The sequence below is a fragment of the Ornithorhynchus anatinus genome, chromosome 8, assembly GCF_004115215.2.
Source record: "Ornithorhynchus anatinus isolate Pmale09 chromosome 8, mOrnAna1.pri.v4, whole genome shotgun sequence".
NCBI lineage: Eukaryota > Metazoa > Chordata > Mammalia > Monotremata > Ornithorhynchidae > Ornithorhynchus > Ornithorhynchus anatinus.
The window spans coordinates 50,922,038-51,043,933 of NC_041735.1; the positions used below are offsets into that span (position 1 = coordinate 50,922,038).

General features: G+C 41.9%; 2 protein-coding genes across 2 annotated transcripts; both read right to left on the reverse strand.

Annotated features, from left to right (window-relative positions):
• Nucleotides 1-27,497: 27,497 nt before the first annotated feature.
• Nucleotides 27,498-50,807, reverse strand: CMTM6 (CKLF like MARVEL transmembrane domain containing 6). The gene is made up of 4 exons (XM_029070686.2): nt 50,543-50,807; nt 33,866-34,042; nt 30,050-30,148; nt 27,498-28,306 (listed from the first exon to the last, which is right to left on the reverse strand). Exons 1-4 carry the CDS (start codon nt 50,693-50,695, stop codon nt 28,166-28,168), a joined length of 570 nt encoding a protein of 189 aa, XP_028926519.1. The 5' UTR covers nt 50,696-50,807; the 3' UTR covers nt 27,498-28,165.
• A 12,580-nt stretch (nt 50,808-63,387) lies between these two features.
• Nucleotides 63,388-104,644, reverse strand: DYNC1LI1 (dynein cytoplasmic 1 light intermediate chain 1). The gene is made up of 13 exons (XM_029071416.2): nt 104,427-104,644; nt 104,024-104,097; nt 85,823-85,939; nt 85,231-85,461; nt 80,068-80,237; nt 77,678-77,771; nt 77,350-77,485; nt 76,747-76,858; nt 72,716-72,775; nt 72,367-72,411; nt 71,772-71,892; nt 71,082-71,237; nt 63,388-70,579 (listed from the first exon to the last, which is right to left on the reverse strand). Exons 1-13 carry the CDS (start codon nt 104,585-104,587, stop codon nt 70,467-70,469), a joined length of 1,590 nt encoding a protein of 529 aa, XP_028927249.1. The 5' UTR covers nt 104,588-104,644; the 3' UTR covers nt 63,388-70,466.
• Between the last annotated feature and the right edge of the window lie 17,252 nt (nt 104,645-121,896).

Below are 121,896 nucleotides of genomic sequence, written 5' to 3' on the forward strand. Positions count from 1 at the left end.
GAGTTCAGCTCATGTAGGTTTTATGGTCATGGGCTTCCTAACAAATTCAAAAAGCATTTTTGTCATTAGGGGAGTTTAAACTAACTTTGCAAGCAGTCAGAATGAGTGACAGCCCCTTCAACATACACTGCATTCAAATCCTCCCATAATTTGGGAACACAGGTCAGTATGTGCCAAACTGCCCTGGATCTATTTAAGTAGCAAAGGTCTCCCCTCCCCCAGCCATTATTATCATCATCATCATTATTATAATAGTGTTATAGACATGAAGGGTTCTTGATAAAGTGGACTGTTGGGGTCATTCCATTTACTTTAATGCCCCGGACCTATGTACCTGACCGTGAGTTATGATAGATACATTAGGTAACAAGACTATGTCGACCCACTCTGTAACATTGTACTCTCCCAGTGCTTAGTACAGTGTTCTGCACACGGTAAATGCTCAGTGAACATGATTGATTGATTGCCTCCCCACATTTGAACAGTGTCCATCCTGATTAACTTTTATCTACCCCAGCGCCTAGAACAGTGCTTGGCAATATAGTAAGCATTTAACAAGTACCATTTTTTTTTAATTTGACTAAGCTCCCAGGGGGCAAGGACTAACTTATTCAGTGCCAGTTTCCAAGGGTTGCTCCAAGCATTCCTGAGCTTGGCATATAGTAAGCATTTAACAAGTACCATTGTTATTTTTTTTAATTTGACTAAGTTCCCAGAGGGCAAGGACTAATTTCTTCAGTGCCAATTTCCAAGAGTTGCTCACAGGCTTAAGTAAATGCTTCTTCACCTAACCCCTTCACACACCTAGATATAGCTCTGGGGCAATGAGATTTCCTGGTGCTCAAGGAGGAGGGTTCTAAATACAGGTAATTCTATGGGCAATTAGCAAATGAGAACCAAACAATGAAGTAACAAGATAGGCGCTGAATACCCATAATTAAAGGAGCTCTTTAGTGGGAGATAAAAAGCCACAAAGTGTCAGGCAGGACAAAATGAATGCAAGTTTCCCTAAACTCTTCTTACCCATATTTGCTTTCCAAAGAGTTTTTGAAACATTGAAAAATGACTACATAGAGTACTAGTCAAAGCCTACTGAACACAATTTTTAATGGTATTTGTTAAGCATCATGGCCTAGTGGACAGAGTGCAGGCCTGGAAGTCAGAAGGACTGGGTTCTAATTCCAGGTCCATCACTTCATTCATTCAATAGTATTTATTGAGCGTTTACTATGTGCAGAGCACTGTACTAAGCGCTTGGAATGAACAAATCGGTAACAGATACAGTCCCTGCCCTTTGACGGGCTTACAGTCTAATCACTTGTCTGCTGTGTGACCATGGGCAAGTCACAACTTCTCTGAGCCTCAGTTACCTCATCTGTAAAATGGGGAATAAGACTGTAAGCCCCATATTGTGTCCAATCTTAGAGCTAGTTATCTTTGCCTTGCAATTTCCTATAAAAGTTATTTTTACCATTGTACCAGGAGGCAAATATTTAAAATTTCTCTAAGTCTAAGACTGCCCTAATGTGGCCTCAAGGAGGTGGTTTTCCCCTTTGTTTATATTTTATTCATTTGAGAAAGCTCATTCAGTGAAACAGCTGGTTCCAATCAATCAATGGTATTTACTGAGCACTTGCTGTGTGCAGAGCACGATACTAAGTACTTGGGAAAATACAATATAACAGACCTGGCAGACACATTCCCTGCTCATAAGGAGCTTGTTTGGAGGGGGATACAGACATTAAAATAAATTACTGATATGTACATAAGTGAAGGTCAGCCTCCTTGCTGACCTACCTGCCCCCGCCTCTCCCCACTCCAGTCCATACTTCACTCTGCTGCCCAGATCATTCTGGTGCAAAAATGTTCAGTCCATGTTTCCCCACTCCTCAAGTACCTCCAGTGGTTGCCCATCCACCTCCACAAACAGAAAACCTCTTACCATCTGCTATATAGATGGTAAAAATGGCTCCTACCTCACCTAACCAGTGTGGCCTAGTGGATAGAGCACAGCCCTGGGAGTCAGAAGGATCTGAGTTCTAACCCGGGCTTTGCCACCTGTCTGCTTTATAAGCTTGGATAAGTCACTGCTTCTCAGTGCCTCAGTTCCCTCATCTGTAAAATGGGGATTAAGACTGAGCCCTAAGTGAAATGGGGTCTGTGTCCAACCAGATTATCTTTTATCTACCCTGGCACATAGTAAGTGCTTAACCATATTTTTATTATTTTCCCACTACAACCCACCCTGCACACATAACTACTCTAATAGCCTACTCACCCATCTCGAGGCCAACCTCTCACCCACATCCTGCCTCTGGCCTGAAACACCCTCCCTTTACATAATCAACAGACAGTTACTCTCCCACCTTCAAAGACTTAGTGAAGGCACATCTCTTCCAAGAGACCTTCCCTGACTAAGCCCTCATTTCCTCTTTTCCCATGGCCCTTCTGTATCACCCTGACTTATTCCCTTTATTCACTGCCCCCCTCCCCAGGCCCACAGCACTTATGTAAATATCTGTCATTTATTTATTTATGTTAATGTCTGTCTCCCCTCTAGACTGTGTGAGCAGAGAATGTGCCTGTTATATTGTTGTGTTGTACTCTGCCAAGCATTTAATAGAGTGCCCTGCAAACAATAAGCACTCAATAAATACAATTGAAGGGGATAGGGTGCATATCAAGTGCTTAAGAGGTTCAGGGAAGCAGCATGGTCTAGAGGAAAGAGCACAGGCCTGGGCAAGAGGACTTGAGTTCTAATCCCACTTCTGCCCCTTGTCTACTGTGTGACCTTAGGCAAGTCCTCTCATTTGCAAGTGGGGATTCAATACCTGTTCTCCCTCCTACTTAGATTGTGAGCCCCATGTGGGATCTGATCATCTTGTATCTTCCCCAGCGCTTAGTACAGTGTTTGACACATAGTAAACACCTAGCAAATACCTGAATTATCATTATTACAGATCCAAGTGTAAGTTGTAGAGAAGCAGTGTGGCTTAGTGGAAAGAGCCCGGACTTGGGAGCCAGATGTCATGGGTTCGAATCCCAGCTCTGCCACTCATCAGCTGCCTTTGGGCAAGTCACTTAACTTCTCTGGGCCTCAGTTCCCTCATCTGTAAAATGGAGATTAAGACTGTGAACCCCACGTGGGACAACCTGATTACCCTGCATCTACCCCAGCGCTTAGAGCAGTGCTCTGCACATAGTAATCGCTTAACAAACACCAACAGTATTATTTATTATTTTTATTAAGTTCCAGGGATGCAATCTAAGATTTGAATAGCTCTTGGCATGTCTACTCTATTGTAATATACTCTCTCAAGTCTTAGTACAGGTCTCTCCACACAGTAAGCATTTAATAAATACCATCTAATACACAGTTCTCCCAGATCTGCTTGCTCTGCATTTTTCTTCATTCTCCACCAACATTTTCTCTTCACTAGTGTACCTGGCAATCCCTGCAACTCAATCCATAGGCAGCCTCTGAGTTTGGCATGGAAAACCCTTTTGATCATTTACTAAATATCTGTGAAACCCACTCTAAAACCTCAGGCTCTCTCAATCAAAATACTCCCATTATTTTATATAAACTTAGCAGCTCATTACCAAGACCTCTTCAACTAATCCATCTTCTTTTGAGTTTACTGAAAAACAACCTCCCTGAATTGGGCATATACACATTTGATCATCTGTAAGCTAGACTTTCTTTTACTTCTGTGTACCCAATGGAGAGGATGTAAAGAGTGTTTTCTGCCTAAAATCACTTGCCAACGGGAAATACTTTAAATGAGGTTGAAGAATTAAACCATTTCAGTAAATTTTAATAAATTAAAAATGAATGGCTGGTGGAAATGGTGCAGTTAGACTGATTTTAGCTAAGCCACAGGCCAAAAGATGGGTTTTCAAGAGTTTGTCACTGGATGTCGGTCACATGGACAAAAGTGATTTTTAGCTGGAAACAGTCTTAATGTCCTCTCACCTGCCAGCAGGAAGGTTAGCCATGGAGTTTTGCCGAACCCAAAGATGCTTTTAAAATGACATCAACAACTTGACTAACAGTACAGTTGGAGAAATATGAGTTCTTCCTAATGACATTGTCCACACCATGTGGCACAATGCCTGAAATGAAGTGGTAAGAATAACTGTGATACTTGGTAAGTCTTTGCTACATACCAAATGCTGGAGTAAATTCAAGGTAGTCAGTTCAAACATGGAGCTCACAATCTTATAGTTAGCACTCAACAAATACGATTGAATGAATAAAAATAGGAGGCAGATAAGCTATTGAACCTCCATTTTACAGATGAGGAAACAGGCACAGAGAAGTTAAACAGCCTGTCTAACCCCAGGAAAGTGGCAGAGCTGGGTTTAGGACCCAGGTCAAGTGACTCTTAGTAATGTGCTCTTTCCACTAAGCCACACTGATCACCCAAGGTGAAATCAGGCAGGAGGGGAGAGAAAAGGAAGGAGACAAGAGGGAAGACCTCTGTCAAGTGATGTGGACAGTGGTGGAGGTAGTATTTTCGCCTATCCCTTCTCTATGGTTGGAGGAGAAGAACTAAGGAAGTTTGAGGTTTTTCAGAGTACCAACAGGTTCTTTGGAACTCCGTGGAGGAGGTGGCAAAAGGTCCAGAGCAAAGGGGCTTCCAGTGCACAAGTATGGGCAGTCAATCCGATCTCAGTCCACCAATGAATCCAGCTTTTGGAAAGTGTTACTAACACCCCATCCTCGTTGCCACAGAAAGCTAGCAGGATCGTCAACTTCCAACATTTTAGTCTGTGGTAGTGACAGAAAGTTGAATATTTCTAGCTGAACACCTTCATACCATTGGTAAATACCAGACCAGAACTTGAAACAACGTTTCCCTGTTCAGATTGGATGCATTTCTCAAGTGTTGCACCATGAGACTCCTGCGACTCTTGTCTCAACTCACTAAATGAAAGTGGAGCAAACACCCACAAGCATGTCAGATTCTGTTCCACCGCCACGAAACTTTAGTGAAAAACTTGCCCGCTAGAAGTTCTGATGCCCAGTCATGAGTGAAAGTGGTGAATTTTTTTCCCCACCCCTGAAGGCGAGGTAGACTCACCCTGCTCAACGAGAGCCATGTCCAAATCTTGAACCAGGTGCAGAACTTGAGACAATCTGCCGTGATCTCCTGGCACATGTGCCCTGTGCTCACCCGTCTTGCGTTTGCTTGGACTGAGAATTTTGTGATTCCAGCGGCCTCACCCTGTGTAGTGCCGAACAGCTCTGCCCATCTCTCATCGGAAACTTGTCAGATGTTGGGTCCTTAATGACAGGAAATTACTCTGCAGTTTCAAGCTCTTTCTTTTAAGCTTCCCACTAGAGAAAAGGAATAAGGGCAGGATGAATAAAATGTTCTCCCAGCTCCTGCCCTGCTTTCCCATTGGGGCCAGGACCACAGCTCGGCCTGGTGGAGAGTTCACGGGCCTAGGAGTCAGAGGATCTGAGTTCTAATAGCTGCTCCGCCACTTGTTTCCCGGCTCTGCCACTTGTCAGCTGTGTGACTGTGGGCAAGTCACTTCACTTCTCTGTGCCTCAGTTACCTCATCTGTAAAATGGGGATGAAGACTGTGAGCCCCACGTGGGACAACCTGATTCCCCTGTGTCTCCCCCAGTGCTTAGAACAGTGCTCTGCACATAGTAAGTGCTTAAAAATGCCAACATTATTATTATTATTGTTTGCTGTGTGACCTTGGGCAAATCACTTCACTTCTCTGTGCCTCAGTTGCCCCATCTGTAAAGTGGTGATTAAATCCTATTCCCTCCTACCTAGACTGTGAGCCCCATGCAGGACAGGAACTGTGTCCAAACTGATAACCTCAGTGCTTAGAACTTAGTAAGCACTTGAATACCATAATAATTTTCCCTCTCCCTACCTGGCCCATTTTCCTGGCTTGGTCCCGCTGAGCTTCTGGGACTCTTCTCAAGTGCCCCAGTTCAGTTGCCTCTCTTTATGCTTGATCTCACAACCTCTTCTCTCATCTTGGGTCCCACATCCCTCCACTTCCCTGCTTCTTGCTGAGGAGGGAAGTGGGGAGGAATCCATTGCAGGGCTGAGGCACTGAAACCAGGCCCCATCTAGCTCCATCCCACTACCTGGTTGTCATTGTCCCTTCTAGGAAGTAGAAGCTGCTGCAGTTCACATTAGAGCAATTCATTCATTCATTCAATCCATCATACTTATTGAGCACTTACTGTGTGCAGACCGCTGTATGAAGCATTTGGGAGCATACAACAATAAACAGACATATTCCCTGTCTACAACAAGCTTACAGTCTAGAAGGGGAGACGGACATTAATATAAATCAATTACAGATAGGTATACAAGTGCTGTGGGGCCAGGAGGGGGATGAATAAAGGGAACAAGTCAGAGTGACGTAGAAAGGAGAGGATGAAGAAGAAAGGAGGGCTTAGTCAGGGAAGACCTCTTGGAGGAAATGTGTTTTCAATAAGGCTTTGAAATGGGGAAGAGTTATTTTCTGTAAGAAATGAGGAGGGAGGGCATTCCAGGCCAGAGGCAGGACATGGGTGAGAGGTTGGCAGCGAGATAGATGAGAATGAGGTAAAGTGAGAAGGTTAGCATTAGAGGAGTGATATGTGTGGGCTGGGTTGTAGTAGGAAAGTAGCAAGGTGAGGTACGAAGGGGCAAGGTGATTGAATGAGAGTTCTTGCCTTCCTGACATCACCCCTCCCTTCTTTTGAGATGAGCAAGGGTCTCTCTGCCATTAAGGCTTCTTTGGTGACAGTCCTGATATGCTGGTTTCATATGACTATTTGTCCAGTTTTACTCCAGTATTGAGCTTTCTGCTGGTCTGTCCTCTCCAGGTTGGAGGCAAGTGCTGGATGGCTTTGGCAGATAATCAATCAGTGGTATTTACTGAGCACTACTATATGCAGACCACTGTACTAAGTGCCTGGGAGAGTACAATACAACAGAATTAGCCTTCACATAACCCTATTTTGCAACCAGATACCCTCTGCCATGGAACATTCTGGAACTAACATTCTGGAGTCAGTGGGCCAGCAGCTAAGGATTTCTCTGAAGACAAGTTCCAAGTTTGTAGGTACTTGGTTGGCTATTTCCCCAAAATCTTGCCTATGGCTGCATACCCAACCTCATGTAAATGAGATATTCCTAAGTGTTCACTATGTGCAAAGCATGGGGGGAGATGCAAGATAAACAGGTTGAACAGTCTCTGTCGCACATGGGACTCACCCACCAGCCTATGTAGGAGGGAGAAGAGGTATATAGTCCCCATTTTGTAGATAAGGAAATGGGGGCTCCAAGCATCTCCAAGGTGCTAAGTGACTTGCCCAAGGCCACACAGGAGGCAAGTGGTGGAGCTGGGGTTAGAACTCATGTCCTCTGACTCTCAGGCCCATGCTCTTTCAACTAGGCCACACCAAGGGGCAGTCCAGACTGAAATTTTAGGACTTCAGGGCTCCCTGGCTTTATTCTGTGGGGAAAAATACCACCAAAGTCCCAAACATGCAGGGATCACACCTCATACTTCCATGTGCTTCTCAAGCATCAAGGACTGTGTTCTGTGAACAAATATTCACGAGAAGCAGCATGGCGTAGTGGATAGAGAGCATGGGCCTGGGAGTCAGAAGGTCATGGGTTCTAATTCCTGCTCCACCACTTATCTGCTGTGTGACTTTGGGCAAGACAAAACCTCTCTGGGCCTCAGTTAACTCATATGTAAAATGGGGATTAAGACTGTGAGCCCCACGTGGGACAACCTGATTACCCTATATCTACCCCAGTGCCTAGAACAGTGCTTGGCACATAGTAAGTGCTTAACAAATACCACAATTATTAAATATTGTGAATACTGATATAGGCAGGCCCTTTAGGGGTAGCTTTAATGCCACATCTCACACCCAGGATGACCAGAGAATGCTGCAACCTCTCCTGGATGGTTCCCTGGGACAGAGAACTCAGCGCTGAATTCACACAAAGCAGGGCTTGGGGAAAGGTCAAATTTACTGCTCGGTAGTTCAGGGCACTTTGATGATCCCAAGTCTGTGTGGGGGAAGGATTTCATTCAAAGAAGCCTAATATACTCACAAAGTAAAAGAATCCAGGATGGAAACCAATATTGCTCCCACACACAAACTAATATATCACCTGAAAATCAATACATCAGGTTCTATACCCTCGCAGCACACTAACTGAAACACAATCTAAATTATGCATGACCTAAAGACGCTGAGAGATCAATACTTAATAGACCAACCTGCATTATTATAAATGTAACCAATTTGGCTTCCACGTAACAGACCCCAGGCTGCAGGACTTTCTCTGACACTTCCACCCATTATGAACTCAACAATGTGGGTTTTCCCGAAGGGTACAGTCCTCATCTTGGTCTCTATCAACCGTAATTAGTGGGTACCTACTATGGGCAGAGCATTGTTCTAGGAAGTGAAGGGAACAACAGAAGAGGAATCCAACATGAAGCCACTAGAAGTGTCAAGACTGTAAGCCCAGTATGGGCAGGGAGTTTGTCTGTTTTGCGTTATATTGTACTCTCCCAAGTACAATGCTCTGCCCACAGTAAGCACTCAATAAATGCAACTGAATGAGTGAATGAACCATTAGGAAGTCAAACAAACACCAGGACAAAATCATATACTAGGTAAAAAGGTAGGATCACAAACAGAAATGCATACCTAGATACACTGAGCCCTGAGGAAATTGGAATGGCCGGGATAGGAGGTGTGGAAGGTTAATTTGGGAAAGTGCCATGCAGGAGTGGGGCTTTTAGGAAGGCTGTGGAAGAGCAAAGGGGAGATGTGATTTGGTGGAAGTGTGGTCAGCTGCAGGAGACAAACTGGACCATAAATTCCTTGAAGGCAGGGCGCTCATCTAAATATTATACTGGAAACCCCAATTGCACCTAGTACAGTGCCTTGCACCCTGTGATTGCTAGTGAATCGAGGATGATGATAATGATGAGCATTAGCAAGCTCTTGGAACTCAGACGTCTCAGCAGCACTGAGATGCTGGATCCGGCTTTGAGAAAATTGGGAATCCCAAGGCAGATTTGAAACTGACAAGCTTTGCAATGGTACATACACCTCATCTTTCTACATCCACACTGGAATTGATCTTCAGGGGCACACTGCTCTGTCAACCAGACTTGTGCACCAGTGCATACACACACACACACACACACACACACACACACACACACTCCTTGGCATACAAAGGACATCTATGTGAAATCCAATAGTAATCTAGTATTAGACACATTCTAAATAACTTTATTCCTGTTGCCACTCTTTTTCCCCCCTCTTCTCACTCCCTTCTCAGCCAACTCCTTAAGTCCATCTAGATCCCTTGCCTCAGACTTGTAAAAGCACACATCCAGAGGCTGGGGGATGGCAAAGTGGCACCCAGGGATTCCAGCTCAGTGGACACTGTGGAAGGTAGCAGAAGAGATCGGAAGGGACAGAACGACCATTGGTGGCCGGTATGCAGCTTCTGCCAGATTCTGACTCGAGAACAAAAAAAACGCTCAACTGATTCGGGCATACACGGAGGCAAATTATTCATCCTTTAAGTGTAAAGACACAGCAGTTCAGTGTGCACAAAGGTTTCAGAACAATCAGACCGCCAGCTACCTCATTCCCCAGTCAACATTGCTGCCCTCCTCCTTCCCCCACGCCAGCTGGGCTGTGGGCCAGCTTGTTGCCCAGCTGCAGAAGCCCTGGCTTCACGGGGTGAGGAAGGAGACACCCTGGGCCTCATTAACAGAAGGGTGGGGCCCTCACCAGAATAGCAGGTGCTGCTCACCACAAACAATACTAACGGGAAGTTCCCCCCTAGAGTTGCTGCAACCAGAATTGGCTGTGATAAGAAACTTTGCCTTTGCCTCCATCATTCACTCACCTCACCCCCCTCAGCCAGAAGGGTGGGCAGGCAACCCAAATGTCCTGCTCAGGACTCAGGAGAGTGGCCTATGCTAAGGTCCCAGCAGGCTTTGGCTCGCCTACCTAGCCAGTTCTGGTCTCTCCCGGTCATCACCTGACATGACTCTGGGTCTTTGAGGCCTCACTAGGCAGAGCAGTGGTAGACGGAGCACGGTGAGGCAGGGCTCGAAGTCCCAGATGCTCCTAAACCCCAACCTCGAGCCCATAATTGTGGGTGTTTACTACATGCCAAACACTGTACTAACTGCTGAGATAGTTTCAAGATAGGTCAGACACAGTCCCTTTCCCACATGGGGTTCACAGTTTAAAGAGGCAGGAGAAAGGTATTTAATCCCCATTTTACAGATGAGGACACTGAGGCCCTGAGAAATTAAGTAACCTGTCCAAGACCCCACAGCAGGCAAGTGACAAAGCCAAGATTAGAACCCAGGTTCTCAGACTCCAACCTCATGCTCCTTTCAGTGGGCCACACTGCCTCTCAGCCCAAGTTCTGAACTTGGAAATTGGGTGATCATAAAGTTGCAGTGAGCTACATCCCAGCCTCTAGGGCATATGGGTCTCTAGCATGCCAGAGGCAGCCTCTCTATGGGGATTTCTAATAATATAATACAATAACAATAATATGGAATTTGTTAAGCACATACTATGTGCCAGGCACTGTACTATGTGCTGGGGTAGATAAAAGCAAATTGGGTTGGGCACAGTCCCTGCCCCACAAGTGGCTCATAGTGTTAATCCTCATTTTACAGATGAGGAACTGAGGCACCAAGAAGTTAAGTGACTTGCCTGAGTTCACATAGCAGACAAGTGGCAGAGCTGGGATTAGAACCCAGGTCCTTCTGACTCCCAGGTCCTGCTCTATCCGATAAACCATGCTGCTTCTCTAAGATGACTTCTACCTGTGGGGTCCAGTTTGCTTTGGCTTTGCAATGTCCAGAAAAGAAGAACACTCACAACCCTGCAATGGTGGGGAAACGTTACACAATGACTGAAATCTATTCTTCAACAGTAATAGAGTGAGTGGTGAGGCTGAAACAGGCTGCCTGAAGGTTTGGGTGTTTTTTTCCCCTTCCCAGAACTTTGTTTGGCAAGTCAGGGGAAGGGGGGAAAAGGGAGAGGCAGGAGGGAGATGACTCAGGGAGCATGACACACCGACATTTCTCTCTCAGGCCTACAGAGGGTTTGTGGGGGGGGTCCTAAAACCAATAACAATAATAATAATACTTATGGCATTTGTTAAGCACTTGATATGTGCCAGGCACTATACTAAATGCTGGGGTAGATACAAGCAAATCAGGTTGAACGCAAGTTTCTTCAGTGGTCATAAACCACTTCAACAAGTGTCTTCCTGAATCTATCATATTTATTGAGCACTTACTGGGTACAGAGCACCTTGGGAGAGTACAATATAACAGAGTGGGTAGACACATTCCCTGCCCACAGTGAGCTTACAGTCTAGAGGACTGCCTGCTCCCCTTCCCCTCCCCCCATCCCCTGATCATGAGGCACTGCCAGGTGGGTTTTGGGGCACCCAGTCCAGCTTCCTTAGCAAGCTCCATTTCATAAAGCCAAGAGAAGCAGCACGGTCTAGTAAAAATAATATGGGACTGGGATTCAGAGGACCTGAGTTCTAATTCCATCTCTGTCACCTGCCTGCTCTGTGACTTTGGGCCAGTCACCTCTTTAAAGAAGTGACTCAGTTCAGTTCCCTCATCTGTAAAATGCAGATAAAATATCTGTCCTTCCTCCCTCCCTCTTAGATTGCATGCCCAAGTCAAAAAGAGATTGCCCAATTCAATTGTATCTACTTAATACAGTGCTTGGCACAAAGTAAGTCCTTAGACACCACACAAACACATACACCATTGAACGTGCAAAAGGGTGATTTAGATGCTTCCAGGGAAGGCATCTGTGACCTAAATCCACAATCTCAAGCTGCTGAACCCCCACAGTCTGAGGACTTTTCTGAGGACTAGTCAGCCCAACTCCAGCAGAGAGAAAAGAGGGGAAAGGAGAGGGAAGCCTAGGCCACCGATCAAATAAATCAATGGTATTTCTTGAGTGTTTAGCGAGCAGGGCACTGTACTAAGTGCTTGGAAGAATGTAAAATAGTAGACACCATCTCTGTCTTCAAGGAGCTTACAATCTAGTTGGAAGCCAGACACTGAAGGAACAATGGGTTTAGGATTTTAAACACCACAAATGTACTTGTCCTCACATCACCTAAGCAGTGTTACAGAGCCCCCAGGTGCTGGAGGCTGACAAACAACTAAATACACCTGGTCTGGGCCCTCAAGTAGGAGGTTAGTCACTGCAGTTCAGTCTAGGGTAGTTATCTATTGGCACTTCAGGATTTATAGGGCCCCTATGCCAACCTCCCTTCACCATTTTTAAATTAAATAGCTATTTGAAATTTCAATCATAAAATCCAATTTGTGCTTTCCTTGTGGGAATACAAACTGGTGTTTGTACTTTTGTCTAGACCTGGAGATGCATGGTTTGAAATTTATTGATTTCTATTAATGTCCGTCTCCCCCCTACACTCATTGTGGACAGGGAATGTGTCTACCAACTCTGTTATATTGTACTCTCCCAAGTGCTTAGTGCAGTGCTCTGCACCCAGTAAGCACTCAATAAATACCATTGACTGAAATGAATGAGTTTGTGGCAGTCCAAGCAGCAGACTTAACTTACAGTATGTTACGTAAGTACATAGGGGAAGCAGCACAGCGCAGTGGACAGAGCATGGGTCTGGAAGTCAGAAGGTCCTCGGTTCTAATCCCAGTTCTGCCACTTGTCTGTTTGTGGCCTTGAGTAAGCCACTTTGCTTCTCTGTGCCTCAATTACCTCATCTGTAAAATGGGGGTTGAGATTGTGAGCCCCAAATGGGTCAGGGACTATGACCAACCCAATTTGCTTGTATCCACCCCAGCACTTAGTACAGTGCCTGGCACATAGTAAGCGCTTAACAAATACTACAAGGGCAATATAAGGACACCCACAAAGAAGGGTGTTTTTTTATGGTACTTTTTAAGCACTATGTGCCAAGCACTGTACAAAGCACCGGGGTAGATACAAGTTAATCAAGTTGGACACAGTCCACAACTCACATGGTGCTCAAGTCATTTTTCAGTTGAGGTAACTGAGGTACAGAGAAGTTAAGTAACCTGTCCAAGAACACACAGCAGACAAGTGGCGAATCTACGATTAGAACCCAGGTACTTCTGAGTCCCAGGTTCGTGCCCCATTCACTAGGCCATGCTGCTTCTTAAGGTTCTTCATAGAAATTCATAGAGCTTAAATAGTTGCTGGGCATTTAAAAATGAGAACTGGACATCCAGGTGTCTGTTACTTTGTTGTTTCCAGACACGGTACAGACCTGCAGAAAACAAGACAAATGGCCAATCTAATTCCATTCTGGCTTCTGCAAGGGATCCTTGTTCCAGTCAGTCAGTCAATAGTATTTATTGAGCACTTACTATGTGTAGAACACTGTACTAAGTGCTTTGGGAGGGTACAATATAGCAATAAATAAACACATTCCCTGCTCACAACAAGCCTATAGTCTAGAGGGGGAGACAGACATAGACCCTCCTTTAGCTCTGCTCCTCCTTCCCATTGACCCAACTCGCTCCCTTGCTCTACCCCCTCCCAGCCCCATAGCACTTGTGTATATTTACATATCTATAATTATAATTCTATTTATTTTTAATATGTACATATCTATAATTCTATTTATTTATAATGATGCTAATGATGTCTATTTGTTTTGATATGTGTCTTCCCTCTTCTAGACTGTAAGCCCATTGTGGGCAGGGATTGTCTCTATTTCTTGCTGAATTGTACTTCCCAAGTGCTTAGTACAGAGCTCCGCACACAGCAAGCACTCAATAAATACGATTGAATGAATGAATATAAATTAATTACAGATGTGTATATAAGTGCTGTGGAGCTGGGACGGGGGATAAAGGAGGCAAGTCAGGGCACCACAAAAGGGAGTGAAGAGGAAGGGGGACTTAGGGAAGACCTCTTGGAGGAGATGTGCCTTCAATAAGGCTTGGGGGCCGGGGAACAATAACACTCACCTTCTGTCTTCCTCCCTCCCCCCTCAGAGTCCTCCCTCTTGGAAGGCCTTCATGGGCAACAGTAACATTACCTGCAGGGCCCCAGACAGGCTACAGCTGGAATTTCTCAGGTTGCCGGTCTGTCTGCCATTCTCCACATTCTCTGTCTGCCTTTTTCTGTCCCCCACTAACTCTTCGGAGTTGGCTGGCTCCACCATTCTCCCTAGGACAGATGGATGGTCGGGAGAGGTCATAGGTCAGAAAGTGCACCTTACCCAAAACCCTGCTGAGCCTCATCCCAGACACCCAGGAGAGGAAGGAGGGGGGCAGTACTCAACAGAGGAGTGGGAGCAGAAACTAAAGGAAAGAGTGGAGGTTAACGCCTAACCGTGGGTGCTGTTTGCCCTCTTGTGGCTCTATAGCTCTACTTCAGGCAGCTTTTCTGTTTAAAGATTTTTTTAAATGGTATTCATTGATTCAATCGTATTTATTGAGCGCTTACTGTGTGCAGAGCACTGTACTAAGCGCTTGGGAAGTACAAATTGGCAACAGATAGAGACGGTCCCTACCCAACAACGGGCTCACAGTCTAGAAGGGGGAGACAGACAACAAAACAAAACAGACAGGCATCACTACCATCAAATAGAATTATAGTTATATACACACATCACGTTAAGCACTTACTATGTGCCAGGCACTGTATTAAGCACTGGGCTGTTTACAAGATTATCAGTTTGGACACAGTCCCTTTCCCTCAAGGGGCTCACAGTCTTAATCCCCATTTTACAGATGAGGTAACTGAGGCCCAGGGAAGTTATGTGACTTGCCCAAGGTCACACAGCAAACAAGAGGACAAGCAGGGATTCGAACCCAGGCTGTAGGACCATGCTTTTCCTCCTTCCAGTCCATAGGAAAAAATGAGCACCTCTAAGGGGAACAGGGATTACCTGTTTGGAGATGGAGTGACTCAGAAAAGATGTGTGCCTTTATCTGTCTATCTTACACGTGGCTCAAATTGTCTACACATACTCTCCAGGAGAACTCCAAACCTGGCCAGACCAACAGAGCAGCCTCACACAGACTTTTTGTATTAAACCTCTCAATCACAAACTGCTTCCCATTCTAGCTCATCTCACACTTCTTTTATGGTATTTGTTAAGCACTTACTATGTGCCAGGCACTGCACTAAACACTGAGGTAGATTCAAGCTAATCAATTTGGACACAGTCCACTGTGCTACATAGGCCTCACAATCTTAATTCCTATTTTATGAGGGAACTGAAGCACAGAGAAGTTAAGTGACATACCCAAGGTCACACAACAGACAAGTGGCAAAGTCAGGATTAGAATCCAGGTCCTTCTGATTCCCAGGCCATGTTCTATCCACTAGGCCATGCTACTTATCTTGGCTGATGTGACCCTGGCCTTGTGATCACTGAGTTGGTCAGGCGCTGAGGGGGATGGCAGAATTGGAGGACAAGGATTCTGTGCCTGGGAGTTGGTTACCTGAGATATATCCAACGTGTAGCCTGCTCTCTGGGTGTCAACGTAGGGCACAAGCCAGTTGGTCCAGCAGGAAAGCCACAGGAGGGAGATGCAGCTGTAGGCCTTCTCTCTAAGGAACACACAGTAAGTGCCCAATAAATGTGATAGATTGATTAAGTACTGTATCTTATAGCAGGTGAACTCTTCCGAACAACTCTAGACATCATTAAACTCCTATTAGGACAGTCTTCAATCATATTTATAAACTCACCCACTTCCTTGAGAAGTGATGCAAGACAGTTTCAACTGGTGGTGGAGAAATGGTAACCTCTGCTTTGGCATCTTTGAACTTTGACAATCCAGTTCATCATTTCAATGCAATTTCATGAAACCTTTTTCAGCAATCCTTCTGAATGAGATGCAATTGATTCATGGACATCTGTGTCATCTGATTCTAAATTAAGTTGCCTGGTCAGTAACTTCTTTGGTTATCTCTTCAGGGTTCTGCAATGCCTTGAAAACCTGATCCAAATTGTGGGCAGAGTTTCCTCCAAGATCCAGCCATTGTTGTTTGCTTAATCTCAGCCCAGGTGACGGGAAGGAGTTGGGGAAGGGGGTGGAAAGGATTTACTTACCTGTAATACAATGGCTGGAACATCTAGACCAGTTGGGTGTATGTATGTAGTAAGTCATCTAACCACACAGGTTGTATTCTGGTGGGAAGGGGTTGTTACCCAGGGTAAAACATCAAACAGTAGGTTGTATCCCCATGGAGGTTGTACTGTGGGATGGGGGAAACTAATGGTGTGCTTGTATTCTTATTTACCATGTTCCTTTTATTTCCTTTAATGTTCTAGATCAGATCATTTTACAAAGAACATTTAAACAAATTTGCATTATTCCAGAAGCACACCGCATGAATTAACATATAACCATATAAACAAAGCACCAATACAAACGAGTTTGACGAGTTTGGTTTAGGGCCTAAAGGATTAGGCCAGGGGATTTCAGTATTTTAGAACCTGTAACCTGATACTCTCGAGGGTTCAACTAAAGTATCTCTTTCACTTCACATCCAAGTCTCCTTCCTGTCTGACTAGATTATTCAGCGCTTAGAACAGTGCTTGGCATATAGTAAACGCTTAACCAATACCATCATTATGTACATCTTTCTCCCCCTCTAGACTTGGGGAGTCTTCTAGACTTCTCTCCTTAATGGGCAGAGAATGTACCTACCAATTCTGTTGGATTGTTCTTTCCCAAGCGCTTAGAACAATGCTTTGCACATAGTAAGCATTTAATAAATGCCATTGATTGATAGATTCTCACAGAGCCAAGAAGAGCATTGTGTCCAACCTATATTATATCTACCCCAGCACTTAGTAAAGTACCTAGCACATAGCAAGCACTAAACAAATGCCATTAAAAAAAGCAGAGAAGCAGTAGACAATACCTCAAAGCTCCAGAAAACTAAGTCCTTAATAATAATAATAATAAAAACTATATTTGTGAAGTGCTTACTCCATATTAGGCACTGCACTAAGAACTGAATATTAATTATGGTACTTGTTAAGAGCTATCTCTATGGCAAGCACTGTTTTAAGCACTGGGGTAAACACAAGTAAATCAGATTGGACATAGTCTATTTCCCACAGGAGCTCCCAGTATAAATCCCCATTTTTCAGATGAGGTAACTGAGGCCTGGAGAAGTTAAGTGATTTGCCCAAGGTCTCACAGCAGACATGTGGTGGAGCCAGGATTAGAACCCAGGTCTTTCTTACTCCCAGGCCCTTGCTTTATCCACTATGCCACATTGTGGGCTTCTACTCACCTGTTCCTCGTTGTTGCAGGGCTCCCAAAGATCCCCTCACCTGACCCATTCTCTGTACTGTCCCTACCTTCTATGGAGTGGTAGAGTACTCCTGAGTGATAAGCCTTGGTCAGGCTCCAGGAAGATTTCGAATAGAAAGGAATAGGCGTCAGAGTGCAGAGCACAGGACAAAATGCAAGTTATCCAGGGGAGAGGGTTTGGAGGAAAAGAAATGAACGGCCATTCCAGGTAAAAGGTACAGAATGGAAAAAGTCATCTTTTCATTTTAATTTCTCTGAGTATAAATAGTTCATTCATTCATTCATTCAATCATATTTATTGAGTACTTTCGGTGTGCAGAGCACTGTAATAAGCACTTGAGAATGTACAATATAACAATAAGCATACAATAAGCGGACACATTCCCTGCCCACGAATTCTACATCTATCTTCCCCTATTGGGATGTAAACTCTTTGTGGGCAGGGACTGTGTCACTTGTTTTGTATTTCCCAAGCTCTTAATACAGTGTATTACTCCCAGCAGGCATTCAATAAATGCTGTTACTACTTATTATTGGGGAAGAAGAACAAGGGTAAGAAGGATGGAAGCAGAAGCAGCAGAAACCCAAGCATACAGTAACAAGGCTGAGAGCCATTCTTTCATTTAAGTTGCTATTTTATTACAAATTGTTTTCCTGTTGTCACTGTCCCACATGGAGCTCATGGTTTTAACCTCCATATTACAGATGAGGTAACAGGCACAGAGAAGTGGAGTAACTTGCCCAAGGTCACACAGCAGACAGGTGGTAGAGCTGGAACTAGAACTCAAGTCCTTCTGACTCCTAGGTCCAAGCTCTTTCCACTAGGCTAGAGTCCCTAGCCAGTGTTCATTTGTAATTATTCATCTCCAGAGTGGTAGTCACCCAACTCAGAAGCCATTCCTCAAAGCAGATGAGGAATTAGAATGGTTTTAGATTGTGAGCCCCCTGAGGGACAGGGACCACGTAATTCCCACCTGTACAGTGGTCTTTCCTAGCATTAATTTCAGCACTCTGTACATACTAAGTGCTTAATAAATACTACTGTTCATACTTCAGGGATTCATGGGGGACTCTAGGTTCAGCCCAAATGGGTGGGTAGGGAAAGAAGGAAAAGGGGAAGGAGGGAAAGGGATACAAACTCTCACACAGCTTGTCAGAACTTTATTAAGTGCCATCAAATTGACTCCACAGATACACTTTCTCCAGAACTTTCTGTCCTCTGTCATAATTTGCAACCTAATAGTTCTTCCATTATCATTGTTATGGGCTCTTCACCTAGCTGCCGGTCTGCCTCTTTCACGTTTTCCCTGGACTTTTCCTAGCATTAGTGTCTTCTCCAGAACATTAGTCCTCCTAATTATGTGTCCAAAATATACTAATCTAAGTCTAGTCATTTTGCCTTCCAAAGACCACTTTGGTGAGCACTATCTCGGAAAATCTGGATTCATTAGGTTGCATTATCCAGACTCAAGCCTACCCCAAAGGAAACCTGCACCAAATGGCAGAGAGAAACAAAAAGGGGTGGGGAGAGAGAGGGAGAGGAGAGGAGGGGGGAGAGAAGGAGAAAGAGGGGAGAGAGCGAGGAGAAAGAGGAGGAGGAGAGAGAGGAAAGGAGTCAGAGACGAGTGAGAGAGAATATATTAGTAGGTGGGGGGTAGCTGGCGGTGGAAGAAAGTGCTTGAGAAAAGGATATACAGGAAAGTCATCCCATCCCTTGTAATCCTCACACTGGCTCTGCCCAGGAAAAAATCCAAGAGGCTACATTATTACTGGGATTGAACCAGATATACAAGACAAAGACTCTTTAATGGAATGACAAACAGGTTTTGTCAGCACTGGAGCTCTTTGCTTAGAGATTACACCTCTTGTTGGGTTCCTCCCAAGAGAGGCTTCAGACCTGTTCACTCTTAATATAGATCTGTAGACAGTAATAATAATCTTAATCTTAATTTTATTAATAATTCTTAAGTGCTTATTATGTGCCAAGCACTGAAATAGTTACAAGGGGATCAGTTTGGACACAGTCCCTGTCCCACATGAGGTTCAGTCTAGGTAGGAAAGAGTAGGATTTAATCTCCATTCTTCAGATGAGGTAACCTAGGCTCAGATAGGTTAAGTGACCTTCCCAAGATCAAGTGGCGGACTCAGAATTAGAACCCAGGTCCTCTGAGCCCCAAGCCTGTGCTCTTAAATTCTTTGTGTCTGTCCCCTCAACTATAACATGGCTCAAAATACCTGTTCCCTCTTCCACCCACAGAGGAGCCCCAAGTGGATCAGGGACTGTGTCTGACATGATTATTTTGTATCTATCCCAGTGATCAGCACAGGTTAAGCATTCAAATACCTTCATTATTATTATTGTATTCGGTCTCATGTCTTATCCTTTGTCATCAAAGTGTTAACACCAAACACAAATTCATAGGGTTTCTGCTTTCCCAGAGGCGGGGGCGAGTTGCAATGTTTGACTGGACAGCCTCTCTTTTCTACTAAAACACTGTTCACAAGCTGCTAGCATATGCCATTCTCATCCTCTTCAACAGAACCTTTTGCTTTTAAATAGCTGCCCTCCAAGAGTTGGTAAAAGCTAGATCAGTCAAAATGGCAAAAGCCAACAACAGTTACCATTAAAATCTCAATTCACCCATCTTGGAAAAAATCATCATCTCAGCACTATTAAGGCAAAAAAATAGCATACACAAGTCTAGCAGACAGTGACACAAACCATTCACCTCATTTGTGCCCATTACTTCACATCCTGTGGATCCAGAGAAGATGCTAGATTCCAGTGGCACTATCTAGAAAGGCGATTTCTGATACACAGTAAATCGATGGTATTTGTTGAGTGCTTACTGTGCACAGAGCACTGTACTAAGTGCTTGGGAAAGTACAGTAAGATTGGTAGATGGGATCCCTGCCCACAAGCATACAGTCTAGAGGGGGAGACAGCCATTAAAATAACTTATGGTAGAGTGTAAAGATATGTACGGAAATGTCGTGAGATTGAGGTTGGGGTGAATATCAAGAACTTTAAGAGGTCTATATCTGAGTGCATAGGCAACACTGAAGGGAGGGTGGGTAGAAGAAATAAGGGCTTAGTCAGGGAAGGCCTAAAATGTGATTTTAGGAAGGCTTTGAAGTTGGGGAGAGTGGTGGTCTATCAGATATGAAGGGAGAAGGAGCTCCAGGCCAGAGGGAGGATATGGTCAGTGGCAGAATAGACTAAACTGAGGTACAGAGAGTAAACAAGGGAAATGTCCAAGTTAGGTTGTAGGTAGGAATGGGGAAAGTCGACTGAGTGCCTTAAAGCCAGTGGTAAGGAATTTGCTGCGGAAGGGCAACCGATAGGTCGTGTTTATTGAACACGTACTCTGTGCAGAGCACTAAGTGCTTTGGGAGAGTACAATACAACAAAATTAGCAGACACGTTCCCTGCTTACAGTCTAGAGGGTCTTGAGGAGTGGGGAGATGTGGGAATTTTTTTTTTTAGAAAAATAATCCAAGTAGCAGTGTGAAGTAAGGATTGGAGTGGGCGGAGAGAGAGGAGGCAGGGAAGTCAGCAAGGAGGCTGATGTCAAGGATGTCATCCAATAAGTGTTTGGATGAATAGGAGAGCACTTCACATGAAAAGGAAGGGGCAGATTCTAGATACTGTGAAGGTAAAACTGACAGGATTTGGTGACAGATTAAATATGTGGGTTGAATGAAAGAGATGAGTTGAGAATAACAAAGTTACAGGCTTGGGAGAGAGGGAGGATGGTGGTGTGGTCTATGGTGAATAACAAGGAAGGGATCATCTAATGATTAAGGATTGAAAGACTGAAGCAGCCATTATAATATTCACATCACTTTAATTTGGCTGAAATTCAAGTAACACAAATTGAACGAGTTCATACTAGTTGATTTTGGAAAATGTCACCAAGTATTTTTACTGGCAATTCTGGTTCAACAACCTCGGACTTTATTAACAACAATAGGAGCTGCTTTGGGAAAACAATTCTGCTAAATTTGTTTCCTATATTTGTATCTGTTTTCTCTACTATTTAGACTGTGAGCCTCATGAACCGTGATGGATATGATTAACTTGTATCTTCCCCAGTGCTTAGAGCAGTACTTGACACATAGTAAGCACTTAACAAAAACCATTTTAAAAAAAGTCAATTTTCCGAGAGGATGTTCATTCCTCCATTTTCAAGCTATTATCTGCATCCGCCATACTTCTGCAAAACCACATCTTTCACTTTACAACCAGACATTATCTTCAATGTTTGTAGCCACATTGGATGTTTAAGTCCTTACAAACCAAAATGCTAATGATGCAGCATTTCATTCCTTTGAATTTATTTTGTAAACCTAATTTCTTGCTTCACATGTTGCTGGCAATCTATATATTCTAATTTAAAACACATATGAAAGACATAACCTTAAGAGAGATTTGGGGACTAAAATTTTTTTGTATATTTGAAGCTCTAACATTCCTTTTGATAAAAAGTGTATAATCTGCTCTGTTGGATTCTGGAAATTAATCACTGTGGAAGACCTGATCTAGATCATTTCTCAGGTGTGTGGGTGGTGTGTGTGAGAGAGAAATGATCTAAGTCAATTTTCTCAGCAACTAATTATATATATATAAATATGCATGCCTTTTTTGATAGGTGCTTTCTTGTGCCAACCACTGTTCTAAGCCCTGGGGTAGATACAGATCAGACACACTCTACCACATGGGGCTCACAATCTAAAAGAAAGGTAGACAGACATTTAATTCCTATTTCACAAATGAGAATACTGAGGCATAGAGAAGTTAAGTGATTTTTCCAAGATCACACAGCGGGCAAGTGCTGGAGAAGCAGTGTGCCCTAGTGGAAAGAGCAGGGTCTGGGAGTCAGAGGACCTGCGTTCTAATCCTGACTCCACTACTTCTCTGTGTGAACGTGGGCAAGTCATTTAATTTATCTGTGCTTCAATTACCTTATCTGTAAAATGGGTATTAAAACTGTGAGCCCTATGTGGGACAGGGACTATGTCCAGGCTGACTAGCTTGTACCTACCCCAGTGCTTTGCACAGTGCCTAGCACATAGTAAATGCTTAACAAATATCATAAAAATGTTTTCAGTGTGGCCAGAAGAAAGAGCATGGGCCTAAGAGTCAGAGTATCTGTATTCTAATTTTGGCTCTGCTACTTGGTGGTTGTGGGACCATTACAAGTCACTTATCTTCTCTGGGCTTTAGTTTTCTCAACTGTAAAATGGGGATTCAATACCGGTTCTCCCTCCTACGGGACAGGGAGTATGACCTGATTATCTTGTATCTGACCCAATGTCTTAGTACACTGTTTGGCACATAGTAAGTGATTAATACTATTATTATTATTATTATGTGGTGGACCCAGGTCTCTTGACTCCCATTCCTGTGCTCTTCCTAGTAGGCTGCAAGATTGAACTGACTACAGCATTTATGCTGAAAGTTTGTCCAGTGAAAAAGAAATTTTAAATTAAGTGCAAAAGCAAAACTTTTCCACATTTTTTCAAAAAAAACAAAAAAAAAAACCAAACTTGCCATCTATTTCTATTTTCCCCCATTTATTTTGAAATGAGGTAGAGAAGCAGAACAGCTACAATTTATTATACAACTGAATTCTAGTTTTTCTGTAACTATTTTGGTTTGCATTCCTGAATGTTCTTTAATCAAAACAGAAAACACAAGACATGGAAAAAAAAAAAAGAATGTAGGAATTCAAATGGATTCTTGAAAACCACATAGACTCTGTTGTCCCCTACAGTGGCTGGAGGCAGGAATTTAGTGAATTGCTTGAATAACACCAGCTGCTCTGCCAGAACCACCCAAGTCCCAATACTTTCCCAAATACTGGAAATCTCCCAAAATGTTTCTATTTCATTTCTAGTGTTGAGAGCTTGCAACAGCACACCTAGAGCACAGGTCTAATTCAAAGCAAACAACTCACAAATACCCCTCATCTTTCCCTAATAATGAATGCAGGGAGAACCTTCAAATAAGCAGTCTCAGCACCTGAATAAAGCTATACTTTCATTAAAAGAGAAAATGTATACTTTTAGTAAAATGAATTTATTTGAAAAGAAGCTTACAAAATCTGACATTAAATGTGTTTAAAATCCGTAAGACAACAGGTTTAGAAAAGTCAAATATACAAGTGATTTACATGTCAAAGTTCAAACACAATTTAGACAAGCATTCCCTTGAACCTTGAAAATTAATTTAAACTGTTCATAAAGCATAACAAGAATTACATTTACAAAAGCTCAAATCTAGTAGCAATAGAAAAAAATAGATTTTATACGTAGCAGATTGTGTCTTTAAAGTACATTTAAGTTTTGTCTGCATTCTTAAGCATTTGATATTCAGCCCCAAAGCAATTATGTACATATCCATAGTTTATTTTAATGTCTGTCTTCCTCTCTGGGCTCGGAGCACCTTCTGGACGGGGAACATATCAACTCTATTCTATAGCATTCTCCTAAGTGCTTAGTACAGTGCTTTGCACACAGCAAGACTACCACTGACTACCTCAAATGATCTGACTTTAGGCAGAGACTCTTTCTGTGCTTATTAACAACTTGTGCAGTAGCAGAAGGGGAAACGAACATCACATTCCCGAAAGTCACTAGATATGGGTTTTGTTTAGTGGCTTTCAAAATCTAAGCAACAAAAAGCAAGACACCTAGATGCTCACAGCCAGGTCTCCCACAGTCCACGTTTTGGACAGAGCACTGTTGGGAAATTAGGGTTTATTCTTCTAACAGCATGCTTCAGACTGAACAGAATGCAATGTGGTTTCAGAAGATTATTGCCATTGTTCTTGTCTGTCTTCCCCAATTAGACTGTAAGCCCAAAGGGCAGGGACTGTCTCTGTTACCGATTTATACATTCCAAGCGCTTAGTACAGTGCTCTGCACATAGTAAGTGCTCAATAAATACTCTTGAATGAATGAATGAATGAATGAGACATGAGCATTGCACCATTCAAGGCACAGGTATCACAATGTAGATTCTCTGTACCGTCACAGGAGAATTGTCTGTGCAACTCAGAATTCAGAAATTCAGAAATTTAACACATGAGGAATACATGAGGAATTAACCTAATTTCATCAAGGAAACCCATTAGGCACTTTTAAAGGCTACTCTGATAGAGATCAAGATCATTGTTTCCGGTTGCAAAAGACCTTCACATAGTTAAGAACCAAATAAAAACCACAATAGCCCAGGATTCTCAACCTTTCATATCAGCCCTCTATATTCAACTGTAAAAATTATCAAACAATGAAAGGTAAGAGAAGGGCAAGTGCAAACAATAAGCCAAGAGAAGAAGGGAAATGGCTTCTGCCCCTTCAAATGCATAGCAAACACCCCAACTCAGGGGACCCAGTTCTTACAGCTGGGCTTGGGAGTCAGAGGTCATGGGTTTGAATGCCGACTCTGCCCCTTGTCAACTCTGTGACGGTGGGCAAGTCATTTCACTTCTCTGTGCCTCAGTTTCCTCATCTGTAAAATGGGGGTGAAGACTGTGAGCCTCACATGGGACAACCTCATTCCCCTGTATCTACCCCAGCGCTTACAACAGTGCTCTGCACGTAGTAAGCGCTTAACAAATACCAACATTATTATTATTACATCACCTGAATATTAGGAACACCTGAAATTAATTCTCATTCCTTTGAAATGAGCTATAAAATCATTTCAATGTATATAGTACATAATCACTCAAATAACCCACCATAACTGGGAAAACTGACCTCTGTAGTGAATATGAAATGAACTGTTACTTGCTTGCCAGAGGAATCCTTAAACCTTTAAACTGGTGCAGTTACCAGCATGATTACATTCAAAATGAAATTTCCAAGTGGGTTGTAGCTGCTTGCAGGTTCTAATTCAGTGGCCTTGGGAGCAGAAAATAACTGCAAGTTTCCAAACAGTCCTCTTTCTGGTAAAATCACCGGAAAGATGACTAGAAACATGGGCTAGTGGAAAGAGCATAGGCTGGAGGGAGTCAGAGGTCCCGGGTTCTAACACCAGCTCTTCCACATGCCTACTGTGGGTGACCTTGGGCAAGTCACTTCATTTTTCTCACCTTGAAACCAATTCCCCATCCTGTGAGTCGCATGCGAGACAGGGACTGTGTCTGAGCTGATTATCTTATATCTACCCCAGGACTTAGGGCGAAAGTACTTGGGGCGAAAGTGCTTAACAATTACCACAGTTACTATGAATTATTAGTAGTAGTAATAGTAGAATTCAAAATATCATAATTCAATTTAATTGCATAGGAAATATTCCAGATTGTTCTGTGGCAATGGAAAAATATTCACAAGCAACAGTGCAGAGAGCTAGGGGAGCTGTCTCCTCCCCACCACTCATTGGCATCATTAGCTGGGGTAATGGGACAGGGAAATAGATGAAATAAGGGAGTGAACAGGTGAAGCTGGAGAAGGGAAGAACAAAGTCTGTTGAGCACAATTTGAGCATATCCCCACGCCCAGATTGAGCTCCTTGTGGGCAGAGAATGTGTCTCTTTATTGCTGTATTGTACTTTCCAAGGGTTTAGTACTGTGTTCTGCACACAATAAGCGCTCAATAAATATGAATGAATGAATGAATATGCCCTTGCTGGCACCTCTTCAGCACGTTACTAACTGGGTCCAGTATACTAAAAAACAACAACAAAAAAACCCACTTGAGGAGGCCATGTATATGCATTCTCCCATCCAAATGGACTCCTACGTACTACAAGCCTGGGTATGTCTGAGTTGATCCCCTAAAAGAACATTCTCCATGTGACAGATGAACACACTGGCCTCAAATGAAGATGTCACATCAGTTGACATGCACCACAACTCGCTTCATATTAAGAAGCAGAAATGTTAGCGTACATGTCAAAAAAACAGTACTTTAAAGAAAAAAACAACCCCAGGATCTACAAAGTACACTAAAGCTTTTAGCAGCTCCTCTCCCCAAAAAGAAATTGTTTTAAATAAAAGGTGTACCAATGACAAGGCCAAGTTAACAAGAGACGCAGGAGCTTGGAGAAAGCATGCATCAAGGATCTTGAGATCTTGCCTGCATCTTCCTCATCAACTCCACTTCACAGTCACACACCTCCTGTCACCCCTTCCAACCCAACCTCCTTTGCTGGACGCCCCCTGCTTCTTCTGGTGTTGGACAAATTCCTGATCCAGGTACAGGAATTTCTGATAATTAATCAACAGCCTAGCTGATTTAACATAATGCAGGGGAAAAAAAACAAATATGCCTGTTACTCAAGACCCACAACAGAAAATATCTATTAAATTCTAATAAATTGCCTAACATTTCTTCAGTCTCTGATTTCCTTCCTGTACTGGTTCCAAAATCAAGTTAAAGGAAAATGTTATTTTCTATACTTCAGTATTATAAATTGGTATGCTTTCACTTATGTGGAAAAGGTAAGCTAAACTATTTGGGAGATGGAAATACACTCAGGTCTTTTACTACCACAACTATAGGCCTCTACTAAGGGGGAGGTAAAACTGCAAAATCTAATGTTACAAGACACAGAGGGGAAAATACAAGAGGTAACCTAGTAGTTTGATTAAATTTACAAACATGATGGTTTTACAATCTGGGAAGCTCACGAAACTTTAAACTATAGTAGCTGGCAGGCATTTTCAACCTCCCACTAATTCACACCGCTTCTTGGAAGTTTAAGGTTCTCACATGTGTGGAAAAAATACAAATATACAACCAACCACCTGTATTCTTCCCAATCTCTAAGGCACAAAGATGAGCAATTTGGGCACATCTTTTAAGCCAAATCGCAGCACTTTCACAGACTTGTGTTCAAGCTTACATCACCAGACAATTCTATTGGCATACCCTTACACCTAATCAAAATACTGTACATTTAAGATAGAAGACCCACAGAACCTGATGCCCTCTCCCTTACCCCCAGAACCAGAATGAATAAGCAGCAAGTTGTGTTTAGGTGCCAAAACCATCAATGATTGCTATACTTCACTCTGTTCCAGTCACTCTAGTACACTGTTTCCTTTGCTCTAAGATTTCCAAAAAGTTTCCAAGATTACTGCAATATGGAGGGCAGGATTATTTCAATTTAACAATATTCTCAGTAGAATCTCATTTATAAGGGACAGTTTGAGACATATGGATATGAAAAGAGAAAAAGAAGCTCTTGTAGCTAGAAAGCTATAAATGGTTTCCCCTGTTTAATAAGTTATAAACATAATTACAGAGGCATTATCCATGGTGTGACTTCTCTAGGTTTTCTAGTGAAAAGCAAGATTTACTGATTAAATCAATTAATAAAAAGGTAGAATGGATAAAAGGGAGAGTGAATAAAACATCACACTGCACAACTTACAGTATCATCAAAGTGTTACGTGGAAGCTGAGCCTCATATACTGCCTTTAGACTTGTTGGAGAGCTATGAGTCGAATTTTTTGAAGTAAAAAGTGCAGAGGAAGCTCAGTTTGAGAGATTAGATAGGCAAACATCAACTGCAATATAATAACTGTAAACCAGACAAACGCTGAAAATTCCAAACTTGAAAAGGAGTTAATGGATTAAGTACTTAGAGAGAATGGTTGTAGTGCCCTGACCAAATGTAACCACCCATCTCCTTCCCTTTTGCCTCTTCCAAAATAACCAGAATAGATTATATGTGAGGAATGAAGGATAATCAAAGTTTCAGCAGTGCCTCCAACTTTAGCTCTCTTTGCCACCTGGAAGTCAATTGCAAAAAAATCTTCCCTCTTCCTCGATATCTTTATAGGTTCAACTCTGTTGAGTGAGTGGCTCGCTGACTGCTGCAGCATTCATGTTTTCAGTTTTTCTCCTTTTAGAGTTCTGCAGTTTCTCAAAAACCATGACACAAAAATCAATTATGAACAGGAAACTTGCAAGGAACCCAAACACCTAAAAAATGAAAAAAAACAAGTATTTCAAATGAGTAGAAGTCATATACAAAGCTCTTTATTGACTGATCTAATTTGTAATTCCAACTTGCATAATCTCATTGGCTTTAGTTTTCTGGATGCTCTCAATGCTAGCTGAACCTTACTTTCTTTGCTTTTTACTGAATGACTAACGCTTTGTGTATTTATCAAGTGTAAGAAATGAATAATGCATTCCTCTATTTGCTCAATTAAAAACAACACAACAATCTATGAACTACAAGTCAGTTATACAAAAAACAAAGACCCTTTAAATATAACAAGGTAAAAGCAGTAGGATTGAGGCAACAAGGACCAGAAGGCTGCACAGGACTGACATTTGGAAATACTAAAATCAGAGCAATTTCTGTAAGGCCCTACTAGATCAGTCAACTTTAGAGAATGAAGGAACATTCCATTTGTGACAAAATGATTGCTTCTAGTAAATTCTGCAAAAATAACAACCACAAAAATCCAGTTCAGCACATGGCTAAAATATGACTAGATTCTTTAAAATGTCCTGTAATATTTTGTGAATAGTGACATAACCTAATTTCTTTATTTCTCTTTTTAAGGTCATTATTTCCAGTGTGAGACTCTCTCTCATTCCTCTGGTGACCTTCCATTTGACTTTCTCAAGGACATTCCCATATTCTGGCAGCACTGTTTTATTCACCAAATCACAATATTTTGGTTCCTCCCTTACCTCCCGTTTGATTTGAGGGGCACAGGGTAGGGCAAAAGGTGAAACAACCAAGAAAAATGCACCATTTTCAATGAAGAGTATATCAAAAAACTATCAAATATCATCCTTGTTTAATACAGTTAGACTGAAACATTAAAGCCATAAAGAATATAGTTTAAAAGTATATTTGCTTAACGTACTTAATGCTCAAAGCTGTAACTCCATTGTGCTTGTACTACCCCAGAACCATTTTGTACTACCCCAGAAACATTTTCCTGTCAAACACTATATCTACAGAAAAATATGATGATAGTATGAAGGCTAGAGAAATTGTTTGTGCTGCCAGATGATGGAGAAGATCCACATTTTCAGAATTGTCAAATCTGTACCCGTCATAAAAATAAAACAGAAACTACTTTCCAGTCTTCATTAAAAGAATATCTGAAAACACATAAAGGGACCATTATTACAATAAAAACTTTTTATAGTGAAATTGAAGTGGGATTTTTGTTACATTTAATTTTCAGAGGAAAAATTTTTTAAAATGCATTCAATTTCACTATGGTCTTTTAGGATCACTGGGAAATTTTCATTTTTGAAGTTTTCAGATTATAATGGGATTATGATGAAAATATTCTGTTGTACCACTGACATGATGTGCCAAATAGGTCTCAATTACTATGCCAAATTTACTGAGGATGAACCCAAAATGCCAGAACTTAAAAAGTCACAGGACCACTTGAAAGCTATCAAAACAGTATTCTAAAAAGATGATTTGGGTTGCAAAACTCCATTTGGCCTTGGGCTTTATTATATAGTATTATCGTTTTTATTTAAATTTAAAGGCTTGGTTTTCTTTATGGTATTAGACCGTATTCGAAGAGCAGTTAAATCTCTAACAGGCACTCCTTGTGATATGTTTTCAAAATGGTTGGCAACAATTAAGTTTAGGTCAGCTAACTCCTGACAGAGGGTGGGTGTTAGGATTATACTGAAGAGAGATAAAGAATACAAGACAGAGAGAAAGTACAAGATACTTACAGTGGCAGCAATTTCAGCTGAGGTTTGGTCATTGGTGGCAGCAAAAATGATTGATGCCAATAAAAATACACCTCCAGTTACCAGAGTAATAAAAAAATCCTGAACATCAAAAACACAAAATTGATTATTAGATATGTGGAAACCATAGTTTTTTTTAAGACTATGAAAAATGTCTATTTTATTCTATTTCTTCCCGCTTTAAAGATACTCATACGTGCCTTACCTTAAGGTTCTTTGCCAAATCTAAAAGGTTTTTTCTCCATTTCTTTCTTACTGCACTTACCAAAACCTTTTCTTAGTTAGGTTTAAGGCTTCCTTGAATTCTACGGAATTCCAGACAGAGGAGAATATTCTTCCTTCATTTTCATTTATGATAACATAGCCCACTTTAACGTAGTATTTTTACTGCAAAATACATGGATTATGGATAACCACCAGTTTTCAAAAGACACTGGATTATGCTCTTTTGATATGCTTTCTTGAAATCTTAATTCTCCTTATGCAAATATTTTTTAATTATCTACCTTACCTTTTTATTTAATATCAGTTTAATACTCTAAGCCTTCTATATAAGCTGAAAAAATGATGAGCTTTAATTACGGGGGAAATTGGAAATTCTAATTCACAGCAATTTCACAAAGGCTACATTTGATCTTGGGGACAAAGTACAAGATGCTTGTTTAAGAGAACCTTAATACTTGCAGTTTATTTAGGGGGAGGCAGGAGGGAGAGAGGGAGGTTTCAGGTGCATAAATTCAATCACATGCTCCTGATATTCTATTCATCCCTTCCACTCACTATTGCATCTTACATATAGAAGGCATTCTTGGACAGTATTTCAAAACTGCTAACATGGGTAATGTCTTAATTTCCAGCACCAATCAATGGAATTTATTAAGCTGAAGGATGTGCTCATTGTCAGCAGAAAAGTGCAGGTATCATGCTTCAGAAAAATAACCTCCCCTTCCAGGAGGTAAGTTTTAAAATGGTGGTGCCCAGTGGGTACCACTAACCTAAAAAAAAGAACAAGAGAGGAGTTTATGAAGCTTTGGGGTTTCTGCATGTGGAAAGGAAGGCGTGTACAATGCCACCATGACCACCGTGGTGCTGGAATAATGGTCCCACCCCTACACACTATGGCCAGAGGGAAAATCCCTCACCTGAAACAGGTACCTATGTAAATTATTCTCAATATGGATTCAAATTTCTGTCATTAATATTTTTTGCTATATTCAAATATATGCTTCCCTCATGAAAATCCCCCTTTTATAGTAACTGCCCAAAAAAAACATAGTCACAAGAACAGTTCCCCTTCTCAAGATTATTACTTTCCACTAGGCTCTCTCATACAAACCCTCTGTCTGTCTTTTTCCCTGTACAGCCCCACATTCTGCCAGAGCAGCATATTGTTCCGCTTTTACTTCTTATTTCACTATGAGGGACTCAACATCTATATAATTAAAAAAAAGCACCCAGAACAAAAACTCAAATCTGTCACTACCAACGTAAGGCAGTTAAAGCAGAAGATTTAAAACAAAACAAAACAAAACCATTACTCTCATACAGACTACATAATATGGTTCATCCATCTTGGGCAATACTAGATTAGCGAACTTTACTCACTAACCCAATTAGTAGTCTATGGCATTTTAAGTATTTTTATGAATACGAATATGAATAGGCTGTAGATAATACAAAGAGATGCAAACCAATACACTGAGGTAGAAATATAAACATGGGGCAGAAATACAAACTATCACTCACATAGGAAGAGCAGCAGAAGTACAAATCCTTTGGAGAACTGTTGCAGAGAGAACACAGAGAGAGACAGGAGGAGTGGGGACGGGGAGGGGGGGAGACAGGACAATTCTGAAAATTCTTGAGAGTTGCACCCAAAAGGGGCCATCAATGGCTTGATGTCAGTTTGGGAACATATACCATGTTATGGGAAGCATATGGCCTAGTGGATAGAGCATGGGCCTGGGAGTCAGAAGGACCTGGGTTCTAATCTAAGTGGCTCTACCACTTGTCTACTGTGTGACCTTGGGCAAACCATTTCACTTTTCTGTGCTTCAGTACCCTCATCTGTACAGTAGGGATTATGACTGTGAGCCCCACCTAGGGCATGGATTGTTTCCAACATGATTAGCTTGCATCTAACCCAGCACTTAGTGCAGAGTCTAGTTAGCACTTAACAAATACCATAAAAAGTGCCCCACAAGACTCAGTCCTGAAATAAGTTCTCTTCATATTCTCATTGATTATCTGAAAGATAGAATTGAGGAGTGAAGGCATCGCTAACATGGAAATATGGAGCTGAATTCAAAATAGCCCTGGAAAATGGGGGAAAATGGTCCAACAAAAAGGATGAAATTCAAGAGGGAGAAGTGCACAGGAGTGCACTCAGAAAAGAAAAATATGCAATATGAATACTAAATGGGGAAGACAGACGTATAACTGGAAAAATATTTGGGGTTTTTGCTGACTCATATTCAGCTATGTAGTGCAAAGAGTGAACATGGCACTGAAAAATACTAAAGGACCATGACATGTAAGAGCCAGAAATAATTCTGCTACACTCTGCAATCAGATTCTTATGGTCAAACTGGGTTTCATTCATCACATTTTTAAACATCTCCAAAGAAACTGTAGCAGTACCAGAGAAGAGTGACCAAACAGAAGCAGTGTGTCTAGTGACAAGAGCATGGGCTTGGGAGTCAGAGGACTTGGATTCTAATCTTGGCTCCACCACTTATCTGCGTGTGAACTTGGGCAAGTCACAACTTCTCTGTGCCTCAGTTATCTCGTCTGTAAAATGGGATTAAGACTGTGAGCCCCATGTGAGACAACCTGATTACCTTGTATCCACCTCAGTGCTTAGAACAGTGCTTGGCACAAAGTAAGCACTTAACAAATACCATCACTATTATTATTATTGTTATTATTAATATTACTATTAAACAGTACTAGGACAAGAAAACAGGTTCCCAGAAGAAAGAGAAAAGAAATTTGTGTTGCTTGACCAAGGAAATAGATGATTAGGAGGTGACATAATAAGAGCTTTCAAGCTTTCTTTCTTGGAAGATCAAAACTAAAAAAAATGGGCCAAAATTAAAGCAGCAGATATTTTGACTGGATATGGAAATAGAGAGACTCTTGGGAGTGTCCATTTCTGGCTTTATAATTCCAGTTTTATGGTCCCTAAACCCATCAATGTAAATAGGTCTTACCTTCCCTCACTCTTTAGAACTAAAAACATCAAAACATCTATTAATTGTAAAACTGACTGTTAAGGCAAAATCCTCATCTCTCCACTTCACAGAGGTGAAATTCTTTTACTGTTAATTAAGGGAGACAAAGGGACAAAGAACTACCCTTACTCCACTGTACTGCAATTATCCTACAACAGGGTCAGCACAGACTGTAGCTGGAGTGCCACATTGATTTATTTGGAATTTTTCCTCATTGAAATGTTCAATGGTGCAAAAGACAAACCATCATTAATGTATTCTTATTTGTAGTCTGATACTAATGTGCAGCAGTTTGGGATGAGAGATATTTTCTTTCATGTTCTCTCATTCTAGCCCACTCAGACAAAGTGATTCCTTTGTACTTTATTTTTCATCATTCTTATTACAAAGGAAAGAAGACTAATGAGCTAATTTTCAGGAAGGGGGGTAACTACTATTTTATCCTAAACACCATGCCAAGTGTCAAAGATATTACCATACAAGATGATGAAGTTTATTTTTGCTATATCCATTCTACACAATCTTATATTTAACATAGGTCATAATATAAAACAAAGTTTCTTACCGATTTCTTAACTTTTTTGGCATCGACTTTATCATACACAGAAGTACAGTATACGATCAAAACAAGAAGACTCAGGAGGAAGGCACTGCAGCTTACGAATTCAAAGAAGTAGAGTCCTCCACAGGCAGTACATTGTGAAACAACTTCTTCACAAATAAATGCCAATAGAGACAGTACCTACAAAAGAAAAGTCTTTTAATAATTCTGCATCATTGAGAAAAGACAAAAAAATCCCCAAACAAGAAAATCCCAAACAGCTGAAACTTGAAGACAATGGAAGTGAAATATAGCCTCAATCAAAAGCTGAATACCTTCTTAAATTAAAATACCTTTCCTTAGATCAATCCATTAGCTCAGTTCCAAGCATTTTAATGTCTGTCTTCCCCTCTAATTCTTTGTGAGTGGGGATCCTCTCTACCTACCCTGTTGCATTGTAATTTCCCAAGCACTTATAGTGCTGGAACAGACAGCTAAACTCAATAAATACCACTGATTGATCGATAATCACATCAGTAATAAAACTAAGGGAGTCCAGGGGAAACACTGTTGCTAAAATTCACAGTCTAACATGTCAAGATATAAGCACTACACATTATAAACTTTGTAAGGTATTTTCAGCAAAATTTACTTTAGGATCAAATCTAAATGGAAAGACTCTTGCTGGCAATATATGTCTTCATTTTTCTCAATAATTATTCAAGAAAAATAAATTGATCCTTCAGCTATTGTTTCCTCCAATATAACTATAGCAAAGACTCACCATACATATAAAAGAGCAGCCAAATGTTGGAAAACCGTATTTAGTAATCAGTTTTCCAATATAATGGATTCCAGAGCTTAGCACATAATAAATGCATAATACCATTTAAAAACAACAAAAGACACAGGATCCATAAAAGAAACACACTAATATTACTCGAGGATTATTTAATCAAAGCACTTCCTTTCTCCTCTACGCTTACATTTATAACTCAGAAATATAAAGCATAATTAAAATTCTAGGATTTCCAACATTTCACAGGGACACATATATACAGTTTTATTCAAATGCTGGGAGCATTTTCTCCCCTCCATTCCCTCTGGAGACATAGAGCTGCTTCCCTTCCCATGTAATTATCTGCATCTGAACTATGATGAAGATGTGACTCGTTTGTCTTCATTCATGTTTAGAGTCCTTGAACTTTACCAAAACCAAAGTTTCCACTTAAGGCGGCATTCACCGCAAATACAAACACATTATACATTTGCTGTTCAGTGATGCAGCTGACCACAGTGGCACCCCAGGAGCTAAATCATTTACTGGGGTTTTGATGCAAATTTCCCTATTTGTCCCATTTTCTCTACTTGTTCCAAAGCTATGGGGCCCATTAATATTTCACAGCTAATAGATAATGTAGTCCCCAGGATCTGGACTGCTCAGTGCTCTTTGACAGTGAGAGCAGAGCAAGTGCAAACTTGTTCCTTTGTGAAGTGTGGGAAGAGCCTACAGTTTCTGCTTCAGATAAAATGTTCTTACAATAGCTTCCTGACTTCCCATCATTCACATTGGCACTGTTAAAATACAATGTAGCCAATAATAAATTAGGTACCTCACAAAACGACTCCAATACTTAATATACCAATGAACCTCACTTTAAAGAGACCTGCTAACAGGAATATATTCATTCATCTCCAAACCTCTCACAAGCAACACCTCTCTAGCCTCAAGCTAGGGAAAGGTGGAACATGTCTACAGGAATAAAGCAACACTTCTGGGGTAAACCAAGAGAAAATCAGTGCCCCAGGACTGGGAGAGAGAAAGGCTACCTCAGGGGATGAAGCCTAGGAACCTAATCAATCAGTGGTGTTTACTGAGCACTTACTGTGTTTAGAACACTGCACTAAGCACTTGGGAAAGTACAACAGAGTTAGTGGACACAATCCCTGCTCACAAGGAGTTTAAGAGTCCACAGTCTAGTCTAGGGGAAACAAACGCTGGATGATCTGGTGGGATTACTACCCTAATAACCTCTCCTTGACAAGGGGAATCTGCCCAAAGTCCTACTTCATTTTCATCTATTTAAAAAAATGGGAAATAAGACAAAAATTCCCTATTCACTTATGTTCAGATCAGGCTTGTCTTTCCCACCCAGACATCATCTACATCAAGTGGAAAGTCCCAGCTGTTTCCTCAACTACTCCTACTGAGCTTCTGTCAGATGTGTTAGGGACAACTTTGGGAGTGGATTGGCGGCAACTGGTTTGAACACAGAATCATTAGGAGGGTGGGAGGCATTCTCCACCCCCAATCTTTAAGTGTGTGCAGACATCCCATTCTAGATTGACTGTGCAGGCGCACTCTGAGTTTAGTATTTAATATCTAGGCGTGTCCTGAGATTTGTTTTTTCTATGGACATAAATATAATTTGTTTTCCTACTCCTGACAGAGACCAAGCTGATATCCAGATAAATAAAAAGTACACTCTAGATCCCTCCCTGCTACCTCTCAGCCCTCCTCCTCCACTCTTCTTAGGGATTTTTCTAATCATGTACCCCCCAAATCTGCACACGTACCCAATCTTCCCAGATGCTCTCACCTGATGTCCCTCCCAACAGACCACCGCTGGCCCAGAGGAATCACCGCTCTCTGTCCAACTCCAGTCTCTATCCTCCAGCACCGGAGCTCCCGGGGCCCTGTAACCATTCCCTGGATCCCTGCTCAATCCCATCTTGGAGCCCCCAGGAGGCCCAAACAGCAGATATCTCTGCTCCCTTGGCTCCTCTCCCTTCCCTCTGGAGGGAAGGTTCATTAACCACTTCAGGCTCCATGCTAAGCCCTGCTATAACCCAGAAGGACATGGGAGCAAGGTGAGGTTCAGTGCATATTGAGTAAAGCAACCTCCATTACAGGTTTAAAAAGAGTTAGGGGGCTTGAGGAGGGAGGGGGGCAGTGAGGAAAACTGCTCAGAATACAAAGGAAACTGAATAGCTCGAGGAAATGGAACAGAGAGAATGGGGAACAGGAATGTAATGCCCCGTCCTGACAGGAAGAAAAGTCAAAGGGAGCTTTCTGATCTTGGGCTACATCAGCAATTAGTGCTATGACACCTCTCTGGATTTTGTGTACTGTGGGTATGCCCCTAATCTGCTTTTCCTCTATGTAGGGACCAAAACTGGGCTCAAAGATGTTTCATATGAAAGTGTCTTAAGGCCCAGGAAGAAAAGATTTTGTGTAACTTCAAGGTACTGTATTTTTACTTCAGTTTAAATGAATGGTTGGATAATAATAGCAATCATAATTGTGGTATTTAAGCTCTTACCATGTGCCACACACAGTACTAAGTACTGGGGTATATACAAGATGTATAATCCTGTCCCATGTGGGGCTCACAGTCTAAGTGGGAATCAGAGCAAGTATTTAAACTTCATATTACAGATGAGGAAACTGAGGTCCAGAGAAGTTAAATGACATGCTCAGTGTCACAGAGGGTACAAGTGGCAGAGTGTGGATTAGAATCCAGATCCCTAGCTCCCAGCCTCTTGCTCTTTCCAATAGACCATGCTGCTTCTCAGGGTAAGCATAGCAAATATTAGGACTGTTGCTCCTCCCATTACCACCCTAAACCTGTCTAAATAGCCTAGTTTTAAGCAAAACATTTCCTAACAAAAATATAATTTTATGAAATCAACACGTGACCAATGTAATGACTTACAAATACTCCCAAGGAAGTGCTCCTCAGTACAATAAGTCAAAATTGATTATTTCATTTAAGTTGAACAAGTAACAGTCAGATACCTATTTTGAGCACTTACAAGAAAAAGAAAAAAAACAGTAGAAAACAGCTAATAAAAGCAATATGAATATAATTTCAAGGGAATTGTTCTCCAAAGCATGCAAGAAAATATACTAAAAGTTTTGAATTATTGCATGTTGAGCAAATATTATTATGATGATGGTATTTTTTCAGTACTTACTAATGTACCAAGTGCTGGGAAAGAGACAAGATAATCAATGCTGCACAAGGGGCTCACAGTCTAAGTAGACGGGAGAATAGATATTGAAACCCCACTTTGCAGATGAGGGGACTGAGGTCCAGAGAAGTTAAGTGACTTGCCTAAAGTCACACAGCAGGTAAGTGGCAGAGCCGTGACTAAAACCCAGGCCCTCTGACTCACAGTCCCAATGCTCTTTTCACTAGGCCATATTGCTTCTCTAAAAAAAGTCTTACATTTTAAAAATGCAATGATGATGATTTTGTCATTTAAGTGCTTACTATGTGTCAAGCACTGTTCTAAGTGCTGGAATAGATATATGCTAATCAGGTTGGACAAAGTCTCTGTCCCACATGGGGCTCACAGTCTTAATCCCCATTTTACAGACGAGATAACTGAGGCAGAGAGAAGTGAAGTGATTTGCCCAAGGTCACACAGCAGACAAGTGGCAGAGCCGGCATTAGAACCCAAGTCCCTCTAACTCCCAGGACTGTGCTTTATCCACTAGGCCACACTGCTTGCTTTGTGTGAAAGTAAATGTGAAAGAACAGCATCGGTTTGCTGCAGTTGCCCTAAGGAAAAATCATATTAAGGCACCCATCTGCAGAAAACCTAACTGGGAGACAAGTTTCCTAAACTGCTTTCTAACTCAAAAGTTCTTTTCAAGAATAAATAATTAATTTCTGCTTGGAGATAAGTATCTGTTTGTACTATGGAGAAATAATTAGTCTTTATTCCCTTTATTCTGTCAAATGCAGAGTTTGAGGACTGTGGAGGAATAACTCCATTAATACTAATAAAATTCTTAGTAGATGGTACTGGACTATTAAAGAGACATCCACACACTGGGCTGTGTGTCACAGACTCAGACGCTCTTGCCTCATGAAATTGCAGTTGAGGTCACTTAGCTGTATGCCCCGAAGTAGGATCAAAATTTAGGGTGTTCTCAGGAAAATGTGACATTAAAAGCTCCAGCCAAAACCCAGTTGAAAGTTCTCTGAAGCTCCAGCAAACATGGCTGAAACTGATTCCCAAGCAAGACAATGTCCAAAGTTGGAATTGAATCAGTATCCTAAATTTTAAAGGATAACTATATGAAATACCAAAGTTGAGGTCTGTGAGGTAATATTTAAAGCCACTGAGGTTCAAAACTGAAGAGACCAAGTTTGGTCATCTGACTAAGAGAAATAAGACACAAGTGTTTTGGCCATGAGGCTGTCTAATGTCTTTGCTTGGAAAAGTGGCTGGAATATGGGCTTAGCCTAAAATAATCACCCAATTAATGTGCCCTAACCTGTCCTTTTAACCCAAGTAAAGTTTAAGAAGAGAGAAAGAATTTACCACAAGGAACTACTGACTGTGTCTCAGGGATGTCAGCAGACACATCACAACACAGGAAGACACAAACTGAATCACTGCTCCCGGTTCTTTCTGAGAATTTGACCCTGCTCTTAATGGGGATGGGGCTTTCCCATTATTGACAGAGGAGCTAGTCTTCTCCCAAAATAGCCCAGTAGTTTTGGGGAAGTGTAGGTGAAACTAACCCTTTTACACTAAGGGATTTATGGGCCTTGCTCCCTTCCACACAATCCTCCAACCAGCCACTGTGAAAACATTTTAAAGCACCCTAATCCAGTTGTGAAACTTGCTCTCTAACAGTGACTGGGAGCAAATCACTTGATCGGTCCAAGTTGTCTAAGTTTCACTTTCCTCATCTGTAAAATGGAAAAAAATACTTACTTTGCCTACCTCTTAGACTGGAGGCCTCGTGTGGGACAGAGAATAATTACCTTATAACAAACCCAATGTTTAGCACATAGTAAGCACTTTAAATCATAACTGATGCTAGGGGAGCAATAATTTCAGCGTTTTTTGCTAGAGTGGAAAACATTATAAAAATCTGATTAACTTGGTAACTAATTCTTGATTATAAGTAAAATGCTGCACCCTTATACAACAGAAAATGTTGCCATACAAAAATTTTCTTTACTCATCTTCAATGTATAGAGATGCATTTTAAAACATGCCCTGCTACTGACAAATCCCCACTCCATTTTAGAATTAAAATCACACACTGAAATTACATATGGATTCCAGCACTGCGTTTTATTTCATGTATACACAAAATCTACGTTAGAATTTCCCTATCGCACAACTCTATTTTTGAATTATTCTAAAATGCTTCGACTACATTAAACTTCCAAAGCCAGATTCAGATCCAGATGGTCTTTGGATGAATAAAGAAGTTTCCAGAAAAACAACCTTGTCTATTTTGATCTTAAGTCCCTCTGTAGAAGAAAGGAAAAAACGAAGGAGTGGAGGGACAAGCAACTAGTAGCTCACTTACGTATTTGAGGTCATTTAGGTTTGGCATTTTAAAATGAGAAACTACAATTGCTGTAATTGTTAACTCTGACATAACATCCCCACTCAGCAAGAAATACTCAGTGGAAGAATCTTCAAAATAAAGGCTCTGATTTATGATTTGGAAATATAGATCGTCTTTCATTACTGTCTTGACTGAATCACACTTCATAGTTTTAGCTTCATTTCAAATTTTCCAGCCTCTAGCAAGGAAGTATAAGCCACTCAATGTCAGACAGTAATGTGACCCATTTAAGATATGTCTGATTGATTTGGGGGGTGGGAGGTGGAGAGAATATCCCAGACCCTGATAAAATTGAAATTGCTCACTTATGCTCTAGGATTCTGAGGCAGTAGCTTCTCTGGTAATGCTGGAAGCGCTGAGCTTAGTAAGGGCCTCTAGCTGGCTACCTTGAATCCAATAAATAAATAAATAAATGAAAAGGAGAGTCCGTTTCAGAGTAGCAGCCTGTGAATGGGGACTGTGTCCAACCTGACTGATTTGTATCTATCCCAGCACTTGAAACAGTGCTTGACACACAGTTAAGCATTTAAATGCCATTAAAAAAGGTCTCATTTAATTTTATCAAAACCCTAAACAGTGTTTTTTTTCCAGTGACAAGTTCCTTATTGTGCAATGTCTAATTTTCATTTGTGTAATAGGATTGGTAATGTCTTATTAGTGATATAAATGGTTGGCTGCTTAAGCTTTCATGATGAAAAATTCCAGGTCATAAACCATAGTTACTGGGAACACCCAAGTCAATATCATTTATGACTGAGTATTCTATTTCATTTCAGTATCACTACCTTTTCTCAAACCAAAGCAATTTTAATAATGATTATTTCTGACATCATAACTCCATTAAAACAATGGACCAGAACACACTTTCAAGTCAATTTTAACCTTTTTCTATAAACCAACTGCATGCAAAAGACTTATACAATAGCTCCTCAAATAATTACTGCACACTATCGTAATAAAATTAAATTTGACCACGGATTTTATCCACTTTCAATGTTTACATAGTGTCTTTGCAGCAAAATATGAAGCATTTCACATCAATACAATCCCATTTTCAAGTTAAATACCTTTTTGTAGTACTTCTCTTCCTGCAATTAATCGAACAATTATTTCAAACCAATTTTATTTTAACATGACAGGCATCAAGAGCCACCGTATAGGTTTTACATTTATTTCAAATGAACATGGGAACATTAGTTTATGACTGTGCTACTTTTACTTAGCAAAATTGTGGAGCTTTATCAATGCTCTTCAACCAATCACACTCTATTTCACCTTCTGAGATGGGTGACCCTCATTTTTTAAGAACATTTTAGAGTGGCCTAGTGGAAAGACCATGGGCCTGAGAGTCAGAGGACCCAGGTTTTAATCCCGGCTCCATGACATCCGCTGTGTGACCCTGGGTGAGTCACTTCATTTCTTTGTGCCTCAGGTGCCTCACCTGTAAAATGGGGATTACATCCTCCTCCCTCTGATTTAGACTGTGAACCCTACGTGACACAGGGACTGTGTCTAACCTACCTTGTCTCTACCCCAGTGCTTATAACAGTGTTTGGCATTAAGTGCTTAAATACCATAAAAATAAAAAAATTAAAAGGAACTAAGGGAAGCTACAGCCCCCCAGATCTCTCTGGTTGTGGTCAGGACCACTTTATTCATTAGATAAAATGAGTTGGTGTCCAAGGTCTACTACTGACAGGCACCCCAGACTTACTTTGTTGCCACCAATAAGCTACAGGTGGAGGGGCAAGTGGCAGTAAAAGCAGTAACAATCTCTGGCATTTACTGAGTGCCTACTGTGTGCAATGCACTGAACTAAGTGCTTGGGAAAGTACGATTCAAAATAGTAACTTTAGACAATCCCTGCTTACAAGGAAGGCGCATTAAAATAAATTACAGGTGGCTATATCTCTATATATCGAAGTCCTTAAGTGAACTGACCCCAGTGCAAAGGTGATGCAGAAGAAAGGGTTTAGACAGTGAAGTGTGGTCTTAGTTGAGGAAGGCCTCTTGGAAGAGATAGGATTTTAGCAGGGCTTTGAAAATGGGGAGAGAAATGGTCTGGATATGAAGAAAAATGTTGCATATCCACACTCCAAGCTATTTTTAGAATGAGGCTAGAGGCAAGTCATGAACAAAGGAAGTAGCATGGAATAGCAGATAATAACAGTAACTACTATTTGCTGAGAGCTTACTACGTGCCAGACACTGTACTGGGGTGGACTGATGCAAATCAGGCAGGACACAGTTCCTGTCCTACATGGGGCTCACAGTCGTCTTAATCCCCATTTTACAGATGAGGTAACAGGCACAGAGAAGTGAAGTGACTTACCCATGGTCACACAGCAGACCAGGAATCGTAAAGACCTGGATTCTAATTCCAGCTCTGCCACTTTCTGCTGTGTGGCCCTGGGCATATCAGTTCACTTCTCTGTGCCTCAGTTGCCTCATCTGGAAAAGGGGGAATAATACTGGGATCCCCTGTGGGACATGGACTATGATTACCCCAGCGCTTAGTACAGTGCATGGCACTGAGTAAGCGCTTAACAAAACCATAAAAAAAATGCAGGGGGCAGTGAAAGAAAGGGAGGGGGCAGTGTGGTTTAGTGGAAAGAGCATGGGCTTAGGAGTCAGAGGATGTGGCTTCTAATCTCATCTCTGTCACTTGTCTGCTGTGTGACCTTGGGCAAGCCACTTAACTCCTCTTTGCCTCAGCTACCTCATTTGTAAAATGCGGATTAAGACCATGACCCCCACATGGGACAACCTGATTACTTTGTATCTACTCCAGTGCTTGGTACATAGAAAGCACTTAACCAATATCGCTTTTTTTTAATGCAATTACAAGCAGCCCCCACCCCTCTGCTGGTCTCAGTGTGTGCTCCCACAGGCCCATTGCAGCAGGGTGAACTTTGGGTAAGGAGTCCCCTAAACTACCTGGCCCAAGATCAACCTACCGTCAGGCTGGCCCATTAAGGTGAAGGAATACTGAAGGTAGATTAGATTGTAAACCCGTCAATGGGCAGGGATTGTCTTTATCTGTTGCCAAATTGTACATTCCAAGCGTTTAGTACAGTGCTCTGCACATAGTAAGCGCTCAATAAATACTATTGAATAAAGATTATGGCACTGAAGCACAAGAAAGCAGCTCGGCCCGTGCGGATGGGAGACTGAAGTTTTAAGCATAATGTCAAGTCTTTTAAAAAGTCCCTAATCTATTTTAATTGCTTGAGTTCCATTGCTCATTTCCTCCATTGCTAGAACCCCACCACTCAGAAGGCTGGCCGCCCCCTTCCCCCCACCTCCCGCCAAAGTCTCAACTCCAGGCTTACTTGTTGTTCAGCCAAAAATGGGAGCGTTATCAATTACTTAATCAACTGATATTCTGGGTGAATCCTTACACAAACATCTTACGAAGCCAATGACAACAACTGTACTGTGTAGACAGCTGGGCATTCAACAGGCACCGTAATTACAATGTGAAGTCTGTTGAAGTCCTGGGACTCCGCAGCTTCAGCTCATTGCACAAGCTCATTCATCAGCAATTAAAAGTGTGCACTCCAAGTTCCACAGCTAATATTTTAAAACCCAAGGATTTGGGAACCAATTATTTGCTTACAAAACACGCCTGAGAGAACAATGAAGTCCCAACTGCAGGGTTAGCAATACCATTAAGACCAATAAATTTCAGGTTGGCATATGAGTTTTTAGATAGGTCTTTGAAAGCTAAGGTCATGTCTGTTTGGCAAGTACATATATGCAAAATCTTGGGGGGGGGGGGAACCCCACTCTCTAATCTCCTCACTGGCCAACACCCTCCTCCTGTTCTTTGCCTATTTGAAGTTACAACTCAAGGCCCACCTCCTCCTCCAGGTTTAACTCTCCCATGCTTTAATTTGGCAGCACAAGTGTGACTCACTGCTTCCAGTCATCCTCCTTACAACCCCCACTTTGGTTCAAGCTCTTATCGCTTTCTGACAGATTTACAGTAATTGCTTCTTTACTACTGGGCCCAGTCTAGGTACCTTTTAAAAACAGATTACCCTGTCCTCAAAAACTTCTAATAGATGGGAAATTTTCTTCTTCTAAGGATAAAGACTTCAAGGTTCTCCACCACCTATCACCCTCTTATCTACCAGCTCTCTTTTTCACTCCTATTTGAAGTCTGCCCTCCTCCTAAACTAAGTGTATCTCACTCCACACTCCCATTTCCTTTACCACTGCATAGAACTCTCTCCAGCCTTAAATCTGCCAAACTATCTCTCTCCCCACAGAAAACCCTCCAAAATGAGTCACCGCGCTGGGGAGTGAGTCCCAGACTAATTCACCCTCCTTTCTGGTCACCCCACTCCCCTCAAGCACCTTAACACTTAGGGAAATATTTGTTTGTTTGGCTGATGACTTTTAATGATGTCATTGTTCTTATCATTTTTATCTGTGCTCTGGTTTTCACCTATGTCATATTTGGAAGTTTATGTTCACTTGTTTCCCCCAGTAGATTGTAAAGGGACAGCAACCATGGCTTTTAACTTCAATTGCATGTTCCAACCACCCAGTACAGCAATCTGCATCACCATGATGATCATCAACAAGGGTATTTATTGGTCTTTTAAACTGTAAGCTTGTTGTGTGCAGGCAAGGTTTCTAAGAAATCTGTTATATTGTACTCTCCCAAGTGCTTAATACAATGCTCTGCACACAGTAAGTGCTCAAGAAATACAATTATTGAGGACTCACTATATGCAGAGCACTGCACTAAGTAGTTGGGAGAGTATAATACAATGTAATTGGCAGACACATTCCCTGTCCACAACGAGTTTACAGTCTAGAGTCTAGCTGCTGATGACCACTTCATTCTTGTAATTCCTGTATGTATAGATATTTGTAAGTTTATCTAGAGTCTCCATTGGGTTCTAAGCAAAGGTAATAAGCTTACTCTTTAACGTATAACGAAGGGAAGCAGCACAGCGTAGTGGATAGAGCAAGGGCCTGGGAATCAGAAGGTCATGGGCTCTAATCCTGGCTCTCCCACTTGTCTGCTTTGTGGCCTTGGGCAAGTCACCTCATTTCCCTTTGCTTCAGTTACCTAATCTGTAAAATGGGGATTGAGCCTGTGAGCCCCAGGTGAGACAGAGACTGTATCCAACCTGATTACCTTGTATCCAGCCCAGCGCTTAGTACAGTGCCTGGCACAAAGTAAGTGCTTAACAGGTACCATAATAATTATTATTAGAGCAATGAGCAGAGTCATAAGATATTTTCTAAAAGTAAATCAAAAAGGACAAAGAGCCAAAAAGTTATGAGACAAATGAAAAATGAAAGTGAAACATTTACAAATATTACATCACCATTATCCTACTAGAAGTGTTTCTAGTACACATCACATACTGACCAATAAGAATCATAGAAAAACAGTGTACCGGAATTGCTAGCCATTTTCCATTTTAAAGGAGTAAATACATTTATGATAATTTCATTTTTGAGTTGTTTGCCATTTTGATAAATGCATAAAGAGGAAAGGCAACTGAGAACAGGGGAGGAAGTGAGAGAAGATTATGCGGCTAAACGAAAAGAGGAAGGACTCAAAAACAATAACAAGGCGCAGTGCGATTCATTTTTAAATGACTGCCACGATATCCTTGAATATGCAACATTCTAAACACAATCTTCCCCTCACTACCCAGTGAACACTTGTGGCTCCGAATCACAAAGAAAATGACTCTCTTTTAATGGATAGAGACCCACAATATTTTCCCAACTCAATTAATCATCATACTCCTGTAAAAAGTCCAAAGGAAAAGAAAAAGCACATATAGTCAGGCCTAGTCGTCTGTGGGTCCACTGACCCATGAATACCAACTTATGGTTCACGGCATGTTTCCTCCAGTTTCTGATTAACCTGTGTTCACTTATTCATTCATTCATATGTATTGAGCGCTTACTGTGTGCAGAGTACTGAACTAAGCACTTGGAAAATACAATTCAGTGACAGATAGAGACAATCCCTGCTCATAGTCCAGAAGGGGGGAGACAAGACAACAAAACAATTAAACAGGCAACAATAGCATCAATATAAATAAATAGAATTATAGATATAGAAGATATAGACACATCATTAATAAAATAAAATAATAAATATGCACATATATACACAAGTGCTGTGGGGCAGGGATGGGGTGGAGCAGAGGGAGGGAATTGGGGCGATGAGAGGAGAAGCAGAGGAAAAGGGGGGTTTAGTCTCTAGAACAATGCTGGACACATAGGAAGTGCTTAAGTACCATAATTATTGTTTTTCTCAGTTTTTCCACACCAGGGAATGTATCTACCACCTCTGTTATACTGCACTCTTCCCAAGCGCTTAGTACAATGCTCTGCACACAGTAAGCATTCAAAAAATATGATTCAGAAAGACTAGTTTTTCCACTAATTTGGCACCATTTTTTTTCTGCCCAAGGGTAGCGGAAAGTCTGAAGCCAAGCCTCATGTCACTGGACAGTCATCTACAGATGTAAGCACCAAACAATTAATCGATAGCATTTATTGTTTTGCCTGTGCAGACACACACTAGGGAGAGTAAATATGGTCAGTACACATAATGCCTGCCCTTAGGGAGTTTACAGTCTAGTCCTTTTTTCCCCACTGACTTCAGTGATTTGCTATTCAGCACTCAGCCAATAATGCCATTTCAGTGGAACTTAGAATAGAAAGGCTTGTTTCTGCATACTAAAAAAAGCGGTTGCTTTTCCAGCCTCCAAAATGAACAGTCAGCCCAGAGGACCCAAGGCAGCAAATTTCCTTAGGCTTCCCTAAAACGCTTGAAGGTTTTGAACACGGATACCAGGGTAGAAACATAAGGGTCCCCTTCTAGACCAATGGCTCTGTGCGATCGACAACCAGCACTTTGATGGTTCCTACAAATTGTTCTGCAGACATTATCCTGGTAAGCAGCCAAAGGTCCAGCCTTCTTTCCTCCCAAACCCAACATAAAAGGTACTATTTTAGGTGATCCCTTCTTGCCTTCAGAGGTCAGAAGAAGAAATAAATTTAGGGCAATAAAACAGAGTCAAAACTAAAGTGTAAATTTTCAAAAAACACCATATTGTTGAGAAGCTTATGAAGAGATGTAGCTCGAATTTCCAAATTGGCAAGGAATAGAGAATTTCAATCCTCCAAATCCTAAGGATCTCAGATTTGGCACTTTTGCTGACATGAGGAAAAGATTATTCAAATTAATATGTTCAGGAGAAATATAGCTTAACTAGGCTATTGGCTTCTTCCTACTCCTATCTCATATTCCTTCCTTCCTGTTGCTCCCAAGAAAATGCACCTTCAGCTGACATGGAGGAAGAAGGGAGACGAAATGGTGGAGAGCAGAAAAAGACTTGATAATTCTGCTTTTTAAATCACTAAGGTCTTCGGCTGGGCACAATGACATATTCATCTAGGGTAAAAAGCCACAGTTCAAAATTAGGCACAATTCTGATACAAATTCTGCCACTGCTAGCCAGAAGACTGAGTTTCTTTCAGACGTGAGACGAGAACAGATGAGAGAAAGCTGAGCCAGGGAAAAGATGAATGATTTGTACAGGATCAAAGAGAACGGCAAGAACCAGAGTCTTCAGACTCAAGGGATCATTTGCAGGAGCAGAATCCTGGACCCAGGGTCCATCCTGGCTCCACCATTTGTCTGCTGTTTGACTTTGGGTGAATTACTTCACCTCTCTGGGCCTCAGTTTCTTCATCTGCAAAATGGGGATTAAGACAGCAAGCCCCACATGGGACAGGGACTGTACCCAGTCTGATTAGCTTGTATCTGCCCCAGTGCTTAGAACAGTGCTTGACACAAAGTAAATGCTTAACAAATACCGTAACTATTACTATAAGAGCAGCTATCCAAGTCCCTGCTAAACAGTCATTTGAAAAACCAGCCCGATGTCTGTGTGATAACTGTGGTATTCTATTAGGTCACACTGATTCTCAAGCACAACAAATATAAAATATTAATGGTGGTGTTTTTTTCCTATTACCTTCCCAAACGAGTCTGATTTGGTTAATTTTTGCGAGCAAGAGTTAATGCAAACAAAAAACAAACACCAATGAAATCTCACCTCATAATAAATGAGATATCAGGTTCCCACCAGACACTTCAAAAGAAAGCCGCACTACACAAGAAGCATACAAAAAAACCACAGTATCTTACAATCAATCATATTTGAGAGCTTTTTAAAGGTATTTGTTAAGCACTTACTGTGTGCCAAGCACTACACTAAGTACTGGGGTAGATACAATCTAATCACAGTCAATCCCCATTTTACAGATAAGGTAACTGAGACACAGAGAAGTGAAGTGATTTGCCCAAAGTAACACAACGGACAAGAAGTGAAGCTGGGATTAGAACCCAAGTCCATGCTAAACTCCTTTACCCTGTAATCTTGTGGACAGGAAATCTGTCTACCAACTCTTTAACACTGTACTCCCGCAAGTGCTCAGTACAGTCCTCTGCACTCAGCACTCAACCAATATGCTTGTGTGATTGAGTGTTTGGTCTGCCTCTCTCCCTCCTGCTCTACTTCCATCAGGGCCGAACGGGGCATACTAGAATGCAGAGCACTGTTCTAAGCGCTTGAGAGGGAACAAAATAACAGAGTTGGTAGACAGGTTCACTACCCACAAGGAGTTTAGGCAATTTGGCGAGAAAAGAGCTGAAGAGCAGGAAGAGGATGGAAAGTTGTGTTGCAAATCATAAAAAAAAAATGGAATTACACTTGCTCATTTTTTTATTTTAATATTTATTTCTGAACAGGCCAAACTAGATATTTGGCATTTTAGCTGTCATAGCATCTTGTTTGGGGTGCTCTCTCCACCCACTCTCCCATGGCACTTGCTGCTGTTTGCCCACGACATGCTAGGAGCTGAGTGAGCATATTATCAAGCTACTCCTCCCCTGGTTGCAGGGAGGGGAGAATGCAGAAGGCAGAATGCCCCCGCCCCCACATGGGATCAGTATGGCTGCTTCCTTTAACTATTCTGGAGCCTTTCTCCTCCCTCCAACCTCCTCTCATCGAAGGATACGGCTGGGAGCAGCTCCCTTCCCCAATAAAAAGTGATCTGTACTAACGCCTCCACTTTTTTCATGGGATTTCAATGTTACGATGCACCGTTTGGGGCAAACTGGAAGCTTTTTCCAAATACAAAAAAAAAAAAAACACTTGAAAAATCCGAGTTTGGGTACAGTCCTTATTTAAGGAACTCGGGGATTAAGGGACAAACAATTCAGAGGTCTTTAGGGATAATCAGCAGTTGACAGCAGGAACCACATGCTGTACAGAAATAACTGTAAGATCGCTGCGGACAAGGAACGTGTCTAATTCTGTTGTATCGTCCTCTCCCAAGCGCCCAGTCCAGTGCTCTGCACACAGTAATTGCTCCATAGATCCCATTGATTGCTTGATCAGTGAGTGACCCCCATCTGCGGGGAAGGGTTCCGCATCAGTTCCACGCAAACCAAGTTGGTTCCTGGACTTTCATTTTCTTTCTTTGAAATCCTTCCCGGCCCCACCCTGCCAGGGCCAATTTATTCCGAGGCGTCCTGGGAAGGGCTAAACAATCTTTTTTGGGTGGGGAAGAGAAGCAGGTGACCCCCACCCCCTTTCCAGGGCCAGGTCGTGCCCTGGCAGCCTGGGCTTCACCCTCTCTCCCACAAGCACAGGGGAAGCGCACTGGACGAGGAGCAAACCCGACTTCCCCTCTAAGGAAAAGAAAATTCCTAAATTCCCTCCTTGTCCAGAAGACGGGGAAGGAGGGGGGTGGCGAAAGGGGAAGGGGCATCAAAGGAAATTCCCAAATTCCCTCTTTCTCCAGAAGACGGGGAAGGAGGGGGGTGGCCAAAGGGGAAGGGGCATCAAAGGAAATTCCCAAATTCCCTCTTTGTCCAGAAGACGGGGAAGGAGGGGGGTGGCCAAAGGGGAAGGGGAATCAAAGGGTATTCCCAAATTCCCTCTTTGTCCAGAAGACGGGGAAGGAGGGGGGTGGCGAAAGGGGAATCAAAGGATATTCCCAAATTCCCTCTTTCTCCAGAAGACGGGGAAGGAGGGAGGTGGAGAAAGGGGAAGGGGCGTCGGAGGGGAAAGGGGGCACGGAGGGGAAAGGAGGAAGCGGGGAACGGAGGAGGAAGAAAGGGGAAAGGGGTGATGGGGAGTGGGGAGGAAGGCAGAAGGCAAGGAAAGGCGCGGGGGCAGGAGGAGAGGAGAGGTGTGGCAGCGTGCTGCGGCCCCCGGGGCCGGTGGGCGAGCGGGCGAGCGGGGCGGGCGACTCACCAGCTGCACGAGTTTGAGCGGGCCGCGCTTTTTGGTGGGCCGGGTGAGGGTGAAGGCCGGAGAGCCGCAGCCGCACCGGCTCCCCCCCGCCTGGCCGCCGGGGGCTGCCTCCGTGGTGGGCCGGTACACGGCGGGGTCTCCGCCGTTCTCCATGGCGGGGGCGGGGGCGGCTCGGGACGCTGAGGCGGCTGCAGGCGGCGGAGAGAAGGCAGGAGCCCGGCCTGCCTCCGCTCAGCGGCGTCACCTCCGGCGCCTCCCCGCCGGCCTCGCTTCCGACCTCGGCTCGGCTCCGCCCGGGCCCCGCCCCCGGCCCCGCCCGCCTCACCGGCCGCCTGCCTCACCGCCCCCGGCCCCGCCTCAGCAGGCCGGGTGGGCCTCGCCTCCGCACCTGCGTCGCCAGGCCGGGCCGGCCTCACCCCAGCGCCCTCCTCACCAGGCCGGGCCGTCCTCACCTCAATGGCCACCTCACCAGGCCGGGCCTGCCTCAGCCCAGCGCCCGCCTCACCGGGCCAGGCCGTTCTCACCTCAACGCCCGCCTCACCAGGCCGGGCCCGCCTCAACTCAATGGCCGCCTCACCGGGCCGGGTCTGCCTCACCTTAGCATCTGCCTCACCAGGATGGGCCGTCCTCACCTCAGCACCCGCCTCACCAGCCTGGGTCCACCTCACCTCAACACCCGCCTCACCAGGCCGGTCCATCCTCACCTCAGCGCCCGCCTCACCAGGCCGGTCCATCCTCACCTCAGCACCCGCCTCACCAGGCTGGTCCATCCTCACCCCAGCGCCCGCCTCTCCAGCCCGGGCCCACCTCATCTCAGCGTCCACTTCACCATGCCAGGCCGTCCTCACCTCAGCGCCCGCCTCACCAACCCGGGCCCGCCTCATCTCAGCATCTACTTCACCAGGCCGGGCCGTCCTCACCTCAGCGCCCAGCTCACCAGCCCGGGCCCGCCTCTTCTCAGCGTCCACTTCATCAGGCCGGGCTGTCTTCACTTCAGCGCCTGACTCACCAGCCCTAGCCCACCTCATCTCAGCATCCACTTCACCAGGCCGGGCTGTTCTCACTTCAGCGCCTGCCTCACCAGGCTGGGCTCACATCACCTCAGCACCTGCATCACCAGCTTGGGCCCACCTCACCTCAACGCCCGCCTCACCAGCCCGGGCCCACCTCACCTCAGCGCCCACCTCACCAGACCAGGCCCACCTCACCTCAGCGCCCGCCTCACCAGGCCAGGCCCACCTCACCTCTGCTCCTGCCTCACCAGACCGGGCCCACCTCACCTCAGTGCCCGCCTCACCAGGCCAAGCCCACCTCACCTCAGCACCCGCCTCACCAGGCCGGGCCTTCCTCACCTCAGCGGCCGCCTCACCAGGCTGGGCCCGCCTCACCTCAGCGCCCACCTCACCAGACCGGGCCCACCTCACCTCAGCGCCCGCCTCACCAGGCCAAGCCCACCTCACCTCAGCACCTGCCTCACCAGGCCGGGCTTTCCTCACCTCAGCGCCCACCTCACCAGGCTGGCCCACCTCATCTTAGCACCTGCCTAACCAGGCTGGGCCCGCCTCACCTCAGCGCCCGCCTCACCTCAGCGCCCACCTCACCTCAGTGCCCACCTCCCAAGGCTGGGCCGTCCTCACCTCAGCGCCTGCCTCACCAGACCGGGCCCGCCTTACCTCAGCGCCCTCCTCACCAAACTGGGCCGTCCTCACCTCAACTCCCGCCTCACCAGACTGGGCCATCGTCACCTCACCTCCCGCCTCACCAGGCCTGGCCATTCTCACCTCAATGCCCGACTCACTAGGTCAAGCCCGCCTCACCTCAGCACCTGCCTCACCAGGCCGGGCCCATCTCACCTCAGCGCCCACCTCACCAGGCTGGGCTGTCTTTACCTCAGTGCCCGCCTCACCAGGCCGCCATCACCTCACTGCCATCGCCGCTCTGCCAGCCCACCTTGGTTTGAAGCAAACAGCATGTCCTACTGGATCAAGCTGAGACCTGAGAAGCAGGCAGTCATGGGTTAATAATAATTATTAAAGATAATAATTACTACGGTATTTGTAAAGCACCTACTATGTGCCAAGCACTCTTCTAAGCTCTAGGGTAGATACCAGCTAATCAGTTGGACACAGCCCCCTGTCCCACATGGGTCTCACGCTCTTAATCCCCATTTTACAGATGAGGTCATTGAAGCCCAGAGAAGTGAAGTGATTTGCCCAAAGTCACACAGCAGACAAGTGGCAGAGCGGGGATTAGAGCCCAAGTCCTTCTGATTCCCAGGCCCATGCTCTATCCGCTAAGCTGTACGGCTTCTCAATGGCTATTATTATGGTATTTGTTAAGCGCTTATTATGTACTATGTAAAATGGGGATTGAGTTTTTGAGCCCCACACGGGACAGGAACTGTGTCCAACCCAATTTGCTTATATTTGTGCTTGTAATTGTCCAACCAATTAGTGCAGTGCCTGCCATATAGGAAGTGCTCAACAGTTACCATTATTATTATTGTTATTATGTGCCAGACACTGTCCTAAGTGCTGGGATGGAAACAAGCAAATTAGGTTGGACACAGTTCTTGTCCCACATAATAATAATAATTGTGGTTTATGTTGAGTGTTTACTATGTGCCAGGCACTGTACTAAGCCCTGGGATGGATTCAAACAGATCCGGTTGGATACCCGACCTCGACTCACATGTGGCGCTCACAGTCTCGATCCCCATTTTACAGGTGAGGGAATTGAGGCACAGAGTAGTGACTCACTCAAGGTCACACAGCAGACAAATGGCAGAGCCGGGATTAGAACCCATGACATTCGTGCTCCCAGACCTGTGCGTTATCCACTAGGCCCTGTGGGTTCTTAGGTTCTAAGCCTGACTAATTAATAATATTTAGTCTTATAAATAGACTCTAAACTTGGTGTGGGCAGGGAATGTGTCTGCCAACTCTGTTATATTGTACACTTGTCTTATGCTGTTGAGTCATCTCCAACCCATAATGACACATGGACACATCTCTCCTAGAACGCTCCACCTCCATGTACAGTCATTCCGGTAGTGGATCCATAGAGTTTTCGTGGTAAAAATACAGAAGTGGTTTATCATTGCCTCCTTCCACACAGTAAACTTGAGTCTCTGCCCTCGACTCTCTCCCATGCCGCTGCTGCCCAGCACAGATGAGTTTTGACTTGTAGCAGTTTGCCTTCCATTTACTCATTCATTCAATCGTATTTATTGAGCACTTACTGTGTGCAGAGCACTGTACTAAGTGCTTGGAATGTACAATTCAGTAACAGAGACAATCCCTGCCCAACAACGGGTTTTTCCACTCACTAGCCACTGGTCAAGCTAGGAATGGAATGGGTAGGCCTCTGCTTGACTCTCCCTCCTGTAGTCAAGACTGGTAAAGTACTGGAAACTCTCCAGGTGCGACCTTGAGAGGATATATTGTACATTTCCAAGTGCTTAATGCAGTCCTCCGCACACAGGAAGCAATAAATTGATTGATAACTATCAATCTCCCCCTCTAGACTATGTGGCAGGGAATGTGTCTGTGCTATTGTTAGATTGTACTCTCTCAAGTGCTTAGTTCAGTGCACCCAGTAAGCGCTCAATAAATACAATTGAATGAATGCATACCAGGAAACCCCCAAACACCCTAAAATTACAATAAAGTTGATTCATCCCAGCTGGAATAAAGAGGAGCCTTGCACCAAGTCCAACATTCAAGCCTTTTACAGTATTGAGATATCTTGATGTTAATTTTCTAAAATGCAGCCATTAATGAAATTGTCAAAAATGAATTGATGGGAAGTCAGTCATCAACAAGCTAATCTTTCACATTGGACTGTAGGAAATCCAGTTACCAAAACTAATCATCACTTCTTTCCTTAACACAAAGATCTAGCCTCAACACTAACCCCTAATCTATTCAAACAATGGCCTGTCTCTTATCCTAACATTTGCCTTTACTCTTAATACATCTGATAATGATGGAATTTAATAAATGCTTATTAAGTACTAAGAGACAAGATAATCAGATCAAACAGGTCCCTGTCTCACATGGGACATGGTGTGACAGGAGGACATATTCATGTCTTTTTTACAGATGAAGAAACTGAGGCACAGAAAAGTTGTGACTTGCCCAAGGTCACACAGCAGGCAAGTGGCAAAACTGAGATTAGAACTTGGAATCTCCTGACTCCTAATTCATTCAATAGTATTTATTGAGCGCTTACTATGTGCAGAGCACTGTACTAAGCGCTTGGAATGAACAAGTCGGCAACAGATAGAGACAGTCCCTGCCATTTGACGGGCTTACAGTCTAATGGGGGGAGGGAGACAGACGAGAACAATGGCAATAAATAGAGTCAAGGGGAAGAACATCTCGTAAAAACAATGGCAACTAAATAGAATCGAGGCGATGTACATTTCATTAACAAAATAAATAGGGTAATGAAAATATAGACAGTTGAGCGGACGAGTACAGTGCTGAGGGGATGGCAAGGGAGAGGGGGAGGAGCAGAGGGAAATGGGGGGAAAAGAGGGTTAAGCTGTGGAGAGGTGAAGGGGGGCAGTAGAGGGAGAAGGGGAGCTCAGTCTGGGAAGGCCTCTTGGAGGAGGTGAGTTTTAAGTAGGGTTTTGAAGAGGGGAAGAGAATCAGTTTGGCAGAGGTGAGGACGGAGGGCATTCCAGGACCGCGGGAGGACGTGGCCCGGGGCTCAACGGCGGGATAGGCGAGAACGAGGAACGGTGAGGAGGTGGGCAGCAGAGGAGCGGAGTGTGCGGGGTGGGCAGTAGAAAGAGAGAAGGGAGGAGAGGTAGGAAGGGGCAAGGTGATGGAGAGCCTCGAAGCCTAGAGTGAGGAGTTTTTGTTTGGAGCGGAGGTTGATAGGCAACCACTGGAGGTGTTTAAGAAGGGGAGTGACATGCCCAGATCGTTGCTGCAGGAAGATGAGTCAGGCAGCAGAGTGAAGAATGGACTGGAGCAGGGCGAGAGAGGAGAAGGGAGATCAGAGAGAAGGCTGACACAGTAGTCTAGCCAGGATATAACGAGAGCCCATAGCAGTAAGGTAGCCGTTTGGGTGGAGAGGAAAGGGCGGATCTTGGCGATACTGTAAAGGTGAAACCGGCAGGTCTCGGTAACGGATAGGATGTGTGGGGTGAACGAGAGAGACGAGTCAAGGATGACACCGAGATTGCGGGCCCGAGAGACGAGAAGGATGGTCGTGCCATCCACGGTGATAGGGAAGTCTGGGAGAGGACCGGGTTTGGGAGGGAAGATGAGGAGCTCAATCTTGCTCATGTTGAGTTTTAGGTGGCGGGCCAACATCCAGGTGGAGACGTCCCGGAGGCAGGAGGAGATGCGAGCCTGAAGGGAGGGGGAGAGGACGGGGCGGAGATGTAGATCTGCGTGTCATCTGCGTAGAGATGGTAGTCAAAGCCGTGAGAGCGAATGAGTTCACCAAGGGAGTGAGTGTAAATGGAGAACAGAAGAGGGCCAAGAACTGACCCTTGAGGAACTCCAACAAAGGATGGGAGGGGGAGGATCTGTGGTCTATCCACTAAGCAAGACTGTCTCCCATGAGGTGGTTCACTAACTGATTTATTTTTCTTAATGTTTATAACTGGAACTCTCAGAAAATTGGACTTTGAGGCATTTAGCTTAAGGCATTTTGTTCCTGCATTTTCAAAAAAGGTGAAAAGGAGCTACTATCTTATAAGGGTAATAGACTCGACAGCATAAGAAAACAACAAGAGTCATTCAGCTGAACCTCTGCCTTCTGTTTTTAAAGTTACAAGATTTCAAAGTTGCCCTGAATTTGTGGAAGTTACTATTTTGTAATTAAAGAAAATCTAAGCCCAGTGTCAGGTTATCTGCTTATTTAATTTTTTCATATTTCTGTTAAAAAGTGCCTTATATTTGAATTTAGAAATGAATCCATGTACTTAATACTTTCTTGTTAAACTGCATTGTACTGTATCTCCCACGAACTTAGTACAGTTCTCTGCACACTGTAACTACTCAATAAGTACAATTGATTAATTGATTGAACAGAGAATTCTGTATCTCTGCTTCCTTTGCTCCTCAATTATATTAATTTGATCTCATTAAAATATTAATTCTGTTATGAGTAATGTGACTACACATAAGGAGCACAGTAACATCCATTATAGTAGTAACTACTGAATCGGGGGTTCATTCAGCTGTTATTAGATATTCTTTTGAATTCACCAGCCAAGCTGCTCTCTGTTGCATAACCATGGGCAAGTCTCTGTGCCTCAGTTACCTCATCTGTAAAATTTAAGACTGGGAGCCCTGTGTCAAACAGGGATGATATCTAACCCAATTATCTTGTATCTACCCTAGTGTTTAGAGAGTACAGTGCCTAGCGTATAGTAAATGTTTTAATACCATTAAAAACAATAGTTTGGGGAACAGATTACCGTTAGGGAGAAGAGAGTGAGGGGAAAATAGCAAGAAGGAAGGAAGAGGGAAAGAGAATGGAGAAGAAAGAGAGGGGAGGGGAAGAACTGAGGAAGAGGGGCATGGAGGAGAGGGTCTCTCCCAAAAGGTTTGTTTCCCTATTTTTTTATTGAGGCAAGCTGGGCAGGGAAAGATTAAATGGGTTAGGTAGGGCTGTAGAGTTAAAGTATGGGGAGAGAACACAGATGAGCAGGGAACCAGGAGCCATTTTAGAAGGCAGAAAGCATAATGGGATAACAGGAATTCTGGCCCTAGACTCAGTCTGAGACCTCAGGGCCTGAGGGGACCCCTCTCTCTATCTAACTGCCACACTTGGGATATCAACTCCTGAGATCCCTGAGCCTATGATAGCCTGCAGCTTACCATCCTGACTGCCCCAACCCCGGGGGACTGGGTGATGCTTTGGGGAGGAGCTGACAGCCAAGTAGACTCACTGTGCCCTGCAAACCGGAGCAGCCCGTCTTCCCGGTAAGTCTGGTACCTACCCCTTCCTCCCAGGGTCCAACAAGTGGTGAGGTGATGCCCAGGGCTGAAGCAAATGGTGCAGATACACCATCAGTGGCCTCAGAGGCTTTTCCCTGCACCATCAGAAGCCTCAGAGACTGTTACCAGGAGGCATGAGGTGGTTGCTGATTGGACTTTTGGCCCAGGACAGCCCAATGTCTGAGGCCAGCCCTACTCGCCCAGGTCCTCCCAGATTTTTAAACTGTGAGCCCGTTGTCTCAATCTGTTGCCAAATTGTACATTCCAAGCGCTTGGTACAATAAATACAATTGAATTAATGAATGAATGAATGATTCCCAAATCTTCATCTCCAGCCCTGATCTCTCTTCCTCTCTGCAGTCTCTCATTTCCTCCTGCCTTCAAGACATCTCTACTTGGATGTCCTCCAGACACTTCAAATGTAACATGTCCAAATCAGAGCTCCTTATCTTCCAACCCTGTTCTCCCCTTATTTTCCCATCAGTGTAGAGAGCACCACCGCCCTTCCTGTCTCACAAGCCCATAACTTTGGCGTTATCCTTGACTCCTTTTTCATTCAATCCACACATTCAATCTATCACTAAATCCTGTCAGTTCAGTCTTTACAACATCGCTAAAATCTGCCCTTTCCTCTGCATCCAAGCACTTACCCTATCCCAACTTTACTTTATCAGCCTCCTTGCTGACCCCCCTGCCTCCTGTCTCTCCCTACTCTAGTCCATACGTCACTCTGCTGCCCGCATCATTTTTCTATAAAATGTTCAGTTCATTCTTCCCAACTCCTCAAGAACCTTTAGTGCTGCCCCTCCACCTCGGCATCAAACAGAAACTACTTAGCGTCGGCTTCTAAGGCACTCAATCACCTTGCTCCCTCCTACCTCACCTCACTACTCTCCTACTACAACCAAGCCTGCACACTTCTTTCCTCTAAGGCCAACCTATTCACTATACCTTGATCTTGTCTATGTTGCCAATGACCTCTTGCCCACATCCTGCCTCTGATCTGGAATGCTCTCCCTTTTTCATCTCTGACAGGTGATTACTCTCCCCACGTTCAAAGTGTTACTGAAGGCACAACTCCTTCAAGAAGCCTTCCCTGACTAAGCCCCTCATTTCCTCTTTTCCTAATCCCTTCTGTGCTGTCCTGATCTACTCCCTTTATTCATCGTGGCTCAGTGGAAAAAGCACGGGCTTGGGAGTCAGAGGTCATGAGTTCGAATCCTGATTCTGCCACTTGTCAGCTATGTGACTGTGGGCAAGTCACCTAACTTCTCTGTGCCTCAGTTACCTCATCTCTAAAATGGGGATTAACTATGAGCCTCACGTGGGACAACCTGATTACCCTGTATCTACCCCAGCGCTTAGAACAGTGCTCTGCACATAGTAAGCACTTAACAAATGCCAACATTACTATCACACTCAGCACCCCCTCCACCCCCAGCAGCGCTCAGCCCTTATGTATACATGCATAATTTATTTTATTTATATCAATGTCTGCCTTCCCCTCTAGACTGTAATCTCGTTGTGGGTAGGGAATGTGTCTTTTGTTATATTGTTGTGTATACTCTCCCAAGCTCTTAGTACTGTGCTGTGCACACAGTAAGTGCTCAATAAATATGATTGATTGATTGATTGATTGATAATTAGGGTGGACTGGGGAATTGTAGATCAAACTGGGCCCAGACCCTCAAGGAATGCCTAATTCCAACTGATTCCCCTGGGGTCTTTAGCCCTTCAAGATCTCATCCAGAACTGACATCCTTTTCCCTTATGAGGTTTTAGAGCTGTTCTGATTCCCACCTAAACCCCCTGGTTTCAGGCAACCGATACTGGACCTGAAGTCACATGGAGGGTTCAAATGATTGGGTTCAAATCCCGGCTCTGCCGCTTGTCAGCTGTGTGACTTTGGGCACGTCACATAACTTTTCTGTGCCTCAGTGACCTCATCTGTAAAATGGGGATGAAGACTGTGAGCCCCACGTGAGACAACCTGATTACCTTGTATCCTCCCCAGCGCTTAGAACAGTGCTTTGCACATAGTACGCGCTTAACAAATGCCGTCATTATTAGTACAGAGGGGAGAGGCAAGCCGAGGTTTGTTACTCCGATTCTGTATCCTAGCCTTAAAAGGCTTTAAACAGCTCTTCCCTGCTCTCTGGTGGTAGTAAGCCAGAGAACAAGTAAACAGGCCGCTGGTGGTAGAGATGTCCTTCATTCTGAAGAAGCTGCTTACACTGGCATTCTGGAGTATCTTTGAAAAATGCTCATTTAAAAATAATAATAATAATGGTATTCATTAAATACTTACGTTATGTCAAGCAGTGTTCTAAGTGCTGGGTTAGATACACGTTAATCAGGTCAGGCACAGTCCCTGTCCCACATGGGACTCTCAATCTAAGTAGGAATACCCATTTTTCAGTTGAGGAAACTGAATCACAGAGAAGTTAAGTGACTTGCCCAAGGTCATACAGCAGGCAAGTGGCAAAGTCAGAATTAGAACTCAGGTCCTCTAACTCCTAAGTCCATGCTCTTTCCACTGCTTCTACACTTTACATCCATTATTCATGAAAATCCAGCATTGTCATTTCTAGCCCCTTGCCATTTGCTGAGCACTTCTCAGACCCCCAGTAGTTGAGAGGAAAAGGTATGTCCTTCCCACTTGTAGAATATGCCCTGAGGTAGTCAAACCAGAGCTAGTCAAACCACTCACCCAGTTCCCCTGAGTCCAGCAGCGCTTACTGTGACTCTGCTGGTAGGGAGAATGGATGCAGTCTGTGGCCACTAAAGAATCTCTGAAGCCTCATCCAGTTGGGTGGCAAAATAGGGCTGGGGGGAGGAAGCCCTTAAACCGAGTTAAGTGTTTTCTCCAGGGATGAAGAGGTACCATTTGATTTGGGGGGTAAGGCCAGGGGAGAAAAAGCCAAGTGGGCACTCTATCCTTTCTGTGTTAGAGGAGACCCATTAGCTTTCATAGAGGTGGAGGATTCACAGGGTTTAAAGCTGGCTGCTGCAGAATTTGAAGTGTGTGCCCAGGCATGTGGAAAAACCTCTGGGAGCCCTGGTTTTCTCCCCTGAACCATATCAACTTTTCAGGATGATAAATACATTTGATGATGACTTTGAGACCTACTTCTGTCTCCAGTGGAAACTTGCAGTTTGGGCAGAGAGGTGAGCCTCGCTGCTCTTTTGTTGAAACAAACCAACTTTCAAATAAGAAAGTTGGATGTAAGAAACCACTTTCAAGTTAAAACTAAGGTGCATGAGGAGCGAGGTGTCAAAGAACTTCTCTTTACTAAATCCTAAATGATCTGGCTCTCAGATAGTTCCCACCTAAAAGTCATTGTAAAGGCTCCCATTTGCTTTTCAAGTCTTGTCCCCATTTCTGAGTTCTTGACTCAGTTGAATAAATCTTATTCCTATTAATCCATTTGATCTTTTTTCTTCCTTTTCAGCCCAGCAACCCATCTGCCAGTCTATGGTAAGTCATCTGCACAACTGGAAAAGAGCCTCAGAAATGTCAAATTCCATCTCCCTTAAAAATGTCCCACCACTTTTTAAAAGGTTCTTCTTAGTTTATGTAAAAAAAAATTGGATTAAACACCCATATTTAACATGCTCTTCCAAATGTGATCTGACTTTTAGTTTCAAACTAAATAAAAACCTGCGGGGGCAGAATTCAGAACGGTTGTACTGATGCCAGGAAATTATTATTTCCATGGTTTTTTTAGTAGAAAAATTACATTTTATTCTGGATTCTGTATGGGATGAACTAATGCTTAGGGCCTGTCTGATCAGAATTGTGCCCTCTAAATTAAAGGAAGATGTATTATTTGAACAGAAAGTCTTTCAGATTTTTCTCTTCACCCTGTTCCCGAGTACAGCAGCACTTACTACAAGTCAGCTGGTAGGGAGAATGGATGTAGTTTGTGGCCACTAAAGAATCTCTGAGGCCTCATCCAGTTGGGTGGCAAAATAGGGCTTGGGGGAGGAAGCCCTTAAACCAAGCTAAGTGTTTTCTCCAGGGATGAAGAGGTACCATCTATTCCCCTATCAGATCAATCTAGGTGGCTACAGGAAAGCCTCTGGAATCTACACAAGCTGGCAGCAGGATTCGTAGGAGAGGACAGAGCCACTCTCAGACCCGAGTGGATTCTGTAGCCAATCAGGATACCTGTATGAAACATCATGGCCTTGCAACCTTAACTCTAGGAGGCTATCTAACAAATGCTAGGCAAATAAAACTGAATTACAATAAAAGCTACAAATCCAATCTCCTTTCATTGGATCGAAATCCAGGCTAACAGTCAATGGGACATTGATTAAAAAAGGACTATTAATAATGAAATTATTACAGCATACATTTCATTAATCAAAGCAAAGTGAAAGGGTTTTAAACATTTCAAGGAACAAAATGTAAAGAATTATTTCCCTACTCAGCTACCTCAACTAACTCTCTCAGTTGGGCTGCAGGAGAGGGAAGGGTTGCTTCAGTTCTAGTTCAGATGGAGAAGCAGCGTGGCTCAGTGGAAAAAGCCCAGGCTTGGGAGTCAGCGGTCAAGGGTTCAAATTCTGGCTCTGCCACTTGTCAGCTGTGTGACTGTGGGCATGCCACTTAACTTCTCTGTGCCTCAGTTACCTCATCTGTAAAATGGGAATTAACTGTGAGCCTCATGTGGGACAACCTGATTACCTTGTATCTTCCCCAGTGCTTAGAACAGTGCTTTGCACATAGTAAGCACTTAAATACCAACATTATTATTATTAGATTGTGATATTCAGGGGAGCCCTCTTTTGGTCTCCTCTGGTATGAAATGGCATCCAAATACTCCCTTGAAACCCTTGATTCTGGCTAGAGGGGGACTATTTTTTGCCCAACACCAGAGGCCTGGACTATAGGGAATCCAATGGTCCGCTAGGTTCCCTCCATGAAATAACACATCAACTCTTTGGGCTGAAAAACAACCCCCACCCCTTGGCTCAGAATGTGCAGAGGAGAGGGCAGCGAGGGTGGGTTCCATTTTCCCCTCCCCCGGAGGGGAACACAGAATGGTCAGTGACGAGAGCCCATCCGCCCACTCCCTCCCTGACCAGGGCCTGGCTCAGATCTGGGGAAGAAGTGTGGAGCAGAATGTCATGGGTTCTAATCCCAACTCCGCCACTTGAATGCTGCATCTCCTTGGGTGAGTGACTTCACTTCTCTGGGGCTCAGATCATCTGTAAAATGGGAATTGAGACAGTCTTACAAGGGACAGGGACTGTATCCCACCTGATTTGCTTGTATCGACCCCACCACCTAGTATAGTACCAGGCACATAGTAAGCACTCAACAAATACCATAATTATTATTATTGTCTTGGATCCTGGCATTACCTTCCACTTTTTACAGCATTCCTCATTGTGAGTTCCTTGGGGCATTCTCTAAAGGCAACCTCATTTCCACCATTCTTATATCTTTAAAATTGTTTCATTTTGGAACATTCAACTCTTCTGGGCTTCCTTCATAATAGTACTTTTTTTTTTCCAGATTCTTTTCAATTACACAAACTCTAAGCTTGACATGTTTGATTGAAATACATTTTCTTTTAATCATTTTTCTCTTGTGGACTCCTATGTCAATGGTGGGGGGGATTTTTTTTTAATAAAACCCAGAATTACAAGCACACGTGCATTTTAGCCTTTTTCCTTATTAAAAACAGTAAGTACACTTTTTAAGTATTACACTTACTTTAGCCAGTAGGAGGGCAGGGTTTCTTGGGGTTCAGTCTCTGGTGGAAAACTACCCAAATACTAAGAGTCTGGAATTTTATTCAAAAGGTGAAGGCAGTGCACCTTGAAAAGTGTTATGCACTTTATGGACACTCAGTGAGGACATGATGATGATGATGATGATGATGGCTGTAAAATTTTATTCCAGAAACAACTAACTTTCTGACAGACACAGTATTGCATACAGAATACACAAAGAGACTGAATTTAACATCTCAATAGGAAGCCAAAGGGAATTAGGTTGTAACCTTGATTCAATTAGCAAGAAATCATTTTAATTTAGGTAAAGCATACATAAAAAGTAAGTATAAGTAGCCATTTTGCAAGAGACTGGCATATACAGTTTATATTTTCCAAGAAAAGAGGAACTTGAGTAAAGTTATCAACCTGAATTGACAGAGGCAACTGGCTGTCTTTGGATTTTTAAATTACTTAAATTATCTTCTCAAAAATAGAAGTGATACATATGAAGAGCTTTTTTGCTTTTTCATGCATTTAGAGAGCTCTATTCTGATCTCTCTTTTATACCAGATTGGAAAGTCAACTGACAGTTTCTCCTATGAGAGAGAGAGAAAGAGAGAGAGCCCATTTACAGCATTTAATAAGACAAAGTGGTAAAGGAATGGGCCTTTCTAAAAGCTTACAAAAACGAATTTTCCATGCTACTAGCACAAGTGAAAGTATACGCTTAGTATCCATTAGTTTTTAAGTTTGGGGAAAAGCTAACTAAATGTTGGTTATTAGTGTACCTGGAGCATTATCAAAATGCTATTTCTGATATCTAATATCCATTTATTATGGGAAAGACAATTTTATGCACAGGGTCTTTCTCCACATTACCCCAACTTCAGTTGCTAACCCTGTAACGAAACTTGTCTATAACATTTTGAATAACCAGAGGAAAAACTGCAACCAACAAATGTTAATGTAAGATTCAGTTCAGGGGCCTTTTGACCCCCCCCCCCAAAAATACTATTTAACAGAAAATGACTCAGTCCCTTTCTTCCTTAGCCACCACATGCCATAATTTGACTCATTAAGTACTATAATTACTTTTGAATTATGAGAATCAGAGATTTGTCTCATGCAATCAAATTTGAACCAGGGACAAAATAAACTCCATTTAACCCTCCTAACAGGAGAGAGCAATTAGATAGAGGCAGTGGAGGATGGGATGAAGGGCCCTTGGGAAGGCAAGAAGGCAGCTTCAAGCCAGGTGCTTCGATTCCTGATGCTAAACTGGAGTAGGTTCTGTCAAGTGTCGTTCTGACAGAACAATCTGTCTTAAGACCACGATTTCACTGGCTACAAATACTGGCCCAGATCCAACTACCCAATTTACTCTCAAGTCGGGCCAAATATTACCCTGCAACACTGTTAGTCCCTGCACCCTACATTAACCAGATTGTGGAATATCTCCCATGTGGCTAAGTTTGAAGATATTCGATCATGCAAAGGTGCACACTAAAAGGCCAGAAATTGAAAGAAAAAAAGGCAGAGGTGGTACTTTGGTTTGCATATTTAGACAACTGAAAAAGATCATCTTGGCATTCTCTATTCTGTTAAGATTACTTGTTGTTAAGATTACATTGCATATGCTGCAGAGTAGTGTTTCAGAAGTTACTTCATCTATAAGTCACCAATTTCCTCTTTAATTAACCTCAGTAGCCATTACTTTTAAGTTTAAGAAAAAATGACATTTTCCTATCAATTCTATTTTCCCTCAGCATCACTGACCTCATTATTAATAAATGAGTGGTCCAGGGTACATAGTATATACTTGGTGGAAATAATAAAAACTCCAAATTCAAATATGAGCCACTACAAAGCTTGAGAGATGAGAGCCCATATTTTAGCAACATAACTATATTTACATAGCTCACTTCCCAGGAATAATCTTCCCACAATTTTAAATGAAAGATTTTACATTGTTAGCAAAATTTGTACCTAATCTACTACAACTAAAGTCTCACAAACCTCTAGAATATCCAATTCTCAAAAAAACAAAGACTGATTATCCCTTTAGTGGATTACTCAGGTTCTTTGCTGTTTACCGTCTCTATTCTCTCCACTTGTCTTTTGACCATTTCACTAGAATACTTTGAACAGAAGGGAAGGGAGGTATGTTTACACTAGCCAAAATTGTGATTTGTTGACAGATCCTTTAAAAAGCTATGAAACTACTAGCTAACATTAGATTTCTGAATTTTCAGTGCATTTACCTTACCTGTGGTTATAGAAGGACAAGGGTTTGGTGTAGTTTCAAATATTTATGTGATTCTATGCTTTAAAGACCAAGAAAGTGGCAGCACTAGTTCTTAAGTTATTTGTGATATAACTTGACATCTTATCTATTTTTTCAAACCAGTTCCATGAAAATTCCGTATTAGCAGACGTCACTGTAAATAATTCCCTAAAATGAAGGACATCAGAAGGAAATCATATATTCAGTAGGTTTTAAGCATATTACCTTTTTATCATATGGAAGGGGACTCTGGTAAGGGGGTAGCATAAAAACCCCCAAAACATTACTACCTAACTTCATTCCCTTTATTTAGATGGGCTCCCAATTTAGAATTGAGGTTGATATTTTGAAAGAAGCTTTTGCTTTCTGAATTGTCATGTTCAAGCAGAGCCAATGGTCCAATAGTGCCTAATACTTAATGCTAGGGTATGAATTATGGGGTTTAAAAAATTCAGGAGATAAGTAATGATTACCTATGTTTAAAGAAGTTTCAGATACAAATTCAAGTTTAAATTTCAAAAATTTGGGTAATGTTTTAGTTTTTATTTTTAGGATTCACATATACAGCCACATCTACATGGAAAGTATTTATTCAGTCCTATTCTCCTTTCTGGCATTTGCAGATGACACTAATGATTACATGAATGCTCAAAATCACACCTACTGGTTGGGATATAGCAATGTTAAGGCAATCTTGAATCAATCCAACATTTAACAGTTATCTGGATTTTGAGGTGAGGTTTGTATATTGGAGTGAAAGTGTGTCATTTGCAAATGAGATAAACAAAAACTGAGCATGGGTATCAGTTACTTAAACTTCTCATTCTGAAGAGTCTGGAGAAGGGAAAATATTTCAGAAAAAAATAAAAAACCTTCCAGAAATCACATTGCCATAATGTCACTTCTATTGCTGCAGTAGAAATGTTAACAATTTATCACCCGCATGTGCTAAACCAATTTAGGCTGACTGTGGCAGAATTAGAATGGTCTCAGAACTGATGATAGATTTTCTTAAAGTTTTCACTGCCAAAATTGACTTAGCAGAACTGTTACAAAATGATGCAGGGAGTAGAAATTAGGCCAAGTAAAATCAATACTCTACTTTCAGGACCAGATTGACATAAGTGTAATGGGAGCAACTGCATTGTGTCCCACACCCATAGATATCCCCTGTAGATACTTAGGTAGGCCAGCATTACCCACTTCAAACAGCTCACAAAAATTTTTTACTTCCATTTTATTGCACTAATTGGCTCGAGCAAGATAGGAGTTAAAATTCCTCAGCTCCTCAGACATACCAATAGACTTCAAGTTAGGTGTTTACCACCCTTATCTTTTGTGTTTACTGAAAGAGACATTGGATACCATGAGAACTCATGGTAAGTATTGTTGCATTGTACTCTCCCAAGTGCTTAGTACAGTGCTCTGCACATAGTAAGTGTCCAATACCATTGTTTGATTGGACAGTTCCTAACATTTTGCTTTGAGAGACCCTGCAGTTTCTTTTTTGAGCTTACTTTTAGCAAAGTACAACATTCCACTCTTGTTCCCTGCATGTTCTGGCAAGTTAGTGCCTAAATTCAAAGTATATTTTCCGAATTCACTCATTTCCATTTGTCTTCAAAGAAAATGGTGTCTGAATTTAAAATACTTCAAACATTTTTACTGTAATGTCCATCATTAAGAATAGCAGAATCTTTTGTTAATTTTTATTTTGCTAATCATTGGGCTATTTGCATACTAAGTACAGGACAGGTTCTGAAGTTTCTCTAATTTATGAACCAAACCCCTTATTGTTTTGAGTTCCAGCCTCCTTGACCTAATCCAATACTTCAATCACAAAATATGGAAAAAATTCACTGTGATGACTTTGTAGTACACTTCTAACCACACTGCATTGAAAAAGAACCCTCAAGCTTCTGGCACACCTCAGTGGAGAAAGAGGGGAAAAAAGAATGTCAGGCCTAAGCCTTTTATTTTCCTTATAATTGGATCATGATTGCATTCACAAGGCTTAAAACTTCATCACCATAATAATGCTAAATTGGAAGGTGCACAAAAAGGGAATGTTCGACCAGAAGGCCCAGAACAGGGGCTATGAAAACTTTGTAGCCCAAGCATCACCTCAAAGATCAATGTTTCTACCCAACTCCAAAAATCTAAAGGATCTTTCTGCATTAGCATATTTGGTCACATGTTCAAAGAGTGACTTGAGTTGCCAATGAACAACCCCCTTCCACCCCTACAATTTAACAGAAAAATCAGATGTGTGGCATGGATTGTAAGGATTTAATGTAAAAATTCAGGTTAGGAACTAAGATTAATCTATGAAAATGCACAGGTGCAAATTTGCCTTGCAATTTATACAGCACACCAAAACTTGGGAGACTTCTTAAGGGTGAAGGGGCTAACAACTTCCATCAAACAGCAGAACACGAACAATAAACTATTGGTCTCTGGATAAGATACAAGAAGAAATAATGCTAATTCATGGGAGTTCACAAAATATAATCCTAAAGTGAAACTTTTCAGGATCTCTGAAAAATGATCAGCTCTGAGATGAAGTTGCACCCATGTACCTTTCAAGTTCAGACCTGGGGATACTTTAGAAATCATCCTATTTTTAATGGCATCCCAAAAATTTTACTAAAGGGAAAAAAAACTGTATTCAGGCTACCACTTTTTGGCATACGGCCTAAATATCATTGGACATATATGGCTAAATCAGTACAAGATTTTTTTTTATGAAATAGAAGAATGAGTAATGTTAAGTTTGCTGCATGTAAGAATTCATTAAACTAATGCAATTCTGGCATTTTCACAGTTTGAAAATCAAAACACACCTGAAAAGTTCAAAAAATAAATAAATCATATCATGGGCATTTACTGAATATTTGAGGCATGTGTTCAATTTCACCAAGGGTTTTGTAATGGACAGAATGGAAAAATGGAAAAATCACTTTAAAAAATAATTGGTACAAAAATATTTGTAAAATTAAAACAGGTTAAAATGTTAGAGTAGTTATAATTGAATCAGCTAAAACAAGGCATACCAATGATTTCAGATTGGACATACACAATATTCTCTATCCAATATATCTGCAGGGCTCCATATGTATGACACCATTCTCTTCTTCAATCAAGCCCAGCAGCAGATATTTAAGCAATGGAGAAATGTACACCATGCATCAATTCTATTCTTCTTGTATCTATCCTCTTTATACTATGAAGTCGTTCCACTTTAACAGATTAACTTAGCATAATAGCTTCCTACAACTGTAGAACCATTTTACAGTTACTAAGTATTTCTTAGCTCAACCATTTCATCTAAGAAAATAAATTTTCTTAAATTTCTTCTTCAGTTAATATGCACCCTTCATTTTGCAAAGTGCTCCTTATATAGCAAGCTATAAAATAAGTTTTAAACCATATCGCACTTCTAGTAAACCAAAATTTTCAACTACATTTAAGAAATTTAGTGTTCAATCTGAGAACCAGATTTATAAACGAGTGAATTTCCTTACCTTGAGGGATTGTTGTACTTTAACATTTCAAAAACCCCATTGAGTAGCATCTTTTAGAATGCTATACTTTTGAATAAGAACACACCAACAGAAAAGCCTTTTAAACAACTAACCAAAACTGGCTTTAAATCCAAAGTGGATATTCCTCTTAACTGAACTGACCTTACTTAAACTCTTAAATGGTCTCTGTTGTGAAGCCCTATCCTAGTGTGCATTAATAAAGTGATGATCGGACTTTAGTGCATCAATTAAGTTTTGAAAACATTATCTGCCACAACTTAATGAGTTCCAGAAGTCTCCTGGAATGCAATTTAGTTCCTAAGACTGCTGACAAGATTGTGTGGGTGAGAAACATCCTTGGGGGGAGAAGGATAAAGTGAACAAAAAATAGACCATCAGTTCTTAGTACTTCTCTAATAGAGACATTACACAAATGTCAACCTTCTTTACCAACTAGTTGTGCCAGAGCTAAATTTATAATGAAAAGATGGGAAAGACGAGAGTTTAATAAATCTTTCTGAGCCGAATACTAAGAAAATACTAGAAAATCTTTCATTGGCTAATAAATACAAATTTAAATATAAGAATGCAATGAATTAATTAATCTATATGCTGAGAATAAATACTTTATTAACTGATTACAGTTTTAAAGACTAATATTTGAAACGATCATTGAATGTGGAAAACAAAGGGGTGTGTTAAGGCTGAGCCATATATAGAGACAAGTCTGTAAATTGTAACTCTTTACATTTTGATAACCTCTGCATTGTTCTTTTATATATTTAGTAGGTTTGCCCTGCCTGCAGTTGATGAAGGTCAACTTGTCAATATTTCTGTAAGCAATATCGCAATCAGCATTTACTGAACCACAATCTATCATCGCATATGAAATGTGATAGCTTTCTCAGCATATTCCATTTGTGGCAGTAAATTTATTTGAATTAATTTATTTTGGTGCACAAAATAGTTAACAACTGATTATCTTCTTTCTTCCAGCAAAACTAGCAGGTTAATGTTTACAATTTTAATTTAATAACCATAACTAAAAGGGATGGGGATTCAAAGTCAGTCAAGTGCCCTGCATATCCTCTCACCTCCCTTTCCCACACCCTCCTGTTAACAGCCTTTTCGAATACATTTTATCAAATGGATATGTTGCCATTTTACAAATTATTTTGAGTTTGACAAAACCCCACAATTACTTCTTTATGCAAAGTGGCAATGCAAACAGTAGTCCTACATAGTGTAGTATAATTTTCCATCTGTACATCTCCCTTTTTGTAAAGTTGGGCAACAAAAAATGACATATTAATTTTGTCCTTCTGAAATAGCATTTCTGCTCCCTAATTCCACTTTTGAAGGAAAAGGCAGAGGCAAGTTTACATTATCCCAGAAAACTGAATAAATGGCTTTATTTGGTATCTTCAAGATGCTTCTCCTTCTGAAGGGGATGTAGGTGTGGTAGGAGAGACCATATCCGGTTTTCGTGAAATTCTGTCCAATTCTGCTTGAACATCTGTTAAGACAGGCTTCTGGCCTATGGAAAAAAAAACAACAACCAAAAACCACTCAATTGAGTTTTCTTTCCCCATAATGCTCCTAATAAGAACTATTTTTATCAATTCAACTTACTTACTGTTCCAAATCAAATTAGAGGCTGCAGAGGTGTTTGGTTTAAATAGAGGTAGGTTGCATTGTTTAACAATAGTAAAAACAGTTTAAACTGTGAACCCGTCATTGGGGAGGGATTGTCTCTATCTGCTTGCCGAACTGTACATTCCAAGTGCTTAGTACAGTGCTCTGCACATAGTAAGCGCTCAATAAATACTATTGAATGAATATTGGGAACCACGTTAGCCCTGAAACAACACCAACATTCCCCTTTGCGTCTGAACTGCGTCTTCTACAAAAACACTCTTTCTAATCAACTTGAACTGCTTCTTTAACGTGTTTTTAAATTGATTCCATAATATGAAAATTCCATCCCCTGCTCTCAATAGCTTAAATTCAAATTATTCACTGTATGTGGTCAATCGTACCTGATTTTTTTGCAGAGGGTGGTAAACTGCTACTTCCACCTCCACCTCCACCTCCAGGGCTTCCACCACCAACTCCAGGAGTACCCGGAGAGCCTGTCTTTTTACTCAGCAAACTATTGAAGAAATTAGCGAGGACTCCTTCACTTGTAGCTCCAGCTAAATTAGAGTGGATTTGAAATGAAAATGAAAACTGATTAAGAAAGAGAAATGCAATCAGTTCTTCACCAAGAGCTTGATTTTGAGATAATAATAAATAATAATGTTGGTATTTGTTAAGCGCTTACTATGTGCAGAGCACTGTTCTAAGCACTGGGGTAGACACAGAGGAATCAGGTCGTCCCACGTGGGGCTCACAGTCTTCATCCCCATTTTACAGATGAGGGAACTGAGGCACAGAGAAGTGAAGTGACTTGCCCACAGTCACACAGCTGACCAGTGGCAGAGCCGGAATTCGAACTCATGACCTCTGACTCCAAAGCCCGTGCTCTTTCCACTGAGCCATGCTGCTTCTCTATGTTGCATCTTGGTTAGGGTAAGTTCTTTATTACTCAGGTTATTCAAATATTAAACTCTTCTATTAGAATGGTTGTGAGTAATGAGAAGAACAAACACTATAAATGCTAAAAGAAATGAAAGCGATCAACAGAAGATGCACCACATAGTATTTGTATTTTTCCCAGAAAAAGATACCTTTCATATTTGGATCAATTTTTTTCGACCCAGCAGGAATAGGAGACACACTGGCAACATTGGATGAAACTGATCGGTTTGGGGTTCGAGGGGAGCCTCCGGGAACTCTGGGTGAGGCATCCTAAATTAAAACAGAAGAGATGGAGTTTACAAACGGCCAAAACCTTCTCAACGGACAGACTATTTCACGGGAATTCGCACAAAATATTTGGAGTTCTACTGGTAACTACAACTCACTGCACTCTCTCCACAAATAAACAATCCTGGTCTCATAGCTACAGGAGGACACTAGGGGGAAACCAGAGTTGAGAATACTTGGATTTAAATATGATGCTTCTGTGAATGGGAACAGTGGGAAGAATGGCAGTAGTAAAATAAAATGGAGGGATGTTAAAGGAACCATTTGAATAATGTCTCTGGAGGTCTTTGGAAGAATGATACTCGAAAAGCATAAATATATTTTTTAAAGCAAACCTAGAAACACAATTATTTTTAAGTCAAATTCAGTTTAAAGACTGAGATGTCTTGTGGCCCATAAGGCACACTAAAATTTATTCTCCTGCATTATTTTAGTAGTTTTGTTAAATATACTAACCACTGGCCTTCCAGCTGCAGTTGGTGGCTGCTTTGCTAACTGGGACTGAAAAAGAAAATTTGATTTAGACATTTTTATCATTTAAATATTTCTGCCACATCATGCACATGGCCTGTCATATAATACAATAACAACATTCATTCAATATTCATTCAATATTCATTCAATAACACTACAGAATTTGTAAAAAAAAAAAATGCTAGTCATGGTAATATCATAAAACCATTAATGGTTACACTTTTCCATAACAAGAAGTTCTTCAAGAATACAACAAGTGTTTAAGAAAATTCATGACAACAATTACTTATTAAGCATTACTTGACCCACTTCCAAATGAAAGTCAATGTACCTGCTGCTTCATAAGAAACACTTGGTCATCTTCTGCTACAATTTCTTTCTCATGAACAAACTAGAATAAGAAACAGTGAATAGTTCAATCAGTATGTCTTAAGTTAGCCATATATAAAAAGCATTCAGAAACAGGTGCAAAATTTTAATTTTCACAGAGGTAACAGATATAATATGGAACATAGACCAATATACCTCAAGGCTATAATACTATAGTTTGGTCCCAGTGAAATACCCATACTATTTTACTTTAGTAACAGGATCTTTTGCTAAAGTGCCAGTGTAATAACATTAAAAATACTTTAAAAATAACATTAAAAATTAAAAATCAGTCAGTGGTATTTATTGAACACTTTAATGTGTGCAGTGCACTGTACTAAGCATTTGGGAGAGTATAGTAGAGGTGGTAGACATGATCCCTGCCCAAGATGAATTTACACTCCAGTGGGGGAAACAGACACTAAATTACAGCTGGGGGAAGGAACTAGATATAAGCATATGCACATAGGTACTGTAGGGGTGGGAACTGGGTGTCAAAGTGCTTTGGTGGTATAAACCAAATTGCATAGGTGACACAGGGGGACAGCGTGGGGAGTTGAGTTTAGTCAGGGAAGGCTTCCTGGAAGAGAAATCATTTTAAATAGGGCTTTGAAGATGGAGAAAGTGGTGGTCTGTCAGAAATGAAGGGGGAGGGAGTTCCAGGCAGGAGAGAGGAAAGGGCCAAAGGTGCCAAAAGATCAAAATGGCACATCCTGCACCCTAAGGACCAGAGGGTCAAAATGATACACCCTGCAATGTGAGGACCACGGGGATGCTACTTGTTTCCATGGAATCAGCAGCCATTAGAATCCTACATAAGCTAAAGAATAAATGGGGTTGGTTCCAGCTGGCACACCATTTTGGGCTTCCTCCAGCCAAGTGTGGCAGCTCATCTGGAAAGAAAACAGCCGAGGCACCTGCACATGCAACTGTTAGGTCTTACAGTCAAGTACATGCATGCAATGCATTCATCGCCTAATCCCAGCCACAAGCAAGGTTAGGCACCTAGGATCTAGTTGGGGCTTCAGAACAAATATAGGTTGTCTTTCCCGGGGTTTGGTTTAAGCCCATGTTTGTAGTCATTTGAGAGCCTGTTAGCCTGTTTCATGACTGCTCTAGCTTTCCACCCATTTACTCACCCTTATCTGTCCTAATAATAATAATGATTGTGGTATTAGTTAAGCATTTATTAAGTGCTGGGGTAGATAGAAGATAGGATAGATAGTGCACAGGCCTGGGAGTCAGAAGGTCATGGGTTCTAATCCCAATTCTGCCATTTGTCTGTTGGGTGACTTTAGGCAAGTCACTTCACTTCCCTGTGCTTCAGTGCCCTCATCTGTAAAATAGGGATTAAGACTGTGAGCCCTGTGTGGGACAACCTGATTACCTTGTATCTACCCCAGCATTTGAAGAGTGCTTGGCATATAGTAAATGCTTAACAAATAGCATCATTATTATTATCACCTGAAAATGGAAAATTACACTTTTGCTCACTTTTTCCCCTTAGAGTGTTTTCTAGTGTTCTAGGTTGGAGGCAAAACTAAACCCTCTGTGTCTGGGGAAGAAATCAGATTGGTAAGGCCAGCAGGAATGTAGGAATGAGTTTGGCCCATAGGCCAGCATGGCATAGTGGATAGAGCATGGGCCTGGGAATCTGAAGGTCATGGGTTCTACTTCTGGCTCTGCCGCTATTCTGGGGTGTGATCTTGGGCAAGTCACTTCAGTTCTCCGTGCCTCAGTTACCTCATCTGTAACAATGGAGCCTGTGAGTCCCACATGGGACAGGGACTGTGTCCAACCAAATTTACTTGTATCCATCCAGTGCATAGTACAGTTACTGGCACACAGTAAGCACTTAACAAATGCCACTATTATTATTATAATCAGGTGGGACACAATCTCTATCCTATATGGGACTTACAGTCTTCAAGTAATAATAATTATTATTATTATTATGGCATTTGTTAAGTGTTTACTTTGTTCCAGGCACTGCACTAAGCACTGGGATGGATACAAGCAAATCTGGTTTGGACACAGCCCTTTGTCCCATGTGGGGCTCACTGACTCTACCAGGACAACGGGTACTGAATCCCCATTTTGCAGATAAGTATATTGAGGCACAGAAAAATGAAGTGACAGTTACCCAGTTGGCTATTGGAGGAGTCAGAATTGGAACCAAGGTGTTCTGACTCCCAGGTCTGTGCTCTTTCCACTAGGCCACGCTACTCCTAAAAAAAGCACTGCTTAATTCCCACATAATACATTATGTCAAGAGGTCAAAAAAAATGCAGTAAGCCAGTCAAACATTGACTAGCTTTCTTCTTGAGATAGATGACAGAATCAAAGTGTTGGGAAGGATCTTATGGACCAGACCCCTGCTTCCTCCTCTCCCCCTTTTCCTCATCATATTACTGAGAAAAGAGTACGAAGAGCACAAGCTGTCCTGTCCAACCCTACCTCAATGCAGAGGGTGTCTGTTCTCCCTGCAGAGCAGGAAGGCTTTTCTCTGTGGGGATGAACAAGATATGCTGAACAATCCCTGAACAATAGACTCACATCAAAATGCAGAATTGTTACAAACCACCAATCATGTAAACCCCAGAACTATGGATATTTTCCTTCATAATATGCACAAAAAAACCTCCAGGTAATTCAATACTTCTAGGTAAACTGAGTTACATGCTGGGAGTCAGAAGCAACATTTATGAATATAAAGTATCAATAAAGACAGTAATTTTGACAGCAGAAGCTTGGTTAGAGAGCCATTCTTTAACTCCAAGAGAAGTGGGCAATATTTGTTAAGATTGAAAGAGGAAGATTGGTGACAGTAAATATACGGTTATTACAGCCATGCAATGTCTGGAGAACCAGTATAAGGGGAAACAGGATCAAAAGGGAGCAGAGGAAAAGCTGCCTTGTCTTACACTTTCCTCTTGTGTTGGCAGGCACTATAAGGGGCCAAATACACAAGGTCAAGGGAGTGCATGAGGTGAGATGAACAAAATGGTCAGCATATTGAGATGGCGCTCATTAGGGGGCAAAGTCTGATCAATGTTAAAAAAGCGTTCCTTAATTCTTCTGGCACTGCCCCTTGCCTATCCCTGGCCTAGAAAATCTTTGAACTGAACCAGAAACCCCATTTCTTTCTTTACCTTCCTTGCAACCACTATTAACACAAGAAACCTAAATTACTCAAAAATCCAAATTCTGCTTAATGTGATTAGGTATGGAGGATGAGGAAGAAGCTTTTATACTATGGCATGGTTAACTCACCCTCTCCCTATGTGCTGTTCCTGATGTAGGAGGGAGAGGGGTGAGGGTAAAAAGAGTAGCTCCCTGTTATATGTGATGCATTGAGATTAGACTCCTTAATTAGACCCCACAAAAATAAATGACTAAATTAGCATAGCCTCCCCTTTATTGGAAATGTGTGGAATAAACATATCTGACTGAGCAAATTGGTGTAGACATGGAGATTAAATGACATGCCATGACAATAATAATAATGATATGACAAATGACATGGGCAGCTCACCTAAACTGCCTCCAGCCTTAAATTTTAATTTGGACTTGCTGATTGACCTGTCAAAAATTCGAGTCTGAGCAAGAAGCATGAAGTGATTCCAACGTTCACTTTCTCCCATGTTTAGAAACATTTGGATAATGTAATTAAACTAAAACAATTCTGAAAACCTCAAGCATTTCTGTAAAACTGTAGTCAATAGAGTTAAAACAAATAAACCATCTTTGAAGAAGAAATCTTCAACCCAGTTGTAAAGGAAGCCCTTCAGTCTTAAAACTAGTTGCCATTTGTATGGTTAGCAATTACAGAGGAAGAAAATTGCTAACAACAAATTGTAAAATACTTTTGTTGCTGTAAATAATCCAATCTTCCTTATCAAATTAAATTTCTTTCAACAGACACCCATTTTGGAAGAAATTACATAGAAATAATTCTTGGTTTCCTCTGGAATCAATAAAAAATCAATTTACCTTCCTGACTGGTGGTTTTATTATGATATCTTCAAAGCTGTCTTCTGCTTTCAATGTTTGAAAATTTTCATGTAAAATTCCTATCTTCTTGTCATTATCCCAACCTGCTGGGCTAAAGATTAAACACTAGAATTACTAGGTCTTCCAATCCTAAACAGGTGTCCTCTTTCACAAAACAATCAAAATTGAGCTAAAATACCACTTACAATTTTACTAAGCCTAATCAAAACCATCTTCCAGTTTTCATTAACATCAGAAACACTTGTTTTTACTAGAAACCTATTAGAAGGTTCCAGTTAAAATATTCACTGTACAACTGCTTCAGTTTTAAGGCTCAGATAGAAGCACTTGAATGCCTTTGTTCACAATCAACCTCTAATCTTAGTAGAACCATAACTGAGCAAATCAAATGCTTCCAATTTGAAAATTATCCTAACACACACAAGCCATTTGTTAATTCATATTTGAAAAAGTACTAGGGTTAAAAGTCACCCCCCCGCAAATCACCACCACTGTATCATGCATTTAAGTACAAATACACACTACTCAAATAATTATATTGATAGATGCCTACAAAGTATTTGCTGAATGTAAAGTACTTACATAAATACTGCATCTTTTTCCACAACAACAGCAGGTATTTTGAAAGGAAATCCATATAATTTTTGAACAATGTATTTGTATACTAAATCTATATTTTTGTTTTCCTTTACTGAAGTGTAAATGAGTGCGGCACCATCTGAATATATTTGTTAAAGAAAAATTATTTACTTGGTTAAATTTAACCCAAAGGACTGGAATAAAATAATCTGTGTTCTGTAGAATGCTTACCATAATGTTATATATTTGGACTCTAAATGCTAAACCTTTCCTCATAATAGCTGAGTATATACACATGACGATTATATAATTCTAGGTTTTAAAAGGATACACTGTAAACAAAACTTCCGGATATGCGACTGGATAAAGTCAAAATGTTCGTCTCTGTAGTCGTGCTCTTTTTCCAACACACTAATGGCATCACACTGTTAGGTTAAAAAAAAAATTATTATTAGATTCTGACTAGGGTACTCTGCCACTCTGAATAACAGCTGAAAGAAAATCAAAGAGAATTAAACTATCAAAAAGATTCTACTAGGCAAAAATGTACCTTAAATATTTCTGTGGGCAAATATATCCCTTAAATATTTCTTTACATGATATATTTAGGCTCAACAAGGTTTATCTGCAATTTGAGACAATCAATAATACCAGATGTTTTGCCTAGACCTAGAACATCTTCAACATTGCATCTTGATATTCCCAAAATACCATTATGTACAGGATCTTTTCAGACTTTATAAATACAATAAAAATGAAATAAAAGGAAAGAAGCAAAAGGAAGAGTGGGATTAGATTGCAGAATTAAAAGTGAGAAATCTAACTTTATAAAATCAATTCTAACTTTTACTCAAAATTCCTCTGTGGTACAATATAAACAATTTCTCCCCAGACAATCAGGTTCTTAAAGAATTGAGTGATAAAATAATGGAACTCAACACCATACATTTATGATATACTTGCTGCCTGAAGAAATGAAATGAGGAGGAGCTACTGAATAATGGACCCATTTGTTACCTTCAGTTCATCAGTTTGCAAAGGCAGTAGAGTACACCTGAGTTCTCGCATAATGCAAGGGTTGCATTCTTGCAAAACCTGGCAACCCTCGAGAAGGAAAATTTGAATTCTTGTACTCATCCATGTCTGACACTGCACAAATGTTCAACTGGTTCTGGGTCTCTGCACAAATGTTCAACTGGTTCTGGGTCTTCTGACACCATACTGTGCTGTACTCAAACGGGGTCATGCCGTTGGAAGAACTTTCCCTAATTCCCAAACAGCATTTCAGCCAAAATGCATTACGGCATTATTGAGTGTTCATCAATTTGGACAACAGCACCCATTCCTTCAGTTTGCTAATTCCGGTCCAAATTACACTAAACTCCCTCCCATCCTTCAGCACTGAACAATAGAAAAATGGAATTGAATATGGCAAACAACAATTAGATGAAAAACAAAAGTGCAACTGCTTCTTTGCAGAATACTGAACTGTTTTACAAATGAGGGTCTGTATGATGAGGCACTCACTAATTTTCTATTTTTAGTTGTTATTGAGGAAAAAATAAAAGGACAGGCTTAGAGGATTTAATATGTAAAAACTTTGGCAAGGAACATATAATCAGAAAAATATATATTATTCAGTTAATTTTTTTTAAAAAATATACCCAAACATTATATGTTTGAAACTTCAAAATTTCTCCTTTTCATTTGGAAAAGAATTATTTTTCCAGAACAAAATATACTCATCAGTGATCGCAATTTTCTCCTTACTTTGAAGGGTATATGATAAATTCAGCTGGTTTATATAGGATAAAGGTACTACAAAAGCACACAATTCACCACTTGACAACTAGTCCCATATAGCTTGAATTTGAATTTATATTTTCTTCAGAGCTCATCAACTTTCATCAAGACCACATTGGCCTGACAAATATTTAGTGGCATCAGGGCTTTAGCAATCACACACTGCTATACTCATTTGAATACCTCATGCATTTTTCCATTCATTTTTGTTTTTAATTCTCAGTGTGTCTCAAATTGGCACAGTATACACTACTCAAACTGTGTGTGGTAGTCAGAGACCAATGTTTCAGGAACCTGGGATGGGCTCAAGGTTTTGAAGAATGGGAGAAGGAATCCCTGGAATTCCCAGTCCAGGATTGCAAATGGGTTTCAGGCATTCCCTTAGTGCTTAGATGTTTGGTGACTCCTAATCATCTAACTCTGGTTAAAAGGCAGTTAAAACTGAAATTCTCCAGGAAATGGAGTTTAGTCCAAGCTCAGAAACTGAACTCAGGCATTATCTGGCTCACTCTGCCATCTCATATTCAACCTAGGAAGCAAATTAGTTATGTCTTGTGCTAATTTTGCTCTCCCATTTGGAGTTCAGGGTTGCAGATCAGCCAGAATCTATCTGGGTCCTGATTCTGACCTTGGCTTCAGTGAATCCCTCTGAGTTCACCCATGGTTAGAAACAAGATCAGATGACTTTTCAAAACTTGACTTTTTTCCCTACAAAACTGAGAATCAAAAATCAGGGCACTTGTCTTATTTTACAGCACACCATACTCAGAAAAACATGGTTCCTTCCGCTACGGAGAAAAACAAAAAAGCTAGCTATTTTAGTAGATAATGGTTTTTCCGTTAAGATTGTAACAATGACCAAGGAGAAATAATACTGTCCAAATAAATACAATAATGCAAGATAAATGTGTAACAAACCTTTGTGCAAACTACTAGTACTGGAATGCCCAAGTTATAAGTAAGTGTATCTGCACCCAGTGGTAAAATCACACTGTCATCTTTATCCTCCTGTGATGTAGTATTTCTTCTCTGGGGAGAAGCTGGGAAATCTTCTCCTGGCTCTATGTACTCTTGAAAGTCTCTTATCACTGAAAAGGAATCAAATACATTGAATTCACATTTGAAAAGTACTTCATTATTTCAGCAAACAGCTTTTTTGAATACCATAATCTACCTGCTACAGTACACGATAGAAAAAAATGTATGCAATTGTAGTTTGTGGAAAGCTGTGTTAATGAAGTTAAGCCCCGCATCAATTATTGGGAGAGGCAGGGCAGATCATGGGATTGGGAGATAGGAGACCTGGGCTCTGATCCCAGTTATTTCTCCATCTAAGTGACTTTAGGAATATAATAAATTGTGTCTCAGCTTCTGCATTTCCAAGATGGAGATAATACCACCTCCCGCTTATTTCACTTCTTTCTTCACAACCCCCTTGTGAGGTCATATAGAGCAGAACTTCGGAAAAAAGGCACTCTAGATTTACACACACCCCTACAACAGCTCCATACTGACTATTCTGAATGATTACAATGGATTAGGAAAAAGCACCATCAAAATAAATTCAGGGGAGTGGGAAATACGAAGAGATAATAATTAAAAAGTTCATTATAATGTAATGGAGTTGACTTGAGAAGCAGCGTGGCTCAGTGGAAAGAGCACGGGCTTTGGAGTCAGAGGTCACGGGTTCAAATCCCAGCTCGGCCACTTGTCAGCTGTGTGACTTTGGGCAAGTCACTTCACTTCTTGGTGCCTCAGTTCCCTCATCTGTAAAATGGGGATTAAGACTGTGAGCCCCATGTGGGACAACCAGATTCCCCTGTGTCTACCCCAGCGCTTAGAACAGTGCTCGGCACATAGTAAGCGCTTAACAAATACCAACATTATTATTATTATTATTATTATGATTATGAACTCCCAACTAGGTGACCCTGAAGATAAAGTAAGGGGGAAGAAGGGGAAGAAATCCATGGGTGGAGAGCCCTACTACTCTCCGAGGAGATTGGGTGGCACCAGGGGCTTTGCAGAAGTCAAGGCTCTGATGGGAAGACGTTCAAAAGAGCTCTTGACCTCATTCACAACATTATAATAAAAGCTGGTGCCACCAGATACTTTCTGAACCTGAAGAAAGCAGTGAGGACAATGGCCAGAGGCCTTATCCCTGACTCAGTATTTTTTGGTAGCCTGGCATATTCCTCCGTTTTCCCCATTACCATAAAATCTAGTTGTCAGGTTTCCAACCTGATTATCACACATCTACCTTATGCTTAGTACAGTGCAAGGCACATAGTAAGCACTTAACAAGTACCATAATGATTATTTTGAAAACCACACAGAAATTTGTTAAAAATGACTTCCTCAAACATTAAATTCATAATTGATTCTGCCATCAGTTCCCATGGAGTACACAGATATCAATGGAAGGCCAAATACAAAAGGGACTGACAACAAAGAGACAGAAAGAAGGAGACGATCTGCAACGAGAAGGGGGAGAAAGGTGCTGGGAGAGTAAAGTGAAGGAGTGGAAGGGGGAATACCTAGAAAACAGATTAAGCAGATGAAATTGGGTCTAAGGCCAAAAGAGAACTTCAGGATAAAGCAGAGGGAGAATCAAAGTGGGAGTAGAATTCTGTGCAAGTACACACAAAGGGTCATAACTTGAAAATGTGTCTAAAAAACTCAGCACTCCTATAGTGTGTATTGTGTATACTTCAGTAATTTTGGACTTATACAACTAAACGTTAAAAAAGCGGAAAAAGCTCCAAAGTTTTCTATTATAAAATGCCCAAACCATTCTGAGAGATGGGGTGGGAGAAATGTAAGGACCCTATGTCCACTTTGTGGTGCTGTGCTACCTATATGCTAACCAAACTGCATGGATTCTTTCTTCTTATGCCACCATTCCACTGCCCTATGCCTCCTCATGGCACCCCAACCACATTAAACAGGAGCAGAGGTAGACGGGGAGAGAGCAGGGTGAGGACCTAGGATAATGGCATAGATCTGAACAAACAGCAGTGCAACATGTGAGGGGAACGCTGGTACAGCAAGTCAGACGGCAGCTTTCAACCTGCAGCCACAGGCTGAGATGGCATATCACCTTCTGGCATCCAGTATGGTGATTGCTGATTCCACTAGTATGGCAGATTTTTTTTAAATCTTTTATTAAAACAAAAATTAGCTCCTTTCAACTCCATATAAATTATGCCCTATATCCATTATGAAAACAAAACCTGAATTAAAAAAATCAGCCAAAACCAACAAAAAAATGCAAACTAAACCTAGTCAAAAATTAAGGCAACTCCTCCCCCCAAATCCCTTCTGAGTAGTTTAGGACCACTCAGACAACCAAGATAAAATTTGGAATTGGAGATGGAAAAAATGCCTTTAGGGAGAGAACTACCACTTTCAAAAATAGATTTCTTATCTAGGTCTGGCTCTAACAATCAAATTAAATAATGGCATGTGATGAAGTTAATTCAGACTTGAGATTAAGTTTATACAAAAAATTACCTTATTCCCAAACAAGATTACAATTTTTGAAGATGAATCAGCAATCACAGAGATAGAGTTTAGGTCTATAGTTTGCATTAAGTAATACACAAATTAGTAAATAAAAGCTTTTAATGCTTATCATTACTAAAAGTCTAAAGTGCTGTTAGTGTTCTACACCCGTTCTTTACACCAAAATTTAGATTTACAAGTGACAACCCTGTTTTTCCAGTAGTTTAATTTTTATGGAAAGTAGCACACAAAGCATATACACAAATAAACGATATTCTTTTTATGTTACTAGACTAGCCAGATGGATCTAGATTAATGATAAATAATGCCTCTTCAGGCCTATGCCCTTGCCCTAGAAGAGATGCTTGATAAATAAGATTTCACCTTTGTTGGGAGCTGAAAAATTCTTAAGTCGGGAGCTAAATTGATGGAGTGGGGAAAAAAAAAGTCATGTTAAATAGTAAGAAAGGATTACTGTCAATAGAGAAACACACACCTATTTTGCTTGTCCTGAAAGGTAATTTGGAATAAGTATTTTTCTCATCTCTGCTGATGAGACTGCTCACATTAAGTCAAATAACTAATAGTTTGGTCTACGAGTACATGTTTCAATCAAGCAAGTAAATGAATTTATTGAGCACTTACTGTGGGAAGAGCACTGTAATAAGTGAAAGGGAGAGTACAACGTAAGAGAGTTGGTAGACACATTCCCTGCCCACAAGGAGTTTACAGTCTAGGAGGGGAGATGGGCAGTAAAATAAATCACAAATATGTACGTACGTGCTGTGGGACTGAAGGTGGAGTGAATATTAAGTGCACAACAGGTACAGATCCAAGTGCACAGGAGACACAGAGGGAGAGAGAGTAGGAGAAAAGAGGGTTTAGTTGGGGAAGGACTCTTAGAGGAGACATGATTTTTAGTAGCGCTCTGAAGGTGGGGTGAGTCTGGGCATATGAAAGGGGAGTTCCCAGATCAGAGGAAGGACATGGACAAGGGGTGGGCAGCAAGGTAGATGACACTGTGGTATAGTGAGTAAGCTGGTGTTAGACAAGTTTATTCAATCATATTTACTGAGTTAATCGTGCAGACTGGGCTACAGTAGGAAATCAGTGAGGAGAGGAAGGAGGGGGAGAGCTGATTGAGTGCTTAAGGTGTTTCTGTAACTCCTCTTTAGATTGTAAACTCCTTGTGGGCAGGAAAAGTATCTATCAACTCTTCTGTACTCTCCCAAGTGTTCAGTACAGTGTCCTGCACAAAGTAAATGCTCAATAAATACCACTGATTGATTGATGCAGCGGTGGATGGGCAAACACTGGAGGCTCTTGAGTAGTAGGGAGACATGGATTGTGCTTTTTTTTTTCTTTTAGATGAGTGACCTCAATCGTGTATACATCAACTTTTCATTCTTCCTCCTATCAGCAAATTATTGTCTCCTGTCTCTCCCGACAGAACACTGTGGGAAGGGACCACAACTACTGACTCTACTGTCCATCTACCAAGCAGTGCTCTACAGTGCTCTGCACACAGTATGCACGTAAGTATTCCTGATCAAATATACTCATTTTAAATTCAGTTTCTGTATACAATCTCACCAAGTATCTACACTGCTTTCATCTACACTATTATAATGCAGCCTGAACTACAGCTAGTTATTAGAAACTCCTGAGCATGCATAACACTGCTTAACACTGAGGGGAGACTGGTTGGGAGAAGCTAATTAGAGAACTGGCAAGGAACCAAGGAGAAAGTAAGCCATGAGTCTCTCTCTAATTCAGCAAGGGGACTGAAGGGGGGAAAGAATGTCTATTATGGGAGAAATCGGCAAGGCAACACATGGCATGGGTTCTTGTTCCTCCTACTCCTCCCTCTATCCACCTCCTCCTAACCTCCCAAGCCACCCTACCCCCCTACCCTGGCCCCCCAATAGCTTTTTACTTCTTGGGTTTCTTGTTTTGTGTTCGGAGACCAACCCAAAACATACATGACAAGAAATCCAACTCCTCAGAAAAGAAGGATCAGACCCCATGTTCGATGTCTTAGGACATTCTCACAACACCAAAGTCTGGACCTCCTTCATTAGTCTCTGACCATGCTAGCGGATACAGGCCCCGGGGCAGCAACTGTCGATCATGCTGCCTGGTGGGATTGGAGAAGAAACCCAGAGTTGGTGAACCTGGAAACCCAGCTATAGTATATGTTGAATGGCTTATCATTTGCAGTGCTTAGAACGGTGCTCTGCAAACAGTAAGCACTCAAACACCAATGACTGATTGATGGGAAGTTTTGAAGCTCATGACAAACTAAACAAACGTTAACTCCTGCAAATGACAATTCAAAACTGAAATCGGAGCCAAAGGTTTTTTCAGGTTAAAGCCTAAAATTATGGTTCACAAATTTAATTCCTCTTGGTATATAGAGCCTGAAGAGGTTTCATAAAATAATTGAAGTAAATTAGCAAAATAATAGAATATAAACTTATTTACGGGTTTATAGTAAACTTAATCAGTTTGAATACCAGAAGTCATAAGACAAATCTATATATTTAAAATCCATGCTAGTATTTCTAGAACACTCACACTTTTGTTCCATTTCTTTCATTTCCTCAGGAGGAATTTTGAGCTTGTCAATATGTTCTCTTACAACACTTGCCCATTTCTGTAAAGAATCCAAGGCAGTCCAAGGCTTTGACATGTCTACAACCAGCATAACTAAAGTGTCCTTCAGAGAGTTGGCATCCATTGCAAATTTAAGGAGACCTTTGTGATACAAGTCACCATCTAGGATCCATACATTACATCTTGTTTGATCTGTAAGAATGGAAGAGAAATTTAAGTGATGCACAAGTTACTCCTTTTTAAAGCCACCTATTAAATATAATTACTCCTTTACTGAACTAGAAACCCTCACATTAGCATTCTTGTCAAGTCCTTTTGAAGGACAACAAAGTCCCAAAATGAGATGTATTTCTTTAAATCAAGGTTTAGTACACTGCCCTACCAACCCTCGAAAAGACTAAATTATCAGGGTTCGGGAAATCTCAAATGGTAAAAATGAAACAATGTCAACTAATGCTGATTCCCATTCAACCGCAGGTAGAATAAAATCCATTAATCTAAAATAGAAACTGCAAAAACCTTTCACTGATGAAGATAATCAGTTGATACTCACCATCTCTGTCTTCATCATGCACGTTTAAGTACAAATACTCCATTCCTCTTCCTTTCTTGTATTCATCTATTCCTTGCATTTTTCCTATTAGACTTGTTTTTCCAGCTCCATCTTCCCCTGAACACACAAATTCAGAAAAGGAAAAATCACTTTTACTTGAATGCTACAGGAATAAAACGCTACCCAGTTTAGGAATAGTTTAGCTGATCCATTTTGCAACGTTTTTGCTGTTGAATCAAAGGCCAGACCAGATGTCCTCCTTTAGTTTATTTTACCTCTGTAATACTATATACAATTTTCCTAAAATATTTCTGAGTTATTTCCTAAAATAATCCACTCACTGCTTTGTTTTTAATGCCATTTTTTTTCCCCAAAATCTCTCTCAGTTTTCTTTATGCTTTGATAGAATAACTTATTGGATTATGGTAGAATTTAGGCTTATTAGGTCCTTAAAGAATTTAGGCTTAATTTATCCAGTACGTTTATTTTTCTCGGGTTCACTCAAACCCACAAAAAAGTGAAATCATTTTTTAAATTAAGTAATTTCTACTGACCATAAGGCAAGGAGCATGGCCTGAGTCAGGAAACCTCAATTCTATCTGTAGTTCCACCACTTACTTGCTAATTGATCTTAGGCAACTCATTTCTCTGTGCCTCACTTTCCTCATCTGAAAAATGAGGATAAAATACCTGTTCTTCCTACATTTTAGACTATGTGTCCTACATCCCACCTGCTTATCTGGTACCTACCTTAGAGTTTAGCATAGTAATTGACACAAAAGAACTTAATACTTATTGTTATTTTTAAAAAAAACGCATGCAGATTCATGTAATTTTTATTTTGTTTTGAGTGATCTTTGATCCCAACTGTCCAAGCATATATTATTATTAGGATTTTATATTGTAAATTTTATTATTTTCACAAATTACAAGACTTACTGGAAGGAGCATAGGCCTGGGAATCAGAAGACCTGGGTTCTAATCCCAGTTGTGACACTTACCTACTGGGTGATCTTGGGAAAGTCATATAACTTCTCTGTTTCTCAGTTGCCTCATCTGTAAAATGGGGATTCAATACCCGTTCCTCCTCCTACTCAGACTGCAAGGCCCATGTGTCTGACCTACTTTATATGCCTGTTGCCCAACTGTACATTCCAAGTGCTTAGTACAATGCTCTGCACATAGTAAATGCTCAATAAATATGATTGAATGAATCTAAGCACTTGCTACAGTGCTTGGCACACAGTAAGTGCTTAACAAATACTAACAGCAGCAACGGCAGCAAGAGTTCTGCATTCAAAGATGAAAACTCCATCTTCCTCAACTGCAATCCAATCTTTTTAAAACTCAAATGGTTACTTTTCAAATGTTACTTTGTAGGGGAAATCATTAACTCAATCACTAAACTTACATTATAATTATTAAAATATGTCTGCTATTAAGCCCTAATTAATCAGGATCGGGGTGAAATTAAAAAACAATTTTTACCAGAATGGGAGTCTGGGACAAAGTGCTTAAAAGTACTGCTGTCACTATGACACTAACACTTCTGGTTAGGTACTGTGGAAGAAAAATGTCACAGACTCTCGAGTTGTGTTTGAGCAGATATGTTAGAGAGAAGTTTATTTACTACTAGCACCTTCTTCTAGCACTAGCAGGAAGAGGGGGTTGAGCAGCCGAGATTCCCGTTAGTCAAGGCCAGCTCAGTTCTGAGTAAACCAGAGCTTCGTTTATACAGTACAGCATCTAATTTAATCAAAGTAAAATACAGGATAAATACATCAAGATGGGCAGCATGTAGGCTTGGGGTAGTCTAGTCCAAATATATTGCAATCCTCAGTAAGTGAAAGTGAAAAAGAACTGACTGTCCAGGTGTACAGGAATGGAAAAGAAGGCAGAACAAAGTTCTACAACAGTAACATTCATGTTTTCAATGTCCGTATCTGTCTGTTTTCGCTAAAATTCCTGTCCAGCCCTCTATCTTGGTTAAAATCTACACCCTTCCCTCGCCCTTGAGGTGTTTGGTGGGTTTGTATTTGGGGGTCATTAGTCTGGCCTCAAGCCCCTTTTTCCTTTTCTCCTGATAAGCTAAACAATAGTTAGCTACAGCCACAAGTTCTTCAAGTGGTTTTGTTTGCCACCCTACACAAATCATCTCTAACTGCTCTTGCAGCTTGGGGAGGAGTCCTTGCTCAAATGTGCTTGCTCGGCTTGGTCCTTAATGCCTGAGTATCTTTCAAATACTCCCTTGAGGACATCTAAATAATCAGCGCAGAACTCTCCTTAAATTGCTTGCAGTTGCTGATCTTTCTCCAATCGGTTTTTCTTGGGTACATTATGTCAATGGACTCTACTAGTTTTCTCCTGGCCTGACCTCCCACAGGTCCAAGGAAACCTGGGTCCTCCTCTGGCCATTCAGCCTCCCTGTACAGGCATCCGCATACTTCGGAAGGCAGAAGAGCCCATAATCATTGATTCATGTGGCCCAGGTAAGATTATAACAATGTACTACTGTTTCTAATTCCTCAATAATAATAATTATGGTGTTTGTTCATTCATTCATTCATTCATTCAATCAATCATAATGAGCACTTATTGTGTGCGGAGCACTGTACTATGTGCTTGGAAAGTACAATTCGGAAACAGATAGAGACAATCCCTACCCAACAATGGGCTCACAGTCTAGAAGGGGGGGAGGGGGGCACAAACAACTAAACAAGTAGACAGGTATCTGTTTGTTAAGTGCTTACTATGTGCCAAACACTGTACTAAGCACCGGGATGGATACAAACAAATCAGGTTGGACATAGTCCCTGTCCCAAGTGAGGCTCACAGTCTCAATCCCTATTTTACAGATGAGGTAACAGAAACAGAGAAGTTAAGTAACTTGTCCAAGGTCACACAGCAGACAAGTGGCAGAGTTGGGATTAGAACCCATGATCTTCTGACTCCCAGCCTATGCTCTACCCACTAAACCATGCTGCTTCTCAAACTTTTGTGGTTTGCCCCATATTAGGGAACTCTTTAACCAGATTATGAAAGTCACCATGGGTCCATGGAGCATGGAGAGTGACCAACCCCAGTCCTCCCGGCATCTGCCTAAGAGGGGTCTGAATTGTAGAATTTCTATGGCTTCTGGTATGACCAAATACTGGTGAAAATGCCATAGGTTTCTTTCTTTCTGTAAGGTAAAGTGGAGGATCAGTCAGGGGTTGTCCTGAGGCATTCAAGAGGTCCTAAACAGTCTCTTTTTCTTCATCTCCTTCCTTCGTCTCAGGAAGGAGAGGGTATAGGGAGCTTTAAGGGCTCTGGGGGATAAAGTAGGTAAGTCCCTGAAAACTCTGTTTAAAGGAAAAAACTCAGACCTTTAACTTTTACTGAGAGTCTTTAGGACTTCTCATTTGAGATCCCCGGCGCCTTCTAAAAGTCTCGTCATAACAATTAAGATGTGGATCCCACCTACCCTGTTCAATTTTATTTCCTTAAGATGCCAATGTTCCATGAAGGTGAACTAATTTATCTAAATCAAAGGTTCCTTCTGTAGGGAACTGCTTAGTAGGATTATCCTGGCTATAAAAATTCCATTTATCTAAGACCTTGCAAGCTTTAGGTCCATATATAATAAGCTACAGTTCCCTTCAGCAGGAGAGGTACCTCTTTGGACTGTCCCTTTCCCATTTTCCTGAGGACTAATGCCTTCTGGCACCCTGTGCCACTATAATGCCCTATAATGCCTTCTAGCACTAAGAGGGAGAGGACTCTGTCCGTCAATCGCCTTTCCCTACTAGTGCTAGAAGCAGCGCTAGTAACAAATAAATTTGCCTCTAACATACCCACTGAAGCACAATGTAGAGTCTGTGAAGTTTTTCTTCCACAATACTTAGCGATGTGCTAAGCAATGGGATAGTTACAAGGTGATTAGTTTGGCCACAGTCCCTCTATCATATAGGGGTTGCAGTCTACCATCCATTTTAAAGATGAAGAACTGAGGTCCTGAGATCTGAACTTGCCCAATATCACTCAGCAGGCCAGGGGAAGAGATGGGAATAGAACAGGTTTCCTGACTGGTAGTACTGTGCTCTTTCCCATAAGACCAGATATTGCATTGGGACGGAGATAAGGCAGTGAAAACCGCAACTGGTGCAAAATGTTCACCTTAGGACCAGAGGCTGGGTCCTGCTGGCCAAAAAACCTAGAGCAGAAAAAGTATCAGGCAGCTCTCCCCCAGTCTCCACGGGGCTACTTTTGGTCCATACCCATTTCTAAAATGGGGCTAGGGAGGAAGAGAACTAGGCTACAGAGGCACCAGAAGGACATTAGAGCCAGCCAAGTTTGGTTACGGTTACGACTGATCAATCAATGATATGTATTGAGCACTTACTGTGTGCAGAGCAACGTATTGAGCACTTGGGAGAACATAACACAACAGAGTTGGTAGATACGGCCCCTGCCCACAATGAGCTTTCAGCCTAGAAGTTGATCAACCCAGACTGGCCCATTCTGAGCTCTACATATATGCAGAAGCTGGGACCCACATGGTCAAAATCTTCTCATTATCATGAACTTCAGGGTCCACACGTGGCAGGTTCCCTGGTGTCTGGATCACCCTCCTCTCCAACAATGCAAGAATGAAACCCCTACTCCAACAGGAGCTGAGAGTGGGTAGAAATTGGAATTCACTCTTGAATGAAAGCTCTGAGGGCAGAGATCATGTCTACTACTTCTACTGCATCCTCCCAAGCACTTAGTACACACAGTAGGTGCTCAATAAATAGTATTGATTGCTTCATGAATATACTCTCCTCCCCACCACAGGCTCTAGCTCCTGCAGGGGTCCCCAGGATGGTCAGGGCAGCCTCCTCTCTCCCAACACCCCACTTCCTCAGCAATTCTTTTCTAAACACAAAGGATCCCCTCGCTGTTTCTCCCCATTTGCTGAACCACTTACCCTGGCCCCAGGCTGTCCCTTTGGCTAGGAGATGGGAGGAGGGTGCCTGGCTCAATGCCATCCCTTCTGCCCAGCCGACAGGAATCCTGTCACTTTAACACCTCTTAGTCTCCACTACTAAGGCCCCAATCCATTGTACTTGACCCCCATATTAATTCACTCAGTATTTATTGAGGACCTACTGTGAATAGAGTACTGAACTAGGTGCTTCAAAGAGTACCATAAAAAAGAGACAAAGTCCTCTTCCTTGAGGCACTTAAACTAAAATCAAGTTTCGTAATCAAGTTCTCTAGTTCGGCAGCTTATTAAACACCCTCATGTTCATGGTGCAGTGGTAGACTATCGCCGAGTGCACAGCAAAGACAGCCCCTATCCTTAGGGCTTTACTATTTAAGATACACTGTCTCACTTAAACTCTATCCAGCTTGCCCAAGAAGCTGAGCGCTTAATCCTTTTTATGGTATTTGCTAAGCACTTACTATGTGCCACTAAACACTGGGTAGATGACACCTGTCACCAATGACACTGAACCTGAAGCCACAATATAGAGCTCTGGGCTTAGCCTGAGCCTTATTTGCAATAATTCTTCTCTTCCTGCTTGTTCATGGGTCTGGGAAAAAAAAAAAAAGTTTAAAGAGGGAAGAGTAAAATGCACTGATATGCAGAGTTCTGGGCCTAGTTATGGGGAGAAGAGTTTATGGGGAGAAGAGGAGATGAAATGAGTGGTTAATGGCAACTGGAAAAGAATTACTGAGATTTTATTTCTGTGCTTTTATTATGTTATTTCTTTGCTTGTCTGTTACGTTTTCCTTACTTCCCACCTTCCTTTTTCAGACTGTGATTCCCTTGTAAACCAGGGATTGCAACTGAATTATTATCCTCATACCTTTCCCCAGCATTTCAGACAGTGGTTTTTCACCAAGGAAGCAATAACAACTATGACTTTAAGTAAGTGCTTACTATGTGCTAAGCATGAAGGCACATACAAGGTTGTGAGATTGGACATAGTCCCTATGGAGCTCACAGCATATTTTCTCCCCCGGATGAGGAAACTGAGGCCCAGAGAGATTAAACAATTTGTCTACGTTCACACAGTAGGCCAGTGGTGAAGTTGGACTCTAACCCAGGCCTCATGCTCCCAACCCTATTCAATTTCCAGTATGCCGTACTGCCTCCCCCGTCAACAATATCAATGAAAATGACAGTAATAACATATCAGGGATACTGAACCAATGTGCTCAGGAAGACTCATGTTAGCTTGCTACAACCTGACAACTGAAGCACTTTCCTGGAACTGAGCCAGAGTACACTGACCTTAAGTATTATTATTATGGTATTTGTTAAGCGCTTACTATGTGCCAAGCACTATTCTAAGCGCTAGGGTAGATACAAGGTAATCAGGGTGTCGTGTCCCACGTGGGGCTCACACTCTTAATCCCCATTTTACAGATGAGGTAACTGAGGCACAGAAGTTAAGTGCCTTGCCCAAGGTCCCAGAGCAGACAGAACCCAAGTCCTCTGACTCCCAAGCCCGTGCTCTTGCCACTAAGCCACGCTGCTTCTAGACACACCTGCTCACTCCCTCGCTGCTAGCAGTCTCTGTTGTGGAGTTGCTGGAGAAAGCATCAGCGAGGGTTGGGACAAAAGGATGGGAAACTAAAACAAAGAAAATTGAGGAACCCCATGACTGTGCTTCCCTGAAGGTGTGTGGCACACCCTACTCAGACTCATGCCCTCTCCACCACCCTGCCATTAGAGGATTTTGAGGACTCGAGAGACATATACAGGGTAACATTTGGGAAAAATGATTCAGCCAGCATACTGAAGTATGGACTGGAGAAGCTGATAGCAGGGAAGTCAGTGAAGAGGTCTGCTCCACAGTCCAACTGAGATGACCAGCACCTGAACCAAGGTGATGCCCTTTTGGATGGAGAGGTGGGATGATATGGGAAATGTGGGAGAAAATCCAGCAGGACTTAGTGGTGGACTAAATATCAAAGTCAAGGATAATGTGAAAATTGGGAGTTTCTGGAAAAAGGCTGTGGGTTTTTGGTGGTGGTGTCAACTGAAATGAGAAAGTTAGGTGGAAGAATGGATTTAGGAGAGAAGATGAGGAGTTCAATTTTAGACATAGTGAGCTTAAGTGTCAGAGGAACAACATCTACTGAGCAGAAGGCAAAGATGCAGCACTGCAAAGGAGGTCAGTGTGGCAAGATAGATTTGGGAAGTACCCACAAAGAAATTGTAACAAGTCATGAAAGCAAGTAAACTCCCCAGGGGAATGAGTGTAAAGTAAAAAGAGTAGGGGGCCCAAAATAGAGCCTTGAGAGACATCATGGCTAGGAGGTGAGAGACAAAACAGTAGCAATCACAGAGGTCTAAATTTTTTTTTTTTAATTCACTATTTGTAAATATTTCCCTCTATTAGTAGTCTGTAAAATGATTTTTGGTTGTTGAATTACCATGTAAGGAAAAAGACAAGATTTCTGATTTTATGCCACCATAAGAATCTTTTTATGTCAGAATGTTTGTCATTTTATGCATTCGGTTCCCATACAAGCCACTGCAACCCAACTCTGACACTCCTGTGAGATAAAGCAGTTAATGAACACATTAAATTTATATGTTTTTGTCACCATCTATCGTATCTTTCTATGAGCATTAACTGCCTTATTTAGCACCAAGAGCAAGTTTTAGACTCCTTTCAAGCCTGGAAATATTTGATCTGTGTATCAAATTGCCCCATCAACCTGCTTTAGTCTTTGACCCAACACTTGCATGTTTGTGTGATGGCTGTCATCAGCACCACTGGTATTTAACTTCTGCTTCAGCAGGAAGCACCAAGTGTTTGGGGGAGTACAAAAACAAGAAACACTGATCCCTGCCCTCTAATGGGATGGAGAGACAAGATAATCACTCACAAAAGAAGGACCTTAGCAAGAAGAATACAAATGTAGTTTGATATAACAGCTGAATAACTGCTTTTACAAATACAGAGACAAAAATATATGTAAATACATAGTGCTTATAGGAATGGAATTGGGATGATGATGATGGTATTTGTTAAGCACTTACTATGTGCCAAGCACTGTTCTAAGCGCTGAGGTAGATACAAGCTAGTCAAGTTGTCCTACGTGGGGCTTCACCCCCATTTTACAGATGTACCTGGGATGTTCTGGGATCCTAAAAATTAACTGGTGAAGGCAATTTGCAGAGGGCCTTGAAAATAGGAAGACTTATAGCCTGGCAGATTTGGGGATGGGAAGGACAAACAGGGAAAGGGAGGCATTATGTTTCTAAGGGAACCAGTATACCCAAGTTTTGGCCCAGCTTCTTTTGCATACAGGAGTATGATGTATGCTCAAGAACTAGGAAGAATATTTTTACCTTGGACTTAAAACAAAACATACTGCTTTCCAACTTGCTTTGAAATGTTAAAAAAAAAAATTTAAGTTTTAATTGTCTTTCTACCATTCACAACAATGTCTCCATATATGTCTTTTAGGAACACCTAAAACCAGGTAAATTTTACTGGGCAAAACTAAAGGTAACCATTGATCACAGATGAGATAAACTGGGTTATGGCAAAAACATACAAACAAGGTGGTGATTAACTGCTTCAGTTCAGAGGAGTGAAATCTGAATCCACATCCTCTGGCTCACACTTCATACCACTTATATTGACCTGAGCTATTTAACTTAAGCACTTATTAGTAATTATTAGCTAGACCTTTCTCCAAAACCTGGGACTGAAGGATAAGAACTTGAAAGGGTCAGCCCAGTGAAGTCCACTGCCCACCTGACCAGCCTCTCTCTGAAAACCAACCACACAATTCCCCCTTAAATTCTAAATCTTGGTGCAGTGTTTCCATAGAGCAAAACAAAGCCATTCATTATAGGATTCAGACTCATTAACTACCTGCTAGTCTCCTAAGTAGTCTACCACGATTCCCTTAAAAAAATCATATTTATTGAGCGCTTACTGTGGCTTGAGTGCTATATTAAGTGCTTGGGAGAGTACAATATAACAGAATTGATAGACCTGATAGACGCCAACCTTGCAGTCTAGGTATCCATGTTATTGTTGCTATTTTTTTAAATCAGCCAAAAAATGAAACTTGAAGGGACCTTCCTTGAAAGATTATCTAGTTCAGACTTCTGACAGGTGAGTAGACTATTTAGGACAGAGGACAAAATTAATTTTCCCTTGTTCTTACTGTCCCCTGGTGTCAGCATCCTCCCTTTAAAAAAACCAAAACAAAAAAAACTTCACATACTAATAAATCAGCTAGAATCCACAGAACTTTTGCTTCCAAAGCCTGAAGACTTTCACTTCTGGGAGATACTACCATTCACTGCTCTTTGACCTTCCCTGAGCACATTTTCAGGGCACTTTTGAGCCCATTTTTAGATCAGAGAGGCTTTCACCAGCTATGATGCTAAAAACAGCTTGTATTTGCATTTATTGGCTGGGAATGGGGGGCTACTAGGATTCATTCATTCTTTCAATCGTATTTACTCGGTGCTTACTGTGTACAACGCACTGCACTAAGCGCTTGGGAGAGTATACTACAACAGACACACTCCCTGACCACGACAAGCTCAGGAGTGAAAATTTCAGAAGCAGAGAGGGAAATGATTCCCAGAGGTAGTCCACTGGGACATGTACCCCAACAAATTGATTCTCAAATGAAAACTTTTGAGGACTTACAGTCCTAGGAAACAAGCTTCCTCAAAGATCTGCACCTGTCATTTGGCTAATGACCAAAATCCAACACTTTCTACCCTTTTGCTGCACCTCATCTTGTCTCACGCCATCGAGTCCAACTCATAGCAAGGCCATGGACACCTCTTCCAGAACATCCCACCTCCATCTGCAATCGTTCTGAAGCTTAAAGAAGGATCCCAGCTTTTAAAATTGTCCTTTCCCAAAGAGGTTATGGATGACAGTGTTTCAGGATTTACCACTCTTCAATTTCAAAATAAATTAGTCTGCCTCTTTATAAAAATCAATGGTATTTTTAATGGTATTTGTTAAGTGCTTACTATGTGTCAAACACTGGGGAGGCACAAGTTAATTAGGTCAGACAGTCCCTGCTCCTTTACAATGTATACTCACTGTGGATGGGACATGTGTCTGTTATACTTTACTCTCCCAAGTGCTTAGTACAGGGCTCTGCACACACTAAGCACTCAAATATGACTGACTGAAATGGGGTCTTTAAAGCCAGAGTCTAAGCAAGAGTGGAACAGGTATTTAATCCCCATTCTACAGTTGAGGAAACTGAGGCACAGAAAAGGAAAATGACTTGCCCAAGGTCATACACCAAGCAACTGAAGCAGCGTGGCTCAGTGGAAAGAGCACGGGCTTTGGAGTCAGGGCTCATGAGTTCGAATCCCAGCTCTGCCACTTGTCGGCTGTGTGACTCTGGGCAAGTCACTTAACTTCTCTGTGCCTCAGTTCCCTCATCTGTAAAATGGGGATGAAGACTGTGAGCCCCACGTGGGACAACCTGATTCCCCTATGTCTACCCCAGCACTTAGAACAGTGCTCGGCACATAGTAAGCGCTTAACAAATACCAACATTATTATTAACCTGGGTCCTCTGACTCGCAGGTGCATGCTCTTTCTCTAGGCCACACTGCTTGTGCAAAACAGTGTACTACACAGTCAGGGGAGTACAATAGAGTAAGTATACAATACTTACTTTCAAGGACCTTACAATCTAGCAGGGGAGACAAATATAAAAATTAATTACAGGTAGAGGAAACAATCAAGTATAAAGACAATGTTCAAAAATGCTAAGGGAGTGGGAGGATGAATACCTAAGGGCTTGCGGGGGTGGGAGTGGGGAGGGGGGAAGAAACAGGCTTTGACTCACAAAGTGTGCTTCTGAATCAATAAGCCCAAGAGTGTATTACTGCAACATAGTAAAAATAAAGCAGATATTTAGGAAATATATTTATGAGAAATCTCAAATTTACATCATTACCAAAATGACAAAGTGAAATGAATAAAACAGCATATTTTGTAGAGGTGAACTACCTAGTAATCCAAGAATTTAGCAGCAGCCAATTCCCACAACAAACAGAATACCTACAGAGGTGTTAAATGAAGTGGTATATGACCGGAAATATATTTATGATTTTAACTATGGCACAAAGGGAGGACTTTTTTTTTCTTACTTCTCCCTCTCTTGTTCTACATGTTTCTATCCTCATCTGAGCCAAGAGACCAATTTGGGGCTATGGTTCAACTCACTGGAAAGCACTCTGAAGTAGATCCACATCTCAGAGGCTTGCACATGGTCAGAAGGTATCTAGGCCTAGCAGCAATAGGAAAATAGCACCACCACCTCTCTTCTGATTTTCCTTTCCTTTTCTATCTGCCTCTTATCCTTTTTCCCTATCAGGTCAGGGGGAAAAACACAGGCAATATGGAATGGTTTTTAAAGCACTTTGACTTCTTCATGAATCCAGATACCTCTGAAGGCATACACATTAAGCTCATTTCTAGGCTTCACCATGATTTCAATGTGAATATCAAACTATAGGAACTCTCCAAAATAACTTTGATTAAAGTCAATAAAATAAAGTATGTTCACTTTTTGGTCCTAATTAATTACAGGATGCTTCCACAACCATGAAAAAATTGCAGAGATAAAGTTAAAGACACTCTCCCCTTGACTTAGTTATGCCTTAGTGGGAAAGGAGAAGGATAGGGTCCTCAGCTCCTTCCCAGACAGGGTCTTGGATAAGAGGGAAATGAAATTAATAGGCAGATGATTTTTCTCCTATTAGTGAAGTGGAATCTACTGGCAGAAGCCTAAGGGAGAACCAAACTGAAGGGGATAGAGCTACTGACTTGGACAGGGAAAATTCTGTTTCACTGGCTCCTGCCAGCAGAAAGGCTGAAAATAATCCAGACACCAGGCCTCAGAGAGATCTAGCTCATCCACTATCTAATCCAGAGGCTATCCCCTGGTGAAAACACCTGTATTACAGTTGCAAAATATCTTCAGAAATATTTTCCTATATCACAATTCTACTCCAGTTGTTTAGGGATTTTGATAAAGACCTTTTTTTAAAAAAACTATCCTCTACTAGCAGAAGCTGAAATAAATGGAACAATCCAAAGTCCTTAGTCTACATAAATCATTTTTTCAAATAGAAGCCAAGAAGTCTGCTGAAAAATGATGCAATACCTCCTTAAAGTTTATATCCTTCTTTAAGTGTTATAGATGCTCTATAAATCGCGCCCCCCCACCCAAAATCTGGACAACTTTCCACAATAAATATTTTTAAAATTTGCATTACCTTAAAAGGAATTCAGAATTGCAGTACTACTTTCCCTCACTAACTTTTCATCATATCAATTTATCATCAGTCTATTTTAGCTCATTGTAACCAACAAAATTGCAAGTTGATTGGAAAGAGGGTGCAATGGAACAGATGATCTACGCATACCCTCCTAAGCAACGGACACTGTTGTGTCTCCATCCAGTCTTGGCACCACTTTTGAGTACAGGAGCATTTTCTACCAGGGAATCTCCATTCCTTAAGATGTTTCAGAAGAGAAAAGACCCCCATTTGTCCTGGATAGTTTGTTTGCTTGCCTGAAGGGACAGAACTGGACCAAATGAACTTGTGAAATCCCTTCTCGCTCTAGGATCCTTTACCTGAAAAATGTATTTGGCTTCTTCAGATATGCAGGCCTTTACAACACCTTACAGTAATCTCTAGGCAATGAGGTAGAACATAAACATGAGGGAAAAAAATTGTGAATTTATTAAAATAAGAGGTTTTCTAAAATGACCAAACACAATGTCACCTTTCGCTAACAAGCTGCAACAATACTTGAAATTAGTTCCCACTCCCACCATCTCCAAAGCATGAACTAAAAGAGGAGAAATGTCTCCAGTTCCTTGATTTCCATTTTGCTACCTTTCAGGAACGAATAAACACAAACACACACAAATATTCTGATCTTTGGCCGTTGGTACTTAGTCTATTTTTTCCTAAAGAAAAAGAACCGAGACAAATAGCTGCATTTTGAGGTGGTTTTTTATTTTTAACTTAGTAAAACCTTAGTGAATTACAAAACAACATACTGAAGAAGATAATGCTGCAGAATTATAATTTCAGGGGGGAAAAAAACCCCTAAAATTTCAGATGGCATAAAATACATGGCATTAATTCCAAATCCTAAATATGAGATGACAACTAAAATTAAGATGAAATTTGAAAAAAAAACCAACACACACACTAAGAATTCCTAATGTCTCTGCTGCCACCAAGTTCTGCTAATGCTCATGAGAGCTAGAGATGGTGACAAGTTTGAAGCTTACTCACCTGGGCCTGGCACCATCTCTTTTCCTTGACAAGCCCTTTCTCCTGTTCCTCCATTTATAAAACACCTACTGTCCTAGCCCAGCCCACATCACCACGTCCACACCTCCACCTTCCCTATGTGGTACTCTAGCCTTCTTAAAGGTACTCTAATAAGGAAACACACTTGACTCAATCTTTAGGAACACTCTGGTAATAATAATGCTGGTATTTGTTAAGCGCTTACTATGTGCAGAGCACTGTTCTAAGCGCTGAGGTAGATACAGGGTAATCAAGTTGTCCCACGTGAGGCTCACAATTAATTCCCATTTTACAGATGAGGGAACTTGGGCCCAGAGAAGTTAAGTGACTTGTCCACAGTCACACAGCTGACAAGTGGCAGAGCTGGGATTCGAACCCATGACCTCTGACTCCCAAGCTTGGGCTCTTTCCACTGAGCCATGCTGCAGGACTGGCATCTCAATCAATTCTCTTTGACCTTGGGCAAACCGTCTACCTTTTCCCACCTTTTCCCACAGGAAGATAAAATGTTTGCAAATATTGTGACTGCTTTGTAAGGTATTATATAAATTTAAGCTATAACTCTTATTAGATAAATTAGTAGTTAAAGGACCCAGGCCACTACAATAATGAGAAACTATGAAACTACTTGAGGTAGTAAAAATCAACATTAATCTCTCCCTAGAAAGAAAAAAAAAGTTATTGCATAGGAAACCTACAAAGGAATAAACTATAACCAGCTCTCAGTATCAGAGGAAATGGAATCAAGATAACTGAAATCCAGAACCCAAAAACCTTATTTTAGACAATAGTTACAACACCCTCCCCAACCAAACCTTTTAGAATAGCTGCTTGGAAGTTAACTGATTTGCATTCCAACTTCTTTTTTTTAAATTCTGCCTTTCTTCCAGTGGAAGTCCAAAAGAGATGTGAGATTGTCAAGTAGACATCAGTGAGGGCAAAGATATAAAGTGCTAGATTATATACATACTAGAAAAGCCCCATAACAACGTTCAGAAAAATCCAAAAAATACTGAACTACTGTCCATCTTGAAACAAGGAACCCTCCCACATTGAGTTACAACTTGCTTTGAACACATGATTATAACAGTCAAATCAAAGTTTGATCTAGTAAAAAAAATCCAACAGAAATCCTCAAAAAATACAATCTTCAAGCATCTTCCCTAGTCCAAAAGTCATAAGTAATTTGAGATTTCCCTCAGAAAAACAAGGTCTTTTAATCTACAATCTCTTCATTTAACCAATAAGCATAGTTTATGAGAATTCCATGCCTCGTAAAATTGTACCTAACAAAACCATGTTCTAAAATTACCACATTTGTCTACAATACTACAGAAGCAGATAGTTTGTCATACTGTTCAAATACCTGAGATCACCGAAAAAGAAATATAGCAAGTTGTCCTACAATGCAGTGGCTGCACTCTTGTACAACTCCACGTTGAGGAAAACTCATACCAAAGAAGTCACCTGTTTTGATGCCGAACACGTGCACACAAGCCATTTCTTCTGCTCATATTGTCAGATGAATGTTTCTTCATTCCTTAACAATGTTCTAGCCAAAATGCAAAGCGATAACATGCATAAAAGGCAAAACCGAGTATACATCAGCCTTTGTAATGACAGGTCATACCAAATAATCACTCATCTGATATGATTATTCAACTGACTGGCTAACATTTTATAAGATTCATGTTTTAGTTTATTTATAAAAAATATTCTAAACAAAAAGAGGATTACTGACTAAATTTCTGATTCCTAACTACCTAGTTAAGCTCTGTGTCGGCAGGGATCTTGTCTACAACTCTCCCTAACACTTAGGTCAGTGCTCTATATACAGTAAGCACCCCAATACCAGCTACTGACATAGTATTTACCTCTGAAAATATACCAAACTTTCCACACTGGGCATGTTAATGGATCAGCGGGGTGCTGTACCTCAAAAATAAATGGTAATCCAGAGGCACCAAGAGGTCAGGGATTAAGCCATCTTCTGCATTATTTCACCTCTAACCATAGTTACTTGAACAATTTCAGAAGCCCTCATGGAAAAACTACTCAAGGGAACTGAACAAAACTATAAGAAAAGTTCTTATTGCTATATTATCCTACTAGGGAAATGATATGGAGGAGGCGGGAGATGGGAGGGAGAAGAGCAAACACAGGACAGTAAGAGAAGGCCTCCAGAGGACAGTACAGAATCCCACAATAGTGGTTCCCTCTTTGAAGTAAGCACTGATGCTAAGCTAGCATGCTAGCTTCTGGAACAAACAACAAAGGTCAAACTCTAATGGGGAACCATGCCCACATTCTTCTAAAAACAAAGTAGACCACATTCAAAAGAATTAATCAAGGGTGGCTATGGGAATCGCTTACCAAGATGATATTCCTACCATAAACAAATGCATTTAAAAAAAATATCTTTGAGTTGATGGGAAGATATTTTTAGATTAGGTAACTGCAATCTAACTATAAATCAGTTTGGGAAAATCAAGAGTTAACTCCAGGAAGGGCTTTTTTGGTTACAAATCCAAGTTTAAATAACTTACAATACACGACAATAAGGAAAAAAGACTAAAGCCTCCCCATCATTTCTACTCATACTACATATCAAACTCCAAATACAATACCAATTAAAAATAAGTCTGGATTTTTATGAAAAACACAGTCTAAATAAATTCACTGCTAAATCTTTATAGAAAGAGCTGCTAGAACACTCCCCCCTCACCACCACCACATACTTATCTTTGTAGTCTGCATCGACTACCTCCAGGAATCCCTTGCATTTGTCTGCCCTTGTGTATCTTTTTCAAATACTTTTTTCTAAAAATGAGCACTTTTTTCCTCCTTTAATGATCCCACTCCAATACAACACTTTAACTTCCCTAATGAAAAACGTGGGTGGTTTTGCCAAGATTCGCACTGAATAGTTAAAGAAAAATATAAAATAATCCTCTTCCATTTGATATTGGAGATTTTTAAGATCTTAATATTATCTTCCTAATATTAGCAAGAGGGCCATGGGCTTCAGACAGTGCTCTGCACACAGTAAACGCTCAAATAAATACAACTGAATGAATCTGTCCAGCATCCAAGCTAGAGCAGATGAAACCTTCTGCTTAAACACAGCCTCTGCACAAATGTTATCGCTGAGTTGAAGAAAAATGCCTAAAAGCCTTCTGCAATCTCAACATGGCCAAAGTGCAGATGATTATTTCATATGGATGGAATAGTCCAGGTAAAGATGCAATCAATAGTATTTACTGAGTGTTTACGGTGTGCAGACAACTCAATCTTTATTTAGAAGAATTTCTCATATGAAGAAGGGGAGTGAGGAGGTAAGCAACAGTCTTACTTTAACTTGCATATGCATTTTATATGCAGGTTAAAGACTACATGTATACACATACACACACAGTTACAAAGAATCAGGTTGTAATATTTTCTGACAACCACTCCTAAAATAATTACTTATCTATTAAATCAAGATGGGCTAGACATACTTTGGGGGACGTCACTAGTTCTCTGACAACTGTAAAATCATAGAATAAGTTAACATCTATTCTGAAGACTGTCACATGGATTCGGTACGTTTTTGAATGATTCATCAAGAAACGGGGCATTTATCCTATTTCTTGTTTCCATCGTTAAATATTTAGGACAAATCTATCTAGGAAAGAGAAATGCACTGAATTTGGACTTCCCGATTTCCAATTTTGGCTGGTCTGATTTAAATATATCCCATTTCAATTTAACAAATACCGAGCGATACCTTAGAGAAACTCTTCTGCATGGCCCAAAGAGAAATCTGCATACTGGATGAAGTCCTGAACTGACATATTGAAACCCCGTACTGTTTCTTGTCGATTACGACAGACCCCGAAACAATCCTATTTACAACGGTACCTAGAAAGGAGGAAAACGGAACAATCCCAGCGGCACGACAACTCCCACGGTGACAGGGGTCATTCACTGCCCCCCCTACTTACATCCTTTTGGCTCAAATGGCTCCTTAAAAATGCCAACTACCTCCCAATCTGCGAGAACCCACAGGACTACAGCAGAAGACGCCCGATCGGACAATGAACAGGCAGCCAAAGGCACAGGACCTCATCCACTGCCCATATGATATATTAAAAATTAATGACTTACGCCATTCCCCCCCCCCCCCCCCGTATCTCTGCATCCCCTTCTCCCGCGTCTCCTCTCATCGGATGTGTGGCTCATCACTGAATGCATCTCTCCTCTCCACAAAATCGGGGGCGTTTAGAGAGCGCTTGCTATGTGCGGAGCACTGTACTAGGCGCTCGGGGGAGTACAATAGACTGGGGGCCCCACGTGGGGCAACCCGATTCCCGTGTCTCCCCCAGCGCTTAGAACAGTGCTCTGCACATAGTAAGCGCTTAACAAATACCAACATTATTACAAGAGAACAGGGAGCTTCGGTCCCTGCCCACCAGGACCTGACGAGGCCCACGGACCGCGGGTCCATCCTCTTTTCCGCAGAGAAGAATGGGGGTGGGGAGGGGAGGAAAACGGGAAGGGATCCTCATAAAACCGGGCCCGTCGATCCCGGGGGGGGGCCAGCAAAGACCCCCCCCCCTCGCTGGACAAACTATTCTGCGGACCGCGACCCCTCCCAGCTGCCCACGACAGGCAGGCACAGGACTGGGAGCCTGGGAAGAGGAGGAGGAGGAGGAAAAGGGAGGGGAGGCGGAGGGGGAGAGCGGAGGGGTGGGGCTGGGAAGCAAAACACAATGAAAAGCGGCTGCAATGGGAGCCCAGTCATTGCAGTCCAACATCATGAGGCTGCCGCTGCCCCCGCCACACCCAGGAGCCTTGGGCGGCCCCGGATCGCCCCTCGGGGACAACCGGCGCCCACTTACCGAGCAGCAGGACGCTTTTCCCCGCGGGGAGCTTGGAGCGGGAGCGGGTGGAGACCTCGCTGAGGATGCAGGACCTAACGGAGAGACACGCACGGGGTTGGGGGCGGAGGGGGGGGGGTCTCAGGCTGAACCCCCACCCTCTCCAAGACGGGCAGGGGAAGCCGGGGGGCTGCCTCTCTCCTCCCTCCAGCCCCAGGGCCAGGCCGGGGGTGGGATGAGGGGCGGCGGTCGGTGCGTCGTGAGGAAGCGGGGGAGGCCCAAGCCGTCAGGACTGGCCCGGGCCCTGCGAGGACCCGGGAGGGTTCGAGGGGACCGGTAATGGAGGATGGTGGGGGCGGTGAGAAGATGAGGGATCCGAAGGGAGATGGGGGGGGGGGGGGCCCGGGAACGAGGGGGCGGTTACCAGAGGTTCTGCCCGTCCTCCTCGTCCGCCTTGCCGTCGCCGGCAGGGCCGCCGTTGCCGTTGCTGGAAGAGAAGCCGTTGGCCGAGGCCCCGCCCGCGAAGGTCGAGGTTAGTCCGGGCGGAGAGGAGCCGAAGGAGCCGGCTCGCCCCGCCGCCGCCATCTTGGTCGGGCTCGCACTGCGCCCCGCCGCTCAGGGAGCGAGGCGGTGGCGGCGAGGACCCGGATGTGGGGCGTTCGCCGGCCGCCTGCTGGACGGGGGGCGGGGCCCGGAGCGGGGAGAAGGAAGAAAGGGCGGGGCCGCGCGCTTCTAACGCTTCTCCGACGCGCATGCGCGCCCCCCCCCCCCGCCTCGTCGGCTCGGGTCACGCGGGGCGCCTCAGGGCCGCCAAACGCTCCATTCGTTCCCAATTTCCTTTCTTTAATGGAAGATTGTGTCTCCCCAATATTTCAGCCGCCCTCTCGGCTTCCCAAAGCGCCCCCGACATCGCCCTCACCGACATTTTCTCCCTTCCTCGTCCCCCGCCCCCCTGGTAATTCCGCTCTCCAAGGCTGGACCACACCCTCCGCTGTTGCTGCTGCTGCTGCTGCTCTCCTCCTTAAATCCTGTCGGCCTTCGGGCCCCTAAAACGTTGTTTTCCCCACCCCCCGGCAGCTCCTCGGTGCTGGAGACACCAGCCACACCCTCCGAGGGCTTTCGTTCCCTTATCCCCGATTTCCAGGACCGTAATTATCACCCAAACGAGACGGGGAAATGTAAGGCACATTCAGCGCCTCAGAAATACACTTGAAGACCACAGATGCCTTCCCGCGTCTGTCCTAAAGGGCATTTGAAGGAGTCGATTTAATATGGAAAAAGAGCCCCGAATTCAAAACCTTATTGTCGCAGATACCTTTTTTTTTCCTCCCCCACCCTCGGGAGAATTCATTGGAACCATTGGTTCGTTTCACAAAAGAAAATAAGGCTAATTCCTCACAAAAGGGAAAAAAGGGCAAAATGAGAGTTGGGGATTTTGGAATTTCCCTGGTATACGCCGCACTAGAAGGATGTGGGGATTTTTTTTCATCCTATTTTTTCAACACCCCCACGTATGTCAAAAGAACCTTAGTACAGTGCTGTGCACATCGTAAGGGTTCAATAAATAGTAAGCGCTCAATAAATGCTTTTGAATGAAGAACCTAGAAGATGCCTAGGTGAGGAAAATAAAGTGAAAGTTATTATGGCAAGTAGTCGGACACTTCCTTTTTTAAAAAAAATCGATATGGACAACCTCGTGTACAAGGATTTTAGGAGTGAGCTCAGGAAATGGGCTAGGAAAGGTATCTTAATGCAAAGAACGTTAAAAAAACTTTTAAGAATATATCTTTTTATTTGTGTCTTAGAAGGAGATTCCTAAAATTTCCAATAACCAAAGGACACAACATACTCTGATCAATCACTGAATGGTATTTATTGAACACCTACTATATGCAGGGACACTCAACTAAGTGCTTGGAAGAGTACATCAAAAGGGAGACAGCCTCTGTCCTCAAGGCCCCTCTCTGTCTGTCAGTCTCTCCCTGACTCTGTCTCTTCCCCACCTTTGAAAGGCACACTGACACTTTCACCCCACTTTGCAGCAGTGGATGCTAAAAATGTGTAGCAGTGCATTAAATTAAAGCATTAGATGCATTACATTTATCATTACTGTTAATATAATTTTGCTGATCTCACAGAAAATCCATAAGGATCTAGTCAACCACAGGGATTTAATGTTGTTAGTGTGCCTTCAAAGATTTCTCCCATTTTTTGTGGTTGCTTAGACTTCTGAAATTTATCAGGTTTCTGGTTCTCTTAAAATGGCTCTCTAACCATCCTAATTTTCAGTAACTTAATCAGTTGGACTTTTACAAAGCATCATCTACCAACTATTGATCAAGCATAGCACTGAATTGTTTCTCTCTAAACACCTTGTGGACAGGGAACATGTTTACCTACTCTGGGTATTGGACTCTGACAAGCCTTTAGTACAGTTCTCGGCACTCAGTAAGTGCTCAGTAAATACCATTCATTGATGGATTAGAAAGTCGGGGTAAGTCGGGAATGCGAGACCTTCTTTCCCCACTATTAAAACCTAATCGCCATCTACAGAAAACACCAGAAAGAATTTTCTATGAAATTATCTTGATTTACTTTAGAATCTACATTTATTAAGTCAGTAGCACTGGGCCAACTATTATTGTAGAGGAGAAAAAACAGTGTGGATTAGGTAATATTTTCTCCTTATCTCTTGAGCGCCCACATTTCCTTGTAACCAAATACAGTAGAGTTCCAGTTCTCACTAAAGTATCTCATTACTGATTATTATACTCAACCACTTAAATTCTCAAATTACTATTTCTGTTATATTCAGCCATTCCACCTTGCTTTTGGGAAAAAATAACTGATGATAGGTTTAACATATTCATAACCTGCTAAAAAAGCTTACCTATAAATTATTTTTTTATTTTTCCTTAAGACTATCACTGATATTTATGGCGCAAAGTGATTGAGACCTCATTGTTTTCACAAGCACCTCCCTCATCCCCAGTTATTTAGAAATATACTCCCATTTGCCACTGAGGATGCAGAGCGAAATATGATTTTTTTCTTTATCAAAACCACGAATAAAGTGAAAAACCAATACATTCTGGAAAGAATTCACAAAAACTTTATTATTCTATTATTATCTGTTTAGGAACCATACTGTACAGTACCTGAGTATTTTAGACTACAAGAATGTACCTATCTATAGTTAATAAATATAAAACCCAATAAATTATCCAAAATATTGTCACTGATATCTATACTAGATATAGAGAAGCAGCGTGGCTCCGTGGAAAGAGCACGGGCTTTGGAGTCAGGGCTCATGAGTTCGAATCCCAGCTCTGCCACTTGTCGGCTGTGTGACTGTGGGCAAGTCACTTAACTTCTCTGTGCCTCAGTTCCCTCATCTGTAAAATGGGGATTAAGACTGTGAGCCCCACGTGGGACAACCTGATTCCCCTATGTCTACCCCAGCGCTTGGAACAGTGCTCGGCACATAGTAAGCGCTTAACAAATACCGACATTATTATTATTATTATTACTAATAAGATAAGAGCTTATTGATAAGAGCCTGGATCCAGGAGACAGAATCTTTAAAGTTCTTATCCTCTCTGCACAGGCAAAATAACAGAATAACAGAAATTTGAAAATATTTTATAAAATCCACTTGTCTTCAAGATGCCATTGATAGCTGACTCATTAGCTAATATTAAGGAGGTTCAACACCAGTGGGGTTTTTTGGTCACCATTTAATACAGGGAGATTTTTCAAATATTAAGTTTGTGAGAAATTTTCATGATTATCAGCACTCATTTAAAGCCCTCATTTCCTCTTCCACTCGCTTGTGCGTCACACTTGGATGTAATAATGTTGGTATTTGTTAAGCGCTTACTATGTGCAGAGCACTGTTCTAAGCGCTGGGGTAGATACAGGGTAATCAGATTGTCCCACATGAGGCTCACAGTTAATCCCCATTTTTACAGATGAGGTAACTGAGGCACAGAGAAGTGAAGTGACTTGCCCACAGTCACACAGCTGACAAGTGGCAGAACCGGGAGTCGAACTCATGACCTCTGACTCCAAAGCCCAGGCTCTTTCCACTGAGCCACGCTGCTCAGTGGATGTACACCCTTTATTCATCCCACCTTCAACCCCAAAGCACTTATGTACATATCCATCATTTATTTATATTAATATCTGTCTCCGCTTCTAGACTGTAACCTCTTTGTGGGCAAGGAATGCGTCTACCAACTCTGTTATATTGTATTCTCCCAAGCACTTAGTACAGTGCATAACAATAAGCACTCAATAAATAGAGAAGCAGCAAGGTTTAGTGGAAAGAGCACGGGCTTGGGAGTCAGAGTTCATGGGTTCTAATCCTGGCTCTGCCACTTATTCATTCATTCATTCAATAGTATTTATTGAGCGCTTACTATGTGCAGAGCACTGTACTAAGCGCTTGGGATGAACAAGTCGGCAACAGATAGAGACGGTCCCTGCCGTTTGACGGGCTTACAGTCTAATCGGAGGAGACGGACAGATGAGAACAATGGCAGTAAACAGCGTCAAGGGGAAGAACATCTCGTAAAAACAATGGCAACTAAATAGAATCAAGGCGATGTACAATTCATTAACAAAATAAATAGGGTAACGAAAATATATACAGTTGAGCGGACGGGTACAGTGCTGTGGGGATGGGAAGGGAGAGGTGGAGGAGCAGAGGGAAAAGGGGAAAATGAGGCTTTAGCTGCGGAGAGGTAAAGGGGGGATGGCAGAGGGAGTAGAGGGGGAGGAGGAGCTCAGTCTGGGAAGGCCTCTTGGAGGAGGTGATTTTTAAGTAAGGTTTTGAAGAGGGAAAGAGAATCAGTTTGGCGGAGGTGAGGAGGGAGGGCGTTCCGGGACCGCGGGAGGACGTGACCCAGGGGTCGACGGCGGGATAGGCGAGACCGAGGGACGGCGAGGAGGTGGGCGGCAGAGGAGCGGAGCGTGCGGGGTGGGCGGTAGAAAGAGAGAAGGGAGGAGAGGTAGGAAGGGGCAAGGTGATGGAGAGCCTCGAAGCCTAGAGTGAGGAGTTTTTGTTTGGAGCGGAGGTCGATAGGCAACCACTGGAGTCGTTTAAGAAGGGGAGTGACATGCCCAGATCGTTTCTGCAGGAAGATGAGCCGGGCAGCGGAGTGAAGAATAGACCGGAGCGGGGCGAGAGAGGAGGAAGGGAGGTCAGAGAGAAGGCTGACACAGTAGTCTAACCGGGATATAACGAGAGCCCGTAATAGTAAGGTAGCCGTTTGGGTGGAGAGGAAAGGGCGGATCTTGGCGATATTGTAGAGGTGAAACCGGCAGGTCTTGGTAACGGATAGGATGTGTGGGGTGAACGAGAGGGACGAGTCAAGGATGACACCGAGACTTAGCTATGTGACTTTGGACACGTCATTTAACTTCTCTGTGCCTCAGTTACCTCATCTGTAAAATGAGGATTAAGACTGTGAGCCCTACATGGGACAACCTGATTACCCTGTATCTACCCCAGTGCTTAGAACAATGCTTGGCAAATAGTAATAGCTTAACAAATACCATTATTATTATTATATTACAAATGTGATCAATTGATTCACAGCACTGTGCACCTAAGAACATGCAATAAAAGTACATACTCTTCTGCCCTGGAGTAACATACAAGATAATTAGACACCTTCTCATGCATGCCTCCTTGGTTTGTCTAATAGTTTCCTGCAGAAACGTTCTGGGCATGTCACTCCCCTTCTTAAAAACCTCTAGTGGTTGCCTATCGACCTCCGCTCAAAACAAAAACTCCTCACTCCATCACCTTGCCCCATCCTACCTCTCCTCCCTTCTCTCTTTCCACTGCCCACCCCGCACACTCCGCTCCTCTGCCTCCCACCTCCTCACCGTCCCTCGGTCTCGCCTATCTCTCCTTCGACCCCTGGGCCACGTCCTCCCGTGGTCCTGGAATGCCCTCCCTCCTCACCTCCAACAATCTAATTCTCTTCCCCTCTTCAAATCCCTACTTAAAGCTCACCTCCTCCAAGAGGCCTTCCCAGACTGAGCTCCCCCCTTTTTCCCTCTGCTCCCTCTACCCCCCCTTCACCTCTCCGCAGCTAAACCCTCTTCTCCCCCCTTTCCCTCTCCTCCTCCCCCCTCCCGTCCCACCCCTTCAGCACTGTACTCGTCCGCTCAACTATATATATCTTCATCACCCTATTTATTTTGTTTAATGAGATGTACATCACCCTGATTCTATTTATTTGCCTTTGTTTTTATGAGATGTTCTTCCCCTTGACTCTATTTATTGCCATTGTTCTTGTCTGCCTGTCTCCCCCCGATTAGACTGTAAGCCCATCAAAGGGCAGGGACTGTATCTGTTGTCGATTTGTACATTCCAAGCGCTTAGTACAGTGCTCTGCACATAGTAAGCGCTCAATAAATACTATTGAATGAATGAATGAATGAATGAATGGTAACTGGAGTGCTTGACAGCCCTTAACTCTCACACTTGATCAATAAATAACTTATTGAGCACCTACTATGTTTAGGTTTAGGTTTACTATGCTTACTGTACTAAGCACTTGGGAGAGTACAGTAAATAGCCATCATCTGTCCACTCAAGGAACTCACCATCTAGGGGAGTAACAGACACTACTAAAATGATGAAGGAAAAGTGAAAATATATATGAGTTTTTCCTTCTAATGAAAATCACTGCTCCAATATTGAAGGAATCGGACAGTTTAGCTTGATCCTTCATCTGTGAACCTAATCAAGTGGAAAGGATGTCCATCCAATAGGATATGTCCCCAATCTCCATGGACAGAGAAGGGACTCTTCATCTGATTTAGGCCCATTCATACAAGGAGAAAATTGAATTTATTTAGACGATATCCAGTGCTGGGAGTAGACCAAAGCTCAGCTCCGGTATAAGAGAAGTCCCAGAATGGGCGTTCTGGGGTGGTGGATGTGTCCCCCGCACCCCTAGTGTCTTTTGTTCTTTAGTTGTCAGCAGCCCCCCTCCCACATTTTACTCCACCCAGGCCTTGGACTGCATGCCTGGCATCTTCTTCTTCTGTGGCTTGCAGCACAGGCTCCCCGTCCCCCACTGACCAGTCCATTGGCCTCCAAGGAAGTAGCAAGGGCCTCTGGGCTTCTTGTTTTTCTACTTTCAGCATTACTTATGGCCCTGACCAATATTGGGGGTGCTCAGATCCTCAGGTCACTGATACCACCCTGGAGTTCTGTTGCCCACAGATGAATGACTTTAAGAATTGTGTAACCCCAAAAGCAGAGGGGCATCTCTGAGGAGATGGAGGAGGCAAATAGGGGTCAAACCTCTCTGGAGAGTTGGAAAGAGACAAGCAGGCAAACCTAAGTGCTCCTCACTCTTGACTCTCCCACCTCTGAGTCATTGTTCATGCTTTTCCCTTTGCCTGTAACGCTCTGTCTCCTCAGTTTGGCCAAAACATAACACTCCACTTCTTCAGAGCTTCTTGAGCTGAAGTAACTTAAGACCCGCTTTTAGCCCAGTTTAAAGAGTCCTGCTCTGGGAATCGGGAAACCTGGTTCTAATAATAATAATGTTGGTATTTGTTAAGCGCTTACTATGTGCCGAGCACTGTTCTAAGCGCTGGGGTAGACATAGGGGAATCAGGTTGTCCCACGTGGGGCTCACAGTCTTGATCCCCATTTTACAGATGAGGGAACTGAGGCACAGAGAAGTTAAGTGACTTGCCCACAGTCACACAGCCGACAAGTGGCAGAGCTGGGATTCGAACTCATGAGCCCTGACTCCAAAGCCCGTGCTCTTTCCACTGAGCCACGCTACTTCTCTAGTCCCAGCTCTGCCAGAAGCTGGTCAACATGGATGACAAAACTACACATGCACTTTGCAATGCGCCGCATCCCAACCCACCTACCACTTGTTGCATTCTGTGCTCCAGTGGGGACGTGACTGGCAGGAATGAGGGAGATAGTGCAAGTGGCCCTGCACGAGCCACTAGCACAAAAATCCATTCCTCTGGGCAGGTTCCTGGTCTTGATGCCTCAGGACCATCATCATTCGACTCTGATGGGACACTCCGTCATCAGAAAAGTCACGTCCTCCAGGTAGTCTTCCCAGATGAATCCCTCCACTTTCTCAATTATGCTATCTCAACAGCCACCTCAGTGCTCACATATCTCACATTATTAATACAAAATAATCATGACTAATACTCACATTACTAATGAATGTCATTGATGCCAATACTAAGTGGGAAGCAGCGTGGCTCAGTGGAAAGAGCCTGGGCTTTGGAGTCAGAGGTCATGGGTTCAAATCCCGGCTCTGCCACTTGTCAGCTGTGTGACTGAGGGCAAGTTACTTAACTTCTCTGTGCCTCAGTTACCTCATCTGTAAAATGGGGATTAACTGTGAGCCTCATGTGGGACAACCTGATTACCCCGTATCTACCCCAGTGCTTAGAACAGTGCTCTGCACATAGTAAGCGCTTAACAAATACCAACATTATTATTATTATTACTAAATGGTACTGGTCAACCGGGGATCCGAAACTCCCAAAAGTCAATCTTGTTTGCATCGCCCACATTCCACTTATGATAATAATAATAATAACAAATAGTTAAGCACTTACTATGTGCAAAGCACTGTTATGTTAGACTTATGTTATTGTTTGCCCCATGAAGATGGAGTCTCAAACTGGCTCTCATTATCAAAAATATTCTCTTAAAAAATATGCTTGCCCACATGCTAATTCAGCTTTAGCTATCACATAATCTCATTACCTCAGGTGCCCATCTCTAAACTGGAGATAGTAATTCTCTTCTTGGTCGGGATAGTCCACAGATTCAATAGCTAATGTCTGTAAACAGTAATAAGAATTTATTATTAATAATGATTTAACAATAACACTACAGTGCTTCTGTAATGAGTGTACTCTTTAAAGCCACATTCACGCAGTTAAGATGAAACTGAAAGGGCAACAATTATCCAGCAAATTATCTTATAAATTTTTCAAACTAGGTCATTTGGGCTCAACCAATTTTGATCCTATGACAAATACCCACTTTACTCATCACTTTGCAACTCCTACAAAATTGCAACTCCTACAGTACTAAATGTTTTAGCTCCAGGATTACAGATCTTTAATATGCTTTTACTAATATATGTTCATTCACAACTTTGGTTATTTGTCGTCAGTCTTCTTGGTATAATACTGGCACATGAAGTCCTGCCCCTGAGTCATGCTCTAAGGATACTGCTAAGTTTATTTCCTTGCAAGTACTTGATGACTCACATTAGCAGCCAAGAGCCTTTCTACCAAATAATAAATCTGGGGACTTGGGTAATGATAACTCTGATAATAAAACCATCAAATCACCAATACATTTTCCAAGGATAGACTACTTGCCCCTTGCAGTGCAAATTCCTATGATTCCAAGCCACTTGTTGGAGCTCCCAAGGTGTCAGGAACTGTTAGGCCCTTGTGCGCAGGGAACATGTGTACCAACTCTTTTATATTCTATTTGACCAAGCGGTTAGTACAGAGCTCTGCACACAGTAAACACTCAGTAAATACGATTCATTAATTGATTGCAGATGCCCTGTGTGATGGTACCAGGAAGATAGACGTTAGGGAAAATTGAAGGTGGATCTTGCATCTCTCCCCCAGTCAGCCTTTTGAAAAATTGGTTTACCCCATAAACTACCAGAGAAATATTTCTGGGTCTGTCATCCTCTGCTACATAGTGAATAATTGATTTGAACTGAAACCTAAGAAGTACTGTCACAGCAAAACAGGCTCTGTAACTATTATATTTTTAGGAGGCTAGAAAATACTAGATGATTTTGTGCCCTTGGAAAATGGAGTTATCTGAGTGAGAAATGGGTTTCTTACTCTTTTGCTTTGTTAAAGAATGAACCATCAAGAATTGGTTGCATAATTCCTTTGATATTTAAAGTTGCAGAACAGCTGCTATGGAGGTGGCCAGATAAATAATACCAAGCAAAGTTTCCACTTTTATAGCCATCCCAGCAGGGTGAATTTTATTTTTAGGGCACACTTGCCCAGAGGAAAAATTATTTTCTCTTCTAAACTTTAGGGAGAGTTGTGGATCTGACTTCACTTTCCTAAATACACTTTCTTTGTAGAAAGAGGAAGAAAATGCAGGGACAACTGAAAGCTAACAGTGCAGAAAATTGAGTTAATATACAAAATATTTTAGGCAAACTATAGCTCTTTTTAGACAGAATATGTTATTAGGTCAACTCTCTGCTTTTATTTCATAGTTTATATGTATAACAAAATCACCAACTAATGGCTTGAGAGTGTCTGATGATTCCTTGGAGATCAGTGTAACTCTTCTATAGTCACTTCAAACATAAATGGGTCCTGCATATGCAAAAAAATCATGTGTTTCACAATTTTCTGCACCTCAGCCTGCACTCAGTGCACTCTATGCTTCAACAGAAGCATGAGCAGCAGGGATGAAAGTGTGACTGGTGATGTGTAAGCCACCATTACTCTAATCAATGCCTCCCCTCAGATTCTCTGTTCTGAAATTTCAGGACCAAGGCATGTTTGTCATTCCTGTTGGGAGACTTCATCATAATCATCATCCTCATCATCATCTGTATTGCCAGGTTTTACTCTTATTGCCACAGGAACCTCCTCTTCCAAAACCAAATATAGCTCAAATGAAGAAAACAAAAAAGGACAGAAGTGTATTTCTGGATTCTGGCAAGAAATCAAGTGTGGTTGCCAGTGACTTGGGCACTCTCCATCTGTAGTATATGCTCATTATGTAAAAACAATACACTGTACAACATGCTAAGTGACTGGAGGAGAAAGCTTTTACTGACCAATCCATGTTTAAGTACTACTCTAAATTTTACTGTATTGTTCTCTTACTCTGGGCTCAAAAGCCAGTTAATGTACCCTCTCTCACCAGGAAAACTTTTCACACATCAAATAATTTCCTTGGCCACAGAGAGCTGAAGATGACTTGGGCAGTACCTGCAAATATGGCACATATGAAAATAAATAGAAAACAAAATCAAGAAACCCAGTTAGTCATTTGGAAAATAGCCTCTGCACCCTCTTCTAGACCGTAAACTCATTTGTGTTTACCAAACGTGTTGCATTGTACTCTCCCAGGTGCTTAGAACAGTGCTCTGCATACAGTAAGTGCTCAGTAAATATAATTAATGAATACATGGCATCAAGTGTCAGGGGGGAAAAGGAATAGAGAAATTAAAATGTGAATTGGTAACCCTCAGTGCTTTATATGTCTGATTCGAAAATTGCCTAACTGCAATCTATGAGGTGTATCCAAATTACAAGAAAATCTCATGGAATTACTCTTGTGACATTTACGTATTTAGCACTTATGTATTTGTACCCATTTCAGCTTATGTGTGTATTCATTCAATTATGTATATTATTCAATATAATTATGAAAATTATTCAATTATGTATATTCAATTACTCCGATATTTCATTTTGACATATTTGCAGTACTTCCTATTTTTTGTTTACTCTTCCTTCTGCTCCCACTCTTTGAAAATTACCTTTGTCTGTCTCCCCCATTAGACTGTAATATCTGTGAAGATAGGGAATATGGATTTTACTTCTATTTCAATCTCCCAAGGGCTTAGTATACTTTACTCAGTAGGTGTTCAATAAATACCATTATTTGATTGATGAATTGGCCCTCCTAGCTGTTAAAAAAAAACAAAACCTAAATGTGACCCCTAAGAAAATCCCAGCTAAGCTTACTATTACAACAATTCGTGGAATTGCTGCTGAACCATTATCACTTTGCCACCTGCTGGTTCCTTACATTCTGTAGAACAAGGGCATATTGAAATCACTGATTATAGAATGCAAAATGTTAGATAAAGGCACTCGGAGGAGTCAGATCTGAACTAGAACAAAGATTCCTTGATAAAATACTAGAATTATCAGGAATGAAAAGAAGATTGGATCCAAGAAACGATTAACTGGCTTTCTAGAGAGAACTCATCTATAAAATGAGGATTAAACTGTGAACCTCATGTGGGGCAAGGACTGTTGCCAACCTGATTACTGTATATATAGAACAGTGCTTGGCACATAGTAAGTGCTTAACAAATGCCATCTTTATTATTACCCCAGCACCAGTGCCTGGCACATAGTAAGCACTTTACAAGCACCATTAAAAAAAAATGAGTAAGGATGATAATTTTTTTTTTATTGTGACTTGTAGCACTTTAGCCAGGCACAAGGGGAAGGATAGAGCAGATTGATCTGAAAAGTGCATAGTGAATAATTCAGTTGTTATCAAGGTGCCATATTAGTAACCAAGCCTCATGTGCCATACTCTGGCATCAAAATGAAGCAACTTGACTCTCGTGTAAGTAAAGTAATGACAGTGTTGATTTTTGCTAGAGATTCTGATCATAATTATGCCTCTGATCTCTTATGTGACCTTCATTAAGTTGGCTCTTTCAGTTTTCTTCTGCATTGAGAGGAAAGTTATCCATCAGTGGTTTTCAACTGAGCACTTACTCTGTGCTGAGCACTGTGCTAAGCCCTCAGGAAAATACAACAGAGTTTGTAGATGTGATCCCTAGGATTTTACACAGCCAAGTACTTGGTGATGTAGAGGATAGGGTGGATAAGGGAAATGAGGACTTTACTAGGGATGGCCGCTTGGACAAGATGTGATTTCAAGGAGATTTGAAGGTTGGAAGGAGAGTAGTGAACTGCTGGATATGAAGGAGCAGAGAAGCAGCGTGGCTCAATGGAAAGAGCCCGGGCTTGGGCATCAGAGGTCGTGAGTTCAAATCCCGGATCTGCCACTTGTCAGCTGTGTGACTGTGGGCAAGTCACTTCACTTCTCTGTGCCTCAGTTACCTCATCTGTAAAATGGGGGATGAAGACTGTGAGCCTCACGTGGGACCACTTGATTACCCTGTATCTACCTCAGTGCTTAGAACAGTGCTCTGCACATAGTAAGCGCTTAACAAATACCAAAAAAAAAAAGAAAAGTTCCAGGCTCAAGGGATTATATGGGCAAGGGGTTGGTGGCAGGATAGATGAGATCGAGGTACAAAGGGTAGGTTGGCATTAGAGGAGTGAAGTGTGCAGGCTGGATTATAATAGGAGATCAGCTAGGTAAGGTAGGAAGGAGAGAACTAATTGAGTGCCTAAAGTTAATGGTAAGAGTTTCTGTTTGTTGCGGAGGTGGGTGGGCAACCATTAGAGAGTTTTGAGGAGTAGGAAGAGATGGACTGAATTTTTTTTTTAAGAAAAATGATCCAGGCAGCAGAGTGAAGTGGGACTGGAGAGGGGAGAGACGGGGGTGGAGAGACAGGTGTCAAGGAGGACAGCAAGGAGGCTGGTGCAGTAGTCAAGGTGGAAAGTGATAATTGCTTAGATCGGCATGGTAGCAGTTTGGTTGGAGGGAAAAGAGCGGATTCTAGAAATATAATTGTAGAACTTTCCGTGTCTGATGTAAACTATTTTATTTAGTAGGGATCATTTTATTGTTTTGAGGAAGGGGACTTTCTTCCGTAACTTTCTTCACCCCCACAACATTTATTTACATATCCATAATTTATTTTAATGTCTGCCTCCCTCTCTAAATTTTAAGCTTCTTGAAGGCAGGGATGTAGCTATCAACTCTGTTGTATTATACCCTCCCCAGCTTAGAACAGTGCCTGGTATATGGTAAGCATCTGCCAAATACCATAAAAAAATTATTTTTGATTTTGATTAGATTGGTAAATTATTTTAATGGCATAATTGTGGTCTAATAATTATAATATAATGCAAAATATAATAATAATAGTTATAATAATAATTGTGGTATTCACTAAGCACTTACTATCTGCCAGACACTGTTCTAAGTACTGGGGTAGATAAAAGATAATCAGATTAGGCCCAATCCCTGTCCCACATGGGGCTCACCATTTTAATACCCATTTTACAGATGAGATAACTGAGGCATAGAGAAGTTAAGTGACTTGCCCAAGATCACACAGCAGACATCTGGTGGCACCAGGATTAGACACCTACATCCTCTGATTCCTAGGCCTTTGCTCTTTCCACTAGGCCATGCTCCTTGCCATTCTTTCCCCCGCATCCCCAACCTAGACTGTAGACTCCCTGAGCGATGAATCATGTCTATTTGTCTATTTACTGTTTTTACTCTTCCTAGTGCTCTACATAAGGTATATGTACGTGGCCTGTAAGTACTGTAGATTGTTTGATTTAGCCTGAGTTTCCTCATCTGTAAAATGGGTATGGCAAACCTACTCTACCCACTTCTTAGATTGAGAGCCCAATGTAAGTCAGGGATTACTGTTCTGATTACTGATTAATGATCTGATTAGTTTATCTGTTTCTATTTCTTAGACTAAAGGGAAGATTGTGTCCAATCTGATTATTTTGTACTTAACCCCGTGTTTTTTTTAATTATTTTTTACTATCAATAATAATAAAAATTGTGGTATTTTAAGCACTTACTACATGCCAAGCACTGTACTAAACACTGGTGGGTATAAGATAATCAGATCCAACATGGGGTTCACAGTCTAAGTAGGATGATGATGATGATGATGATATTTGATCCATCCTTTCCTCTCCATCCATACCGCTATCTTGTTAATACAATCTCTCATCCTATCCTGACTGGATTACTGCATCGGCATTCTTTCTGATCTCCCAACCTCCTGTCTCTTCCCACTTCAGTCTATACTTCACTCTGCTGCCCAGATTATTTTTCTGCAGAAACGCTCTGAGCATGTCACCCCCCTCCTCCAAAATCTCCAGTGGTTGCCTATCGACCTCCATAACAAGCAAAAACTCCTCACTCTTGGCTTCAAAGTTCTCCATCACCTTGCCTCCTCTTACCTCACCTCCCTTCTCTCCTTCTAAAGCCCAGCCTGCACACTCAGCTCCTCTGCCGCTAACCTCCTCCTGTGCCTTGTTCTGCTCTGTCCCGCTGTCAACCCCTGGCCCACATCCTACCTCTGGCCTGGAATGCCCTCCCTCCTCAAATCAACCCCTGGCCCACGTCCTACCTCTGACCTGGAATGCCCTCTCTCCTCAAATCCACCAAACTAGCACACTTCCCCCCTTCAAAGCCCTACTTAAGGCTCACCTCCTCCAGAAGGCCTTCCCAGACTAAGCCCCCCTTTTCCTCTGCTCTTCCTCCCCCATCGCCCTGACTCCCTCCCTCTACTCTACCCCCATCCCCGCCCCCAGCACTTTGTATATACGTACATATTTATTATTCCATTAATTTTATTAATGATGTATATAGATCTATAATTCTGTTTATTTATATTGATGTTAATGATACCTGTTTATTTGTTTTGATGTCTGTCTCCCCGCTTCTAGACTGTGAGCCCATTGTTGGGTAGGGATTGCCTCTATTTATTGCTGAATTGTACTTTCCAAGTGCTTAGTTACAGTGCTGTGCACACAGTAAATGCTCAATAAATACAATTGAATGAATGAATGAAATTAAGTGCTTACTATGTGTCAAGCACTATTCTAAACAATGGGGTAGATAAAAGCAAATCAGGTTGGACACAGTCCCTGTCCTGCATGGGGGTCACAGACTAATTCCCATTTTGCAGATGAGGGAATTGAGGCACAAACAAATTAAGTGATTTCCCTAAGGTCAAACAGCAGACAAGTGACAGAGCTGGAAGAAACCATCTCCTCTAACTCCCAGGACCGTGCTCTTTCCACTAGGCCACTTTGCTTCTTCAATGTTTAGCAGAATGCTTTAGTACACTGGAAGCATTAAATGTTGATATTATTTATTATTCAATATTATTGTCCTTTGTATACCAGTAGGTATTTACCTAAGGCAAAATAGTACATTAATCACTTCAAAGCTTTTTTAATTTTAAAAAATTCCTTTTTTCAACTGCTTCAACCAACATTTCTTTCCTTTTAGTGAATAGGCACTTGTATTATATATACGTAGATAATGCATATACGTCTGACTCTAGATTTCAAATCTAACAGTTAAAATGAAGTTGACTAATTCAGCACTTAGAACTGTGCTTGGCACATAGTAAGCGCTTAACAAATACCATCATTATCATTATTATTATTATTGTTAATTATACTTTTTTCTTTTTAAAGAAGAGGCAAACTGCCTGAAAGCAAGATTTGAAACTCTGAAGCCAGGAACTAAATCCTTTCAGAAAACAGTATTATCATTATTGAAATCATAGACTGGATTTGATAGTGAGGAAAAATGAGAGATTAATATTATTGGCTGCTCTGGCTAGAGACAGTCAAATCCCGGCAAATGCTGTGTGCCTTTTTCCCTAGCTCTGTTCATGCTTGTCATTGCTGACAAGCAAGCAACGCCCATATTTTGTCCCCAGCCTCTCTCCACCTCAGCAATTCTTTAGAAAAGAATTTACGATAAACAAAGATCTTTGCAATTACCAGCTGTTCCCACCTCTTTCGGTTGTTCAAAGTAAGTAGATTTTGTCAGTACAGGTCTACGGCTTATATATGTCATTAGTGAATGTGAGTACTTGTTCAGATGGTTTTCTCAGCTCATTCACATGGAATTTTTGGCTACCCTAAGGCTGAATGAGGTAATGTTTTGGAAGAGAGGAGTGACAGCCTCCTTCTCATTCGCTCATGTCACACTCAGATGCTAATTGCCTTTCATAGAATTCTCTATTTATTGTTCCTGGGTCTGGACCCTTCTGACTAATCACGATCAAGGAAAACAAAGAATATGAAAGGAAAGAATATTTCCAGATTTTTTTTTTTGAGCGGAGTTTTTTTGTTTTTTTTCAGTAGCATAAAAAGGCTTTCCGTATTGGTTTATATTCTATTGCTTCAGCTTCCCTAGGCCTTACAAATTAAACTTGGGAATACCCATAAATACTCTGAAAGATTAACGCTTGTCGTTTAAACTTTCAAGTATTTAAAAAATAATCTCACACTGCCTCTACTAACACACCAAAGACTGGACCTACTTGGTATTCTATTTTATGTTTCTGCCTGTTTTGACTGGTAAAGGAACCACCCACCCACATGTCCTCAAACTTTTCTGGATGATTTGACAGAAGCTACCAAGGACAAAACCAGTTGATTAGTACTTGAATAATAGTAATTGTGATGTTAGTTTATTCCTTACTATATGCCAAGCACTGTACTAAGCGCTGAGGTAGATATAAGATACACAAGGGAATCAGAGGTTCTAATTATGACTCCATCACTTGCCTGCTGTGTGATCTTGGGCAAGTCATTTAACTTGCCCATGCTTGAATTTTCTCAGCTGTAAAATGGGGATAAAATACCTGTCCTCCCTCATACCTAGACTTTGAGCCCTATGTGGGATAGGGACTTTATATGCCCTGATTAGCTCGTATCTACCCTAGCCCTTACTGCAGAGTTTGGCATGTAGTAAGCCCTCAACAAAGAGCACCATTATTATTATTATTATTATAATCAGGTCAGACACAGTCCCTGTTCCACAGAAGCCTCACAGTCTAAGTAGGGGAATACCAGGTATTAAATCCCCATTTTAATCAATCAGTGGTATGTATTTAGCCTTACTGTTTGCAGAACCCGATATTAAGTGGTTAGGAGAGTACAATACAATAGAGTTGGTAGACATGATCTCTACCCACAAGGAGCTTGAAGTTAGAAGAAGAGGTAGACATTAAGATAAATTACAGATAGGAGAAATGGGAGAGTATAAATGAAAGTACAAAACTCCTATGTGGCTAAAAGGTTTCAGATCCTAGTACTTGGGTGATGTAGAGAGGACGGTCAGTAGGGGAAAGACTTTTGGAGAAGACGTGATTTTAGGATGGCTTTGAAGGAAGGAAGAGTGGTGCTCAGTCGGAGAGAGTTCCCGAGAGAGTTCCAGG

Coding starts and splice junctions, on each gene's coding strand:
- CMTM6 (XM_029070686.2), bottom strand. CDS start 50,695: ATGGAGAACGGCGGAGACCCCGCCGTGTACCGGCCCACCACGGAGGCA. Junction 34,043..50,542: donor CGCTCAAACTCGTGCAGCTG/GTGAGTCGCCCG, acceptor TTTCTTTTGTAG/GTACTGTCTCTATTGGCATT. Junction 28,307..30,049: donor CAGCTGAAATTGCTGCCACT/GTAAGTATCTTG, acceptor TTCATTTTTTAG/GTGTTTGGGTTCCTTGCAAG.
- DYNC1LI1 (XM_029071416.2), bottom strand. CDS start 104,587: ATGGCGGCGGCGGGGCGAGCCGGCTCCTTCGGCTCCTCTCCGCCCGGA. Junction 77,772..80,067: donor TACTAGTAGTTTGCACAAAG/GTTTGTTACACA, acceptor TTAACCTAACAG/TGTGATGCCATTAGTGTGTT. Junction 72,776..76,746: donor TAAAACCACCAGTCAGGAAG/GTAAATTGATTT, acceptor TTCTTATTCTAG/TTTGTTCATGAGAAAGAAAT.